We start from the raw sequence: 123,857 nt of genomic DNA, 5'->3' as shown, positions 1-123,857 counted from the left end.
TCACACTGCTTGAAGATTAGGGTGCTGTGCAACAATATATTAGTTCCATAGCCCAATTTAAAATGTCCAGTGTTTCATTGGAAAAGAGCATGACTAGTTAAGCAGGTCTAGGGTTGTAGTCAACAACTGTACCTGTGATCAGTGTACAGGAAATACAGACATGAATACACAGTATAAAATATAGCTGAAATATTATTATTAATGTACCTTGTAACCTTTGGTTACAAACACCTCGGGTTACAGACTCCACTAACCCAGAAGTAGTACCTCGGGTTAAGAACCTTACTTCAGGATGAGAACAGAAGTCATGCAACGGAGGTGCGCCGGCAGCGGGAGGCCCCATTAGCTAAAGTGGTACCTCAGGTTGAGAATGGTTTCAGGTTAAGAACAGACCTCCGGAACGAATTAAGTTTGTACAGCTACCACTGTAATGTCATTAGCATGCTTTGCAGTTTACTGACTAAAATAAGCAAATGGGCTCGCTATTGTGCTTTTAGTGGGTTTGAAAACCACCCATATGCTGTACAAGCTGTATACAGTATATACATTTAATGAACAAGTCCTTGCAACAAGGAGATCACAATCAGAATTTTGATAGTGAAGACCACAATGGAGAGGAATTGTGGTGTGACAGAGGCAGTAAGGGCTGAATGTGAGCAAATAGTTAGATATATTTAAAGGTAAAGGTAAAGGTACCCCTGCCCGTACGGGCCAGTCTTGACAGACTCTAGGGTTGTGCGCTCATCTCACTCTAGAGGCCAGGAGCCAGCTGTCCGCAGACACTTCTGGGTCACGTGGCCAGCGTGACTGTTATGTACTGAGTTGAATAGGATCCAAACTGCAGCAGTCTGATTGGTCCTAGAACAATAGGATCCAAATTGCAGCAGTCTGGTCCTAGAACAATAGATTCAGAATGCAGCAGTCTGATTGGTCCTAGAACAATGCAGCAGTATGATTGGTTGGCAGGAACCACCCAATCATGCTCCAGATATAAGTGAATCCACAACCTGATTGGCTTACAGTAGAATTCCAGAATTAGCCAATCATGTGCAGCCCATTGTGTAAATAATGTATATAAAGCAGATACTTTGAGGGGACTTTCATTCATTCCTCCTCACCACTATGAGCTGAATAAAGAGCATGAAATCACTTTGCGACTCTGAGTATATTTCAGTGACGAAGCTGCTCTGGCGAACCCGCACCAGAGCAGCACACGGAAACGCCGTTTAGCTTCCCGCCAGTAAGCAGTCCCTATTTATCTACTTGCACCCGGGGGTGCTTTTGAACTGCTAGGTTGGCAGGCGCTGGGACCGAGCGACGGGAGCGCACCCCGCCGCGGGGATTCGAACCACCGACCTTTCGATCGGCAACTCCTAGGCGCTGAGGCTTTTACCCACATTCCCACCAGCGTCCCTAGATATATTTAGGTTAGGATAAAATTCCTTCCACAAAACCACCTTATTTATTCAGTCTGAAAAAATGTATCTAAAAATGTTCCACTTCATTACGATTGTTCATATCCAAGAGTCAAATAATTAGATGTATTGTCTATCTATAATAAGGCATTCTTAAGAGGAAAAGAGCCCATTCTTGAAGAGGCTTATAATCAAGGGCTCTCCAATATTTCAAGGAAATATAAGTCTGGTGGCATGATCTTTCATCACACTGCACTCTGGATGTAATTGCTGTAGATGGAAGCCTCTGCCATAAAAACTGCAGAGCTGTCCAGGTTTTATGAGTCACTGATTCCCCACCTTCCAAACTTCATAATTCTTCCTCCAAGGAGGCGGAAGGAAATATAACTGAATTAGCAAAGTCTCAGATAAACCTGCAGTAAAGACTGGCAAACCCACAAAGCCATTTGTGGGCCAAGCTCTTTTTGCAACTTGATGCTGAGTCCTGTTGGAGTAGCCAAGCAGCCAGGGTCAATATTCTTTTAACAAAATCAATGTCTAAGCTGATTCTCTCTCTCTCTCTCTCTCTCTCTCTCTCTCTCTCTCTCTCTCTCTCTCTCTCACACACACACACACACACACACACACACACACGGGGGGGGGGGCTTTTGAACCTTTCACTGTTGACACAGGCATTACTTTTCCTGACATGGAAAGGAAAAGGCTTTCCTTGATGAAATTCTGACTTCACACCAGGGTATTTTTTTAAAAACAACATCAACATGATGAAATGTGTGGAGAGTCAATGCTGGAGACATGAAGGCTGAATTAGATGGACCTTTGGCCTCATCCAACAAGGCATTACGGAGCAAAATATTTTCTAGCTGACGTAGCAAACATTTATGTAAAAACCAGCACAGTTGTTTACACCTGGTTACACAGATATGCTGCTAGGAATCCATTTCAAATTAGCTGCAATCAAGCTACATTTGTTTTCATCCTTCTTGCTATAGTTTTAACCAAGTGATCTTGGAAATCAGAGGGACAGAGGTGAAAGTATATTAACCATGAGTCATGGAGTTCAGCAGGAACCTGTTAAACTTTGGCTAGCTGAGGAATATAAAGGAATATAAAGCTTTCCTCAATGCCAGTGGTACCCTGAGGCAGGGGATTGCTTCACAAAAGTCATTCAATTTAACAGAGGAAGCAAAGGTGAAAATTGGACTAGACCTATGTTTAGTACCTGCTTACATTGCAGCTGATTAGTGAAATACCGTATATGCTTACTTGTCTACTTCAACCCTTATTACTCCCCAAACATGCATGTCATACGTTCATTAGGATGACACTCTTTCAGTTTTTGTAAACTTAAAAGATCTATAGGGTATAAATATTCTCTCCCTGCCCCCAGAGGATTCCTGAGCCTTTAACTGGGGCATGGCAGGCAGAAATCGCAAAGGTTTGCTCTCTATGCCATACTCCCTATTAACTTTGCCTGTTGCACATCTGTTAAGTGCACAAGAGCCCTGCCAGAAACAGTATAGGACTAAGCAACCCAGTGTATTGCACTAATTTACAGTGAGCTGTATCTGATTAAGTTATACTCAGAGACCCACTGAAATCAGTGAACTTAAGTTAGTTATGACTAAGTCCATTGGCTTCAATTGGTTTACTCTATAACTTAGTTGGATAGCGGTACACTCATTCATTTTGGGTGGATACATTCTATGAACAATGCATTTCAGTCCTATACATTACATTATTTATTTCGGCTGTATATTGCTGCACAGTTCATCAGAAGTCTCTAAGTGGTTTGCATATTGTTATTATTATCATTATTATTATGATTAATAAAAATTTGTATTCTGTTCTTCATCCACAGATCTCAAGGCAGTTCACAACATAAAATTACAATATAAAAACCACAAAATACATAATAAAAATGAGAACAACAAACCAATAATTCATATCCCAATACCCCCTAACAATACTGTTACATGCCATCCCAATCTCCAAGCGGTGTGAGATTCTAGTAGTACGAGGCATGCTTACCAGGGTCTGTGTTTCCTTTTGGAACAACAAAGCACAATAGAGTCTGTGCTGTCTTTATCATATATGGTTTATTTACACATATATACAACCTGCATCTAGATGGAGAGAGTGCAGAGCTCTCACATTCCTTCCATTGCTGCAGCCTCCAAGTCAAAGAGACTCCAACCATCATGCCTGACCCTCTCTGCAGACTGCCTGTCTCATGCTCTGTCCCACCCCCCAGCTTGCAAAACTAGAACCCCTCTCCCCTGTTCACTTACCTCCTCACTCACTGCAATTCTGCCTCTCCCTCCTGAAACTCTGGCCCTTTGTCTCTGCTCCTATAACACTACAATAGAATACAAATTATACATATAATACTAAACAATATTGCTGCAACCCCAGCTACTACTAATTCCACATTTTAAGTAACATAATTAAGCAACAATAATTATCTCTAAACAATGTGCTTAAGTAAAATAAACAAGAAGCACAAAAGCAAATCAGGTGCAAAACATTGAAATGCAACTTAATTATATAATTAGCTAGAAAATCTCATTTTACCAAAATCCCTCTGCTTTTAATAAGACAACCACCAAGCAAGTTAACAGAGACACGCAGCATGGTAATAATTTTAACATCCCATAGTACGGCATAAATTAAGTACTATACTAGCACTTAATGCCTTCATATGTATATGCCGTCATACCATGCCAGTGAGAGCTAGAATGAATTCAAAGCCTTCAAAGACTAAGCACGTTGCATGCTGCAGTTGAGGTTTGCCATAGTAAACTATGAACATTTAAAATGTGTTTAAATGCCCAGATTTGGACAAACATATATGATTTGTGCGGGGAGCCAGTTACAAATTCCTAGGTTACTACTTGCCATGTAGGGTTTTCATTATATAAGCCGTATTTCATGTTACTTTTCTCTTCCGAACAATATTGCCTATAAAGAAACTGTAAATATGACAAAGTGTTGACAACATTTGATGATCAGAAGGCAACGTACATTCAATAAATTCCTTTCTTTTATTGAAAACTTTGATTAGATTGTTGCTAAAGTCCTCAGGGCATTCTAGAGGCCTTGTGTAGAACATACAGGTTATTTCCTGTGATAGAGACAAATGCCGGCAACAGTAACCCTTGTGTCACATTTAATTTTGAAGTACCCAGCCAGATCTTTTGTTGGAGGTATGTCATACAGAAAACCAGAGTAATGCATTTTGGCACCTAGAAATTAAGTGTGCCCTAGGAAGATCGGCAGAATTACTTTTCATAGTGTTCTTACTCTCTTGGAAGAATTTTTTGGCTGCATACCAAGTATTATTATATATATGTCATAAATGTTATTTGCTCATAAATGTTTTGCAGTTTTCCTCACTATCATAGATAGCCTGAATTTTTTTGAAGCAGAAAAATTCAAAAGCGACACTCTTTGTCTTATTGTATGTATGCTTTTCTCCCACACTACATTCAACAATGCACAGTGTCAGCTACTTTGGTTTATAATATTAGGTGCTACTATCTTGGGAAGTTTAAGTTGGCAATGAAACCGGGAAGTGTACCGAAAAGGAAGACCTTTTTGCCCTTCACACTGTGACTTGGTTCTGACTGTACAATAAGACTTCTGTGCTTAAAGTCTGATATATGATTAACTTGTGGCTCCTTTAACGTTGAATTCATTACCACTTGAGATAAGGCATACTCCAGCAATCTATTACTTCAGATGCATGCTTTTATTTACCCAAGCCTTTTCTGAATGAATTTTTAAATTATTGTCTGCTGATCATCTTTTGAGTATTGCACTGTTGTTTTAACTATACCATTATGTTAGGTATATATTTTATATTTGTCTTCATTCAGCAGGATAGAACAACTGTAAGACAGAGCCCACTGTGCAGCAAGGAAATAGAACATATTTATTGCCTAAATACATGAATATCTGCAGAAATTTAATGGGGGGAAACAGCTGGTTTTGAATCATAACCAACCATTCCACTTTCAAGAGCAGATAACAATCTAATAACATTAAAAATAGTAAAGAAATAGTGCAGTAATCTTACAGGTTTAATAGTTTTCTAAATGTCAGGATGTATTTTCTCCGTCTCTATTTTATGATGCCACAAAACTACTTATCAGTGTAAAATGCATTAGGATCTATTTACCCTTGTATTTTAGGAGACCTTCAACTTCCAGTGCCACAGCATGTGCAATGACTGTAACATTCCTCCATTAACAGATGATGGCTGTGGTGTTGAGAAACTGACATGGACTTTAATATGACTAGTATGGTCCCAGATATGTAATGCACTTAAAAGCAAGATGAGTGCCGCAACCCCATAGTCTCCTTTGACTGGACTTAATTGTCCAGGGGTCCTTTAACTTTTTTTAACTGCACTTAAATCAAATAAATATCTGGTCATTCCTTCACTAGTTGTAGGTTCTTGCAACAAACTTTTCCTAGCCTTATTTCAGCAATGGCCTAGTAATACTTTCATCAATGGCCCATAGTTCATCATATATGGCCCAGTAATATTAATCCCTCAATGTGGAAGGTTCCTAAATTATTGTGGTTCCTAAAACCTGAAGCCACACTGATGGCTCCTTCGCATGTAACAAAAGATATGCTTAAATACAGTACTTTCATTGTACTGTGTGAAGGAGCTTTGACATCCAAAACATGTGCGTAAGATCTGTTTCTGAGAATAAAGCGCTTTCTTTACTAACTGCTAATAAAATTGTAAATGAGAGTGGGGAGGAAGAAGTCAGAATTTTAATCAGGGAGAGGTAAATAAAGGTAAAGGTAGGTTATATGTTTACTAGTCCTAAGCAAAACTACTCTGCAGCGCCATCTGGTGACACTGAGGATAAAAGTCTCCCATGCCACCTTTCTATAACCTTATTTATTGCAGCAAGAACTTAGTTCAACAGATGAATGAAGTAGATGGTGAAGATGTTGTTTCTAAATAAGATACATATGGGCTGTGTGTGTTTGTGCGTGAGAGAGAGAAGTAAATGTGTGGTACAGGGTGAATTTAATGATAAATATTGATGCCTTCAAGGCAGACATATAATACATGACCAAGTAATTTGAAATAAACAAGCCCATTTGATATAACAGGGGCCCAGACTGTATAGCACAATATATATATATAAGATACGTTGATGTCTGCCTCAATCCTAGATCAGTGCCATACATGCAAAGGGCAACTTCATGCCCATTTGATTCCAGATAGAAACAAAGCCATTGTTTCATATGTCATATGATGAAGAAGCCTTAATTATCAATGCATCAGTGGTTACCAAGCAGCTTTTGTCTCACATGGCAAAAGACAGCCTGATGTTGAACGGTTTGCAAAACTTCCTGTGGGTTTCTTTTGAACAAATTGCTATTTGTAGTTTGCATTTCCTGTGTTTTGCTTCTTCTATACGTAAAGCAATGTTTAAAAATCAAAACAAAACAAAAAACAAAAAGAAAGATATAGTGCACAAAATCTCACTGTGTTACAAATGTATACATTAGACTGTTTTGATTACTTTTAAAAAAAGGAAGTTGGTGGACAACACACACTTTGTTTTGCTTATAGCTGGTTCAGGCCCAATTTTAGGATCTTTTGCACACATTAATAATTTCTGTCCAAGAGCAAAGTTAGGTGCTTGAGTATGTTTCAGTTTTGAAGCAAAATGGGCCCGCCCATAAAATAAGGTAGCAGCTTCTGCATACCCCGGATACTCTAGGTACTGTAAGTCTGTAAATTAAAAGAATTTTAATTCTTTTTAAAAGCCCAAACCTGCTTTTTGAAATTCTCCAACATCCCGAATCCAGACAAGATAATGATATGACCATGACAATGACCTGACACTAATGCTCTCCAGAGCCAGATTATTAATATTTTGATACAAGAGAGAGTGGTTGTTGTGTTCTCTGGGACTCGCATCCTAGACAGGGACTAGATGTTAATATGGGTCCTAATTCTTTCCCCAAGCTATTACAAGGATTCTTTCTGGGACGTGTAAAATATATGTTGCTTTTATTCTCTGATAGCGGGTCAGTGGGGCATTGTTGGAATTTTGTGGCCTCTCACCTTAGAGAAAGATAGAGTGAACCATTGAAGTTAAATGTTGGAAAGGCTAGCTTAAAACACAAATAAATAGATATAACAACCTGAGTTGCCAGAACTATACCAGCCCATTGGCCAAAACAGCTTGCAGGAACAGTTGCCTATTTTGAGATTTCACTTCAGTTACAAGTAAGTTCAACTTCTGTTCCTCTTTTTCACAAAATGGTAAAGGTATGGGATTGCTTATCACAACTTATGCCCCAAGGAGCATAGTAGCTTATAACAATTGTGCAATGACACTACATGCAGCAAGGGCTACAGTAATGGGTTTTGTTTTTATGAAATATGGGGTACTATATATTTCATTTAACCACAACTACAAACTGTAACCCACTGATAGTGTTATGAGTTTGTGGGTGCCAGACTCTTCCTGGGTCCAGTAGGTGTTATAGTTTAATCAAGGCTTGGGGCATTAAAGTGAACACCAGACTCCTAATCCCTGGACCCAGTTCCCCATGTTCAGGAGATCGCTTGGGAGATGGCCATTGAGAAAGCAAGGTTCTGGGCCATACAGCAAATGCATGAGCCACCTCCCTCCACTCAGAGTTAATTAGAAAACAATGCTAGAGTTGAGGGTTGGCTGTGATGTGACCGAGAGGAAAAATGTTCACAAACTGGTAAAGGCAGCAAGCTGGAGAGGGTTGCAGCAAGAGAGAGAGAGAGAGAGAGCGAGAGCGCGCTGCATGATGGTTGATTTCTTTTTGAATCCAAGGCTGTGGTTATGGGAGAAACAAGATCCTCTTGAGGTGCTAATCCTGTGAACCCCTCCATCATAGGCTCAGGTTGTATGTATGTGCAAATAAACCATATATCCTAAATACACCACAGTCTCCATTGTGCCTCATTTCCAAAAGGAAACATGAGCACATGGAACCCCCGAAATCTCACACTGCTCGAAGACTGGGGTGGGATGCAACAAATAGCCATACAATGGAAAAATGGATTCATCTGAAATGCAGTGGAAGCACAGCTGCTACATATAGGCTCCATGCAACAAATGAGTAACGGAATATGCATTTATAGTACAGAAATGAATTGTAAGGAACAACCTTCATTCAGAGATGTCATTGATCAGATGACTGGCGTCAGTTATATTTGATGTTTGTCCAGTGCTCATAAGAAAGGGCTTAAATTACAGTTGCTTTTGAATGTAAAGCCCTTATCTCAGATGTCAGCAGGCACTTCTATCACTCGGTGCCATCAGACACACACATCAATTCCTGCTATAAAAATCAGCTTGTCAGTTTTACAACTCTCCATGTTAGTATAAAAGGCTGCATGCAAAATGATTGCAGATAATTATGGGCTATGGAGTTAAACAGTGGTCCCATTTTTCTGGCAATCTCTCTTTGCAATAATCTTTGTATGACAATGAAAGGCTCCTGAAAAACTCTCTATTACCATCGCGTGCTATAATAAGTATAGCACTCAGGGGATGTTTAATAGAATCTGAAAAAACAGAGATGAGAACAGCATATTATATCAACCTGCTCATTATGTCATTGATTCAAATTGTTTTAGGCAGCATTTCTTCCTGGAGAATGTCCAGTTGAACAGGATATAGTAAAGTCATGCGCTCCTGGTACTTAATTGAACTATTATGGGTAAATGTTTTCTTTCTTAATTTAGTTCCGCTATTCTTCACCATAGTTCCATGTAAATTAAGACAAAGTATTTTCCTTGGTACATATACTTTCCCAGTGCCTGTGATGATTCTCATTCATCAATGCATTTCCAGCAAATGCACATTATATTGTATTTCATTTCTCTCTTACTATTGTACAAATCCAAGATCTCCTGCTTATCAGGGGAGGGTTGGGGACACACACACACACCACATATTCAAATCACAAAACACTAGATTATGCAGTTAACATAACATGTAGTTATCTTTACCAAGCAAGCAAGCAAGCAAGCAAACAAACAAACAACATGTAGTTTGGCCCTTACTCCAAGCAGGTTCATATCTCCAATCTGTAAAAGCCAATCCATATACGCACCACTGTAGCAAGGAATTTTGTGCTTAGGAAGCCTAAGGATGCATCAGTAGGAGAAATACAACCAATACGGCAACAGGGAGCCAAATAGGTTTGAAATCATACAGTTGTATTACATAGCCATAAAACATGGATTTTTATTATGGCTTTTTTATTTACTTCCCAGAATACAGGAAGTGGGAGAGAATTTTGATTCAATTCACATTTAAAGGAAAATTTACCAGATCCATACTTTCTGAAACAATGTGAACCAAAACACAGCCATCCTTCAACTTTGCACTTTTCCAAATTTTGCAATGCAGCTCTCCAGTTGTGTACAAAAATGCATAAAGCGTGCATAAAAATGCATTATAAGTGAAAAATTGCCCAGAAAAATGTGTGTATTAGGCAAAATTGCATATACAGTGGTACCTCGGGTTAAGAACTTAATTTGTTCTGGAGGTCCGTTCTTAACCTGAAACTGTTCTTAACCTGAAGCACCACTTTAGCTAATGCGGCCTCCTGCTGCCGCTGCGCCGCCGGAGCACGATTTCTGTTCTCATCCTAAAGCAAAGTTCTTAACCCGAGGTAATATTTATGGGTTAGCGGAGTCTGTAACCTGAAGCGTATGTAACCCGAGGTACCATTGTATAAATCATGAACCCATCGAATTATAGATGTGCATATTAAGAGAAATTCACACTAAATTGCTGATGAATTTCTGTGAGGCCTTTAAAAAATAAATCCCAGACCCTCATGGAGATGTGGAGAATTGAATTAAAGACTTAAAATGGGAAACTGAGAGAAACAAAAGGAGCATGGTTGCTTCTTACTGGACAAGCAGACACAATACTGCCTGTGAGTTTTTCCTTCAAGGTCTGAAAGAAAAAAGAGCCACAGACATGCTTAAAAAACAACAGCAGTAAAGGGGTCAAGAATATCTAAGAAGGCAAGAACCCCACAACCATAATGTGGCTTCAGGCCTGCAAGTCTTAAAATGTTTCTGAAACTTACTCAGCTTCCAGATTTTCTGTTCCCCTGGTGGAGCACCATCTTCGCAGAGTGCTGGTTGGAAGAGGGTATTTCAGGGTATGAAATGTCTCAACAGAGATTATGTGGTGAAACCAAAGATCCGTGTAGAACTGGAACAGAAAAATTACCGCTGCTGGTAAACATGTTTCTGAAAATGCTAAATTATCTTCTAAGATTTAACTTCCAGAGATTCAGAAGCGTTTGGGGCGGTGGGGAGACCAGTCTACTACAAAATGCATAATCCTGCAGATATTGTTTTATTTGTAAGTTTTTCTTACTTGTTCTTCACCACAAGAGCCAAGCCCAGGTCACACCAATACAACTAAAAGCAAGTAAAACAGATAAAACAGTTTATACAATTATAAAAAGTAAAACAGTTCTAAGAAAACCAGCACAGTATAAGATAAACAAAACAGAAGAGGTGGATCCAACCAAAATACCTAAGACTAGGATAAAGAAGTGTGCTTCCAGCAAGCAGCGGAAGCTGAATAATGACAGTGCTAGATGCACCTCTGTGGGGACTGAATTTTACAACACAGGGACTGCCACAGAGAAAGCCCTCTTTGGGTCACCATTCCCCACACTTCTGAGGGTGGTGGAACTACTGAGAGACTTTCCTCTTCTGATCTTAACACTCAAGAGGATCATAGGGATGGAGTGTCATTTGAGATATTCAAAGGATATATATTCTGTATACTTTATACAATTGGCTTATATACCAGCTTCACATTTTTGTCTTAATTGTTTTCAAAAGCAATTACCTACCTGTGTGTTTCACAAGCCAGACCCAGAAACAAGCTGTCATTTCCCCCCTGTTTTGCTACCATTAATTTCTAATGAACTCATCAATTTGAACTGAAGAGTTTTTGTCTCTTTCACATTTATATTGTTTCAATTCAACAATATATTCCATCGCAATCTTCCAAAATGTTTTAAGCCATTTCGATGTTGAAGCAGATTCCCAAGGGTGTCTTTTCATTATTTCACAATTACACAAAAGATATTTCTGAAATTGGCTCTGGTTATTTTATTGCAAGCATAACTTTAAAACAAGAGATCCATTTGCAAATTACATCCTAATCCATTATAGACAATGAGAAATGATAAGTGTCTTAATATGAAGGGAATTTCATAACAAAGCAAATAAGACTGTCCCAAGAGGTTCCATAACTAGCAGCAAGATGAGGTGGTCGCCTCCACTTGCCTTATTGGTGGGCCAGGCCCAGTTGAAGGGCAAACCTGTGAGTGTGTGGGCCCTCTGTGAGTATAGGAAGCTCCCTGATTGTTTGCTTTCCAACTCAGATAGATTGAAGCAGGAGTGGACATTATCCTTGCTGAACCCCTCATTAAGTAGCACTTAATGGCTGACCCATATGTATGCTTCTGACTGTTACTGCAAATTTCCTGCAGTCCTTGAACTGTGGATACTTCCAGTATGAGAAAAGTAGAGTCCTACAACTCAACATTTGGTCCCATCTGTGTTTTGGTTTGTTCCATGCCTTCAGTATCAGATTATTAGAGGTAAAGGGAAAGCAACTACTCAGCAACGTGGTTTCCTTTATATTGTATGCTGATAAACAAAACATGTAGTACATTATAATTTTTTTTGCTTTTCTTAAAAGAACCACATTTATCAAGATTTAATTTTTAGTATCTGTCTTTCATCAGCATTGTACAAAGTTAATTCAGCCAGAAAACAACTCCCAAGAGCGGTGTTGTACTTAAGGCTGATAGCCACAGACTACAATCTAAGCCTGTCTCTGGTTTGCTGAAAAAATGTCTACAAATTGATCATATTGGTCCTTTGCTGTAGATTCACGCAATTAAAAGGAAGCGCAAGAAAGTGAAAGATGATTAATCTTCATGAACTTCTTATTCTGTTTAAGCTTCTGGGAATGCACGCCACATTTCCCCATAAGGATTATTTGTTTTAGTGTTGTGATATATCACCTATCTGCTTCTGAATATTTAAGTGGGACGTTACTTTTGGCAGCAAAACTAGTTTTGAAACTTTAATGAGAAGTGGAAATAGAAGACAGACAAGATGCCAAGACATTTTCTGGTTAATCTTATTCTGCCATATTCTGTTGTTAAGCACTCCATATTGCTGAGCGCATGTAGAAATTTGAGAAACTGGTGGGCATCACCACAAAATGGCTGCCATTGGGAGAGCATGGCTAATCACAAAATGGCTGCCATGAAGCCTAGCTAGTCACAAACAGGTAACTGAGTACAAGGCAGAGGGTGGTTCTGAGTGCCGGCCCCTGCAACCCCATCCTTGTTACTGCTTGCTGTCACTGTCTATTCACTGCCATTGTTGAATATGTGAACAGCAACAAGAGGCAGGAGATGCTGGGCAGGCCCTATTGGGTGGAGTGAGGCAGCTGCATCAGGCAGCCAAAGCAACCATACTAGCTGTTCCTCCTGAATCTCCCCAGCTATTCACCCTACTGGAAGACAGCAGTGTATGCTACATGACCTGCTTTGCACCTCCTAAGATGGCTGCAGGAGTGGTGAATGATACTGTCCTCTATCCAGCACTGAAGTGAGATGCAACTTACAAGTCCAGTCAGTTTGTGTGTGGACCAGTAGGGGTATTATTTTGTCCATGGTCTCAGGTAGCAAGCTGGCTCAGAGGAGAAAGGAGAAAGTGATTAGCACTTTCCCTCTTGACAGCAGTGTAAACTGGACTCAGAGGGAGAGGGCAAGCAAACCGGATACTCGTGGCTGTAGCAAAGATGTAGACCCACTGAGGGTATCTTACCCAAGGGCACCTGCAAACCTAAAACTAGAACCATATGGGTGTATGTTCTGGGTTCATTGTCTTGAGCAATGAGTTAGGTTACCATGAAGACTATAAATCTATTTAAAATCACATGAGCTTACTGTCAGTGACAAGAATGTTTAGCAAAAGTATTTTAATAACATTATCCCAGCTGCATTCAGATTAGAAGATAAAGCTGCAATGATGTAACAATATTAAGTTGCATGGTAATAATGCATGAGGCTGTGGTTATCATAAAATATATATTACCCCAGGGTGTTATAAAAACAAAATTGTGCACCAAATACACACAGGTATTGCAATGCTATCCCATGGCAATACAGCAATTGGAATTGGCTCATTATTAAGAACAGAATTTGTTTTCTGTGTGCTTCAGAAATATGAAGTCGGCAAACAAGTAAAAACAGCAGCTGTTTTGGCGAAGCTTACAAAAATTAAATTGCCCTTTTAGAACTTATCAGTGCCCCCACAATCCAAGTATTTACAAACATAAAGAGTAATCACATATAATTTAAAAAGTGTTTGTTTTTATAGCTTTTCTAAGCTTCATTGGGGGCCAAGAATTGCTTGCATAACCATTGTTCAAAAAAATTTGTTTTTCTGAGCAAACATTTAGAGCCTAGTATAAGAAGACCTTGGGGTGGATTAGACATATCTGTGTCTCATAGCAACTGGTAAATTTAGTGTTGTCATAATTTTTATAATTAGTCTTAGAATACTACAATCTTAAATGTTTAAAAATTAACTTCAGGGAAGAAAATGAAAGAATATTTAATGGAGTGTTCTCTATTCCTCACAGAAACTATTCTTGTCATTCACATTGAACCCCCCCCTCACAATTTTAGGTGTTCCTTTTGGTGCTGGAAAATAAAATTGAGCCTAAAGTTAAAACTTTAAAGGTTAGGTTCACTCCCAAAACAGATAGTCAAGCGCTGTAGCTGTGCCTTTGGGGGCAAAACAGTATTTCTTAACTTTTAAGGAGAAATTTGTAATAGAATGTAAAACCAACATTACACCAATCAGAAAAAAGTAAAGACCCGCAGTTGGATCTCTCCCAAGTACTCCTCACTTCCAAGAATAGTTTTTGTGAAGAATATAGAAAATCTCTCCCAAATCCTACTGGTAGATAATAAAAGAGGTTGATTCACTCATAGCGACTGCACTGTTAAAAATAGTACATCCTGAAATAGCTGATGAAAGGAAAAGGTATAGCCAGACAACAGATAAACAAGTCATAATAGCTTGAGTTCCAGAAACATTTGACATGTATAACTAGCAAATGGTTTATTGATTAGATATTAAAGTACTGAGCCAGAAAATATAGCATCCCTACAGCACAGTTAAAGGTTTGCTGTATTTTGTTTCCCTCTAGACAGCTTGAACTCTAATGTCTCCTGTTATCAGTATTGCAGGTGCTGCTGTTCCATAAACTCAAATTGTAGTATAATCCAATTTTTAGAGTTTTAGCAACACCAATTGTTTTCTGTGTGAGTATCAAGCATATTGGATAGCCTGAGACCTCCCTCCTTCCTTGCATGGGAACAGGAATAGCTCCCATCTCTAAAGCTGAGGTATGTGCCCTAAGCCTTTGCTTTTCCTATGACCTTGAGACAAGGCCAATGCTTAGGTGACTGGCCATGGAATAAATTTAAGTTTGAAGGCCAGTTTATAGGCATCCTAGAGGCAGGGCCAACCCATGCATGAGGCAAGGGGAGGTGACTGCCTCAGGCAGCAGGATCCATAGGGATGGCAGATCTAGCCTTCAAGAAAAGCATCACCCATTGCAGCCGCTGTAGCGCCAGTAGAAACTGTAGCACACTCCTTGGAGGCCGGATCTGCTATGCCTTCAGTAGTCCCCACCCCAGATGCTACCTCCACAGTAGCCAGCTGGTCTTCTACCATTATCTGTTACTAATGTTGATCTTTACTTCCCTCCCTTCTTCTGGGGGGGGGCTACAACAGAACCATTTTGCGGTTTGCCTCAGGTGCTCAAATGTCTTGAGCAGGTACTGCCATAGGCTCTGCATGGTGAATGAGAAGCATGCTGCTCTACATTACATTATCTGCAAGGTGGAGGGACAGGTCTGCAACTTCATACCAGACCTGTTAAATAATTGCCATTATGTAAGTAAGATGTCTTTCCTTTCTTCAGAGCCTAAAGAAGATGGAACAGAAGGACAGAGATTGGCAACAGTGCTGTGGTTGGCAAAAGGAACTAACTTGATTGCAGCTAAGGGGCTCATCAGTATTGCCAATTAAGTACTGGCACAACATTTTTGTCAGCATGATTCATGTCAGTCCGGAAAGAGCTGGTGCCAGATTTGCACAGCTAGCAACGATCACTCTTAAATACAAATCTAGCTAAGAAGGAAAAAAACTGGTTGGTTGGTTGGCATCTGTCTGTCTTGGGAAACAACAGAAGAGTGCGCATTCATGGTAAAGTCAAACCATTGGAGAGTTATAGCACCTGCTGTGGCTGTAGAGACCAACACATAAGAGACATGTTTTGTTACGGGTGGAACACATGGAAGGCATCCGGTTGTGCTGATATGGGTGTACCATGCCGTTTCTTCTTTCTATGCTCCTCATTTAGGAGTTATTCATGTGGGACATGGGATTCTTCTTCTGTGATGCTTTTAATGTAAAATGGGCCTAGAACTAGTGTGTCATTTTCTGCTCATTGATTTTAGTATGAAATAGAATCCAGGAAGGGACGCAGGTGGCGCTGTGGGTTAAACCACAGAGCGTAGGGCTTGCCAATCAGAAGGTCGGCGGTTCGAATCCCTGCGACGGGGTGAGCTCCCGTTGCTCGGTCCCTGCTACTGCCAACCTAGCAGTTCGAAGGCACGTCAAAGTGCAAGTAGATAAATAGGTACCGCTCTGGCGGGAAGGTAAATGGCGTTTCCATGCGCTGCTCTGGTTCGCCAGAAGCGGCTTAGTCATGCTGGCCACATGACCTGGAAGCTGTACGCCGGCTCCCTCGGCCAATAAAGTGAGATGAGCGCCATACCCCAGAGTCGGTCATGACTGGACCTAATGGTCAGGGGTCCCTTTGCTTTTACCTTTTACTAGAATCCAGGAAGTGTATCAATCACCACTAAGGGAAGTTTGGCTGCTGCTATGAAGGAATGCATGGCTTGTTGCTGTTTAAAAGGCCACTCGTGTGTGCAGCTAAATGCCATCCATCTGTCCATCCATCCATCCATTCTAGGGTCCTCCAACATGTTTGTAAGTACACACTTGATATATTTCCAGCCACAAAGTGGTCAACAACCCAATGAATGACTGTATACAACAGTAATGACACATAAAAGCAGTGAGAATTGGATGCCAATATCTCCTCCCATCTCATTTGATACTTAGCAGCCTTTTAGATCTTGGCACCCAATTACAATGCAAGTATTTAACCTTTACATGACCACTCAACTTGGAAACTGGAGAGCAGAAGACAACAAGCTTCATGAATTAAAAACCCTCCCTGTATTAAAAGGCCAGAATAGGTCAGATCATCAGATGATATCCCTTGATCTCCATAATCTCTAGTCAAGCGAGCTCATAAGTTTGAGCAATTAAGAGAGTATGTTATCTGCTGATCTTATTTTGCATTCCTGTCCCTCAGTCCTTTCTTGGCTGCACAAAAGCCAGGACTAACACTATTGTGCACCTGTACTGCCTCCTAGAATCATGCAGTTGGAAGGGACGCTGGGGGCATCTATTCTAACACCCTGCAATATAGGAATCTCCACTAAATCATACGTTACAGGTGGTCATCCAAACTCCAAGCAAGCTACGTCAATCTGAGGGAGTAGTCTGTTCCTGTTGAACAGTTCTCACTGTCAGAAAATTTGTCCTAGTGTTTAGTTGGAATCTCCTTTCTTGTCACTTGAATCCATCGGTTTGGGTCCGAGCCTCTGGAGCAGGAGAAAATAAACTGGCTCCATCTTCCATGTGACAGTCCTTTCAATATCTGAAAATGGCTATTATATTTCCTCTGTCTCCTTTTTACTAGGCTAAACATACCCAGCTTGGTTCCAGACCCTTGATCATCTTTGTCGCCCTCCTCTGTGCATGTTCCAGATGTCAATATCCATCTCAAATCGAATCCAATACACCAGAATAAGGCCAAAACTCTGAATAAAGCAAAAAACACAAACAAAGCCAATGCCTGAGCAGCACCGACAACAACCGACAACAATTGAGGAAGCGAGCCAAAGAGGAAGTCCTCTGGCTCGCTCCTGTTTGAACGGCCCTGGCCATGCCCCCTGGCCAGTGGATTGGCTGGCCGGGCTCTGACATGGCCGGGATCCCCCGGGCAACGGGGGACAAAGTCCCCCGCCCCCGGTGGGGAGGTGGTGACCATGCGGTCCACCGCAACTCCTCCCCATTGGGAAGTGGAGCGGATTTGCCAGCTGCTTGAATTCAAGCTTATTTTATGTTTGCTGTTTATATTGACAATGTTTTTAGACACTGATTTTGTTATTTTTTTCTGTAAACTTGCAAAAGTTTGTGATAGAAACGATTTAAAGCAGCAATCCTATACACACTTACCTGAGAGTAAAAGCCACTGAACTGTTATATTATCTTTTTTAAGTCTTTGAAAATTACTATTTTACAGCATTTGTCAATGTATTATTGCCAAAACAAAGGTGATAACAAAACAAGAAGTTAAAATAACTTATCATAGCAGGGGAGAGCAACTGTGCCAATATAAATTAAATTTAAAAAGTTAATGTAAGTAAATACATAATCAATCTAGAAAGCCTATTTTCAAGAGTGATTCCTTTTCTTTTAGCAAGCAAGGGGAAAACCCTATCTCCAGCCAACCTCATTGTAGAAATAAAAAGATAGTTGATATGCATAAAGGAGGAAAGTAACCTGTATTCAGTAATCTTGATTGTATACCCTAATTAAGTTTCCTTTCAGTTACCAGCATTGTAGAGATACAACCAGAATGAATGCAAATACTCTCCTGCAGGGTTTGCCCACAGATAACAGCAGTGAGGTTTCTCAGCCTGTTGCCGTGGTTACTAGGGCACAGCAACTCATTAGCTGCATTTTAAAAGTTTTGAATGTCTCTGTACCTGAGGTCTCAAATTTAACAGCGAGCAAACAGATCTAGATGAAATAAAGGCCAGCCTTGAACTTTTACCCCTTCTTCCTCCCACACTATCAAACAAATCCAAAGAAATCGCTTTAAAACATTCTAAAGTAGATAAGAAAAACTTGTTTTGGAGGTGGTTTATGGTTCGAACTTGGATCTGAAATGTAAGCAGAAAGAAATTAGGTGGCTTCTTTCTAGCTTGGTATGTAACCCACAGATAGGGAGGGGTCAGGAAGGGTTGTCTATAATGGTATTCAGATGATAATTTATAAAGAAGATCTTTAGCATTTTGGCTTCATGCCTTATTCTTTTATTGATTTGTTGAATGACCTTGGGCAAGGCAATTAACTTCTGTGTATCTCAGTTTTCCCATTAAAAAAAAAAGATTATTACCCACATTTGTAAATTACTACTTCAGTATGTGAGTTAAAGAAAGATATCATTTGTCATTCAGGAAAATGAGTTTTCCAGTTTGAATATGGAATTAGGCACTTTGTAGTGCTTCTACTGTTCACATGAAATAATTTCACAGAGAGTTGTCGATCTCTAATTTTTCTACCTTTGCTAATGGTTAAGACATATCAGCTGTTGGCTGATATGTCTTAAGACATATTGCTGTTAGCTGTGTATTTTTAAGATTAAAAAAAGGTTAATATCCTTGTTGATTCATAATTTTGAATAATTTGACAAATGTTTGCAGTAGCGCCAGTTTTCTTTTGAGGTGGTTGAGATTTATATTATGAAATTTGTTTTTAAAATGTTAAAAGTGCAAGACAAGAAAATATAGTTAATATATCACTGCCGAAAAGAGTTATGATTGAAAAACTATTATACACAGTATTTATTTCTTGCATACTCACTTTGTGTGTTTCAATTCTATTGTGGTACATCAAAAAGGATCTCAAGCTTTCCATAAAATTGGATAGTCTAATTTCCAATATTATTTTATAATGAATAATTTCCATCATCACCAAAGATTGCAAGGCACCTCGTTATTCATCCATTAATTTTCTTATGTATTTTGCAGTTAAAGAACCAGCTGTGATCAACAGATTGTTTACCAAACAATGATGCTGTTTTTAAAATAGATTGTCCAAAAAGTCACAGCAAGAAATGGTGAAAATTTAGAAGTATGCCTTCCCCTATTTTTAAAAATAATTTATATATAAGTATCCAAAAGGTCATGTCTGAAATATAAATAACAGTATTTTTTGCTCTATAAGACTCACTTTTTCCCTCCTAAAAAGTACGGGGGAATGTGTGTGCGTCTTATGGAGCGAATGAAGGCTGTGCAGCTATCCCAGAAGCCAGAACAGCAAGAGGGATTGCTGCTTTCACTGCACAGCGATCCCTCTTGCTGTTCTGGCTTCTGAGATTCAGAATATTTTTTTTCTTGTTTTCCTCCTCCAAAAACTAGGTGCGTCTTGTGGTCTGGTGCGTCTTACAGAGAGAAAAATACGGTATGTCCACCAAATACATCAGTGGTGCCAAGTGAAACCTCCCTTCCTATGCAAATAGCAGCTTCAGGGAGGGGCTTTTATTTGGATGTGTGGAGGAAAGGGTTTAACTCTTCCTCTTCCCCTCCTTGGGTTGCATTGCTAATTGGTCCCATCAGATGGGATTCACCATTTGTCAATGCATGTTAATTAATGCTGTTAATATAAAAACTAGTTTGACCTGTTGACAATTGAAGCTTGGCTTTGTACAATTTTGAAGTAACCACAGGACTTGTGATGATCAAACCTGTAGAGTTCTGACTTTCTATTTTTGTCAAGGTAAATGATAGGCATTATAACACTGTACCATAAGGGCTTCCTGATGGGTGACTTAAGATGATCCCAGATAATATTGGGTTCTGAACACAGGTGTTGTAGCCCATTTGGAAAGTTCCAGGAAACATCTGCGGAAATAGAAAGGGTTGACTCAGAAATCGTACTGCTGGATGACTACAAATAACTATCAGATGAAAGTTTACCATGGCATGCCTAAAACCAGTTCATAAGCTGTCTTTCTGAATCATCATACCAAATGCTGAGGGGAATTTTTTTTCCAGACTTCTGCTTCCTCACCTTTCAAATCAAGTAGCAAAAATGCCATTTGATCTGCTTACAAATATTCCTTGTGCATTCCGTGAATGTACTTGTGGGGGTGTAGTAGCAAAGTGGCAGGCTTTCCTTCCAATCTATGCAGGTTTATTTAAACATCTGGAAAGAGGTCCCTTGAAAACACCTAGGCTGTGGGTGTAACCTGCTGTCAAACTGCCCCCAGAGGCATGCTCACTGAACACACAAAGAGCATATGCAAAGAACTGGAAAGTAAAAATTGGTTTAGAGAAGATTTTTCCCCCCAGTGAGCCAGATTGGAAACGGAACTAAAGAACAAAATGTGGTCTCACATCTGAGCAAACATGCTTTGCATCTGGCTGCAAGCTGCCTTTATTTACTCTGCCATTGATAGGTAGGAACCAGAACCTCGATTGTAAGCTGCCCTGAGAACTTTGGTTACTGGGCAGTATAGAAGTGCAGTAAATAAAATACTTTAAAAACTATACACAGTGTTATAAATTTTTGTATAATGACACGTAAACTTGTGGTTCTTCAGATGAATACTTGAAATTGTAATATTCTTAAGTAATAATAATAATAATAATAATTTATTATTTATACCCCGCCCATCTGGCTGAGTTTCCCCAGCCACTCTGGGCGGCTCCCAATCAGTGTTAAAAACAGTACAGCATTACATATTAAAAACTTCCCTGAACAGGGCTGCCTTAAGATGTCTTCTGAATATCAGGTAATTATTTATCTCTTTGACATCTAATGGGAGGGCGTTCCACAGGGCGGGCGCCACTACCGAGAAGGCCCTCTGTCTGGTTCCCTGTAGCCTCACTTCTCGCAATGAGGGAACCGCCAGAAGGCCCTCGGCGCTGGATCTCAGTGTCTGGGCTGAATGATGGGGGTGGAGACGCTCCTTCAGGTATACAGGACCGAGGCCGTTTAGGGCTTTAAAGGTCAGCACCAACACTTTGAATCGTGCTCGGAAACGTACTGGGAGCCAATGCAGGTCTCTCAGAACCGGTGTTATATGGTCCCGGCGGCCACTCCCAGTCACCAGTCTAGCTGCCGCATTCTGGATTAATTGCAGTTTCCGGGTCACCTTCAAAGGTAGCCCCACGTAGAGCGCGTTGCAGTAGTCCAAGCGTGAGATAACTAGAGCATGCACCACTCTGGCGAGACAGTTCGCGGGCAGGTAGGGTCTTAGCCTGCGTACCAGGTGGAGCTGGTAGACAGCTGCCCTGGACACAGAGTTAACCTGCGCCTCCATGGACAGCTGTGAGTCCAAAATGACTCCCAGGCTACGCACCTGGTCCTTTAGGGGCACAGTTACCCCATTCAAGACCAGGGGATCCCCCACACCAACCCGCTCCCTCTCCCCCAAAAACAGTACTTCTGTCTTGTCAGGATTCAACCTCAGTCTGTTAGCCGCCATCCATCCTCCAACCGCCTCCAGGCACTCACACAGGACCTTCACCGCCCTCACTGGTTCTGATTTAAAGGAGAGGTAGAGCTGGGTGTCATCTGCGTACTGATGAACACCCAGTCCAAACCCCCTGATGATCTCTCCCAGCGGCTTCATATAGATATTAAAAAGCATGGGGGAGAGGACAGAACCCTGAGGCACCCCACAAGTGAGAGCCCAGGGGTCTGAGCACTCATCCCCCACCACCACTTTCTGGACACGACCCAGGAGGAAGGAGCGGAACCACTGTATGACAGTGCCCCCAGCTCCCAGCCCCTCTAGACGGTCCAGAAGGATGTTATGGTCGATGGTGTCAAAGGCCGCTGAGAGATCCAGCAGAACTAGGAAACAGCTCTCACCTTTGTCCCTAGCCCGCCGGAGATCATCAACCAGCGCGACCAAGGCAGTTTCAGTCCCATGGTGAGACCTGAATCCCGATTGGAAGGGATCCAAATGGTCCGTTTCCTCCAGGCATGCTTGGAGTTGTTCAGCAACCACCCGCTCAATCACCTTGCCCAAGAATGGTAGATTTGAGACTGGGCGATAGTTGGCCAAATTGGCCGGGTCTAAAGATGTTTTTTTAAGAAGCGGTTTAATGACCGCCTCTTTCAGCGGGTCTGGGAAGGCTCCCTCACAGAGGGAAGCATTCACCACCCCGCAGAGCCCATCGCCCAGCCCTTCCCGGCTCGCTTTTATCAGCCAGGATGGGCAAGGATCAAGGAGACAGGTGGTCGGTTTCACTTTTCCAAGCAGCCTATCCACATCCTCGGAGGTAACAGACTGGAATTGATCCCATGTAACAGGACCAGACAGAACTCTAGCACTCTCCCGCCCTGGCCCTGCTCCCACGGCGGAGTCTACCTCCTTCTGAATCTGAGCGATTTTATCTGCAAAAAACTTTGCAAAAGCATTGCAGGAGATCTTGGGGTCCCTACCAGGCCCCGGTGGTACAGGTGGTTCCGATAGATTGCGAACCACCTGAAAAAGTCTCCTGCTGCTGTTTTCTGCAGATGCTATGGAGGCAGCGAAGAAGGCCCTCTTCGCCGTCGCCATTGCCACTTGGTAGGCTCGACGTTGAGCTCTAGCCCGTGTCCGGTCTGATTCAGAATGAGTTTTCCGCCACCGGCGCTCTAGCCGTCTCAACGATTGTTTCATCACCCTCAGCTCCGGGGAAAACCACGGGGCTGTCCGGGCTCCATGCAATCGGAGAGGGCGCTTCGGAGCCAGACAGTCAATAGCCCTGGTTAACTCCGCATTCCAGCGTGCCACCAGGGAATCAGCTGAAAGGCCATCAACTTGGGATAAAGCATCCCCTACCACTCTCTGGAAGCCAATTGGATCCATTAAGTGGCGGGGGCGGACCATCTGAATTGGTCCCACCTCCCTGCAGAGGGGAAGGGTTGCGGAGAAGTCCAGTTGCACCAGGAAGTGATCTGACCATGGCACTTCTTTTGTTTCGCTTTTAGTTAGTGTCAGATCACCAGCATCCATAGAGGTGAACACCAAGTCTAAGGCATGTCCATGGCTATGAGTTGGGCCAAACTTATTCAGGGACAGCCCCATGGAGGCCATGCTTTCCACGAAGTCCCGAGCGGCCCCTTGTAAGGTCGTGTCGGCATGGATGTTAAAATCCCCCAGGACAACCAAGCTAGGTGTCTCCAGGAGCATATCCGCCACGACCTGAAGCAGCTCGGGCAGGGAATCCTTGGTGCAGCGGGGAGGTCGGTACACCAGTAGGAATCCTGTACTGCCCCTATTGCCCAACTTCCAGAACATGCACTCAGAGAACTGGGTCTTCCCAATAGGACGCCTGGTGCAGACTAATGACTTCCTAAAAATCACTGCAACCCCCCCTCCCCGCCCACATGACCTGGGTTGCTGTGCGTAAGAGAAACCTGGTGGGCAAGCAGCGGCAAGGACAGGCCCATCTGCTTCATCCAACCAGGTCTCTGTCACACATGCCAGGTCAAATCCTCCATCCACAATCAGGTCGTGGATGGCAGTGGTTTTATTCATCATTGACCTGGCATTGCACAGCAACACTTTCAGGTCATGTGGGTTTCCCTTGCTGATTCCAGTATCCTTCCGGTCAGGACCAGACCTGGAGGCAGGGATAGTCCTCAGACAATGACTAAACCTGCCTCCTCTGTAATGACATGGTCTGGTCTTAGCGTAACTCCTCCTCCTACCCATGATCACTGAGATCGGTTGTCCCAGTGCATCCCCCCCTGTGGAACATGCCCCAGCCATTTTGTTTGCTGGGACCCACTCCCAGGCAGCCCTGACCCCACCCCTTAAAAAGCAAAATACAAACTATATAATAATTTAACAGAATAATAATGATAATAATAAAACAAAACAGAACAAAACAAAGCAAGAAACAATAGCGCTGACTAAATGCTTATCCCTCCCCAAGCAAAAATAAAATAATAAAATAATATATTATAAAAAACAACAACCACCATTTAAAGTGCTGCAAATTAAAAACAATTAAAACATTTAAAACCATTTTGTCCATTGCTGCCGGTAGCTGTTCAGGCCTCTTATGCTGTGGCGGTGAGTGCAGGCCCCGCCCCTAGGCCAGATGGAGTTGAGAGAAAAGGGAGCGGTCCTCCCAACACTCACGCAAGCAGCAACAGCAGCCGTGTCCCGGAGTTCTTGATGGAGGCCCTGGCAGTGAGTGCAGGTCCTGCCCCCTAGGCCGGATGGAGTTGGCAAAGGAGGGAGCAGTCTTCCCAACACTCACACAAGCAGCAACAGCAGCCGTGTCCCGGGGGCCTCTCTCAGGCCTCTTATGCTGTGGCAGTGAGTGCAGGCCCCGCCCCTAGGCCAGATGGAGTTGGCAGAAAAGGGAGCGGTCCTCCCAACACTCACACAAGCAGCAACAGCAGCCGTGTCCCGGAGGTCTTGATGGAGGCCCTGGCAGTGAGTGCAGGTCCTGCCCCCTGGGCCGGATGGAGTTGGCAAAGGAGGGAGCAGTCTTCCCAACACTCACACAAGCAGCAACAGCAGCCGTGTCCCGGGGGCCTCTCTCAGGCCTCTTATGCTGTGGCAGTGAGTGCAGGCCCCGCCCCTAGGCCAGATGGAGTTGAGAGAAAAGGGAGCGGTCCTCCCAACACTCACGCAAGCAGCAACAGCAGCCGTGTCCCGGAGTTCTTGATGGAGGCCCTGGCAGTGAGTGCAGGTCCTGCCCCCTAGGCCGGATGGAGTTGGCAAAGGAGGGAGCAGTCTTCCCAACACTCACACAAGCAGCAACAGCAGCCGTGTCCCGGGGGCCTCTCTCAGGCCTCTTATGCTGTGGCAGTGAGTGCAGGCCCCGCCCCTAGGCCAGATGGAGTTGGCAGAAAAGGGAGCGGTCCTCCCAACACTCACACAAGCAGCAACAGTAGCCGTGTCCCGGAGGTCTTGATGGAGGCCCTGGCAGTGAGTGCAGGTCCTGCCCCCTAGGCCGGATGGAGTTGGCAAAGGAGGGAGCAGTCTTCCCAACACTCACACAAGCAGCAACAGCAGCCCTTTGCGCATCTGTCCACACAGTTGTATAGCTTTCTGTCAACCACACACCACAACGCACTCCAGGAAAACAGAACAGTTGCTTTATTATACAGATGTTAAACAGGACTGCCCCTGAGGCTGGCTTACATAGAACTGAACTGGTAGAACACTGAAACACCCATACACCCACACCATAAATCCCATAAAAGCAGCAGTGGTTGCAGGCAATTTCATTTTAACCTTTTAAACACCAAGACACGTACTTATGAAACTGCAGATGACAAGTAGATTCCTAAAAGGGATTACCATACATCCTATGTGCGTGAGAATGGAGCATGTCCCTATTTTCTATCTGGACTCGTAGGGTTGCCATATTGTTGTTGTTGTTGTTTAGTCGTTTAGTCGTGTCCGATTCTTCGTGACCCCATGGACCAGAGCACGCCAGGCACCTCTGTCCTCCACTACCTCCCGCAGTTTGGTCAAACTCATGCTGGTAACCTCAAAAACACTATCCAACCATCTCGTCCTCTGTCGCCCCCTTCTCCTTGTGCCCTCCATCTTTCCCAGCATCAGTGTCTTCTCCAGGGAGTCTTCTCTTCTGATGAGGTGGCCAAAGTACTGGAGCCTCAGCTTCACGATCTGTCCTTCCAGTGAGCACTCAGGGCTGATTTCCTTAAGAATGGATGCGTTTGATCTTCTTGCAGTCCATGGGACTCTCAAGAGTCTTCTCCAGCACCATAATTCAAAAGCATCAATTCTTCGGCGATCAGCCTTCTTTATGGTCCAGCTCTCACTTCCATACATCACTACTGGGAAAACCATGGCTTTAACTATACGGACCTTTGTTGGCAAGGTGATGTCTCTACTTCTCAAGATGCTGTCTAGGCCTGTCATTGCCCTTCTGTTGCCATATTATGTAAAGCAAAAAAGGTGACACATTTACAGACTTCTACTTTTAACTATGGATCACTATGACAACTCTACCCATGAAAAAGAGGACATGCCCTGGAAAAAGAGGACATATGGCAACCGACTCTGGAGGAAAAAGGGCACCATATGTTTTTGCTCCCGTCTTGGAGGTTAGAAGCGTCATGGCTAGTTCAAGATATAGGGTCCTATCTAATGCTGCTGTTCTGCTAATACAGCAGAGTTTTGCTTGTACAACAGTATTTCCACCCCTCCTATACCTTGCAGCCTGCCATTAAAATATAGTCCAGAGGGTTGGAGGATTCTCCAGAGCAGATTTTGCAGGGGCATGAGGGAGTCCCATCGTGTTTGAGGAACTTCATGTACACAGCATTAGATAAAACCCATAGATTCATAAATTTGGGAGCCATTTTTGGTCATCTGGTCCAATCTCTTGTATTGAGCACTACACTTAAATCAACTTTCACAGATGCTTTTCTAGTGTCTCTATGAAGCTCCATAATTGCTTTGTAAAAATTATTTAAGCAAGAACTTATAATTCAAAAAGAATAAAGAATACAATTGAATAAAAATTAAAATTAAATATACATGTTATTTAACAAAAATATTATTTTAGCATATTTTGATATTATTTGAGTCTCTGACCTGAGGTTGTTTGTCCTGTTTAAGTTGGTTATTTGATAACTAAAGATTTTGAAAAGACGAAAAGAAATATAATATACAAAAACTAATCTGGGATCTTCTGCTTACAAAGCATGTGTTATACCAAGCTTTGCCCACTTTCTATTTTCTACCTATTCAAAATATTTCTAGTCTCCCATTTATGTAAAATGAAAACATAAATGTACATTCAATTTAAATAGTTATTTTGTTACTCTTGAACAAGTCTGAATTTTTCTTTAAATTACAGCCAAGAACAAAATGTTTGATCAGCATATTTTAATTTCAGGAAAATTAATGTTGTTACCACTTTCTTATGTTTTGCAAGATTATCTCCACTGGGAAGATGGTATGAAATTAAAGCATTCATCTTCCACAACTGACTAGTGGACCAAATGTGTTATTTAAGATGACCAAGACCAATCAGCGGAAATATATCTCTCTTATGTTGTGAAGTGGGAGGAGATAACAAATCTGAAATTACTTTCTCTCTGAAATATGTAATGGGACAAAATACTGCTGCCTGTTAAAAGCTGCTGTGTAACTTATTGCAGCACATTAATAACTGGCTATTAAATATAATGATAACTGTATTGCAAGACCAGATTTGCTTGTTTTAAAGGTTCACGTTTCGTCTTTATGCTGACAGTGCAACTTGCTAAGTGAGTGTAGCAAGATCATTCCCCTGGGAAATGAGTCATTTTAGATTAACCAAGATGCACTCTGGTTTCCACAGGATTGTATTAAATGATACTTTACTTTCTATGTTCAGCTTCATAGATCTTTACTGATAATTTCATCTCATTTTAGACTGTTTTCCTTGCTGGTGCTGCAGTTTTAAAGACTATAAATTGTCTTTTTTTAAACAAAAATTATCAGTGACAAACCTAATTTGGTTACATATGCAGTGACTGTATTGCAGCCAATGTGATTAATCCAAGGTGCAATTATTGCCAATTGAAACAGAATGTGATATAAAATATTTTAAAGAAATAAATGTATTAAGCATCTGAATAGGTTTGGAATTTTAAAAAGTACCCTGTGCTTCCAGGTCCCTTGCTCTCTAGATCTTACTCTACAACACGGAAACACTTTAACTTCTCCTGCTCTAAGCTTGTTACAAGGTGATTTAAGGATTATTTACCTAAACTGAGTAGCTGGTGGGTGTAGAAAAAGCATTAGGGGAGATTGTCCGTGTTGGATTCAGTCTGTTTAAAGCCGGTTTGTGCATCTATTGCTATGCACTAAAGCTTGCTTTTGGCACACCATCACAAATGTTGTCTTTGAAATACCTGGGGTGAAGTTCCAAAGGCAGAATGATGCTTTTGCTAGGAAATGCACATCAAGGGCAGGTTTTCCTTTAGCTATCACATTATCTGATGGTCATGCTGAGTAGGTTCCATGTCTATTTGAAAAGTGAAGTGTAACCCTGTACTTTTGCAGAACATTTTGGGATGAAAAACAATATGTTCTTTTGCTCAGTGAAGTGAATGACAGTAGATCATTCATCTGGTTGGCAATGGATGTGAATCTCCTAAAACTCTACAGCTAGGAATCTCATAAGTATGTGGCCTCCATCACCCCCTCCCACAGTCACCTTTTCTTATAAACTAAAATGTTTAAGTTCCTCTGACGATTTTAAAATGAAATCAGATACAGTGGTACCTCGGGTTACATAGGCTTCAGGTTACAGACTCCGCTAACCCAGAAATAGTACCTCGGGTTAAGAACTTTGCTTCAGGATGAGAACAGAAATCATGTGGTGGCAGTGCAGCGGCAGCAGGAGGCCCCATTAGCTAAAGTGGTGCTTCAGGTTAAGAACAGTTTCAGGTTAAGAACAGACCTTCAGAACGAATTAAGTTCTTAACCTGAGGTACCACTGTATACACTTACTTTGAAGTAAATCTCTTTGAACAACATGGTCTCCTTCTGGTTAGTTGAAGGTTGCTGAACCTGTTACAAAACTATTTCTTTAAGATTACTGTCTGAAGTGGGTATCTGAAAAAAAATATTACCCAACTCAATTTTTTAACTTTCTGCCTTCATCTGCCATCTGTGCTAGACCTATTGTTGCTCATCAGGATCCTCTCCCTGTCATCGTCTGTCACCCCTGGCATCTTGTGTCCATCTATTATCTGTCCATCTATTATCTGCTGTTTTCTTTCTCAGTGACAAATGCTTCCATCAGTTATTAAGCTCCAAAACTCCCACAGAAGTCTATTTGAGGGCTGCTGTACTTTCATGTCCTCGCCTCTCTCTGAGCCTGTTCCCCCCCCCTTTCCCCTTTTCCTTTTTTTTTCAGGAAACAGGAAATGAGTCCATCAATCATTATCCCTGTATTTCTGAATATAAAAGCCAATCAAAAAGGACTCATTTTCCACAATGTCCTTCAACCTACAACATCTTGATTATGGCCTGCAAAAATTAACATATACTGAAAGAAAGTCCTGATTGCAAAAGATTCATGATCACCATTGTGTGCCCCTCATGACTCATTAAGGCAAAAAGCAGGGCTGTGTTAGTCACTGGTTTATGGATGGAAGAAAAGAACTGTTGTCATCCTTTACTTACAGCCCACCGCATGCATCATTTAAGAGATAGTTGAATCAGGACTCCTGATGACAAAGGAACATCCTGCAGCTAAATAAGCTTTTACTCTGCTTTTAGCCTTGACTTTCAGTTTAATAGCAGAGTGTTTGCCAAAATCCATTTCACTATCTTCCTTCATGTTCACATCAGTGCAGACAGTAAGGAAAGGAAAACATTTCTGTACTGTATATTTCCCTGCACCAGAGCCAGGTAGTGATTCGAGATGAGTTTTCTTTGCAGTAGCTCCTCACTGTTTCTCAAAAAGTGTTTCATTTCTTGATTTTAAAACTGTTTTATTACAGGGGGTCGGCAAATGTTTTAAATAAACATTTCTGGATCCACAGGGGAAAAATAAATATATATATCAAGTCACGCAGCATGACTCAATATATAAAAGCCTGGCCCTTTTGTTGTACCAGGCATACTACCTGATTTTTGGCACAGCAGGATCTGATTCAAGTGTGGGAAGCCACTCTGGGCTGATATCATCCATGGGCTTTGCACCCACAATGTCAACAAGGTTCCCAATTAGTATCAATTTGTGAGGATGGCTTCAGTCATGCAGAGAGATAATTCGTTAACCTCATGCAGAACCTGGCCTTTTAGCTTTCTGCTTACGTCTTATGATAGCATCTCATTTTAGAAGCACTTCATTCTCAGTTGCAAGGAAAAGAACTTTGCTTGGCACAGGGGATGCCATGTGCTTGCCAATCACACGCATTAAAGTGTGTCAATTTATTCATTTATTGAAATGTTTCTATTTATTAATTTAAAGCATTTATTTATTTAAATCTTTATTCCTATTTAGGATTCCAGGGTGGTGTACAACAATTTGTATGTCAATATCATACAAATAATATTTAAACAGATGAAATCAAAGAACCAACTAAATTTTACAAGAAGGTAGAATGTGTCTGAGTAAATAACAAAAAAGTTATTCCATGGAGTTGGGAAAGCTGAAAAGCAGCCACCATACAGATACCTTTAAAGAGGGCATTGTGAAATTGGGATGCTCAGTGTTTCAGTACTAGGCCCTCAAGTCAGCTAACAGACATCTTAATAATCGTAACTTCTGAATAAAACAACTTTAAAACAATGAAATATAAAAACTAGCACCAGGTCTGGCTCCAGATTTTCAACAAGCTACATTTGCTGAAGCACTCACTTCTAATTGTACCCCTGGAAGTGGTGTTCCTGCAACTAAAGATGCAAGAATGTGAGAAAAACTTGCTGGATCAAGTCAGTGGTCCACCTAGTCCAGCACCCTGTTCTCATAGTGGCCAACCTATGCAAAACCTACAAACAGGACCCAAGCACAAGGGCATTCTCCCCTCCTGTGACTTCCAGCAACTGTTATTCAGAAGCATTATTGCCTCCAACTGTGGAGGCAGAGCATACCCACCATGGCTAGTAGCCAAGGATATCCTTATCTTCTATGAATTTGTCCAACCCTCTTTTAAAGCCACCCAAGCTAGTGGCAGTCAGCTTCTTTCTCATGCTCACAGGCTTACCTGGCAGAGGTGGTGATAGAATGGGCCAGCTCTTAGAGAGAAAGCACACCCACCAGTCTCTTCCTTGCAGTTACTCATGAACTTGTTCTCCAGTGGCTCTGTAATGGGCCAGGAACTGGGTGACTGTTCAGATCCCAGTCCATTACAATGTTGCTGGGTAAGCCCATTAAGTGGGAGGGGAAGGTTGGCAAATGCCCAGTCTCCATTTGACTAATGAGTACAACCTCTCCATCTTACCAGGCGGAACTCTGCCACAAGGGGGCCTAAATAGTGGCAGACACTGCGGGTGTCCAGGCAAGGGGCCAACACTGTTGGGCCCTGCAGAAGTGCATGGGCACCAGCAAATAGCCCAGTATGGTGCTAACACCAAGCCTGACTAAGGGTTCACCCACATTTCTGCTTCTCCCACGACTAGAAGGCGTGGGTCCAAGCTGTTTTCCACTTGTCCTGTGATTTCTAGGCATGGGTCCAAGTGGTTTTGCCTTTGTCCCACTGCTTTGTCATGGAAAACCCGCTCTTCGGTGCTAAATTGGAGCAAATGTAAATTCAGAGATAACCCAATTGACATTTGCTTCAGTTCAGTGGTAAAATAGCGGTTGTTTACAACATGGTGGGAAAAGCAGAAGTGCAGATGAGCCCTTTCACCACAAAGCAGCAGCATTAGAAATCAGTGAACTAATAAGAAAGCAAACCAGAACCCTTTCATACTATTTTTTAAGGAGTTCTTCAGAGTAGATACCAGCTTTGGAAACAGCTAGATCTATTCAGTAGATCTATTATGAAATTATCCATTAACTATAAATGTATTATGAAAATATCCATTACCAAAGGTTAAGAGCATGTTCTGCCCTTATTACCTTAATTCCAGATTCATATGTTACAATCATCCACATATTTCTGCATTTAACGGTTCAGAAGTCTGCGTATGTAGTTTCATAACATGGGGAAAGTAAATTCGTGGAAACTTCCTTATCAGTGAGCTGACTATGGACATTTCCAATACAGTATTTTGTGAGTCCCCTTCTCCCCGTTACACACAAGTAGACCACCTTGACTTGTTCAATGTGCAAATAAGTAGCCAATTATGAAGTAAATGAACCTGCTCTAACTCTTCTTCTGCTGTTTGTAGTTCTATATTTGTGGCTGAACTAACAATATAAACTCAGATATTTTTTTTAAAAAGTCTCTTATGATGGAATGATACATCTTTTAGGTTCTTCTCTCTCCTTTCCAATTCGCATAGTAATGATCTGAACCACTTAATACAGTTGGCTACAATCCAGTCCATAGCTATGTGAACTGAATAGTCTAATTCTGAATACACTGGCCAAGATCCAAAAAGAGAGAATTGTATGGGATGGAAAGACCTGTGCATGCAATCCAAGCTTGGCTGGCTGTTTTTGCTCCTGCTGCTAATGAAAGGAGTTGCTGTTTAGCTTAAAAGGCATATTATATTTTTCCGCAGGGAGCAAGTGGAGAGCTTGGGCTCTGTGTGCACTTCTCTCCTGCATGCAGATTCTTTTGGGAAGTGCATGAGAAGTGCAATAGACACTGTAGGGATTTTTCCATGGTTTTCTGGCCCACAGGTGACACCCTACCAAGAGCAAGTGGGTGGGAGTTGTTATTCTCAAACGAAAAGTCACCACCACTGTATCTGCAAGACTATCAATAGATTTTGTTAGGACTAAACTAGATATGATTATTGTAGTTCCATGTAAACTCAGAATTCCTCACTCACAAGAAAGACAGCATGTGTATGCAGGAACACTTAGAGGCAGGACAAGAGGTACAGATGTACCACATCTACAACCAGAAGAGATCTCAGACTCTGAGATTTCTTTCTTTTCTTTTTTTAAAAGTCTAGTTCTTCTAGAAAGAAAGTTACAAGGCAAAATGCATAGGTACTCTGCTAAATGACTTGTATGTGATTTTAATATCACAAGAAGCATACTGATAAGGAATGATGAACTCACCCCACACCCAAGTGGTTTTTGCCCAGCTAAGTTCACCTAGCTTTGGAGTTTGGCTGGGAAGAAAAGCAGCTGGATAAAGGTGATATGAGGAGGAAGAGGGGGTAAGGATTTAGTACTCTTTGTACATGCAGTCCCTTTTCTGTTAAAACAGGCTTCCTCAACCTCGGCCCCCCAGATGTTTTGAGAGTACAATTCCCATCATCCCTGTCCACTGGCCCTGCTAGCTAGGGTTCATGGGAGTTGTAGGCCAAAAACATCTGGAGGGCCAAGGTTTAGGAAGCCTGCGTTAAAATGAAACATTTGTAAGTTATTGGGTCAGTTCAGTGTTTAAATTCACAGGACTGTCACTGTTACACTTAGTTTGGTTCATCTCATACTGACATCTTGCACAAATAAACTTCAGGTGAGCTGCTTAGACCTTTCTGTTTCACTGAGCTTTTACTGTGGGTTATAGTTTTGTCTCCCTGTTTTTATGCTGAATTATTTTAGCATACTCTTGATTTATTTTAAATGTGTTTATCAACTTTTTGAGTTGATTTTATGAAGAAAAGTGGTATATAAACGTTTAAATCTATGATTAAGTGAAATCTCCTGAAATTAGTTTTTAAGGACACTACAAATTATTCTTAATCTGCCAGTTTTGAGACTTCCTGTTTTTCTCTACTTTGATTATGTATCTTGCCTTTTAAACTTTTACAGACAGAGCTCATGGTGTTAGGTATTCTTCTCAAATTGACTTCACATACGGACCTTGACACAAAAGCAAACAGACTTTCAGCTGAGTCACCATCAGATTTTACATGCATAAGCACACATGAACCATTCATTTCCAGCTAATGTGAAATGGCACACACATCAAACTGCATTATTTATACCTTCATGATTAATGTTTATTTACCCCTCAGTAAATCATTTTTGTTGTGTTTCTGTTAACACCTTTTCAATTTAGATTTGTAAATGTTTGCACTTGTCTGAAAAATGCTTTTGTTGCACGGAAATCTCCTAGGATATGTTTTTAATCTAAATTGAGATTTAGAATTTAGAATTGTAAACACTTTCAATGAAAGAGACAAGACTTTTCTTCAACTTGTTGCAGAGAAAGGACAGTTGATTTTTTCTAGATGCTTTGCCCCACAATCCTTCCTTGGAAGGCTTATAAAAGGGGTTGTCAACCCAGAATGTACAAGTGCCATGGCACTTCAGGCTTTGAGGTGTTATTGTTAGCTGACAAGTTCATACAGTACTTAAAGGTAAAGGTAAAGGGGCCCCTGATCAATAGGTCCAGTCATGACCGACTCTGGGGTTGCTGTGCTCATCTCGCTTTATTGGCCGAGGGAGCCGGCGTACAGCTTCCGGGTCATGGGGCCAGCATGATTAAGCCACTTCTGGCAAACCAGAGCAGCGCACGGAAACGCCATTTACCTTACCACCAGGGTGGTACCTATTTAATCTACTTGCACTTTGATGTGCTTTCGAACTGCTAGGTTGGCAGGAGCAGGGACCAAACAACGGGCGCTCACCCCGTCGCAGGGATTCGAACCACAACCTTCTGATTGGCAATTCCTAGGCTCTGTGGTTTAACCCACAGCGCCACCCACATCCCCATACAGTACTTAGAACTAATAAAAAGACTGGCACTCCTCCAGTTGTGTCCATTCTGCCATTTCAGCTCTAGAGAGCTAGAAGCAGGGCAGGATAATGAAAGTGGAAGACATTTACTGGTGAATCTGACTAAATATAATTAAGAGTTTATTATTGAGCTTTCTCTGTAGTGGTGATGGCAGTGAAGAAGCAATACTGCTCTGCAAGCTTTGTACCCTCAGGGTCTTGGATCTACTTCAGCTTGCCTATAGGATGATGATAAGGAACTCTCAGAGGCCACTCTGCTAAGAACTTTGAGGATAAAGGTCACTGGGATCTGCCTCAACTTGCACTCCACTAATTCAGCACTTCTGTCTACAGATATGTCTAGACTATCATGTAGATGTGGATTGAGAGAAGAATGTCAGTTATTTTGGCCTGAGGATGTGTACAAGGTGCTTAGAGGAATGCAGCTCATTGATCCAGTTTTGTTACTAGACAACCAAGTAGTCTTATTGGCAGAGAATGCTACCAGTTAATTTTGACAGCTGAAGGATAGACATCTTGGCTAAGCAGTTGCCCATGTTTTGGTAACCTTCAGGCAAGACTACTTCAATGTACTGCACTGGGATTGTCCAGAACCTGCAAGGGAACTAACTGGAACCTGGCATTGGAAGAACTTCTTGCCAGAGCTTAAAGTGTTCCACTGACTTGTTTGCATCAAAACACAATTTAAAGTGCTGGTGATTACTACAAAACCTTCTACCACATCAACCTCCCCTACACTTGTTTGGTCTGTCGCAGAGCCTCCTCTACAAGGGCTGTTGTCCTGGCACTGACTATTTCTGCATTTGGATCAGATGCAAGGACGACAGTGACAGCTGGCCACACCCAGCGTAGACAGGGGCACAAAACTGTGGCTTTCAGTCTCTTCTATCATTGCACTCTCCCCATCTTTCACAGAGAGTTATTTACACACTTTATTTGGTGCTTACTGTATTGCAAAATGAAAGAAGAAATATAAGCAGTGCTTTGTGGCTATTTAGTGCACAACACTCTGGAATCCAAATCCCACAGGAGCCTAATTAGTGCATTTTACCTGACAATAATGACAGTCTGGGTCTGCATAGCAAGCCCCAGAATAGTACTATCCCTTCCAAGTGGTAGATGAGGCATATGAGACCCTTTGCCTTGCGGGGAAACCTTGTAAGTTGAAGTCACTGATAACATTCTTTTTAATTCTGATCAATTTTCAAATTCTTGATAAGCAACTTACCTCTTTAGCAACCAGGGCTCGAATTACAGGGGACCTTCTTATCTTTTTGTGATAAGCTGCCACAACTATAGAAGGCTACAGGGGCTTACAATTTCACAAAGATGGGGGGGAGGGGAGCATGGTTGCAACTTGTGCATTTCATTAAGGGTCTCTATCTTTATCCTAGTAATTTGAGCACTGCCCTTCAGGCAACAACTTATGAGCCACTGTAATTTTGTCAGAGCTATGAAAGCTGCCATGTGCAGCTTCAATCACCAATAAGGATTTTGAGAAGCATATTCTTGCCAGCCTTTCCAGGGACAGGAGAACACTGCAGTAGTTGTGCTGGCATAAGACCTGGTTGTATGCAGCATCCCAGCTACCAAGTCCAACACTCTGAAACCTATTGTGATATCCCTGGGGTTACTCAAAAGGGCCTACTCCACTGATTCCAGATGTCCTTCAAATTACCTGCTGTCAACATCTATGGACTTGTAGAGAGCTGTTGAATTTTCCCTTTATAGTGTTACTTGAGTACAAGACACCTGGGGTGTGACATACAGACCCTAGAATCCACCCAGAACAGAACAGTTGCTTAAAATATAAAAATATATTTAAGGAACACGCAGAAGAAGATTGTATGCAGAGTTTAGTGTTCTTATTTCCTAATTTAACATTACCGACTATCCCTTCTTTCATAACAGCTATCCCAACACTTCTACATATACTGTCATTATCTCTCTCATTTCATTTTCTATCAACTTCCCTCTGCTTCTCACAGCCACAGTTTCCCCACTCTGTCATTCTTCAAACAACACTCTCTACCTGTCACTCATGCTAATGCTGCCCAACATTCCATTTATTAATTTATTTCCACTCTCTTGCTATCCATCATTCTTCCACTATCTCTTCTGTGTCACAGGCTGTTAGGGATTTATAGGGTTACCCACTGTTCTATACAAATGATGTAGTAGGTTTTAAATAATAGAATATGCGAGTCATAAACTGCAGTGAATTTCAGCAATATACTGAATAAGGGAAAATCATTTAGACATAGGAGAATTTGGGATTTCTTGAATACAGTGTTTTCTTCTTATATTATTTCCTATGAAACAGATCTCATTGCAAAGTTTATTATCTGTCATCTCCGGATTACATTAGTTACCTCAGTGGACTGTTGGGGGAGAACATTGTGTTAGACTGAAATGGAGCTTTTACCATTAACTGAAAAAAGCAGAAGTCTGAAAGCCCTGAGAGATTCCTTGCCAGACTCAAGGTATTGATTGCTATAAAAAGTAATGTGGAGGATGGGACTGAGAAAAGGGGGAATGAAAGCATAGCATGAATGCTGTCATACTAACAGCAATAAAAGCTTGCTTTTATGTTAGATAGCCATATCTCCATAAATATAGTAATGGCAAGAAAAAGTTGAAAGTCACATAAAGATTAAAAACCCCCAACAAACTTTGAGCAATGTTGTATCATCATTAATGTTGGCCACTTATTTTCTCATTTTTTTTATCTCATGTGAATGGGACTACTCAGCTCCGCCCCGAAAGGTTGGTATTGAAAGCAGGGCTGGGGGAAACCGGGAGGCTATTTTTTTCTGAAGAAAAGAATAGTTTTTGCACCAGTGCACCAGTCTGACTGGAAATTGCTACGGTGCTATTTTCTAATAGGGTCTTCTTTTAAATCACAGAAAACTGTGATCCCAGCCAATCTGGGAACATGCCATGAATATGATTAAATTATGACAATCATGGCTATGTATGTCTTCATGAAGGCAATTCAGAGGGAGGGCAGAAAGCATTGCCCAACCTCTGAATTTATGATATTGGCATGAAACCATATACGTAATTATCATATAGCAAAATCCGACTGAAGCCAAATCTAACTTGAATGCTTCCTGCCTTCAATTTGAATGAGAAAAGATTTTTGCCCATTTGCAACATGCCTGAAGGAGGCAGCACTAATGGTGTTATACCTTCATATGTCCTTGCAGGGGGGCAGACTGCAAGGTCAGGCTGTAGATGAAGAGGAGACTGCAGGAAAAGCCTCATAGAATTTGGTGCTTGCTATAAGAGCACAGTCAGACCTTAACAGGCAAAGAAGAGGATGACCTCAATAGTGGATAAGGTGATGGAGCTGCACTACTTCCCTGACCTTTCTCCAGCTGAGTCGCTGCTGCATACTAGGATGCAGAGTGAGAGCTGATGGTGAGATCAGTGTAGTGCAAACACAGTGCTGCAGCCAATCTGGTGCTTGTATCAACATGTTTGCACCATGCTAATCTTGTCAATGCCTTGCCCCTCCTTAGTACGCAGCAGCAACTTAGCAGAAGGAAGGCCAGGCAAGAGGTGTAGTTTCACTCTCCCATATGCTACTGGATGGCTCCCTCTACCTCAACACTGCAGATAATTTCCTACAGGCCAAGTAGGGAGTGATGACCAAAGGATGGGTTTTTGTTAGCAATCTCATTGGATTTAACTTTAAGATTAATTAATTAATTTTCTGTCCCACCCTTCCTTTCAAAGGAAGCCTCAGGCAACAAACAATAAAATGTGAAAACAATACAATTAGAAGATTGTTGTTGGTATCTGTCTGTCTCAAGAGACAATGGAGTGTGCATCGGGAAAGTCAAACTGCTACATTATCAGCACCAAAGTATCTTTCTACAGTGTACAAGCCTGGGCACTGTGTATGAAGGTCCTGGGCTGCCCAGACAGCAAGACCCACCTCTCGGCCTCACTGATGTGGTTCAAAGTAAAGCAGAGCAATACGTTTGGCACCAACTTGGCTGCAGGAGTTGCTGGATTGCGGCATACAAGGTGCCATCCAACCATCTTAGAGACTCCAATCCAGATTTGTATAGGGTTTACTCCTTAGCCTTTTCTTCTCCCAAAGATATTCTGCAAGGCAATGGAGGCTTAGAATTAGAGTTTTCCTTCTCCTAGACAGCCTACTTTCCCAGGTTGACAAGCCCCATCTGCCTCCCACTTTCCTCTACAGCACATGCAGAAACTACCTTCTTGTTCATTGGACCCACTACTGGTCTTGTCCTCTCAATCCACTGGAGCCTGTATTTGCATGCAGGGAAAGTCCCTACTTCACCAAAGGTTTAAAACCCACCAGCTACCTGATTTAGCCAGCCAGTGAAAGCTGTTTCCCAGGGTTTGAGAGCTGAGTTCTGGGTGCAGACCAAAGGTAGACAAACCACGCCAGAAGGAACACCCCAATTAGATGATTAAAGATTTTAAATTAGAAGATTAAAAACACATCTAAATCATTTCAAAGCAATTAAAAACAGCTAAATATGTTTAAGAATATTAAATCTAAAAGCATTGAAAACAATGACTTATCATCACATTTTAAAATTTCAACCATAATACAGTATCTCCTACTCCCACAGCCTTTGTTCCAACAGCCTTTCTCAACCTTGGGTCCCCAGATGTTTTGGGACTAAACCCCCATCATCCCTAGCTAGCAAGGCCAGAGCTCAGGGATGATGGGAGTTGTAGTCCAACAACATCTGGGGACCCAAGGTTGAGAAACACTGTTCCAGAAGGACACCATCGTCAATGCTGTCAAAAGCTGCTGTGAGACCAAGGAGAACCAAGGGGGCTGTATTCCCCCAGTCTCTTTTCAAAAAGAGGTAATTAATCTGAACAATGAAGCCGCTTTCAGTGCTAAAACAGGGCCTGAAACCAGATTGAAATAGATTGAGATGTGGGGATGCAAATTAAATGTAAATTTGAACTGTATCTCCCACAACTTTCTTCAGAATAAATGTTTTCTTTATTTTAAACACAACATTAGGTATACAATATATTTAACTTCAGTCACTCCTCCCACTATTCCCTTTTCATGTATTATTCAAAATGCTGCAGTATCATTAGTTTATATTGGTGTTCTATTAGCATACTTTTCAAAGCTTCAGGTAAACACCTAGTTATCATGAAGCTGTAATAAACATAGAATACTCAAGGGGGCACCCCAATCATTGGAAAATTCAATGTTTCAAAATAGGAGAAAGATAACTGTACATTTTAAAAAAGCATTTTCAGAACCACTTTGGGGCTATTTCTTCAAGTGAGCCAAGCTTTTTTGTAAGCCTTTATTAAACATGTATGTGGGACCTGAGCTTTCACCAGGAACCCAAATCCCGCTTAACCATGGCATTGAAAGGACCCTGCCCCTCTTACCTTTTAGAAGCCTTTTAAGGCTACGGGCGCATGATTTGGCGAAAATTGAAAGTAAGTGGTGGGGCTTGTGAATTTCATCATGGGCCCTATTAACTCCCCTCTGCCCACTAAATAATTCAAGTACTAAATGCTTCTGAAAAACTGTGATACTATGTGCGACCAAAGACAAGCTAGTCAGCTGCCACTTGGTTTTGGCCTAGGGGACAGGTCCAAAGCACTTAAACACTGTTAAGAGTGGCTAATCATGTAGGCTGCTATTTTGCACCTGATAAAATTGTGTTGTGTTTCTGTACTGATGTTTGCTTTACATTTTTTAAAAAATAATATATTGCAAGCTGCCTGGAGAACTGAAGATAGCCGGGAACATTTTGAATAAAGAAATGTTGAATGTAGTTTACATCTTGCTCTTTCTGTCATTTGGACTTTATGGCCAGCTGTGGACTATTGAGGGTTATTTCAAGCTTACTCATTCTTAGTTTCCTCTCATCTATGAAGGTGCTGTCAGGGACTTGACTTTTCCCCTTAGGATGGTTGTTTATACATCAGCCAAAAGAGAACAAAAAAGGACACTAATTTAAATATGGTAATTTCCACATACAGATTCAAATTTAGAAATAATAATAATAATAATAATAAGAATAATAATAATAATAATAATAAATAATTCTACCCCGGCTGGAGCTGGGCTCAGGGCGGTTAACACCATAAAACTAACACAGTATACAAAGAACATAAAAACATAAAAACTGGCAATCAATTAATTAAAATACATCTTAAAATTAGTTCAGAGCAAATTAAAATCTGGGCAGGTGGCAGTCCACAAGTAAAATTGAGAGTGGTTAATATTCTCCAGGGCCAACTGTTACCACTGGTCTTATAAAGGACCTGTCAGCGGGCTAGGAGGCCTCTTTAATGCTTGTTCTTATACAGAAAGAAAAGAATCAGATTGAACCCTGACCAAAGGCCTGGAGGAACAGCTCTGTCTTGCAGGCCCTGCGGAAAGATGTCAAATCTCGCAGGGCCCTGGTCTCTTGTCTCCAGGTTGGAGCCGCAGCCGAAAAAGCCCTGGCTCTAGTTGAGGCCAGCCTAACCTCTCTGTGGCCTGGGACCTTCAGAGTGTTATTATTTGCAGACCTTAAGGTCCTCCGTGGGGCATACCAGGAGAGGCAGTCCCACAGCTACGAGGGTCCTAGGCCATATAGGGCTTTAAAGGTTAAAACCAGTACCTTAAACCTGATCCTGTACTCCACCAGGAGCCAGTGCAGCTGGTATAGCACCGGATGAATGTGCTCCCACGGCGAGGACCCCGTGAGGAGTCTCGCCACGGCATTCTGCACCTGCTGGAGTTTCTGGGTCAGTTTCAAGGCCAGCCCCACGTAGAGTGAGTTACAATAATCAAGCCTATAATATAATATAAATGCATCTTATCATTGTGGGGAAGACTGACCTTCACATTCAAAATATGCTTGTCTGCACTAGTGTTTTTCATCTGATTGTATTAACAATTTCTAGCCACTGAAAAACAAATAGTAACTCATTTTGTCTCATGTACTTTATGATTTGTTAAGTTGAACTTAAAGAAACTACAGAAGCTGCATTTGCACTGAATTCCCACTCAGCTAGGAAACTGACCTTGTGACCTTGGACTAGTCACCATTTCTTAGCCTAACTCAAACATGAGCATAAATGAAGCGGGAAGGAAACAATTATCTTGCTTCCAGCTGTCAAATTTCCATTGGTTCACAAAGGAGCCAATTCCTGATTTTTGCAGAAATGGCTTCGCTCATTTCAGAGCCAATCGTGTCCACTTCAAATTTATTCTGTTCCAAAGATGCCAGCCTAACTTTACAACTAAGAAACATCAAGGCACAGTAATGGGTGACTAGCTTAAGATTAGTTGATGAATTCTTAGCACAGTATTTTTAAGCAGAAATATTAAATAGCAATGCTTTATTCATAAGCTTTCTACTAATCACTAAATAATCATAGCTTCCCCATGCTGAATTGGGAGCCTGAGCTTGCAGAATTAAGCATAGCTCCCATGTGAATTAAAAACTCAACACTTCTCCCTTTAGACATTAAACACTTACGTCACCTCCATTATCAGCAAACTAGAACAAGAGAAAACAAACATTTGCTTTTATTCACACAACAAATCAATTATTTTTCCTTCCAGGATATAGCCCCCCCCCCCTTTCTCTCTCACACACACATACACCTCAACCAGCCACCAAGCTTTCTCTCCTTATTCTTGTGTAAAACCCCTATGGAATGCCAGGGACGCAGCCCTTTTTGCTCTTTTGGAGCAGCCATAGTGTGGTTTTGAAGAGATCTGAAGAAAGAGAAAGAATAGAAAATTACACCTAGAGGGAGTAAACCTTTATTACATACATAGCCCTTTATTACCCAGAGGGAGTAAAAAGGAAACATTCAGAGAACACCACCATGGAATAAAGAGCAGTCGTTGCTTTCTCCCCTCCCCCAGAACATTTATTCAGCAGTAGCATTGCCAGGGTGTGTAAATGAGGCCTATGGACGTATCCCAGGATTGTGAAGCCATACACGTCTGAGAGTTTCTAAATGCTTCGCTATGTCTAACTCCATCCACTGTATTCTCTTCTGTTGCTTAGGAACACTTTAAATCACACCTACCCAAGCTGTTCCTCTTTCTCCTCCCCTTTCCTATTAGGTAAGTCCTAGCTCAAGAATGTAATACATTCTATTAAGTTGCCAACTGCTGTTTCCCCTTCTTCCTTTCAAGTACAGTGGTACCTCGAGTTAAGTACTTAATTCGTTCCGGAGGTCCGTTCTTAACCTGAAACTGTTCTTAACCTGAAGCATCACTTTAGCTAATGGGGCCTCCTGCTGCCACCACGCCGCCAGAGCACGATTTCTGTTCTCATCCTGAAGCAAAGTTCTTAACCCAAGGTACTATTTATGGGTTAGCGGAGTCTGTAACCTGAAGCATATGTAACCTGAAGCATATGTAACCTGAGGTACCACTGTGATGTGGTGGGCTTGAGGCACTGCACTTGGGGCCCCAAATAATATTTGGGGCCCCAGCATTTCCCACTCTCATTCATCCTACGATGGTCTGAACTTAGATCCCATAGCTTCTTCCACACAGCAAGGAGTAGCTGGTTAGAGAAAGAGGGTACTCTTTCCTTGTCTGTTTCCCCTTTCCTATTTAATGTATACAAAGATTTCTCCGAGTACACACATCTCCCATCTCAGGGTTATAGTTCTCAGCAACCATTAACAAATTACAGTGCCCGGAATTCTTTGAGGGAACACTTTATTTTGAACGTGCTTTAAAGGTATAGGGTATATTCAGATGACTGAGTTCAGCTGTTGGTTTTCAGTACTAGGGTTGAAGAATGTGCAGGGTACCTTTACCACTGAAAAACTGCAGTGTCTTGTCTTCTCACACACTTATAATTCAGGAACAGTTTCCCTCTGAGAAGGATTTTCTATATAAGGTATGTGTCTACAATCCTCTTGTTGCACAAACAAAGAATACAAATACTGTATGGGTTTTCACTCTGCCTCTGTTTTAAAAACAAGCACCTTCCTTGCACAAACGCCTTCTGCTTCCCGTCTCTGCTTGCAAACATTAGTTACAACTCTTAACTAGTTTTTCCTCATCTCAGTGGATTGTGAGTAAACTAGCCAATATTTAAACCAACTGACTTTAATTTGATGCTGAGAGTTATCAAATTAAAGATGGTCCATGGAGTGCTTCTGTTTGAGACCCTATAGTTTTCTGTCCCCACCTTCAGTCAGCATTCTGTGCCCTCTAAGAATACTTAGTCCTCACTGGGCTATTTTGGGATCCCCTGCTTTTGAGAGATAATATGCAAAAAAGATGCCTCTGATTTGGAGAGCTGAATTGTGTGTAATGTGTAGCTAGGCTCAAATAAAATCAGCCATATGCCTGAAAACTACCTTTAATAATTACTGATGTGCCTTTCCCCATGTTTTCTCCTCTGCCCTAGCGATAAAGATACTTTATCTGTTAGAAGGAATCACAGGATTCACTTTGTTATAAACAAAGCACTACAGTACTTTCCATTCTAGATATTGTATATACTAGCGTTGGAATACAAGGAGCAATATGTTTGAGAAATGAGCTTTCAGCGTTATCATCTTTGTGCTAAATTCACTATTGCTGCAGGGAACTACCAGAAATTCATGGTTCACCTGATAACAAGAGTAAGGCTGCTGAGAATTACTGGAGTAGTTCTGAGGATCTTTGTATTTCAATGATTAAATGGGGCCAGTTGATCTTTTGCCTTTTTTCATTTTAGCTAAATCTCTCCCCATGTTTGTCATTTTGCCTGCAGCAAGGTGAATAAAAGCCATTTTGTTTTGATATTTTTCTCAATCCATTGTGTGCCTTTGTGTTTCTATCATTCTCAAAGGACAAAAGGAAAAAGCTACCTCCCTGCTGTCACCTTTTCAGCTATTTGCCAACCTGCCATCCCCTGCCCCCCATCTGGTAGTGTAACAGATGAACAAAACATTGCCAAAAGGAATTCTGCAGATTACCAATGTGGAATCTGAACATGACAGAGGATCAAGGCTATGTACCATCACTGTTTAATTCAAACATTTTGTATTAAATATTTTAAATTCAAACTGGATTTTTCTATATTTTCTACCATTATTATTTCACAGTTCTGCCTTCTTTAATAAAATTAATTTTGTGTTAGTTGTATATAGACAAAAACACATAAACCTTACAAAACTGATGTTGTGTTGAGTCATTGAGGTACATTTTTTTTAAGACTCTGTGGGTCATAATTTCACTAATATCTGTTCTTTTTCTGTTTCAATTATTCTGTTTCAGCCTTCTACATTTAATCCAAACCCATTTTTTGTCCTTGCTCTTCATCTTTACTACATCTGTTTCTACATTTCCTGTGCTTTTCACTTGGCCTTCCTATATGGTTTCTTCGTTTATTTAATTTTGAGGGCTTTTTTGCAGTGGCAAATCTTTCTCCTGGGGAGAATGAAGAGATACTTTCAGGGCACAATGCTGCAACTTACTGGCTGTGTATCAGCAAATATAAATGCTTGTTAAAAACATTTGACAAACAACTGCTGTGTCTGAGCCGTGGTACACAGCAGGGCTTCATACTAGTGGTCCATGGAATGAGCATAGGACACTCCAAGAATCAGCTCATATAAACTGTCAGCAGGTGGTGGCATTGTCATATAAAGTTTCACAATGTAGAAAAACGGAATGTGATGGGCCTTTGACTATCGATAAGATGACTACTGATTTAGTGCCCCAGTAAATTACTGGACACTAAAGCACCAACTAATATGTATTAACCTTTTGCAATGAAGAAATGGTAGGCAGGAGTTTCAGTAGGGTGCAATAACTCACAGCATACTCATTCCTCCTCATTCCTCAAGCTGCTGTTAAAGGTAAAGGTAAAGGTACCCCTGCCCGTACGGGCCAGTCTTGCCAGACTCTGGGGTTGTGCACCCATCTCACTCAAGAGGCCGGGGGCCAGCGCTGTCCGGAGACACTTCCGGGTCACGTGGCCAGCGTGACATCGCTGCTCTGGCGAGCCAGAGCCGCACACGGAAACGCTGTTTACCTTCCCACTAGAAAGCGGTCCCTATTTATCTACTTGCACCCGGGGGTGCTTTTGAACTGCTAGGTTGGCAGGCGCTGGGACCGAGCAACGGGAGCGCACACCGCCGCGGGGATTCGAACCGCCGACCTTTCGATCGGCAAGTCCTAGGCGCTGAGGCTTTTACCCACAGCGCCACCCGCGTCCCCAAGCTGCTGTTAGGTGATGGCAAACCCCAAGTTGATGTACCCTTAGAATAATAAAGAAAATAGAGCACTGTGTACAGACATTTGAGGGTTAGGGCTGTTCTTTCGTTGTTGCACTCTTGAGAGTACATGCATCTTTGGGATGCAAGAAGCTCCACTGAGAACTGCAACTGACACTGGCTGGAGTCTTACACTGCAATTAGGACCGTGGAATCTTAGGTGTCATTTTGTGTGTGAAGTAAGCATGAGTGAGAATGGCAATGCCTATTCTGGCAAATGCACAGATTTGGAGCTAAATTCCATATATCCTGGGTGGATAGGGTGCTTGATTTTTGTTGTGGGACGAGAAAAGAAAGGTACTAGTGCTCTTACAGCAAATGAATATGTGAATGACCGAACCAGTCCCAGTTATCTAACCATAATTTGTTTTCCAGCAGCAAAACATGATATGAAACCCTGGTTTTGCTCGCATAACTTGTTCTAACTATGATTTGGTACTATGTGCAAACCTAATTGATTTGCTCACTTATTGCTTTTTGGCACCCACCTCAAATGCATGCCAAGCTATAGGCATGAGACAAGAGCATCTGTAAAACAGACCATAATATAGGCTGTTTAGGGACTTCATTGGGGGGGGGGGGATTGCCTAAAATACTTTCACACATGAATGCAACAACAACAAAAAATCTAGATTTTGCTGAACCATACTTTGCTAATTTATTTTAAGATTATCTTTCCCTGATTTTTCATCTCTTCACCAGAGGGCACTCTTAACTAAAAGATAGGACTCAAAAAAGTCTATCAAAAAATACTTGTTTTCAGCTATAAAGAGATTAGAGGAAGTATCAGCTCTGAAAAGCATATTTTACATTTAGTATTTTTAAATTTAAAAAACAAGCATTATAAAGAAGCTTCTATGTAGTATTTCATCTTCTGTACTAGTTGAATGAATATTCTGCTGTTCTTTGAGATTAGTAGAGTGGTCTCATCACTTTAGAACAATATTTGCTTCAAGGCTGTTCTGGAGAGGAAAACCAAATGTGTCAGGAACTAGCCACCCTCCTCCAAATTATTAGATGTCACGTTGTCAAAGCCTTTACAATCTTATCTTTACCTTATACTCTAGGCAGAGCCTGGATCTCTACATGCATCCTTTCCTAAAATGGAAGTGCTCATGTAGTATCATCCTGGGCTCCCATTTTATCCTGTGGGTAATCCTTCTGCTTAAAGTATTTTATTTGACATGGAATTTTCAACTCACTCTTGTGGTGCAGACTCTCAAGCTGCAGTTCATCATGCTTACACTTCAATTCCTTTTACTCAACAGCTTGAGCTATCATAGAATTGTAGAGTTGGAAGGGACCACAAGGGTCATCTAGACCAACCCTTGCAATGCAGGAATCTTTTGCCCAACATGGGGCTCAAACCCATGATCCTAAGATCAAGAGTCTCATGCTATCATAACACTGTTTCTGGTTTCATCCTCTGTCTTTTATACTGTGCTTGTTTCTGCTGGACCTGTTGCCAGACTTTATCCAGCAAATGCATCCGGATTTGTGCTCCTTATTATGAGTTTCATTTGTGCATTACTTATTCAGTCTTTCCAAATCCTGTTATTGCATTTTCACAGATTTAAACTTTTTTGTTCTGAATGATATGCAGGAGGATGTTGAATTTAAATAATGCCAGCTTGTAGGAAAGACTCTGAACTTTTTGCAAATGACTTCTATCTATTGCACTGATGAAATCCTTTCTTAATTTTCCTAAGGGAACAGATTTGAGAGCTCTGTCTAGAACAAGAAAAAAGCCTGAAATTGATGTATAGATGCTGCTGCTTCAGGGTCCCTGCATGCTACCAGCCCACTCATAAAATGAGTCATGGTAGCAGTGTGAAGGTTTAAGTCCATACATCTGAGCAAGAGCTAACTAGCTATATTTAAATAAAATCCCAAGAAAACACTCTTGTAATAAAAACAGGCCACTGTATTTGCTTGTAATATATATTAGAAAATCCATAAACTGAAACCATTTATTTTCAGATTTCTAATCGTGTTATCTGTTTTAAAAAATCAACATAGATTCATTTGCCTAAGGTAAACAGGATATTGCTTTTGCAGCAGTGAATTAAGTGTTTGTTGTACAGCACTAAACAATAAAGGTATTGGAATAGTAAAATTCTGCCACAATGAGAAAACTCACTAAAAACACACAATCTGTTTTGCTCCTATACCTTTAACAGCAGCTGTTTCCACAGAAATAAGTAGGTGAAGCTTTTTACAGCACGATGTTAATCATTATAATATGTTAATATATGTAGATAAAATAGTTCTAAAAGATACAGGAACAGTTAGTAACCCTAGCTTTGACTCTTAGTGTTCTGGTCTTTCAGGGATTTTTCCCCTTTTGTTTAGACTTCAGAAATAATGTTGCTCAATACAATTTTTTTAAAAAAGCTATTTAAAGTAAAATGTGAAAATAGGGATTTCTCAGCTAAAGTAAGGCAGATATAATGGCCTTGTTCTCACTGAGGTGGCAAGCCTGTATCCCAACTGTACTATTTCAGATGGGGTATCACAAGACTGAATGATCTTTTGTACAAAAAATAACACTACCCTAGTGCATAAAACATACGAATCATATGTTGAATCAGATCTAAGGCTTATCTATATTGGACATGAGCACAACAGCACTGCCCCTGCTGGAGAGTACCACAGCTGCTGGTATTCAGAGCTATATTAAATTATGGTGCAATGCTGCTGGAAGTGTAGTCAGGATCCCATGATCCTCCTGCCAGCATACATGTACTATCCAAGTGTGCTAGACTTTTTTAAAAAAAATGTTTTTATGAGGGAGGATTCTATTATGTAAATCTCCACATGAAGTCTGAATAGGCCAGAGAAAGATCCAGCTTAGTAAGAATTAGGCCATTGCTTTGCTGTGTTTCTCATATTCATTGATTTAGCTAATCAATTGTAGAATTAATTTTTCTACCTGAGAGAGAGAGAGAGAATGGGGGGGTGTTTTAGGAGAGTAACGCCACAGAATTTAAGGGGGTCTTAAAAACGACAGTTGTAAAATGTTAAATTGACCTCAGGGGAATACCTCCTAAGTTGTTTCATGACATGGTATATTTCAGTTTATTGCAGCATGATCAATATTCATTAGAACTGACCCCCACTTACCCCTAAAGAGACAAATTTGTGAGCTATCTTAGCATGGTGGTGCCACTTTTATCTTTTACATGGTGCATAGTAACACAGATTTGGTTCCAGCTAAAAATAGTTCTCAGTGGGAATGAGTGGCTATTGAAAAACTATTGAAAAACTCTCTTCATCTCCCTGCAATGCTTTGTTAAATAGACATGTGTTACAAAGCTGTCATGCCTAGCAATTCTCTGGTCCTTCTAAGCAATAACCAATGAAGTAAAGCAGGGACAGGGAAACACGTTAGGATTTTCTTTAAACAAATTAAAGCATTTTTACCCCACCTTTCAGCCAAAAAAGTTCAGAGAGTGGCTTACACATAAATTAAACTGTGCCTGTCCCCACAGCTATAAGGCACAAAAAAGGGGGATGGAGAAGGAGGATGAAAACCAAAAGCAAACTCAGGCATAACTTTTTAAAGATCTAATGAGACCAGGTGCAACGTGAACTGTTCAGGTAAATAAAGAGGCAAAGGGAACTGGTCTCAGCAGAGCCATTCAGTGGAATGGCCTTGTTTCATAACTCTCCATCTACTGAAGCATGCTTGAGGGAATGGCATCTACTAGGTAACAGCTGAGAAAGAACCTAAAGCAACTGGCCTCTTAGCAGAGCTAGTGGAATGCCCCTCCTTTCTCTCCCTCTGCTTTGCAGCTCAGTGACATCATGCCTCATCTCTGCTGTTAACTAAATGTTACTAGGATTGTATTGTTACTATTCAAGGAATTCAGAAAACTACTGCTTTATTATGTTTGAGATAATTATGTTTGACACCTGCTACTCGTCTGTCGTGATTTCATTCCAACATATATTAATTATTATTATTATTATTATTATTAGTAGTAGTAGTAGTAGTAGTAAATAAGCTATAAATCATACTGATCAGCAATTTGATGGGGAGTGTGGGAGACACCTCTAAATCTAGCTCTCTTCTCCCATCTCTGGTCAACTGAGTGAAACTACATCTTTTTTCAACATTAAATATGTGCAGGTCTAGCAGCAGAACCAGACTTGGAAATCACACAGAGTACTTGTTAAAGAATGCAGTTTCACATGGATGCAGGTATGATCCTAGCTAGAATGGGATGTATAGGTGTGGAAGTAATTTTAGAATATAAATATGGACCTGTTTCTGTAGAAGATGCAAGCTGTGGAAGGGGAACCCAAGGTATGTAATTCACTATGCAGGAGGTGTAATAAGTGTGCTTCATCCATCTGAGGCTCATCATCCAAAGGCAGAATTTCATTAGTGGGCCTAGCCTACTAAAAGCTGTTTGTATGCAGCTAACATTGCAGTCTAAGTATTTTTCAGATATAAAGCATGATTTCCCTTCACACTGGACCATTAAAAAAAATTCTATGCATTTTGATTTTATGGTCTTGGCTTTAACGATGCATGCTATTTATTTCTTCACTGTGCCTTACTTTCCCCCAATCCAATTGTCCATCTCATTTATTTCCCAAAAAGGATGCCTTTAAGAGTAGTTGTAAATACACCCCCCCAAATCCCTAAGCCTGTCTTTTGATTTCACAGTTAACATAACTTCAGTGTAAACATTTTCAAACAGCCAACGCTGTATTTTCCTCAGAAGTGGGATATTATAAACATGCTATTTTCTGACATCTGCAATTGAGATGACAGAGGCTGTTGCAATATTCATCATTGCAATGGAGTATATGCATTTGTCCCTAATACTTTAATGCAAACAGAATAAGAGGTTGAAGGAATCTTAAGAGGTCATCTACTCCAGCCCCTTTCTCAATATAGGTTCCATAATGCAGGATGCAACACTATCCCTGCAAGCTCACCATTAAGCCTCTGTTTAAAAGATATCCAAAGAAGGAGGGAGGAAGTAGTGGTAACAATGAATAGCTGGTAACCATTCAGAAATGTCTTCTAATGTTTAACTGAAATTTGTTCCCCTGAAATTACCACCCTCTGGGTCTAGTCCTACCCTCTATATATCTATACCCAGTCAGCTCAATGCATCGCCTTCTATCCAGCTCCTTATTGTGCCACCACAAATGCTTGAAAAAAAATGGTGTTACAATTGAATCCGGGCTCACTGAGAGCATGATGCAGAGACAAGCAGATGACAGGAAAGTTCTGTTCATACTATGATTCCACAGACCCTAAATGTGTGGAGAAAGAATCAGGATCTCATCAGCTGTGTCTGTCCCTGACCACTGAGCAGTGCAAGTTGTTTGTGCATGGGCTCTTTATAGCAGTTCTGCTGAATGTGTGGAGGTCAATTCAGTCATTCATAGTATGCAGAATCCTCACCTGAATCCAGCAAGTGAAGGGCAAATAAAGGAGAGTAAAGGGGAAAGTTCAGAGCCGTTCTAGAGTTACCATCCACTACCAAGATTAGCAACTCAAACTGTGCAATTTACTGTGTGAATTGTGGTTCTCACTCCAATTGGTAAACAACTCTGCTGTGGAATGGAATGGGAAACATGAAGATCCTAGCTCATGTGAGTAAGCTATACTAAATATACAGCCAAGAGTGTGTACGAAACTCACTACAGGATTGTTGATCCCTGTGATAAATAGAGCAGCTTGCAGTTAACAATGCCTGATGCTCTGTAACTCCTGTCCTCCTTCTGTAGGTGGACACACAGAACAAGCCAGTTTCTCCCCCTTACTGGTGATTCACACCAGGACTAGGATTAGCTCTGCACATTGGTGTGAATCACAGAATGTGTCTGAGGTGTGGTATATTGTAAGGCACTGTCACAGGGACAATATAGATAACTAGAAATAACCCATCCCAGCCTGTTCCTTCTTCCCACCCTCCCTTCACTTTTCATGTACAAAAGGGTTGGATCATAGCCATTGTTTTCAGTAGTGAGTATAATCAGGGGCTTGATTAATGGTGGTGTCATTTCAATACCCAGTGAAATGAAAATATTACCATGCATTTGAAAACAACCCGAAAGTGGTTGGAAGAATTGGCTCTAAACCTCACTGATTTTAATACTTCTGTTTAAGTGTATTTGGAACGAGTCTTCTCACATAATTTACATTTTAGTTTGCCTTTTTATATGTGTGGCTTTTAAAACACACACACATCATTGTTTGTAAATGCTAAAAATATAGCTAATTTAATTTAAACTGTTCTAAAGCAGCATTGGGTGTAATCCAGCTCTATTCAAATCAATGGGAATTTCGCCACTGACTTCAATTGGATGTAGAGAACACCTTTTCTTTTAGGACTTTACTTGCATCTACCAAATGTAGAGGGTACTGAAGTTGTCTTAGGAGCAAGATAGTGGGAAGTGTTGACAATATTTGATTGCACCTGTTTCAATCAGATTTTTAAAAATATGACAGACTACATCATGTTTTTGTGGATGTTTATTATTCAGATGTTTGTTTCAGAGAAAGTTAGCGCTGGTACCAAAATGAAAAATCACTGAACAGTTATAAAAGATATTGCTAAGGAAGTCATAATTCATACTTCTACATGTTATGAAGGAAGAGGAGCTATAATTTTGACTGTAATACAGATGTGCACCTTGCCAGGATTATATAATGCAGTACTACATTATTGTTAGTTCCAGAAAATGTCTAGAAAAGGTGAACAAAGTGCAAGTGCTGGTTCTATGTCAGAGTGTGATGCCTGATTCAGCCCTAAGCCTAAGACTCTTCATCAGATGAAATCCCTGAGGTCATGAAGTCTGAAAACTTTATGGAACACCTGCTCTCCAGCACTATCCCAGATACCTCCAGCCTCAGGAGGCCAGGTCTAGCTGTAGCAGAGAACCCAGAGGGAGTAAGAGACCTGGAAGAGAACTTAGAAGGCTGAGCTGACCAGTTGTAGCTGCGCCTGGATGGACCTAGGTGATCAGGCTACAAAAGCTTCCAGTTGCTGTTAGTTGCTGGAACTTTACAAGTTTTTTTTATTCTGACTGACCCAGTGCATCTGTTAAGATTTTGTTATTTTAATCCTGCCTACCCTGTGTTTGACCTTGGTCTTGTCTCACGAACCTGCTATCGTGCCTGGATTTGTACACTCTCACCTTAGCTCCTACTTAAGAACCTGTGTTTCTGAGTTAATATCTCACTGCTGTGGGAATGATTAGGAAGGTTGGAGAGGATATATTGTCTTGCTCTTATCCCTCCTCTCTCACACTAGTGAGCAAACAGCAGAGCACATTCCTTTTGCAACTTATTGGAAGCAAGTTGATGACTCGCTAGTCTTTTAATTAAGCAATCCAGTCTGACTTGTCCAGACTGGAGCCTTCCTGGTAAATTTTCCCTTTATTTCCCTCTTAAAATAAGAATAACACAACACAGTCTTCTTGAAAATAACAATAAGAGTTTTACTCACATTCTGTTCACAGTTCGGTAGCATGAGCCATGCGCTGGTTAAGAGCCAGGAACAGTGGAGATCCAGAAGTGAAGTTAGTCAGCACACGGCTTATCCTTTACAGACGATGGAGGCCACAAGTAGCAAGTCTGAGATTTAGCTCAGACTTCTTTTCTCTACAAATGTAACTACAACCACAACATAAAGCCTGCCTTCAGTTTACTGCTAAAATTGGAACCTTTCCTGGTCATCTTGTAAAAGTAGAGAAAAGTGATGTTAAAGATACATGATGTGCTTTTAATAGTTGATGTACTCTGTACCTGAGTATCTTAACCAAAGCTTAGAATATTAACGAGGAGTTACCTTATGCCACTTCTGTCTTCTATACAGCACTTAGGACTTTATATACATAGTACATAGTAGTCAGGGCTATGTTTAACCTGTAATTTGAGGACCACACCATGCAACATGGGAATTTAGTGTTAGAGTGAAGAATCCAGAATTCTTCAAATCACAGCTTTCATTTAAAAAAGGAAGAGCAAAGGACCAGTTATCACATTTTAAGCATGTGCCTTATTACCATTTTGAAACAAATGGATTTCAATGGATTTTTAGAAGACCTGTCACCTATGCTTCTATATGCAGGCTTCCTACTGGCCACTTCACTATCAGTTTAATTTAATTCCACCTTTCTAATGCCTGAACTATGGAGATGACTGCAGTGATTAAAGCAGCAGTCTGTTGTGTGTGCGCACAGAAGCATTTTGTGCATGCATATTTCTATCTCAGAAGATGTGCATAAAGCCAAGTGCCTGACCCTGTGTTGAACAGTGGCCACTGTGTGGATTACAGGACTGGAGGTGCCAAAACAGAATATCCAGTCCCCAGTGTCCCCAAGTGTGGCTGTATCTTTGGTTGAACTTGGGGAGGATAAAACAAGCTGTTTTCATAAGATAAAGGGACGATAGAAGATTTCTGATTTTAAACATAGGGAGGAATTCAACGTCACACTCTTCTTATTGTTCCGTCAGCACAAGCATTTCTGCTTGTCTCCTAACCCTCCAGAGCAGATTTGGGGAGCTGGGCGGGGGGAGTCCTTCTGTTCTAGCAGGAGCTCTGGTGCTGGCTTCCACTAGTATGCTGTGTTAGTTGAATCTAGGCCACAGTTTGCCTCTTCTTTCCATACAGAAAATAGAGGAAGCAAGGCTGAGAAGGCAGGACAGACATACAAAATAAAAGACTTATTTGATTTGGCATTTTGTAGTGTGTAGTCTTAGCTATACCAATTTAAATTCCTTGTCTTCTTAATATAGCCTGTAATTACGCTGTGGGGTGTGGGCTATTCATCAAGTGTCTATTTAAAGTACCTAATAAGCTATCTCTGACAGTTTTGTGATTGGAGTTCTATAAAAATGGAAGTAAAGAAGACAGCCCCCCCCCCCAAGTTTGAATGCTGACATTTATTCTGGTGTTTTAATTTAAAATTATTTGAAAATTGAACTTGTAAAAAAGGAATTTTGCTAATTTTGGGGGGGGGGGAGGAGTTATTGCATCACTAGCTACAAAAACAAGTTTATTGTGGCCACTTACACACTGTATATTTAAAGCACATGGTTGGTCTTCCCCCAATCTTGGAAACAGTAATTTGTTAAGGGTGCTAGGAATTGTAGCTCCATGAGGGAGTTTAAGAAGTACTGGAGAGTGCATCTAACTAGGTTTTTTTTTTTAAATGGATTTTGTAGCTAAAGCCACTAAAGAATTCTGCAAGATGTCAGCATTGTGAGTACTGCCGACACAAGCACCAGGTTCCCTTAGAACTGCTCTCACACATGATCTGGAGTCCCAATAAATAATTTTTAAAAATCTATACATGATCACAGCAGCATGGGAGCCATTTGTGAGGAAACAACTTGGTGGTAATTACAAAAGTAAGTACAAATATATCTTTCCTCATTTCTGCTTTCAACATTTCCTGGTGCCTTTGGTCCGTGATAGCTAATTTCCTGTGTCTCTCCCTCCCTCCTGTTTCTGGCCTTCTATCATACTACCCTGTGCTCTCTAATACTCTTTACCAGATTCCAGGTCCTCTTGAAGTCCCACTACGTTAATCTACCCAATTACTGTTTCTCCATAACCTTCTTGTTATGTATTGAAGTTCTCACCCTGGCCACCAGGAGTATCGTGTATATACAGTGGTACCTCGGGTTAAGTACCTAATTCGTTCTGGAGGTCTGTTCTTAACCTGAAACTGCTCTTAACCTGAAGCACCACTTTAGCTAATGGGGCCTCCTCCTGCCGCCGCTGCACGATTTCTGTTCTCATCCTGAAGCAAAGTTCTTAACCTGGAGCACTATTTCTGGGTTAGCAGAGTCTGTAACCTGAAGTGTATGTAACCTGAAGCGTATGTAACCCAAGGTACCACTGTAGTTTTCACTCAGGTCCACATCAGTTACTTTAGGCGGGAAACCCTGGGTTGTTGTTGCTACAATGTTGACAGCCGGCTGCCTATAAAAGCAGGCCGGCTGAGCTGTTTGCTGTTCAGTTCTGCTCCAGCTTACAAATAAAGAGCTGTTTGAAGAATCGCTGTGTCATCTGATATGTTCACCCACAAGTTAACACTTCTGGTTGACAGGAGGCCCTAAATGGCTGTCAATCTGTGTCCTCTACTCCAGTTCTATGTAGACAACTGTGTAATTTTGACAACTGTGTATTTATTTATTTTTACTTTGCAGTACCTAGCACATTGGTTGTTCAGTACCCCTAACAGGAAACATTAGAAACCACCAAAAGAATGGATAAAATATGCTGGTATTTCTTAAAGAATCTTTCCCTAAGGGAAAACAGCACAGCAAGCCTCATTAGGGGAGAGAGACCCTTTCTGTGCCAGAGCGTCCTGTTATAGCTTATATCAAATGCTCTCTCTTTCTACAAATATGCCAGAAGTGCTAATTATACCATAAATGCATGCGAACGTACAGGTCCATAAGTTGGAACATATAATTATGTGCATATCTAATTGAAAGCTAATGATTTCTATCAAGTATAGGTAGACCATGGGCTTAACATACATTAGTTGCCAGTTTAGCAGAAACAAAGTGAAAACCCGAAAACATGTAAATGTGACACTTAAGAGGAGAAATAAGAATAATGTTTATGTTCCCTTTTTAATGCTCCCACAAATGGCTTAATGATTAGCCAATATAACAGAAGCAACAAAAGGAAATCTTATATAGATTATCTTGACAATTAATAAGATTCTCTGTTCCATTTGAGGGTCATTAGAAATAAATAATGATGCACATAATAAAAACCCTAAAGCTGGATCTTGAAGGAGAATTAGAACTCTTGACACTATTACTCTTGGAAGTAATAGTGCCACTGTATTCTGCTCTGGTCAGACCTCACCTGGAGTACTGTGTCCAGTTCTGGGCACCACAGTTCAAGAAGGACACTGACAAACTGGAACGTGTCCAGAGGAGGGCAACCAAAATGGTCAAAGGCCTGGAAATGATGCCTTATGAGGAACGGCTAAGGGAGCTGGGCATGTTTAGCCTGGAGAAGAGGAGGTTAAGGGGTGATATGATAGCCATGTTCAAATATATAAAAGGATGTCACATAGAGGAGGGAGAAAGGTTGTTTTCTGCTGCTCCAGAGAAGCGGACACGGAGCAATGGATCCAAACTACAAGAAAGAAGATTCCACCTAAACATTAGGAAGAACTTCCTGACAGTAAGAGCTGTTCGACAGTGGAATTTGCTGCCAAGGAGTGTGGTGGAGTCTCCTTCTTTGGAGGTCTTTAAGCAGAGGCTTGACAACCATATGTCAGGAGTGCTCTGATGGTGTTTCCTGCTTGGCAGGGGGTTGGACTCGATGGCCCTTGTGGTCTCTTCCAACTCTATGATTCTATGATTCTATGACATCATCAGAATCAAGATAGATTATCAGTCTGCTTTGAAGCATCTTCTTTTCATATGCAGTAAAACTTAGACTGTAACATAGGCAAAACATAGGCATATGTTCAAGATCCAAAGCAGATTAACTACATACAAATTCCCAAGAGTACTTTGGATGTGTTTCCTTAACTACAGCATGCAAATCTAGAGGAGTTCCAAAAAGTTTGTAATATAGCATGCGAGTGTCTGCTCATCAAATTCCGCTAACACAAGCTACTCTAAAATAGCTCTTTGGATGCTAGACTATGGCTGCTTTCCAGCCACTCTATTATAGTTTAATAAACCAATGCACAAGCAAGCATTTCACCTGCACACAAAGTACTTAACCCGAGGTACCACTGTAATAAGAAGACTGCAAAGAACCACACCCAAAGCAATGTTCCTTCAACACTTCCAGATTACATATGTGTTTTGATTTCACAAGAATCACAGCAATCTTAACAGTTGCAACCAAATATTACAATCCTAAACCAATCAAAATCATTTAGCTCTCCGGATCAGCCCTCATCATAATATCATGTGATTACATATAATAATTTTTCACTGTCTTTCTTTTAGAACTTTGACTAATTTTCCTGTTCACTAAATGTCTCCCAATATCCTCTTTTATCAAGCTACAAAACAATTCAAAATTAATCACAATTGCCATGCTTAGCCAATGCTCTTTTCATGCATACAATGGCCACCATAGAGTCTAACAGTTTTATCTTTTCAGTGTTCCAGAATGGACATTCGCATACCTGAAAACACTTAGTTTCTGTGCTGTAAAAGGTAGGCAGACACAGGCCTTTTCAATTTAGCTAGGCCATAGGCTCAAAAGAAAATAGAATAATCAAAATGATAGTTTTATGAAATTATTATTTTCTCCATCAGAGAACTGCTATTATTTCATGTGATGCACTTGCTATATGCATCTATCGTCACATCTTCATTAGTTTGTCTGTGGGCTATTTTGCAACTTTCATCTTTCTCCCATTGTTGATGCTTTTCTTGTTCTGAGAAATGGAATCACTCTTTGCTGACCATAACAAAAGGAGATGGCAAAGAAAGGAAGCTGTCATGGTTAGGGGATCTCTGTGTTTGTGAGAGGCTAAATTCTAAAATCAAATTTTAATTAAAGCCATAACAAGTGTGTGAGGAAACAGAAAAAGTGATCCTAGGAACCGTTACAGTTTCTAAAACATGAACTCAAGCAGAAAGAGTCAAATAGAAAAAATCAGGACTCAGATGGAAGGCAGAGGAGACAACGTAAATGAAGCAGAACCAGCAGTATCATAGCAGATGGTGTGAGATGCTGCTGGATAGACTTGACTCCTGTCTCAAAGTCACTGAATGCTTGCTGCCATGGGGATGCAGTAAGAAATTCATGAGAACACTTGTTCTCTTGTGGATTTGTCTCCATCTCCCAATGGTTTGTTTGTAGAGGGAACAGAAAGTTTTAAGAACACAGCGTCTTTTACTGTGGGTTGATTCCAGTTTCTTTAAGACACTGCTTCAACACTGGGCCAAACAAGAAAGTATATTAAATATCCAATTGCATTTAATGTGTCTAGTTATTTAAAATAAAAGAACAACTTTGGAGGAGGAGGGGCCACTCAGCATGCAAGGAGTGGGGTTTTTAAACCTACCACCATCACCAATCTGGACAAAAAAAATCCCCCAAAGCTATTTGTTCTGCGAGAGAAGCTGCTATCAGCACCAATAGTTAAAACTCCAAATCTTCCTGACCAGGCCTTCCTGTGGCTGCTTTTAATATTAAAAAAAAACTAGGCATCTTAGGTACAGTCACACATTTAATGCACTGTCTACTTTTGGAGCTACTTCATGGAATTTAGTGTAAGCGGTTGCTAAGAAATCTTTTTGGAAGTGTGTCCTCTAGCACTACTTCCTCTGCATTCTGCATGGGCACAGTTCAAATTTCCAGAAAAGTTTACTGCCTGAATAGACGAAGCCTTATGCCTGTGAGAGAAACCCAGAACTGTACAGAGGGGCAGATGTAACTCTTTTGTAAGATTTTTACTATTTCTAAAATAAACATTCAGAGTTCTTTATTCAGGGACTCGGGACAGACACAGAATAAAGGACTTTTACAGAGACAAACAGCATATGATTTTTAAGTATCCAAGAGGAACGGTATTCCATATTAATCACACATAAAATGTGATTAGGGAGCTTATAGAGCTGACAATTTTGATACAATTTACAAAAAATAAATTTAAAAAATCACAAAACAGTAAAATGCAACACCAACCTCTCAGAAGTCTGTTTTCTTCAGGCTCTCCCTGAAGAAACATCTCTGTGAAGTTTGATCTTTCATTGGCCAACTAGGGAAAAGGGTCTTCTTACTTCACCTCAGCTCCACAGCGTTCTTCTCAAAATGGCTGACAGGGACAGCAACTCAGATATTAACTTACAGTCTTTTATAATATAAAACAGTATAAACGGACAAGGAAATTCGTGACTCATTTTGAAACTCTAAGGGAAGCCTCACTCCTAATCTGTTTTTAAAAGGGCTTAGAGAATTGCCGAGAGGAGAAAGCAGGACACCATCCTACTCGCACTGAGGTAACTGGCGGTTTATGGCCTTACTGAGCAAGTGAAGAATCATTAAAGCAATATACACCAGTGGGCTACAAAAACACCACAAATAAGGGGAAATATTAGGTAAGTATACCTGTGAAAATACCTCTTCTGAGATATTGGGCTGCCTCTGATTATGAGGTGCCTCATAAGTCCAAAGTAGCCCAAGGTGAAGTGGGCTAGGCCTGAGGCTTCAGAATTGCCTTGGGAGGTGTGTGTTTTTTGGTATATGTGACCGAAGTTGATTTATTTTGAACTTCCTACAAGTTCTCCAGCCGCCACATAAAAGGAAAATACTAAGGAAGGGGCATGTGGTAGTCATGTGAGTGACGGATTTAGCTTGCAACCAGAGAAAGACTTGTGAGGGCTCTGAAAGGGCATATCAGAAGCTGTTTGTGTTGGGAGATTTTGTCTTGCTGCCTGCTCTAGTCGGTGGCTGACACAAAACTCCTCAGCCTTGGAGCAGCCACCTTGTGAATGGTGCTGTGTCCCTTGGCCAGCTTCTTTACCATTAAGCACATTAGACGGCCTCCCTGTTAGCCATCCAACTCACTTCAGTTAGTGGCAACGTATAGAGGTTCCCAGATCATGGATAACTGTGGCCAAGACATCTGCATTCAGGTATGGTCACAGTGGGTATATCAGCCAATATACAGTGGTACCTCGGGTTACAGACGCTTCAGGTTACAGACTCCACTAACCCAGAAATATTACCTCAGGTTAAGAACTTTGCTTCAGGATGAGAACAGAAATCATGCGGCGGCAGTGGGAGGCCCCATTAGCTAAAGTGGTACCTCAGTTTAAGAACAGTTTCAGGTTAAGAACAGACCTCCAGAACGAATTACAGTAAGTTCTTAACCTGAGGTACCGCTGTATTGCTCATTATGGGGCTTTTAAAATGATGGGATTTAATGATTAGATTATAATAGATTGGAATGCTTTCTCTCTTCTCTCTCACGTTTCATTTAAAAGTGACATTTTCATGGCCAAAAATGATTATTCTTCAATGATGTTCACCGACGATTTTTCATATTCAGACTCCAAATCGTTACATATTTCTGATCCTTACGGCATGGTAGATTCAGTCACAGGAAAGAAGTTGCTGACAGACACAAATCTTTCCATCTCTGTTTCCTTCTGGAGCAGTATGATCCACTCTTGCTTGAGGCATCAAGAGTGAAAATGTTGACTCAGGCTGTATGGATGCAGATTTGGAAAGGTTCCCTGAAATCTACAAAACAGAAAGGCAAAAAGAAATAAAGCTAAAGACATATAAAAATAGAGACAAGGCAGATTATTATGAAAAATGATATTTTTATATATATTAAGACCTTACTACAATAAGTCAAGAAACAGAAGCTAAGGTGGCTAATTTATTGTTTTCTGGTACTGTTTCTTAAAGAGGCCATTGCGTAAAGAAAACAGTGTCTCAACACACAAACCCCAAACTGTGTAACTGAAGTAACTTAGCCATCAGTTTTAAAAAAGGCAATGAACTCAAAAAAAGTATATGCCAAAGAATACTTGACCAGAGCTAATCATTGAAATATAGTAACATGCTAAGTCTAGATAATAATTATAAGGTTTATTTTCTCTGATTTATTTTGAGACTTCAGGTATAAACTTAAGGCTCAAAGTAGACATGATGTGCAAATTCCATGACTGGAAATCTCAACAACATATTTTGGTTTTACAAAAGTGGATGTCCTTTCCTCATCTAATCATGGCACAAGGACCTAACCCTTTTCTCCACTGCTCTGTTTTCCCACAAAAATCACCCACCCCCACACACCCAAATCTTCTATTTGTCCTTGTCGGATAAATGTATGGGCTTGTAAACTCAGTGAGAAAATGGCACATGAAAAAGAGCTAAACTCCCCAGCCCCAATGCTACTATCCTGATTTGGATTCCTACGACTTCCATTTTTGTAAATGGAAAAAGAAAAAAATATCGGGAGTGGAACATCTAGTTTGATCCTGATCTCTATAATTCAAGGGTTCTTTCTACACTAGAGTAGTAGAGCATTTGCTTTGCATGCAGAAGGTCCCGGGTTCAACACCCAGCATCTCTGGGTAGGGCTGGGAAAGTTTGCCTGCCTGAAGCCTGGCAAACCACATGCGTGACGCCCCTTCCCCAGTCTGGCCAGGACTCGCAGGCATCCCTTTGAAGATTGCCAGTGCCTTCCTAGAAGGCGCTCTGGCAATCATGGCAAGGGGGCACAGAGGGTGAAACCCGCCCTCTCCGCTTCCCACCTGGCGGACCAGCACTCACCCACTGGAGGCGGGGGATGGTGCCCCCTCCATGGGGGGGGGGGCTCTGCTCCCTGCCTAGAAATATTCAGTGGGCTGAAGCCTCTTCTGCCCCCTATAGTTGGAGCCCTTGGGTGCCACTAATGCTACAGTGTGCCTTGCCACCTGACTGAACACTCAGCTGTCTCCAAGAAATCAATTTCTGCTAATTCAGGATCCAGAAAACTGTAGCTCCTCAGTTTTAGCAATGAAAACATCCCGTCTGACTAAGCACCCGATGCACCACTTCTCCTGCAACTGCTGCCTTGCTTTTGGCTCATCTGAATATCAATTGCTGCTCTCAATTTGACTCTTGCCTTATGGTAGCATCTTTTGTTATTGTCACTACAACTTGACCCCCTTCATTTCTTTGGCTGTATCCCTACCCTTCTATGGCCTTATGTCTGCAAAGCATGTACTCCAACATTGTGCTTCCTCCCACTCCAAGAACTAACACTAGTGTGCATAGCTGAATTAGGGTATATAAGATTTTTGGGTACAAAAAATGTGTATGAGGGAACATTTCATAAAGGAGAAGTTGCCTAGTCTTGCTTCATGCTATGTAATCTCTTTTAAGATTCCTACAAACACCTTTAGACTGTACTCTGCATTTTAATACTACAGCAACAGATGCTATAAACTGCTGGGAAGAGATGTTTAAAGATTTAGTATGGAAAGGAATTGTAACAGTTATCAACATAGCTTCATTAAGCTATGCATGGCTTCTTCCTGAAGCCCTTGGTGTTGTCATGGAGACCACAGCCAGAAGAGCTAAGGGATACCCTGTGTACCATTTTTGTTCTCCACTGACTGATGGGTGGGAATATTGATCAATTTTATTCATCTAGAAAAATGCCTCTCAAGCAGACAAATTTAGTTCACCACAAATTAATTTATTGGCCTTCTGTTAATAGGTAGGATATGTGAGATTTCAAAATATAATAATACTTTACAAACCCACATTGGGAATGAATAAGCAAGTAGATTTAACATGGTATAGATTAACAGTGGAAAGAACAAGATATACACAGACTAAAACACTATTTTTGTTTATTAATATACCTCTTGTAATAATATTAGTTCTATACTCTCTCTCTTCTTTGCCAGGAGTTAAGATCAACTTTGTCTGGCTAAACAAACCACCAAGAGCGGCAGCTAAGATAAAGAGAGAACGTGAAACTGCTCAACACCTACTTTGCCTCTGTATTCATCCCAAAGTAAAACAGTGCCCAACCTGGTGATAACAGAATAAACGATGCAATGAGGGAACTGCAGCCCAATATAGGAAAAGAGGTGTTTGGGGAACACCTGACTACTTTAAATGAATTCAGATCTCCAGGGCCTGATGAGCTGCACCAAGGGTACTAAAGGAGCTTTTGAATCTCAGAGCCTCTGACTGGAGACAGACAAATGTAGTCCCCATCTTCAAAAAGAGGAAAAGAAAAGACCCAGGTAACTACTGACCCGTAAGCTTGACATCAGTGCTATGAAAGGTCCTAGTACAGATAGCTAAACAGTTGGTCTGTGAGCACTTAGAAAAGGATGCTGTTATTACAAGGACCCAGCATGGGTTTTTCAAAAACAAGTCATGGCAGACAAATTTCATTTCTTATTCTGGATGGAGTTACAAGATTGGTGCACCAGGGGAATGCTATGGACATAGTGTAGCTTGATTTCAGTAAGGCTTTTGACACGGTTCCCCATGATATTCTTGCGTGGAAGCTGGTAAAGTGTGGAGTAAGTGAGTTAAGTGTTTGGTGGATTTGTAGTTAGCTGATTGACCAAACCTACTTTGGGGGGGTACGGGTGTGAGAGAGTATGTACAAGAATCATTTTGCATATCTTTGTAGGCTCTTTTCAGTCATAATCAAATATTACTAGCTTGTAAAACAATGCAACTTTTTATTGCCCAGTTACTCTCTTATATAATGCTGTGCTACTTTTATAAAGGTGAAAGTAAAAAATAAAAATACTCTGGTTTCTAAACTGAAATGAATGGTCATTAGATTCTGAAAGAGTATTAATAGGATAGTTTTTGAATCTGCAGTTTGGTTTTAAAGCATTCAAAAATCTCCATGTTATAAATAACTTTGATACAAAAACATGAGGTTGAGAAACCTTTTTCCTTAAAGTAATGCTTGTAAGACTAGAAATAGATATACTAAGCTGGCAGTGTTGAGATGATTATTTCACAAAGTGTTGTTGCAAGTGTGAATTACTTTTCAAAACAGTACTAGCTAAAGCAGTGGTAAAAACTCCAGCTTCATTTGAAAAATGATGTGCCATAGAATATAAGTGTTGGCAAACATGTCAGTATTTTTTAATGTGTGTATATACAACCTGCAACCTAACCTCAAATTGTGTTTAAAATGGCTTCAAAAGTAGAGAAGCACAATTTATTATTTCGTTCCTTTCTTTTCTTTCAGTGCCTGCATTGCCTTGGGTTAATATTATCACCATGGAGCAAGGTACACTCAGAACCATTACCTGTCTATTTAAGTGCTTCTTTCCAATGGGAAAAGGTAGGCCTTATGCCACATAGCTATGTTGTAAAGATTTATGGTTGAATCCTCACCCAAAAGCTCACAGAGCTTTCAATGGTGCTTGAGGGAGCTTCAGTGTTCCATCAACACCAGTGATTTAGACCTTCTAGTAATTTAGGCTTTTATGTGCAGATGTTACTGATGGTCAAAACACACAGCGGAACATTTGGCAGAGTCTGTTGAACAAACACTAAAATACATTGTTACAAATAACAAGAAAATGTGAAATATTGCAATGAAGAATGATTGTGATTAGTTGCCTGTTATTGATATTGTATTTATACAGAAACAGAAGACTTCCCAGCTGCTTGTATTTTTACTTGTCCATACTGGGAATATGGGAAAGATAATAATAATTTAATATGTGGAAAGATAATAATAATTTAATATGTAATATTTGTTCAACAAGACAAGAATCAGTTTCTAACACAGACGTCTCATTGTAACTACTATCCACAGGAACTTTTGTTCTTAGGGTCTTCTGTGTCCAAAGAAATGTGAGTGACAGTACTTTCTGGTGTTCGATATAAATGAGTCTTCCTTGGAGGTTGGAGTAAATGATCCTTGGTTTCCTCCCAGCCTCCAAGATTTTTGTCTTGCATTTTACCCTTACATTGTTTGTGCCACAAATCTTTGCATACATGATGCATCTTGCTAGAGGGAAATGTGCACTTAAATGAATGAATAAAAGTTGTCACAGGGATGGAAAATTGACCAACTCATTTTACTTTCACAGAAGCCCAAGCACTTTTATTTAAATATGCTTTCATGTTACAAAGGGCTGCTGCAAATCATGACATTTAAACAGGGACGTTGAAAACCGATTGAAGAGGAAAATTACTTCCAAAAGAGAGATGCTTGAAAATGGAATGTGTTATTTTGTCTACATTCAGTGAATTTCTAATCCTTCACTCTTAGGCTTCCTGCTTTCTCTTTTCTGTAGGTCCAGTTATTCCGTCCCCTGTGCCATCTGCCTCCTCTCAGGCCCCTGTTGCAGGGCTGCTAAGAGACAGGTGACAAGGGTGCAGGTTTACTGGCCCCCAAGCCAGCAGTGGGCTAAATGGGGATTAGAATTCTCATACTCTTTATCTCAGTTCATTCCTCTACCACCATACAATACTGTCTGTCTTGCAGGAGGCTCACCAGGGCTATGTGAGGGGGCTGAAGAGTATCTTGTTCAGGGCCCTCTTAAATCTGGTACCAACTTTGATTGCTTCCTTCCTTTTAAGCATTTCCCACCTCCTCCTTTCCCTTCCACTTCATTTCTTTTACTTTTTCTAGGTCCTAGAGGATCCCGGTCCTTTCCAGCATTATCTTTCTTCTCACATTTATTGCACTTACTCTCTGGACAATACACAATACAGATAATTACAACCTTGCTGAACCTTCACCTCCCTGTTAATTTTTGACTGTTGGCACATCAAAGTGCCAGTAAAGGGATTTGGGAAACTGGGACTGTGGATTACAGGTAATGCAGTATAAAGTCAAGCAATTAACATGTCAAGTTTCAGCCTTCTGTAAATGAGCCAAGTAGATTTTTCTTCCTAACACATCTTTATCAATAACAAATAAAACATTGTTTTTAATTTGGAACTCAGCAGTTTGAGGCCTTCTCTTAAATTACCTTTAATTATGTGCATCTTTCTCTGGCATCAAGGGTTTTTCCCCTCTGTCCATAAACTATAAATGCCAGAACTAAATAAATAAAATATATGTGCTTCCAGCTCTGGTATTTAAAACACATTGATTTACAACAGTAAAACAAGCAGTAAGTCATTTTGACTTTAAAGCCTGTGATAACCATTTTTTTAAAAAAAACAAATTAGAGTAACTTGCTTGTTTTATAGTTAAAATTGATCACCTTGTCTGACTTGAGAGCACATCAAATGTTTCCTTATTGCTATGGAAAACATTTAATCAGGCTCATAAATGTAAACAGATCTTTAGCAGAGTTCTGAGGTAATCAAGCAGACCATCACCAGCTAACAGATGGATACGAGCCTAAACAACAGTGAAGTACATCTTCATTTATTAGCATTATATTTTATTTTAAAATTCATTTTCCTATCATATTTTCCCAACTGTGCCCCATTCACTACACCTTTTCTCAGTTTATTTTACCGATTAAAATCATGTGCATGATGATTCTTCGCACAGAACCACAGCTTAAGGCTGTAATCCTGTACACAGTGGGACATACTTCCTAAGGATAGGATTGCTCTGTTTATCATGAAATAACTTTCTCTCTCTGTGTGTATGCTACATAATGTTATATTTTGCAGTACTTGATGGATTCATTTTAAATATTCTGGAGGCCAATAATATTTTCAACTTTATATTGATGTATGAAATCAGCATACACTTACTGTCTGCAAGATTGTGCTTAGGTGTAGATCATGTACCTGTTTCCTGAAAGCAGTAGCTAACTATCTTACAACTGGGTTTTAAAAACCTTTAGCCCTGCCCTCGGATTGCTTCAGAGAAGGATGTGGTGTGAGGTGGGTGGATTCCAGGGCAGGCTGAATCACCCTGATCTGGGGGCCACAGGGTGGATTAGTGTGTGTGTTCATGCACAGCCCTACTGAAAATAAGGTAGGTACCAACCTTGTTGAGTTTTTGGTGTTTTCTGAAAACACATTACTCACCCAGGCCTCTGTGAGAGTGCTGATAACTGGCCTTGAGAGCTGTTCTGGTTACTGAATTGGTGGGTGCATTTTAATTTATATTTACTCTAATACTTTGTATTGCAATTGTTTCTATTGGTTTAAAATTTTGGTTATGAGGTTGTCTTTTAAGATTGTAAACTGCCTTGGGATTGGTCTGGAACACTGTATAGAAATGCCTAAAAACAGATTAATAAATAAAAGTGTGAATGAACCAAATACTGCAGAACTGTTGCAAACTACAGTACAGTGGACGCTCGGGTTGCGAATGTGATCCATGTGGGATGCACGTTTGCAACCCGCGTCTGCGCACGTGCGGATTGTGCGGGTTGTGATTCGGTGTTTCTACGCATGTGCAAAGCGCGATTTAGCTCTTCTGCGCATGCACGACCACCAAAACCCAGAATTAACCTGTTCCGGTACTTCTGGGTTTTGGTGGTCTGTAACCCAAAAAAACGCAAACTGAAGTGGCTATAACCTGAGGTATGACTGTACTTCTGATGGAAAAAGCAGTAAGGCACTGGAAAATATGTTTTGTTATGATTTTGCAAATACTGAATAAAAGTTAATTTGTACCAGCAAAAGCTGAGCTATATCTGCTAACCATTTCATGTATCAGAATCAGAAATAGGACATATTTTCATATCGTTAAAAAAATATCAGCTAGATGGGAAAGGGCAAAAAAAAAAAAAAAAAAAGCTTGAAAAGTTTTTTGAAACAAAGCAAACAATAAAAAATGCTTCCCTTCAAGGCCTGCAACAAATCTCTCATTCCATACGCACACTCAAGTTGATTATCCCTTCTTCCCTTTTCTGGATGGCATTTGAGGTATGAATTGCCAAGCCCATCTGTCCTAGTATTCACAGTAATTCTTGGTTGCATGAGATCTGTACATGCTGTGCAGTTTTCTGATGGAACAGTTCGTTTCTTCCCTGCAGTAGTCTTCCTTTTTGCTGAATAGATTGGCTTCTGACCAGATCTGGGTCTGTGACCTTCCAGTTAGTTGTACAACCTTGCACATACTGAATCCTTCTAATACTTGACCTGGGAAGTAGGAGCAAATTCTTTATCCTGCCAACTGGGAAGTAGGAGCAAATTCTTTATCCAGTAGCACTTGCCATAAGATCTTCCAAATTTGCGTGTCATCCTTGCGCAGGGGCCATGCTAATCTTCTCTGTATCGTTCCAATTTTAGTATATGTGCTGCCGAAGATCTTCCAGATGACTTTTTTATTCAGCATTCATCTTTATCTGCTTGTACTGTACATTGGTTAAGACTATGTCTGGTCTTTACTGAGCATTTTAAAGCTCAGTTGGTAGAACATACAACCCTTAATCTCAGGGACACTGATTCAAGCCCCACATTGGGCAAAATATTTCTGTATTACAGAGGGTTAGAGTAGATGAGCCTCATAATACCTTCCCACACTACAATTCTATGATTCTTTACCAATAGCTGTGTGACAGTGAGCATTCATCCTGATTTCCTTGCAGATTGTTTATCAGGGCCTGCCCAATGCATTTTGGCACCTGTAAAGGTAAAGGGACCCCTGACCATTAGGTTCAGTCGTGACTGACTCTGGGGTTGCGAGCTCATCTCGCTCTATAGGCCGAGGGAGCCAGCGTTTGTCCGCAGACAGCTTCCGGGTCATGTGGTCAGCATGACTATGTCGCTTCTGGCAAACCAGAGCAGCACACAGAAATGCCGTTTACCTTCCCGCCGGAGCGGTACCTATTTATCTACTTGCACTTTGACATGCTTTCAAACTGCTAGGTTGGTAGGAGCAGGGACCGAGCAACGGGAGCTCACCCCGTCACGGGGATTCGAACTGCGACCTTCTGATTGGCAAGTCCTAGGCTCTGTGGTTTAACCCACAACGCCACCTGCGTCCCTTTTGGCACCTGAGGCGGATACCAAAATTGTGTCTGCTTCCTTGCTAAGGAAGAAGGGGTGAGGGAAGATCTACATCAGGAACAAGGGGGGGAATGAAGATCTACATCGGGGTCTGCTGTCCCCATGAATCCTACCACCTGAGGCAGTCATAAGGCGCCTCATAAGGTGGGCTGTCTCTGGTGTTTATACATATTCCTGTGAATCATTCACTCATCTCAGTTTTCAGTGCATTTCCTTGTCACTTTCCAAACTGCAAAAAGACTGTATTTTTTAAAAGGAAGATGTGGATTTTTTGTGCAAGGGAAACAGAGAACGTTAATCCTTTTTAATTGTGCAAGCCTAAAGTTCCAGTACACATTTGAATCCCTCCCACAAAATAGTGACAGTTTTGAAGCACTCTTAGATATTTTCACAACTGAAATGGAAAGTTGAAAGAGACACACAAACACTGTTTTGGATTGCAGTTCATATTTTCTTTAAAATGATGCACAGAGATAGAGACTGGGAGAAAGAAAATGCTTTCCCTATTGAATGATAAGGCTAGGCCTGGATATAAACAGATACAGCTCTGATTTCCTTCCAACAACTTTTCACACACCCCCCCCCCCTAAAATGGTATGTTTCTTGTAGTAATCCACAGTATAGAACGTGTGACTACATTTTCACAATTGCTTAAAAACTTTATCATCAGGCTAACAGTTCTTGGATTGTCATTTCACACCACCTCCATAAAATCCTATTAATAATCTAATCTACATATGGGACAGACAGCTAAGAAAACCTCAGATATGTTGGCTCATATGATACCATTATTCTTGTTCTCCTGTTTTTCCTGTTCAATTTTCATTATCTTATGTTCTCTTGCTGTTAGACTCACTCACACTCACACATAAATGATAAGATGTTTTGATTCAGGTTTCCTTGTGGAATAAATTAAAATACCGTAGCTTATATGCGTGTGTATTGTCTGAAATGCTTGGTTTAAGTGACGCTCAATTGGAATATGTTCTACTTGGTATTCATATATTATAAGCTCAAAGCAAGACCTATTGTCTTTCATGCAGAAAGTATCTTTCAAAAATATGGTAAGCACAAGTCTGCAAGGGCCAAACGGATAATTCAACTGATGGTCACTTAGATTTGGGAAGATCAAATTATTTAAGGGGTTACACTGAAGTCACACTGATTTATTTTACCAATTCCATGCAGTTTAGGGAATTATCTCAGTGCCACAACAAATGGAACACAGGGGTGGTGTGGGGACAAATGCCCAGCCTACATGTAGATCCATTGCATGGGAAGCACCATGTGGAGACAGCAAATTCCACTTTGCTGCTGTTCTTAGCTTGATAGAGGTGGTCAGGGGTGGACTTTGGTCTTTCAAATTTCAGCAGCGCTCTGTGCGAGCCCATAATTCAGCACCCCCTGCCTTTCGTCTTCCTTTCTGCTCAATTCACTAGGTCATAGTTATGAGGCCTTATGTTGTCCTCTAGGCCCAGTGCAGCAAAACTGGTGGCACTACTATAAATCCTCCTCTGAGGTGGTACAACTATACAGTGGTCCTTGATTCTTTGGCTAGTATCAGAGATCAGCTTCTGTAGTCTCAAACAACCATTAATAACAGCCGTGTTTTTCATACAACTCTTTATGGGTCTTGATCTTTTTAGAGATGCTCCCTCCAGCGGTCCCTTTTTTGGCCAACAGCTAGAGACAGTATGGTCTTCTTGCTATGGTATTGTCACTCGGAGAGAAGGGATGCAGCTTCCATTGACCATTTTTCAGGCCAGTAGTAAAGGCCAGGTGATGATGCTTCATGCTTCTACAATCCCAGGGCAACTTCTTTTCTGTTAAGACAGGATCCTAACCATAGATGCAATATATAAAAATGTTTGGTAAATTAAAAAACATTTTAAAATCTAATTTCATAAATAACTTTTTTCTATAAATCTGACTAAAAATCTGTTTTTTTTCTCCCGGGAACTAAAGACTGTAGTTAACAATAGCCAATATTTTACTGAGATTTTTTGAAATAGTAAAACTTAGTGTAGCTGAAAATTGATTTTGTTTTGTGATGCTTAAAAATAACTCCCTTGAATTTATGTCAAGGGCCAATAACTTCTGCTTTGAAATGAAAACTTGTTTGTAGACCTGGAGGAAGAAAACCTATGATCCCATTATACACAGAAGACATTTTTTCCCCTGAAATACATACAGCAGAAAGCCATTCTGGGGCAATGATTTTTTAATGCCGAGCACAGTATTCTTTTGAATTGTCTTTTTCTACAATACTTTGCAAGGCCAATTAATTGAATTGATTTTTCAGAGCAGTGATTTAAAAATATTATCAATATAAATACATTCTGCATAACAAATGAAGGGAGGGGTGGCACTGTGGTCTAAACCACTGAGCCTCTTGGGCTTGCTGATCGGAAGGTTGGCAGTTCGAATCCACATGATGGGGTGAGCTTCTGTTGCTCTGTCCCAGCTGCTGCCAACCTAGCACTTTGAATGTACACTAGTGCAATTAGATAAATAGGTACCGCTGTGGCAGGAAGGTAAATGGCATTTCCGTGAGCTCTGGCTTCTGTCATGGTGTTCCGTTGCGCCAGAAGTGGTTTAGTCATGTTGGCCACATGACTCAGAAAGCTGTCTGTGGACAAATACCGACTCCCTTGGCCTGAAGAGAGATGTGCATCGCACCTCATAGTCGCCTTTGACTGGACTTAACTGTCCAGGGGTACTGTACCTTTACATAACAAACATTTAAATTAAAGTTATTTGTCTCTATGAAGGCCTACCCCAAATAATGTTTTTGAAGATGTAATGTCTGGTCATTAGTCTGTTTCCACACTTGCTATTATTTCTAGAATGGACAGCATTTTCAATTATTATGAAGAATCCAGATGACTATTTTTTGTCAGACTATTGTGTTCCAGTATTTTATGTGTTGTCTTCACATAAGGACCTTACCTGTGGCTATTTTGTATTAGTATTAGTATCTGATAAGTATTAGGCTAGACGACAAACACTTTGACCTGGACAAGATAACAAATAGTCTGACCTTCCTTAACTTAAGCTAGCCTAAGTTACCCTTATTCCAAGCTCCATTAAGGAGTGATGCTACTCCTGGCTGAGCTGTTCCAACCCTGACTGAGGGAAAATAGGCCTTTAAAATAGAATTTGACTTGCACCACCCTTTTTGCCAGTATTGGTTCTGCCAGGTTGCTGGGTCACATGACTGAGCTGAAAGAAATTTGAAAGAGGTGTAAGTATTTTCTAGCCCTCTCCCTGGAACACTTTTAAAATAACTTACACTGGCATAGGTTCCACTAGCTTAAGTTATATAGGCTGAATTTCAGCTGAGCCAGCATAGCCCTGGCTGAGCCAGGCTAAGATACTGTACTTACACTGATGTACCCCTGACTGAGCTGGAATGGGGGAATCATGCTGGTATAGCCCTAGCTAAGCCAGGACAGCCTATTATCTTCTTATTCCAAACTTGCTTATCCTGGCAGATATCGGGTTTGCATTACGTTGCAAATTATTACTTTGGAGTGCTTAAGATGCTTTAAATGTCACCAGCTCCCAAACAATAGGATATGGGCTGCCATAGCTGACTTCATTATGCCCCTGATATAAAGGGAATATGCTTAAAATAAAACTTGCATGTAATATGGGTTCTGAAATATAAAAACAGGGGTTTTCCTGTGCCTATGCTATAATGGCAATTCTAATACAATATAAACCAATAAAATGTGCACTGTTTTCTCTGTGCTGAAGCAAATTGCATTGTGTAGCCTGCAACAAGCTTAAGCCCTCTAGAGTCCTATGTTAATAGGATTCTTTGCAAATAAAACTCTTCTGTGAGAGCATAAGTAGACCATCTGTTTCTGCCCTCTGTGGCACTGTGTCTGCCTTCCAGGACCTTCCTGTGAAGGTCTGCTCCTTTAGGAAGGAAGCATGATCTACTCGGGGAAAGAGCACAGTATGTTGTTGGTCAGAGGACCGGCAAATGTCAGGCATGCCTTCAGAAAGATAAAAGCCTCTCCTTTCTTCAGCAGAAGGAATATAATTTGCCAATAAATATATAATGGACTTGCCACTATAAGATAGACATAAGTATTTTGCCAGTCACTGTATAAGATAAATGTTATATTCCATTTGCATTGTGGAGGTGCTGTGCTACATGTATCAATAACATAAGCAAAGCATGACAGTAATGGGCAGTTGTTGCTACATAGCTGCTATCATGTGACACCAGGAAACACGGACCTCATATTGTAAAAATGTACGAGATGTAGCAGTGCTGTTTTCAGAATTTATGAACAGCATGCTGGTTCAAGGAAAAATAGGTATAAAAGGAGAATTCCTGGATGCCAAGATCCAAGTATGGGGCAAGTACTCTTTTGTGAGAGAACCCCAGCAGAGATTTAAGTCACAAAGTATGCAGCAAAGTAAATGTGAAAATATGTCCTTTAAAGTGAGTCCCAAAGTTTCCCTCTTTCTCTAGCATAGAAAATAATCATAGGTTAAATAGTTTACTTACAAACTCTCTAAGCACAGATTCGTGTTCTTTTCCATACAGCATTCATAAAAAATTGCACAGACTGTAAAAGTTAGAGAAGCACTCCTTGCTTCTTGTCTATAATCTAGTAATAACAGTTGATAGCATTTATTGATAAAAAGTGATAGAAGTCTGTTGATTCTTAATAGGAGTCATGCTGGAGACTTTGGTAGGGCAGGATTTTATACCAAGACAAGTGTTCCTTTATTTGCCACATAGTTATCAATGCAGAGAAGAACAGATTCCATGATTCCAAGTTTAAATATTCCAGACAATTTCCCTTCTTTGTACTGTAAAATATAAAACATGTCCTTCTAACCTATAAAATACATTAATCAAGATGTATAGCTTATATTTCATGACTGATGAGTTGTGTTGTGATGCACACTGGACTGCTAGAAAAGATACTTGTTCCACAGGAAAAGTACCTGAAAACATGTGTTCTGATATTCATGGAGAAGTTCTATAACCTTACAAAAAAAGAAAAGTGTGATTCAGGTGTTGCTATCACTGATCTTGACAATAACATGATTCAATATTGCCCTACAACGCATATATTTTATTTGCCCATATTTTCTGTTAAAAACAGCTGAGTGCCATACATTTCACATTAATCTCACCCTTTTTTATTTGCAGCATTTAGAAGGGGGGAGGAGATGAATGGAAATGCAGCATTAGTCACTCCCTTTTGCTTTATTTGATCTCATGTATGATGGTAGCAGCAGTATTTATTGCCAGCCATTGTTTCCTGCAAAAAAAATATCCCTAGAAACTCCCTCTGTGATATAACATCATGCTTTAGTATTACACACAGATAACATCTGATGGTGGCGGGAATGTTAGTGGCCACCAGCCAGTGTTTGCTAAGATGAGTGGCTGCAGTGCACTTTTCACTGTCGCCAACCTTTTACTCTAATTCATGTTCTCTCCAAAATGAACCCTTTAATTGTGACTGTGGTGGCAAAAACAGGAGGGGGCATTTTGGAACAGCCTGAGAGGGAGCTGAAACTTTCCAGCAGCAATGATTTGAAACTGAGGATGTAGCCACAGGAAAGTCCATAAATTGTGCTCTGGGAATCTGATGTGAGCCCTACGGTCTGCTAATAGAGCTGTATTTGTCTTCACTCTGCTCCACTTGCATGTTGGTAAGCAAATATTACAAGATACTGTAAATCTCCAGCACTTCCTCGTCTAAAAGAAATGAAGCCATTCCTTTAGATGAGGGAGCGCTGGAGTCTTAGTGTTTTGCAATATTTGCTTACCAATATGCAAGTGGAGGAGAGTGAAGACAAATTTAGTGCTATGAGTGCTGTCCTTGGTACTTCACATTGCTTGGGGGAAAGCATGGTGTAATTGCGTTGGAAAGCTCTGTAAAATTTGAAAATTGTCAACTAAATGTTTGCCATTACTTCCATCTCTGATAAAAAGCAGATCATTAGTAGACTTATAATATGCAGCCCAATTATATGCACATTTACTTGGAAATAAGTAACAAGTTTGTCACATATTTAGCTTCTGCTACTGGCCAGAAGAAAAAGGGCAGCACTAGAATATCACACCCTGTCTCTTTCCTGGGAAGAACCCCATGCAAGGAAGAGATCATTCTGGAGTTAAGTGAATATTAGGGATAAGGGAGAAGTGTGTTTGTCCTTGAATTTTAGTGAAAAACTACCTAATACCCAATTTTTAAACCAATATTCAAAATTCATATTTGTCTGAATCCGCAATGCAGTTCTTCATCCAAAAATGCATATATTAAGATAAATTTGCACTAAAATGCTTCTTGAGGACTTCTTTAAAAATTGCAAATTGTTGCCAAAATGTGGAGAACTAGATTGGAAAAATGAGAAACTGAGAAAACCAAAATTGACAGACTTGTCCATCCTTAGTGGATATAAATGCCTGCGTACAACCTATCACTTCATTCTGGCCTTCTTAAAGTGATCTCCTCTACTGTTGCCTTGTGTGTATTGCCTTTTAAGCATGTAAGCCTGAGGGCAGGGCCATTTTGTTAAAGTTTGTGATCTGCTTTGAGAGATGACATTTGTCTCTAACTGCAGAATAAAAAATATAATTTGATAGAGTGGGTAAATGTTGCACCTTAAGTTCTACATGGAACAGGCTTCCACGAGAGATGATGGAGTCTCCTTCCTTGGAGGTTTTTAAGCAGACATTGAATGGCCATCTGTCATGTATGATTTAGTTGAGATTTCTACATTGCAGGGGGAATAGATGGCCTTTGGGGTCCCTTCCAATTCTATCATTCTAACTCTGCAAACCTCCCCCCCCCCCCCGTAGCTACAATATTTCTAGGGTAGGAATTGCTATTAGAGATGGAAGGGTCTGTCAGTTTTGGTTCTCTTAGTTTCTCATTTTTCCAATATTAAATTCAATTGTTTAAATTTCTACAGTTTTGTAGCATGCAGTTTTGACTAATACACACATTGTTGCTAGCAATTTCTCCTAAAACAATGCATTTTTGTATGTTATTTTCACTAATATAAATTCCCCATATACATGCCTTTTTGGGGTAAACTGATTGGTTGGAGAACTCCCTTCCAAAACTCAGATAAGTGCAAATTTTGAAAGATGGTTGTGTTTTGGTTCTTGTGTTGTTTCAGAAAGGGATAATTTGATAAATTCAACTCTAAATGTGAACTGGATCAAAATGTTCCGCCATCCCCAATCCTATATACTTTACGAAAATCAAATTTAATTCTAATATTCTATTTTTGTACAGTTCAGCATGTTCCTCTCCTCCTATTAACCAAACTTTGATTTGTAAGTGTCTGGCATACTGGAGTTTAACTGAGTTTATAAGGAAGGGAAAAAATCTGCTAGTTTCAGAAGATGTCTGTCACTCAATTGGAACCCTAACAGATTTTTTTTTAGTTGAATGATGATCCTGGCGCATGCTGCAACTAGCATTTTAGCACAGTCTGAAAGCAGAAGTCAGGCCAAAAAATAATTTTCTCCCAGTGCCCTTATACTTTCTATTTTTAAAAAACCTTACAAACAATTATTTACATGCAGCACAATCCTATGAATGTTTCTTAAAGTTCTGTTAAGATCAAGTAGACTTACTCTCAATACACTTATCAGTGAGTAAGCCATTTTGAACACAGTAGGGTTGGCTTTTAAATAGCATATCTAGGATTATGTTTCACATTAGTAATCTAGCAGAGCACTGCACTGATTCATTTTCTGTTTGTCATTAAAATATATGCTTCTGATTAAGACTATAGACCTATTCAATAGTTGGTTTACTCACACGCAAAGAACATGGGGAGAAGGATCAGGGCAACATGCACCATTTCTTCCTCCAGTGCTCCCAACCTGCTCCCCACTTCTGATGAAACACACATTTGAGCATGCTTATAAACATTCCTATGATCAGGAAGTCTGAATTCACTTAGAATCTCCCTTCAGACTTTTGCACTGAACACATGAAGGTGCTGGGGTTGGACCCCCTCCCTCAACATATTTGCTGAACATTAGTAGATATAATGACTAAATAAGGCTAGTGTCAAAGTCCAGTTGATTAATGAAATATGCTCAATTCCGTATATACAACCATTTCTAACACTGTATTTTTTCCTTTTGCATATTTCAGGTTTGTTTTCCAAATGGCAGGGCAAATCTATAATTCTTGTACTGCCACCTATATCCCCTCCCCTTTTTGTTCACAGAAACAGCTAATCTGCATTTAATAAAAGACTTTGCTAACCCTGACCACCAGGTAGCTCACAAAAGCCTCATTAGCTTGTAGATTGCTTTCAGCACCTCTCTGAGACAAAGATTTGTTGGTATGCAGCTCATATTTCCAGGCGTATTGGCTGTGGCATGGTGCAACATAAATAACACCTAATAAGGTGTTATACGTGTAAAATAACATTAATAAGGCTTTGAACTAAACACAACTGGCATTTGAATCTGCCAACATGCTACCAGCAACATACTTGACTTAGTAGCAGTTATATGTAAGAATTCATAACAATGTGATCAGGAGTAAATTTATATTGTATTTATTCATTGCAATATTTGGAATAAATGAATTTGTTTTAGAACATTACATACTCTAACTCTGTAAGTACAGTGATGAAATATTATTATTTGGTTAGGGATTATTTCTGTTTTTCTAGTAACATTGGCTGAGTCATCTCCTAGTCTCCCTTTGAACACAGCATGGAAGAGATATTTTCTTTGGTATGGTAAAATACAGACGTCAAAGCCTAATTACATTATCCTAGAAACATCTTAGATCTTCATGATGGCACCCTTGTTACTGAGGTTCCAGGGGAAACAGTAAAAGGCGTATAAAAGCAAATGGAGCAATTATGATCTTACATGCTTCATGTCCACCTCATGTTCCATTAACTATACAGTTTCTTAAGTAGGCCTCTAATATGGAAACAGCACGTGATAGGTCTAAGATCGTGACAATTTGCCTTTTTCTAAGCAAGGCTTCCAAAAAGATGTAGAGGCATTTTTAGAAGCCAAGTATTTTTTTTTGGTGGGAAACCACACAAATGGACTAGTTACTTCTTTCAAGTATAGAGTGATATCATGGTGACGAAGACTTTCAATGGTACTAGTCACTATGGCTATGTTCTACTTGCACTGCTGGAGGCAGTATACATCTGAAGACCAGTACTAGGAATCACAAGCAGGCAGAGTGCCATGGCATTTATGTGCTCCTTATGAGCTTCCCACTGGCATCACTGTGAGAACAGGATGCTATTCTTATGTTTCAGGGAGTAGCAACTAACAAACAGATGTTTTTTCAATGAGATACTCGCTTTCATTATACCACCACATATTTTTATAAGGGTAATTGTTTCTAGCTCCACAAAAGGTAAACAATTTGTTTAGAGAGGAAATGGTGCTAGAAGGAACAAAGAACTATGAGTAGCATGAAAGACTTCGTGAATGTTCAGCAGCAGCGGCAATGCCTCAAATTCATTGTTTTCAGTTTGCATCCTGTTCTATTCTGAAAAGTCAAAATGTTTCATAATCGTTCTTTTTCACCTTAGGGCATGTATGAATGGGTAATAGAAAAAAATACTGGGGAAAAGATAATTGAAGGACTGCCTGTGTTCACATTTACTTCCCTATACATTAAGATCTTTAAGAGGTTTTGCCTGTATTCGCTTTTGACTGTTTCAGTCTTTCTGGTAAACTGCCATGACGCTATGCTTGAAGGGCAGTTTAAAAATACAATTATTGTTGTTGTTGTTGTTGTTGTTATTTCATATATACCTCATTCTGGGCACATTTGCCTGGTGGCATGTGGCCCACCAAGCAGCAAATGAGGCAAATTTCTGCCTATGTATTGGCTCCCGTAGGGCCTCACAGGAAGGGGAGGGGGGAGAAGCCTTTGTAAGCTTCCCCGCTCGAGAATTTGGTGCCATTTTGCCCTGTGAGATTCCCATCCTCTCAGCCTTGAGATAGAGCCTACAGTGAGCAATCTGGGTCACTGGTTGACAGGACTGGAAATAATGTGTATGTAAAAGAGTGGAAATGGCACTGGGCAGGATTACCTGGGCAGTCCGAGGTGGGGGGGGGCATTAGGCCATGGCATGCTCCAAGCTTGGGTTGGCGTCTGCCTGGCTGGAATCCTTATCCCGGTCACCCAGTTAGACCTTGCCAACTTGGCATGCACCATGACAGGATTCAGCACTGAACAACTCCCATCGAATGGGTTTAATGCAGTCCATCCCCAATTCCACCAGCAAGCAGTGACTGGAATGATGAGTTGATCCTGGCCCTACTGCCATGTCAACCCTTACCCTGACTGCTGCAGTCAGTAAATATTTTGCCTGTTTTCATCCCAATACCTGGTGTCCTGTCTGATCATTTGCTACTGTGCTGGGTCACAGAATCTGCCTGCCAGGGCGATTATATACCACTTTATACCAATGCAATCTTTAAGTAGTTCACAAAGTAACAAATACGATATATGTCACAAACAATGGAAGTGAAAAACTACAACACCACACCACAAAACAACCTAAAAAGAAACAGTAGCACCCAAAATGAATAAATATTTAAATAATGAGTTAGTCTGAGGAGTTAGAAAAGTAAACCATTCCTTTAAGGCTGCAACCATGAACACACTTCTCAGGAGAAAGTCCCATAAACACAAGTGGTGGTTGCCTCAGAGTGAATGTTACTAGGTTTGGCTTACATGAAAAATAGCTGATGTTAACACAGAGAACTGGTCCCAGCCATTTGCAGCCAGCAGAGTTAATAGATGGCTAAACTGCTTTGCAGAAGACATCTATTTTGCATTTACAGTGGTACCTCGGGTTACATACGCTTCAGGTTACATACACTTCAGGTTACACATTCTGCTAACCCAGAAATAGTGCTTCAGGTTAAGAACTTTGCTTCAGGATAAGAACAGAAATCGGGCTCCGGTGGCGTGGCAGCAGCAGGAGGCCCCATTAGCTAAAGTGGTGCTTCAGGTTAAGAACAGTTTCAGGTTAAGAACAGACCTCCGGAACGAATTACAGTGGTGCCTCGCAAGACGAAATTAATTCGTTCCGCAAGTTTGGTCGTCTTGCAATTTTTTTCGTCTTGCGAAGCACGGTGTCGGAAAAGTTTTGGAAAAGCTTCAAAAAATCACTAAAGTCTTCAAAAACCTCAAAAAAGGCTACCACACCACGTGCTATGAGTTGCTCCTCGAAGTCAAGTCGCAACTGTATTAACAGTGTTAAGAAAAAGGAAACAAACTTGCAAGACGTTTCCGTCTTGCGAAGCAAGCCCATAGGGAAAATCGTCTTGCGAAGCAGCTCAAAAAACAAAAAACCCTTTCGTCTTGCGAGTTTTCCGTCTTGCGAGGCATTCATCTTGCGAGGTACCACTGTAAGTACTTAACCTGATGTACCACTGTAGTTTAATTTGAATACCGCCTCCATTTTAATCAATCCAAGTTGAGCAGAACTTAACAGCAGTAATGTTATTGTTAATGGCGGCAAGATCTGATTCTCTTTATTTACACTGGGAGTAAAATTAGGAGACATATCTCTAAGGAGATTGCTACAAGATTTTCTTTGGGTCTCGTCATCTTTTCCAGCTGCAAGAACTTTGGTTGTTTCTCAGCACCAGTAGCTTAAAAATAAAACTGCATACCTTTGCAGTTCTACCCAGATAATAGCTTTTGATTATTTTAGGTCTTCAAAGCAGGATATAGAAGAGCCACATTTACTTATATTTACTAAGAAGTGTGCTTATTTATTTGCAGTCTGTGAAATTAGTGGGCATTCCATCAAACGTCACACACACAGTAACGTAGTCCGGCATCACTTTCTTTGGCCTAGTGTTTTGACAGTGGCACTGGTACCTTTCAGTGAGCCTTGTGCCTCTCAGCTTTCCATAGCCCAGTTACACAACAGGGAGATGCCCCCTCCTTCCATGGTGGGGGGAGTCAAATGAGAAGCAGGGCTTAACCTAGAAGGACCCCCCATCCAGCCTATTATAGATGGGTCGTTTCTCTCCATGCTGCCACCTGTTTTACTACACGACTAACCACCCATATCCACAAGAGTAATAGGTGGGTGTGGACTTTATTCCTGCCCATGGTTGTAGTAGCCCAAACCTGAACTGTAATACAGTGGTACCTCAGATTAAGTACTTAATTCGTTCTGGAGGTCTGTTCTTAACCTGAAACTGTTCTTAACCTGAAGCACCACTTTAGCTAATGGGGCCTCCTGCTGCTGCCGCGCCACCGGAGCACGATTTCTGTTCTCATCCTGAAGCAAAGTTCTTAACCTAAAGCACTATTTCTGGGTTTGTGGAGTGTGTAACCTGAAGCGTATGTAACCTGAAGCGTATGTAACCCGAGGTACCACTGTAATGAAAAAGAAAGTGACAACAGATATGTTTTAAAGCAAATATGGGTGCTTTAAAACACCTACCTACCCATATCATTTAAGTGATAGTAATAGCTCACAACACCTTTTTAACAAACTTGTTGCTATTGTGATATGGCAACAAGCCCATCTTCTATATAAGAAAAGCTGTCTTCTTTGTTTCATACCTGTGTGCTGCAAGTGAATGTCACTTGAGAGCTGGCCAAAAGTCTCTCATTCTGGCTTGCACAGAGTGATGTCCTAGAACAGAGGTCTCCTAGGCATTTCTCCAGCGTGCTCTGGCAGGGATGAGGCCAGTCATTTCAGAGTGGCACCACATGTGCAGCTATTGATTCTGGCAGAACCATGCCTCGAGGAAGCTGCAGTGCTGGGCTAGGCGGAGCAGCATGTGGAGTGTCACTTCTGAGTGAAGAGATGCTAGAGACCAGGTAGAACCAGTGTGCTGGACAGATGTGCTCCAGTTGAGTCTCTCTCCCTTTGACCATCCAATAAGACATGTATCTAGAGCTAGATTTCAGTCACACCAGCCTAATGTACTGGAAACACCATTGGCTTTTAAGAATATCCCACCAAAGTATGGAATCACTCAAGACTGGCTCATGCAGCAGGGTGCAGCATTCTGCCTTAGGTGGCAGATTTGGGGTCACCATATTTAGTTCATTGTTACATTTTTAAAGACAAGAAGGCTGCTGTGTGGAATATTTGGCACAGGCACCAAAGCGTCTTGGGAGTGAGGCATCTTATGCTTGCTGGTTCCTTGGCTTCTTTATGATTCCAGTCTCTTTTCTGGTTCTTTGTGCAAATGATTTGAATCGCTTAGTAACAAGCAATCTGTAACGTACATATGAGCACACACACCCTCCTCTATGCAACGCCTATCTCCTAGGACATTAGGAAATAGCTAGAAGATTGAGGACTAAAAAAAAAAAAATCAATTCTCAGACAGAAACAACGAGCAGAGGCGTTTTGCTGCAGACTGTGAAAAAACATATGTTAACAAAGGTGGGATAATGTGCGGTAAAACTGCTTGCCTTTGTGAGCTAGCACAAAATAAAATTAAAATAAAGAACTGACATCTTATGTGACAGAACCTGAGTAGGCAGCACAGCATTTATCACCTCCTGTTCACTCGCTTTTTTTCTTTTTTAAAATTAGTGAGATTTATCTTATATGACGCCTACTCATGGGCTTTGGCATAAAGTAAAAGCAAAATTGAGGGATATGGAATAATACATTGGCCCTGCTCTTACCAGCACCACGTGGGAGGTTGTTTGTGAGAATTTGAGGGCCTGATGATCCTGAATATTTGCAGATGTAAATCTGAAACAATAGTTGTGCTGAAACCAAAGAAGCGGGCTTTGATGTATTCAATCAGTTGTGCGCTCTGCTTTGCAAGAACAGGACTGTGGAACATAGACGGCTCATTTATAGCAAGTCAGATTGGTGAAGAGCACAGCCAGTAAGGGGTGCAGCCTGGTGGGCAAAGCCTGGACAGAGAGTCCCAAGGGTCTCACAGAGTGGCCTGAAGTTGTTGCTATACAAACTATACATGTATGCTGTGCATTACTTCAGTGGTCTGAGAGGTCCAACTGGCATCATTCACCATCTCCAGAAATTTCATTTGGGGAAGGGCCATAGCTCAGTGATAAGGCATCTGCTTTGCAAGCAGAATGTGCTAGGCTCCATCCCCAGCATTTCCCCAGGGCTGAGAGGGTCCCCCACCTGAAATCCTGGAGAGCCACTGACAGTCAGTGTAGACCATAGTGAGCTAGATGGACAAATGGTCCAGCTTGGTATATGTTCATTCCAATCCTAGAGCCACTTCTGTGAAAAGGTTCAGATATTACAAATGCAGAGAGTGATGATGTGCCCAGAATCCCAATTTTACATTTTCACCTTAATCAGAATCTGCCATTTGATTAGCACCAAAGAACCTGTAATTGCATGATAATCAGGACTGTATGATGTGCTGCATATTGTCTGTGGGGGCTGCTTGATGTTTCCTACTGTTGGGGCACCCAGCTGAAGCCATGATGAACTAATATCGACAGCTGCAAGGCTTATGTTTCATCTGTAATCAGTTCAAAATCATTATGAAAAACTAGATAGAGCTTTTAATTAGGAAATGAATATATACACCTGGGAGTAAAGAGGGAAATGGTTAAGGTGCACCAAATTACCCAGCACAAACTACTTGGAAGGATGTACACAAATGCCTGCCACCAAGTCTGAGGACATAGTTTGTGATGTTTTTGCCAATTATATTTTAAGGTTATAATTCTATTTTACAAGGGAGTAAGTGCCATTGAACTTAAAGGAAGATCTGAGTAAACATATTTAGGATTGTACCACACCGAACTTAGTCAACAGATACCATCTACTGACGTGTGAACAAATGAGACCTTCCTCATTTTAATCTCACTTGCACAGAATAACACATTTGGGGGAGGTTGCAGCTAATGTGTTTATCTGTGTACACTGGCGGAGGAAGGGGGCAGTGGCGGCAGTCCGCACCGGGTCTCATCCCTGAGGGGGTTGACATTGCTGTGCCGCACCCCCCCCCCGGGGATGCTCGCTGCGGGCTGCACGCCCCATGGAGACTTGCTGTGGGTGGTGCCCCCCCCCGGGACACTCACCACTCGCCGAGGGTGGTGCCCCAACAGACGGGTAGCCCCACCCCCAGGTGCACAGCATGTGTGCCACTCCGGGTGCTGAGCAGCTAGCTCGGCCTCTGTCTGCGTAGAGTTAAGCACATGAAAACTTAAAGATGGCCTTTCCTTTCTATACTCTTTGTCACTTCTGAAATCACTAACTACTCTGGATATGTCAATATTTTTTACTGTCTTTGCAACCAGTAATTGCTTCAGTTAATGGGAAATGCTTTCTCCCACGTTTCTTTCTGAAAATGACAAGAAAGCAATTAAAAATAAAACTTACAAAGGAAAGAAAACCGAAACAGAATCATTTTGCTTAATAAGCATACAAAGATATTTGGGCCTCATTCTATTATTAACTCACTCACTAATGGGATAATTACAAGGGTATTGCCACAAGAGACAGAGAGCTGAATATTTGGACTGTGTGTGTACTAAACATCCTTATTATTAGTAGAATTTGGAAATGGGACATTGTTGTGGCTAACAGTCAAAACACAAACAACACAATTTTCTTCGCTGTAGAGAAAAATTCTCACAGAGATCAAGTCAGGATAGCTCACTGATGAGAGAGAGAGAGAGAGAGAGAGAGAGAACACCAGTCTGAGTTGGGGAGGAATGCAGTTTCCAGGGTCAGACAAAACATATCTGAAAATGGATGAAGGAGCACCTAAAACAGAACTGTGGTGTAAGGTGCTATTTCCTTTCCCATTTACCACTTTAACATTGGAGGAGGGGGAGATGGCATATTGTATAGCTTTGTTCATATCACAGATATGTGGCATGATAACAGTATAGCAATGCTGGGGTCAAGGAGGCAAGTGAAGTCTGAGAGTGTCCTTTGGCAGGCACACAACCATTCTACCACAGCCCATGGGCCTTAGGTTGACGACCCCTGCACTATGCCCTTTTTGCTGTTAAAATAACCGACTTCCTCATTCTACATGGAGTTCATTATATATTTTTTGTAAAAACAAAAAAGCCCCATTTTTGGATGTGTGAATGCACCATCATGGCATTTAATTTTTAAATAAGACACATTTAACATTTAAATAATATTTACCAACAGGAATAATGTAAGAATGCTGTATTAAGTGATTAAGCAAATAGAACTATCAGAGGCATGCCTAGTTTGGTGCTCAGTTGTGGATGCACACATGACCTTTGCAGAACGTGAGCTGTATTTATAGTCAAGTTAATAAGATTAAATTTGTTTTTGAGATACCTCAGAATGTTTTTGCCCTTTCAGAGTTTCTGGTAATATTTGCTTATGGGAAAATTGATAATGTATCATTAAACACTATTTGCCAAATTAGAGATCTTTATTAGAAAGAAAAATAAGGCAGCAGAGACAGAAAAATAAGGCAGCAGAGAGAATTATGATCTACATTTTTTAAACGGACATTGATGTTTTCCCTGCTCTTTGGTCCTAAAACTGTAAAAGTCTCCTTGTGGACATCGATATGTCTAGAACTGTTTAGATACCATCTGTAATCCCATGTACCTCCATCCCTTCCAATGGACCTGGTGAAAAAACAGCAAAAGCCAAGGATGCTTGCCGAGACACTCTCTGGAGCTGGCTGAGAAAAACCGATAAGGAAAAGGACCATTAACAAATGAAATGAGCCACTGGAAAAACAGAAAATAGTGGCACATCAGCAGTATACAGATGTTTGGGTGTCTTGGTGCCACAATCCAATTTTTCATTATTCTTACTTTAGTGCAAGAACTCCCAAGTGTTCCTGAGCTACAACTCCAATTGTCTGTGCTGGCAGAGGTCAATGGGAGTTAGAGTCCAATAACATCTAGAAGGCCACAGGTTAGCCATTCCTGCTTTAATTTCTTTGCTGCTGTTCCACATGGTTGTGCCCAGAGCAGCTCACTGGCAACACAAGAACAGCAGTACAAGAACAGGAATACATATCAAACATCATTACAAAAATCAGAACACAATACCCATAAAACAACAGTTGAATTTAATATTGCAAACATTATAACAATGTTTTGAATTCATCACATGACAGTCTCAGTCACTAAAGCTTAATAACAGGCAGGATCCAATTGGTGTTCCTCCTCTGGTAATGATGGTGATGATGAAGTTTATTATTTGCCCTTCATCAGCAAATCCCTGGGTAGGTTACAAAGCCTCTCCTTTTCCGCAAGGGGAGGAGTTGCAAGCAGGACTCACTTCCCGTGCTTTGTAGGGGTGTGTGGTTGGGCCCCTGTGTCACAGGGGTCCTGGGCCCGCATCATGCCCTCAGCTGGCCAATCCGGCTAGCTGGAGTGTGTGGTTTGCCACATTTAAACAGCTGTGGGCCCTGCACTCTGCCTGTTTTGTTCCTGCATGCACAGATCTCCCACCTGCCCTCCCTCTAATGTCATGCATTCAACACCTGACCTTGCTATGGACCTTGGTTGGTCGCCTGTTGAAGTGGCCTGGTAGGAATTTTTTCTACTTGGCAAATTGGCACCAGCCACTTGGTTTTTTGCCTACCTCATAGCAAATCGTCACAGCTTTGTAAGGTTTGGCGGTTAGGCATTGGAAAACACGTTGTGTGTTGGAGGGGAGGTTGTGGCCATCACCTACCCCTCCCCTTGAAGGGTATTCTGTTAAAGGAATCCGGTGGTTGTGGTTCCTGTCTGAAGTCCAGGTGGTAGCTAGAGCCATGACACGATGCTCCAGTGAGTCTAGGGGAAAGCTTCCAGTTGATTTGCATCAACAAGCTCCCCCTACAGGTTGTTAACCCTTGTGTGACTTCCTGCAGAGCAGGCAGGAGTAAAGTATACAGTAGTTGGTTCAGATCCAGTGCCTAAGCCAATACCACTCACATTCTGTAACCAATAAATCAATAAAGCCTTTTTTAGCCCATGAACATAAAATACTTGTGTCCATGTGTCTTATTCCATCACAAAGCGGGGGATGAGGCCTTGACTCGCAACAAATTATAAACAGTGAAAACAGATTTTTACTGATGGAACTCACCCATCAGTGGAACAGGAAGCGGGGCAATACCTCCTCTCCCCTCACAGTCCCTGCCCCTCAAAATTTGGTCCAGCTGGTTGAGGAACTCTCTGGAGCAGACTGAGGGAACAGTGGGCTACTGGAATCACAAAAAGGAGGAATCACAAAAAATTACCTCTCCCTTTTCTGGTGATGAATACCTTCCATTAGCAGAGGGACATCAATTGGATACCACACATTACCAACTTACACACACACACACACACACACACACACACACACACACACACACAGTTAGAATATGTAAGCCAGAGTCAGATATGATAGAACTTTCAAATGCTGTCAGAAAATAATGAGTAATATAACCAGCAGCCCATTCCTCAGAAGTAGTAAGAGCAGGAAATATCAACTAGAAGCAGGAATATCAATGAAAACTGCCAATATATTTTAAAAAATGCTAGAGGCAGAGATATCAAACCAATTTTAACTAAGGAGGACTCTGCATGCACAGAACTTCACACGCAGATTGTGAGGGCTCCATTGCAATCGCAAACACACTAAGCCAGGGGTGGCCAACTCCCAAGAGACTGCGATCTACTCACAGAGTTAAAAACTGGCAGTGATCTACCCCTTTTGGGGGGTTCAGCTCAAAGTTGTTTTTTAAGGAGGGGGAAGGCCCGTTTTTTGGGGGGTGCAGGGCTAAAATACTGAGCTTTTTTTAGGGGAGCTACCTGTTGGATGTGTCTGCACTAAGCAAACAAAACAAAAACAAAGCCATTTCCTCATCTCACAAACCCCATTTAGGTTGCAAATCAAAAACATTAAAATCCCCATTAAATAAAAGATTGCAACACAAACCATTAGCACTTTAGCATAAACCATAGGCTTCCAAGGCAGGTGGTGAAAATAAGGCACACTGTGGAACATTAGCTTTTAGGTCCTTCATATTTTCCTCCCCTAAAAAGAGGCACAAGGAGAAGAATCGCATTTGGAACAGGAGCCTCATTTTTTTGTTATACTTGGAATAGGTCTGATTTAGAGACAACAATGCATCAAAGGAAAATGCAAGAGAGGGAAATAAATAAAAGTCAGCTTTTCACTTATATTCACTCCAGTGTTTAGGAGTTTGGGAGAACTGGCTTGCTGCAAATCTATAGAGACAGTATGTTTTCCAATAAGCATCTCATAGCAGTTTCTTTGGAAGGCGAAACTTATTTATTGTTGAAAAGTGGAAGTGCTTTGCTGCATAGCTGACAGCATGAAACACAGTGCACACTAATGAGGTTTGTTAAAATACAGCGGCACTGGTTAACTGCCCTGATAATTTGGCACTCTCTCTTTTTTTAAACCCCCCCCCCCCAGTTGTCCTCTAATTTTTCTACTGGAATGAAGACACAATATATTGAAGCAGTGTCATATCACTCACTTTAAACAGCCATTAAATCTCCAAAGAATCCTGGAAACTAATTTGTGAAGGGTGCTAAGAAATGTTAGGAGACCCCTGTTTCCCTCACAGAGCTACAATTCCCAGACTTCCCTGGGAAGAAAGACTGACTGTTAAACCACTCTGAGGATTGCAGCTTTGTGTGTGGAATAGAGGTCTTCTAAGTACTCTGAGGAACCTTAATAAGCTACAGCTCCCAGGATTCTGGGAACTGTTTAAAATGGTATAATGCTGCTTTAAATGCAGTGTTTTTTTCTGCAGGGGTACGCATACCCGTAACATTTTGTAAATATATGTTTGGCCTCGTTGAGGGGCAGTATTTCAATATGAGTAGGAAAATGAGAGTACCCCTAATCATTTTTTAAAAGAAAAAAGAAAAAAAGCACTGTTTAAATATATAGTGCAGATGCTAAATCAGGTGCTTGTAGATGACCACTTTCTCTCCTGGGCAGGACTGCTGACAGATGGGTAGAAGGGCTAGAATGGAAAGAGGGTTCAAGGCCAGCAGGTGCCTCTTGACTCTCAGCTTTCATTTTTAAAAAGAAAAGTAAGTTAATCTGACATTTCTGAAGAAAGAGCACAAAACATGGACATAGCTCTAATACTTTGGCACTTGGCAGACAGCATCATCGCTAGGGACATTTAATCACTGTTGCTAGGAAGGAATGTTGATAAAAAAGCAGGAGAAGCTGGATGGAGGAGGATACTGGGGTATGTTTGTTAAAGCACTTTCCTTGTGTCCACATTGTTCCATTCACTCCTCAAGTGTGCTGCCTTTACAGAATAAAACACAATTTGCAGCAACCCTGTGAGGGTGGCTAGGTTAAGTTAATAAATGTGCATCAGCAGCTGTTATTGTCAATAGATTTTTGGACGTGTGTGTCGGGGGGGGGGGGCAGAGAGGAATACAGGGGGTGCAATCCACGTACAATACACTGGGTCCTGGAACTCCTCTTAGCATCCCTGCTCTGGAGCCACCCTTTTCTCTTGTCTTTCCTGTCCTAGGTGGGAAACCCAGTGACTCCACTGGAGATATTCACATGTGCTTTACTTTCATCCTTTGCAAATCAATGGGAATGATATGCATTTTACTTTGACTGAATCACAACATAAATCCCTACAGGTGCATAGGAAATAATGTCTGTATGGAAAGAATGGCATCTCACCCCATGCTGAAATAGATGACATCCTTGGTTATTTTGTTGCCTAGTTATTTCATTGTTATATATGGTGATGCAACCTGCTAGCAAAACTCTTTCAGAATTTATTAGGAGGCACGTTGCCCATTCTGACGCACAACTCTGAATCTGAACAATGCTGTGCCCTCCCTAGTTTGAAAGTCTCTATCTGTCTTACCAATAACAAGTGCCTATTGAAACAGAATATATGTGTAGGCTGCTTTTTTAATATTAATAGAAAGCCACCTCTCCAAAACATGGGAGCAGGGAGGACTGAGTGTAATATAGTGACATATTTCTATAGTACTTCAAGAGAAAGATGTATTAATCTTTGAAAAAGGATAAGTTCTATTAATTGTTGTGTCTAATATTAACAATCTCAGTGGTATAGCAGTGTACGTTTTCTATTGCTCTGTACAATATGTTCTTCTAATTCAAGTGCATATTTAGCAAATCCTTGCTGTTTGGGAAATTTCCAAGATGGCTTTCAATGTGTCTCATGCAGCTTCTGGTTTGAAACTGTAAAATAACTACCCTGTTTTCCTTCAGCAATATGCTTTTCTGACAGGCTATACAGTGAGAATAGTGATGGAGCTCCACAAGGCTTATCTCATGTCAGCAGCAAGTGTTCTTTTAAATGACATCATAATGGGTTCTTTTTACACTCTGTACCATCTTCATGGATATATCTATCTGTCTTTCTGTCTGTCTAAACCAGGCGTGGGAAAACCTTTTGGCTCCCTGGGCAGGATCATAGGCCACATTTTACAGGTGAGGTGGGCTGCCCACCTGCCAATCACATGACATCCTTGTGACATCACATAATGATGAAACAAAGGTTGAAACAGGAACATGGGGACTGCTTGAAAGCACTTTGCAAAAGCACTGTTTGCAGTAACTCATTCTTCTCCTTTAAGTGGGCAAGTAGGTGGCAGCAGCCATCCCAATGCTGCTGTAGCCGCCTGGCTGCTCATCCACTTACTTAAAAGAGAAGTGTGAGCTGCCACAAACAGTACTTTTACATAGGGCTTTAATCCCTACTCATCTCTGTTGACTCAACTCTTGTTCCCAGACCTGTGGAGCTACAACACAGTTTCTGCCTTCTGGTCACTTGGTCTTGCTATTCATTCTAGACCACAGCCCAACTTTCTTCTTCCGTCCTCCATGACACATACAGCTCTTCACAGATGACTTGATGACTTATGCAGAGAACACATTGCAAATGTGTAAAAACTTCATCAGGCATGCAGTGTAGGCCTGTAACATGTGCCTGCTAAAAATGAAAATTGTGCAGTACTTCTGATTTTCCTCCCAGATCTATTCTTGTCCATTCCTTTTTTATTCTCCTCCAGTCTTGGCTAGTTCACACTTTTATCTTTTCCCCACCAGAAAAACAATGAATCATCTGGGTCAGCTTCAGTGCCAGAAATGTAGTCTATGTTTTTCTGATCCTCTCTGAAGAAACATTATGATGGGTCCTGCTATTCAGGTGGTCTAATCCCCCACATCATTTGAATCAGACAAGGGAGGGTGAAAGAAGAGCAAGCAAGCTCATCCTTGTAGCCCTTCATGGGATGGATGCAGATATCTAAAGAGGGAAGCCTTCTCTGTTTGTGTAGGCTTCCTGCCCTATTTAGAATCCTGGGAGACCAGGGTGGGCAGTCTACACAAGCACAAAAGGCTCTGTGTTTCAAATATCATGCCTCCAACATTTGGACAATGGTGGGAGTCAAGCAACCACATTCATCCCTTCTCTCTATGTACCCCTCCTTGTTAGAAGGACAAACAAGGGGTGGTGTCTCTTCATCACTGGTGATAAATTTGACAGAATGAGTTTATTCCAAGACTGTGGAGAAGAAGCAGTTGCAGTAAATAGCTGGTGAAATCTAACTTGGAGGGAAAGGAATGTTGTGGGGGTGGGGTGGAAGGTGAGGTAAGTGGCCCATAACTGTGGGCCCTGTAGCACAGTTTCAAACTCTAAATACACATCTACTACTGGGTTACCATTAATAGGCTCACTGTTGCCATCATTTGAGAGGCTTTTGGTTGTTCATAGTAAGTCTTATTGTCATAAGTAGGTGGTGGCGGCCACCATCCAGGAATATAAAATAAAAGGAGGTAGATACTTTTCAGACTGGGGTAGATTGAATGCAGAAGTCCACTAAAGAAAAACTGCTTTTATTAGGAGGCAGCATCCTGCAAACTAGAGTTGGATCTGACTTTCTCTGTAGAGGAAAAATCCCTGCCAACTCAGCCTAGCCAAGGGAGCCAGGAATGTATACCAGCTTTGTCTGATTAAAATACGCTCTAGATTTATGACTTAGGATGTGCCTTGGATAGTAGATGGTAAATTGCAACCTTATAAAAAGAGAATCTCATCAGTAAGTTTCTCTCCTTGAGACTTGATATTGGAAAAATAAGAATAAAACCATTAGTCTGGATAGCCCATTAATAAGTTTCTCATGTTGTGAGGACTAAGTCGCAGTTTCCACTGAAGGAAAAGAGCTTCAGAGACCAGAAGGTGACAAGTTGTGTTTAATAAATGTATTTATCATCAGCAACTGTCAGTTCAAGAACTGTGTCTGATCTAGAAAAGTGATTTTCAGAATTACTTCAGTATTGTGATTAAGTTGCCATCTTCTCCTACCAGCAACAACGTTGACCCTGATGCTGTTGACTGAATTATAACATGACAGATTCACTAGGTTATTCCTGAACGGTTCCTGTGAGAACCATTGATTTCTTATTTATTCTTTTCCCCCTCATTGCTTGCCTGCAGGAGCTTTTTAATAAGCACAGCATCCCCAACGGTTTTAGGTCAAACCACGGCAACCTGTGCTGAGAACTTTTCTAAAGATTCAGTGTGGTAAATTCAGTAAGAACAATTTATAACTCCCTCAGTTTTCTATAAATGGCTGTCTCTTGTGCTTAATTGCATTCAATTTGCTTTAGAGATTAGCAGATTTCTTCAGATAAGGCACAAAGCGAGCAAGCATGCAGGTTTATATATAACCAGACAACCTGCCCACTTTTTTGTACAGACTTATAATAGTCATTCAGAGATCTTTGTATGTGATATCTTTGCCTATGGCTGGTCTAATACATGATGAATATGTCTCATTTATCAGCATTCTAGCTCCAAATCTACTTGATCACTAAGCTGCAAAGGGAAGTTTCACTAGGGATGGGGGAGAAATTTGATTCAGTTCATATTTAAAGTGAACCTACCTAATTCTGAAGCAATACATGAACTGAAACACAGCCATCATTCAAAATTAGCACTTATCCACATTTTACAATGCATATCTGCAGCCAAATAGTGCATACAAAAATGCATTTACTACAGTAAAGTTTGCCTATAAATGCCTATACTGTATTGCTGGAAATAAATGTAGAAAAATGCATCATGTTAGGGAAATTATTTTTGGACAACTGTATATCTTATGCAAACATGCATACAAATGTGAATATTAGGCTAAATTTACATTAAAATCCCTCATGCATATGACATAACATTCATGTGTTCATGAACTTGCATACATGCCTCATTCTGTTATCATTTAACCTAAAATGGAGAAGGAAGGATCGAGAATATCACACATACATTTATGTGTGTATATGTCTACAAATTATTTGATACACATTGTGGGTAGAGTGAAGAAAACATATTTCCAGACTCAAAATTGTGGGAGCAGGCCCTATATTAAAACTATGTACTGTAACCTATAGGTTCTGTGGGATAACCTATAGGTTCTCTTAGCCATGGCTAAGAGACTGGACTGAAATTAATTTTTTTCCCTTGCCATGAACCCAGAGTATGTGACCTTAAAGCTTCTTGCCTGAATCATTAGAGGATGCCAGTGTGAGCTATAAATAAATAAAGATACATCCTAGTGTTTCTGTCTCTTAAAGAGAAGAGGCTGAAATAGCAAAGTTCCTTTTAAACTTCCATTCATATTTCCAACTAAAAAATTGTATATATGCCATGATTCTAAAGATCTCAGAGAATTGTAACCTTCCCTATGATGTCTTATGTAAAGTTAACCTTGCCCAACAAATTCTCCCCTAAGCTTTACCTGGCTCAACATATTTAGGTTGGTGAATTTCTTGTTTTATTTTTGCTCAATTTGGGTAGGCATTTTGAATTACCTCTAAAACCTTAACATTGCTATTAATTTTTCAGTCACCAAATCTATCCACAGAGAATAGTCATTTGGATCTGTCCTGGTTGTTCTAAATTTTACTTGAAACATGGCTAAAAGAACTTGTTTGATCAAAAGTACATTGGAAATTGTACCAGATACAGGAATAACTTGCCTCTTGCTTTTTTAAAAAATGCTGTGCTATGAATACAATACAGTTATGAAACCAAGTGGATGTTCCTGCTCCAAATGCAGCCTTCTGTCTACCAAGGCAGAACTTTTCTGAGACACAGCTTCATATTTAGCTCTGACACATCTTGACATGATGGCAGCTGATGACAGGATTAAGGGGATTAGGAAAGACATTCTAATGCACAGCTAAAGCTTTGACAAAGGACCTGGTCCCTAGATGATGATATTGCATGTGTCATCCACTTATACACCATGGTTGGTTTCTGTTCATGTTCTGGTAAGTATCATGGTAGGAACCCGAAACAAAGTAATGATTTGGTATCTTTGCCTTTGTCATCACTTCACAAAGTTTCTTGTGCTTTTTTTACAAATAGGAATCTCGACTGGATGTTCTTGCGATAAGCTCATCATTTGACTGCTGTGCATTCCAGAAATAGCAGACTTCCATTCTGTATTCCCCACCCCACCCCTTAGGAAGCAAAGCTGTCTATAGATAGCTTCTGAATTGGAGTCTGTGGTAGAATGGTTGTGTGCCTGCCAAAGGACACTCTCAGACTTCACTTGCCTCCTTGACCCCAGCATTGCTATACTGTTATCATGCCACATCTCTGTGGTATGAACAAAGCCAATGCTATACAATATGCCATTTTGCTATTTTGCAGGAATGGGTCACTTCTGTCCCTCCAGTTGTTAGATTTCAACTCCCACCAGCTCCAGCCAGCACAACCAATGGTCAGGGATGATGGGAGTTATAGTCTAATAACAGGGTCCTCAACTCTTCTATATGGAAGAGGTTATTCTGGGTGGTTGATGCAAAGAGCCAGGAGTTATTACTGCGAAGCAAAAGGGTTGGTATCTAAGATGAATAACAGGAGAAGTAGAAATTGGTCCCTTAGAAAACAAACAAAATCAGAGATGTAGTGTGAGGCCTATCAAGAATATAAAACAGTATTCAGCATGTTATAGCCACTGTTTAGTGTTACTCCCCTTGCTGCCTGTGTCATACCAAAGGGCAAGGGTCTGGGAGACGATGCTACTAATGATGTCATGGGTATGATCAAAAAGATGATTATGACACAAATAGGTCTTTATTTTGAGAACTTTATTTTATATAAACTATATTCAATGCAGTACTCTAAACTACAAAATTTAGATGAAATTGCACTTTCCCAATGACAAAATGCTACAATATGAATGCTTGGCATACGCAATATCTCTGCCAGAGATGCATCATTTCAGAAAAGAAGCCCAAACTCCCCACAGAAAATGAGCAGAAATTGGATATTTGTGGTAGTATCAGGAATACCTAAAAAGTAAATCTGCCCTGTGCATTATCAAACAATATGGAGTAATAATATATCTGACAAATACATATTTGTCACTCTACTGGTATGTGCTAAGGAAAGAAAAATCTGCACTGTATTCTGGAGTTGGTTGGTCAGATGGTGTTTTTGTAAAGAAAAATAAAAAAATCCAGAAGCATATTTATGTAGGTCTATAAAAACACTAAAGCAAGAAGTGGCAGGCATTCTAGAGACTAATATTATTTGTGGCATGAGCTTTTATTGAAACAGCATGTAAGCTGATGAAATGTTGAAGTGGCTATTGTCTGCAAGAACTCAAGTCATATTAAATCAATCTCTTAGTTGCTTCAGCCCCCTTTTTTACTTAAAAAAGGTAGACAGAAACTCTGCATGATACTCTAAAATGGGTGGGAACCCTTTTCCTGCTTGTGAGGAGGCTTCTGGGTTCTCATGCCTGTGGGGAGCAGGAAAAGAGGCAAAAGTGGGTGGAGCAACAGACGTGACTCACACCTTTGCACAGTAGGCTACATTCCATCCATTTGAAAGTCAGAGATTTCTACACTCATCCAGGGGTGTAGTGTGTGGGGAGGGGAAGGGGCTGTGGCCCCAGGTGCACAATTTTGAGGGTGTGAACCAGGCACCCCCATGCAAGCGCTGGCTTTTGTGAGGATCCCCATCCTGCCCAGGCACATCCAGGCAGGTCCCATGCCCAGCTCCTGGTCCTTCCCTGCCTACTACCAAGGGTCTCTGGGCCTTGGAGCCCAGCCTAGCCCCATCACCGGTTCGCTGAATGGCCAGCCCCCTTGCTGAATGGCTGCCCAGTCAGCACTCACTCCTTGCTCTTTTTCTAGAAAAACAGCAGTGACTGCAGAGATATTGCCATGTTCAAAAGTACAATTCTGAATGTATATGCTTCATTCTGAACTGATAAGGGCCTCCCCTACTTAAGCAATGACTATGAGAAAAATGTGCTGTAGAAGGAAAAGCCAAACACATTTTGCTTAAAGGGAGTTTATAATGTTCTACTGACAGAGGCATGAAAAAGTAGTTTCAAATCAAAGATTTAAGAATTCATTCCTTTGAAGTATGGAACGTGCTTTTGAATAAAATGTTAAATGCAATGGGGTTAGATGCCATGGATTTTGAGGGGTCCCATCCAATTCTGTGATTTTATAGCTGTAAGATTCTGCAGAAAAGGGAGAACTCTAAAATTCTCAAACGAGTCTGCTTTGTTATGTAAGCTTAGGCCAAAGTGTTGCCATAGAAACTAAATAGTTGGAAACATTCCTGGAAGGTGAGCTGAAGCAGCCATGTTTTTCTTCCCTGTCCCCTGTCTGGAGACGACCGTGTGTGTGAAAGAGAACTAAAGAAACTGGCAGTCTTGAGACAGAGACTTGACCTGCTCTCTAAAAAACAAAACTATGATCGGGACGCAGGTGGCGCTGTGGGTAAAAGCCTCAGCACCTAGGACTTGCCGATCGAAAGGTCGGCGGTTCGAATCCCTGCGGCGGGGTGCGCTCCCGTTGTTCGGTCCCAGCGCCTGCCAACCTAGCAGTTCAAAAGCACCTTCGGGTGCAAGTAGATAAATAGGGACCGCTTACTAGCGGGAAGGTAAACGGTGTTTCCGTGTGCGGCTCTGGCTCACCAGAGCAGCGATGTCACGCTGGCCACGTGACCCGGAAGTGTCTGCGGACAGCACTGGCTCCCGGCCTATAGAGTGAGATGAGCGCACAACCCTAGAGTCTGGCAAGACTGGCCCGTACGGGCAGGGGTACCTTTACCTTTACCTTTATGATTGGTGGCTACCTTAGAAACATAATGGAGGAGCAAAATGTATTTGGACTGCTAATACTGTAAACCTTTAAATCTTATACTCGGCCTGCATATATATGTAAATAAACCTTAATTTTCAGAAAACACAATCAACACTATGACAATGTGCAGGTATGTAGGACAGCCATGTTCTCATTCCCCTCCGCCTGTATGGGCTGGATTGGGAAGAGGTATCTGTCCCATCATAGATGTAATGTAACCTGTCTCATCATAGATGTAATGGCATATCAATAGCTTGGTAGAATGATGGCAGCTGAGCATAGTTATCCCAGTGTTTAAAATGTTCAGAAATGACAAGGTGAGCTGTACAAAGCTGCCATCTAGAAGTGGCCCAAATAAAAACCAGAGATGACAATGATTACCAGCACAGGACTGTCACAACCTTCCTATGCCACCATGACGCTTCTGCACTGTTTAAAGATAATGGCAAAATGAGAACATTATGTTTCAACCTGGATGTTGTTGGTGCAATGACTCAGAAGGTTTAGATCACTCATTGACTTTCTAGATATGACATTTGAATCACTTCCCATTGGAGATTTAGCACTGTTTCATACACCTGTTTTATCTTAATAGGCTGCAACACAATAATAACAAGTTCAGACACTGACTGTAGCTATTTAATACATAGCAAGAAGAGCTTCCTTCTTATGTTTGATTTGCTCCCATTGCTGTTTGATTTTCATTAATGCTGGGAATCTATTGATTGCCCATAGACGAATTACACATGTAATCAGAATAAGGTTAATGGAAACTGTATTGGGAGTGCTCCATGAGTCAATGGTGGAATGCATCCATTATCAGGCTTGAATAAACACTGGCCACTTCTGACCTTGTCAAAACCCTTTCTAACTGAAGTTATATAAGCAAACAACTTCTGATTACCTATTTGGAGGAGAAAAAGAGGTGTTTTAGTACACAGATCCCAAATAAAATGTCAGATAAATTCAAAATATGGCCATTATTAAAGTTCAGTTCAGTTTTTGTTTTAAATTATAGACCATTAAAAACTCATAGTGTGAAATGGCACAATGAATATTATAAAGAATGGCAACACACACATACAGAAGCAGATGGTGAGGTGAGGCTAAGCTCCATCCAGCTGAATTGCTGTTGCATACTAGGATGGAGAGGGTGGGGGCAAGGCAGCCATGTGGTTGGTATGGTGCAAATGCTCTCACTGGCATGTCTGCACTGTGCCAGTCTCACTGCCACCTTCCCCTCCTCCTCTCCACTCTGGTATGAAGCAATGACTCAGAGGGACGTCAGGTGAATGGCATGGTCCCACCATACCATGTGCTACTGTATACATGTCTCTCAACTCAGCATGAACATTGCTGGTTTATTTCAATGCTTAAATCAAATTTGTACCCTGATACCATCAAGTCTAGGGACGCGGGTGGTTCTGTGGGTTAAACCACAGAGCCTAGGACTTGTCGATCAGAAGGTCGGCGGTTCGAATCCCTATGACGGGGTGAGCTCCCGTTGCTCGGTCCCAGCTCCTGCCCACCTAGCAGTTCGAAAGCACGTCAAAGTGCAAGTAGATAAATAGGTACCACTCCTGCGGGAAGGTAAACAGCATTTCCGTGCGCTGCTCAGGTTCACCAGAAGCAGCTTAGTCATGCTGGTCATGCTTAGTCAAGCTGTACGTCGGCTCCCTCGGCCAGTAAAGTGAGATGAGCGCCACAACCCCAGAGTCATCCGCGACTGGACCTAACGGTCAGAGGTCCCTTTACCTTTACAATGAAATTAATGGCCCTAACTTACAGCACAATCCTATCTTCCTACTCAGAAGTAAATCCCATTGAGCAACATATACAAGTGCAGCCACAATCATGTTCATTAATTTCAGAATATCATGAACTAGATTTTCAATCATATGCTTACCACATACACACAGACATTGATGCAATGGTAATTTAAACTGCATGCATATGTTAGCCTTCTGTTTGAAGTTATCATGGGAAGTGGCTGCACTGCTTGTCCTCCAAGCATTGCACTCCCCATCGCAGTGTCCCCACACCTGCCCACTTGCCCCTGTCAACCCCAGTGTGTTGGGCAAAGCTTTGAACAAGGTAGGCATCGCTTCACCACTGTTAAAATGCAATTACAGTAATCTTCTTGTAAAGACCAGCTTGAAAATGATTAACAAAAACAAAAAAACACACACACATTCTCTGATAGCAATGCCCTAGTTTTACATGAAGATTCTGGAAATGTAGTGGTAAAAAAATGATTACTCAGATGTGTGTGACTATGATTCATCACAGAGGCATAAACGATTTCTGGATTTTTACCCTAAAATGCTTTTGTTATGTTAGGCTTGGACAAAATCATTTGATACTTTGGGAAAGAGATGAGTAAAAACTCCCCCCCCCCCCGCTTCCACTTGTGCAAGAAAAGAAATAAGGGCACTAGGTGAAAGAGCTATTTGAATCTGGACATTTGCTACTACCGTTGCTAATCCTAGAGATGTAGATCAACCTTCCCCAACTTGGTGCCTTCTAGGTATTTTGGACTCCTATTAGTCCCAGGCAGCAAAGATGGAATTTATGTGGATGACTGCAATGTTCCCCTTGCCTCATGCTCCAGCTAGGATTGGTGCTGCAGCAGGGACCCAGGTGAGCCAAGCTGTGTCAGATGCCTGACCGGCCATGCCTTTCATCCACAATCATGTTGTGGATGAGTGATGCTTTGTTGTGGACTCCCCAGTATTCACCAGCAGCAGCAACAAACATGTCTGGCATGGCCACAAGAGCTCAGATGGTGGAACAGACTTCAGCTATCTGCTATCCCATCTCCTGAGTCGACCTAAATACCTATCAGTGGAGGCATTTATGTTGATATACTAAGAACACCTGCAAATTTCCTGTAATGCTGAACTCAAGTGGGGAGTGCCAACAGAACTAAAGGCAGCTGTGAAACGAGAGGGGCATGGCAGCATGTTTGGGGGAAATCAATATATCTTTGTGGGGGGAATCCTAAGGGACCCACCCAGCTCAAATGAAGACTGAGTATGCTGAGTGTCTATTCTCTGTTGAAGGGGGCAAACAGATTTTTAAAAACTTTTTGTAGAGAGGGGCCTGGAAGAGGACATGAATGGCTGACTGGAACCCTGAGCAGGATCACTCCACACTCTAGTTTTCTCCATGGTTTGGCATAGTATAGAAATACCTGCATTTTGTTCATTCCCATAGTGATGGTTGCCCTTAGTAATTCAATCATAACTATGTTTTATAAACCATTAAGCCTGGAATAAAGAAGCCTTTGATCAGTCCTGAATTTTAGCTCAGATTGCTGTATGAGATTGATCACATCTTCATGCCATTCTGCCCTTGTTCTATCCTTAACACCAAACTAAGTATTTTTTATAGTGTAAGACATTGTCTAAAGCCAGTATATATTAACAGCTATCAGTTCCATTTGGTGAAACCATGAAGAATGGTTCACTGCCCCCTTAAGCTGTGAGCATTAGCAATTAGAGAAGGCAATAAGATTAGAGAATCAAATTTGATGGAAGGAATGTTTTGTATGCAGATGAAATAAGATAATATTAGAGTAATCACAGTTTATCTGCTGCTTATCCCTAGCATATGGTAATGACATTTCAAGCAGCAGCCATGCTATTCCCTCTATATAATGACCCAAAGAGAAAGTATATTCACAATTATTGGGTGACTAGACTACTTCCAGCATTCAGGTGCGAGTGCCATTGCTTATGTAGCCAAAAGTGCACCATTCATGCACAGCGGACTCAGAAGAACCCAAAGGTTTGCAGAGCTAAAATAAAAAATTAGGGGGGAAATCCTAAGGGTGGCTCTCCAAAAACATGCCCATTATGACTGAAATGCTCAGTAGCCGTGGAATGTGGGGTGATGGGAAAATGGAAGTCTGGGTGTGATGGGGAACGGAATGGTGTATTCTGGAAGAGGGCATGGCTGCTTGACTGGAACAGTGAACAGGAGCACTGCATACTGCAATGCTGGGTTGCAGTCCCCACTATTGTGGTCTGTGGCAAATCCACCTTATTCTTTGGGGGGGGGGACCCAATGAAGCTTTCTAGGTTGGCACATGTCTGTATGCTTCACAATCCTGGGGTCTTCATGGCACTTACAAATGAGGCAACTCTAAGCATTTAAAATAGTCACATTTTTGCATATGATGACGATGATGTTTGGCACAAAGAATGATGTGGGAAGTGAAGATTCAATGGATAGTTCTCATGTCAGCAGCACCCTCCCTTTGTGCAGCAGGGCCACTGTGAAAACCATCTCAACCTCTAGACCCACGTGGTTCCAGATGTTCCGCTGCAGCATAGAATCCCATTCAGCTGAAGCTGCAAGCACATTGCAGAGATACGCATTAAAAAAGAGGTTGGGTTGGGTGGAGGGATCATTTAACCTTATCGGCCATATGTTAGGTTCAGAATCTGATGTCCTTCAGTAACTGTCAGAAGCTGCTGGAATCTGTATGCAGCTACCCTTTGTTGTGGACCACTGAACTGAAGTGGCAGCCTTCTCAGAACCTTCTGGTAACGGACCCACCCATCTGAGCTGGCCATTGGCTCGTTCTGGACAGAAAATTGCATGCTCCAGCTGAGCCTGGTGTGGTTATACATTCTTCCTGAACTCTGCTATGGTCCTGTATCTTGGTTGTGCTTCACTCCTTTCTCTGATTGGTCCTCTGGTTCTGACTTGCCCTGATGTCTGGTTTGCTCCTCAGCCCTACTACTCATCTGCTCTTTTGGTCCTGGCTTGTTTCTCAGTCCTGACTGCTGGCATTTCTCACGGTTTCTGGCTTACCTCAGACTGCAGCCTGTAGCCCAGCAAGAGCTACAAAGTGTATTTTATCTGTAATACTCGACGGATATGTTTGCACTCTAGTTAATTTGCCTGTCATTTTTGACTTGGCATCAAAGGCATAGCTGCAACACTTCCAACCTATGGTGGGTGGATTATAAAGCTTTAAGCTTTTGCTTACTTCTGTAAAGGCCTTGCTTGCCGTGTTCACTGGAATAATCTGTTACCATTAAACTGAAGGAATGATCTGAAAGACAGTTTAAGAAAGCACTGGTCTGTCCCTTGCCCTATAAAACAGGGTTCTCTAATGTAAAGGCAAGCTTTTGTGGTCCTTAATTATACTGTCAAGGCATTGATGAAGCTTGAAAATGGGAATTCCTACAGCTTTTATGGAGATTTTTCAGAAGACTGGCTCTTAATGTTAGGAAGCTTAAACTATATTTACTTTTAATTGATTTAAAGTTGCTGTAGGTTACAATGATGAGCAGTTGTCAGTATTTTAGATATATCCTCCACTTCAAATTAATCATTATTTCTTTTTATTAGACGTATTAATATGCCTAACGCTTCTAGGCTGCAGGTAGATGACTGGAGGTGGGGAGACTAAAGGCTGCTTGTTCACCTTCTCCAATGTCCTGAGTAGGGCAGGTGGGATGTGGGGGAGAAGAATGCTCCTGTGTGCCTCTGTGTGCCTTTGAAAGCTTTCCTCTCATTGTTCCCTCCAATGAGAGGGGAATATATGGGAAGAAGCTACACCAGTTCCTAGGCTAGCATAGTTTCCCTTGTGGTCTTGGGGCAAGATGGGGACAGGAAAGACTACAGCATGCCCCAAGGCTGGCCCAAGACATACTGACACCTAAGGCATACCACAAAATGGCACACGCATGCACACACAAAACACCAGGGAAAAGGGGGTGAGTAAAAATCTATACCAGAAATGAGGGAGGAATAAAGATCTATGACGGGAACAAGTGTGGGAGGAAACCAGCAACACCCCTATTCATCAAGAGGTCTCTGTAGAGGTGGCATGGGGGGGGGGGTTGCTGCTGAAGAGGTGACAGATCTGGCCGCCAAGGAGTGCACCAGTGGCAATGGCAGCAGCCAAACATGGAGGCCAGATCTGCTGCTTCTTTGGATTCTGCCACCTGAGCCGGTCACCTCATGGACATGTCCCCAAACCACCCACAACTAGGAATGGAGGAGAAACTTGATTCAGTTCTCATTTAATGGCAAACTTACTTAATTAGCAAACTACAAAATAATGTTCAAACTGAAACTCAGCTATCCTTTGAAATTCATACACCGAATTTGGCAATGTAGTCCTCTAGCCAAGTAGTGTGTAGAAAAATTTATATACCGGTACTTGGTAAAACATATATACAAAAAGATATATTAGTGTAAACAACATACAAAATTGCATTATGTTAAGAAAAAGTGCTTTGCAAAACTGTATATTAGGAAAAAATACATATACAGTGGTACCTCAGGTTACATACGCTTCAGGTTACATACGCTTCAGGTTACAGACTCTGCTAACCCAGAAATAGTACCTTGGGTTAAGAACTTTGCTTCAGGATGAGAACAGAAATCGTGCTCCAGCGGCACAGTGGCAGCTGGAGGCCCCATTAGCTAAAGTGGTGCTTCAGGTTAAGAACAGTTTCGGGTTAAGAATGGACCTCCGGAACGAATTAAGTACTTAACCCGAGGTACCACTGTATTAGGAGAAATTCACATGAAAATGTTGCAGAATTTTCGTTAGGACTTTTTTAAAAAAAATGTAAACTGATATTTAAAATTAACTTGCTCAGAAATATGTGTTTCATAGCTGTGTGTGAATTCAAGAAAAAGATAATCTGTAGTTTGCTTCTACATATTACAGCATAATTTGGATGGGCATCTAATTGTTGATGCCATTTATCTGCATTACATTGCTTTCAATGTAATATCTGAGTATTCCTACCACTGCAAACAATGCCATGCAGATTTGTATATGGTATACTGCAGGGGTCAGCAAACTTTTTCAACGGGGGGCTGGTCCACTGTCCCCCAGAGCTTGTGGGGGGCCAGACTATATTTTGAAGGGCGGGAAATGAACAAATTCCTGTGCCCCACAAATAACCCAGAGATGCATTTTAAATAAAAGCACACATTCTACTCATGTAAAAACATGCTGATTCCTGGACCATCTGTGGACTGGATTGAGAAGGTGATTGGGCTGGATCTGGCCCCCGGGCCTTAGTTTGCCTACCCATAGTCTACTGATTTCCCCCCCTTCATTGGTCTATGCTTGTAAATCTCAGCCTAGCTATTAAATCACGGCCTCTCATGATTCATTCACTTCTGCATATATTACAAATGTGTGATTTATGTAGTCAACTTGACTACCAACAAGACCCTTTAAAAATAAAATTACATAATGTATTCCCAGTTAATCAACTTTGGCTGTAGATCTTGTTAAAACTTCTACTGTTGGTCTAACTTCACTATTTATCATTTTTTTGGCAAGCCTCCCCCCCCCCCAAAGCAATATCTGCAGCTCAAAGCAAACACAATCACTAGCATTTAGATGCACAGCTGCTTGCTTTAAAGGCATGCTTTAAAATGTCACCCAAAGATGTGCCAACCACTGCAAGCCAAAATAATTCACTCTTCAGTCAAATAATACTTATCTATGAATTTGAGTCTACAGACAGTTGGTCCTAGCCTAGATTACTGATTACATTTTGGTTTCAAAAAGGGTTTTCCAGTGTTAACTGGTTTACGGAGTGGTAGGTTTTTGAATGATTTCAGCACATTTATTAGAGAATAAGTATTTTTATGAGTTTGGAGGAGGGCAGTGCCCGACCCCTGGATCCAGCATGTGTTAAAAACTAATCAAGTCAAGTAGCTTCCTGGTGAGGTTATGGGGGATTAAGTGGCTCAGTGCAAGACAGCAAATGGGTGGGGGTCCCTCTCTCAGCAGACAAGGCCAGAGTTTGTAGTAGAGAGTTGTAGTGGTGCGACCTAGAAGGAAAAGCATCGAACTGGAGAGAGAAGGAGAAAGAGAGTGCAATGATTGTTTTCTCTTTGAATTCATGGCTCCACTTACGGGAGAAACAATACCCTTTTGGTGCACTAAACCCCTCCATTTTAGGCTCATGTTGTATATATATGTAAACATACCAAATATCATAAAGACACCACAGTCTCTACTGTGCCTCATTTCCAAAGGAAACATGAACGCTTGGTAAGTGCAAGGGACTCCTGGAATCTCGCACCTCTCAGAGACTGGGGCAGCGCACAACAGTATCATAGAGCGCAATGGGACTAACTTATAATGCAGATGATTATGATGTTAGATTTTTTAAAAATCCCCTGTTTTAGTCTACTTTCACATTTTCAGATGGTGGTTTTTATCACAAACAATGAGCAGTGTTTACTCAGTTGTTGTGGAATATATTGGGAATCCTATTTCTTTGTGGGGAAATTAGACTATGTTGGCTACGTAATGAGCATTCATTCTGATTGGTTTGTGGGGAGGTTAGATGATGTTGTATCAAAGTGTTATCGCACATGTTGCCAGTGAATTTTCTTGTCACTTTCCTAATTGCAAAAAAGCTGATAGTTAAGAACTGTTGCCGGTATTTCTGTAACCTTACTGTTGCCTTGACCAGGGGCCATTTGGTTTATTTGATGTAAGATAACGGATAAATAAGAGTAAAACACCAAAAAGAAGCAATTAATGCTCCAACTGTAGCACTTTGCTGACAGTACTCTATTGCTCCTTCTTAAATGAAAAGCACATCCAGTGGCTAGTTGTGTACACTGTGAAATTAAAATATTGACCTTTTTTGCTGTTGGAGGTGTGGACTGTTTTTCAAATGCTGTGTAGCAACTTGAACTGTATTTGTTCAGAAGTCATTAGTAACCTTTGGCATTTTATTTGGCATACGAATGCTTGTCTGCTAAGCTTGCATTAATATTTGAACAAAGCCATATTTAAAAGATGTGTGGAGTTGTGGCTGTGCAAAGAATCGGCAAGCCATAAATCTATGACGTCCATTAGGAAAAATCGGTTGCATTGTCAGATTTGTTTTCTGTCTGTCATTGAGAGCATCTTTGCTGCATGGATTGAAGTTGCTGACTTGCAGTAAATCCCAATGAAAAGCTTATGGATAAATACTTTTCAGATACTGGTAAAATACTCACCTCCAGTTGTAAAATAAATCAATTTACAGTGGTGCCTTGCAAGACGAAAAGAATCCATTCTGCGATTCTCTTCGTCTAGCGGTTTTTTCGTCTTGCGAAGCAACCCTATTAGCGGATTAGTGCTATTAGCGGTTTAGCGGCTTAGTGACTATTAGCGGCTTAGCTGCTAAAAGGCTATTAGCGGCTTAGCGGCTTAGAAAAAGGGGGGGGGAGCGAGAAAAAAATCGCAAGACTAGCAAGACGTTTCGTCTTGCGAAGCAAGCCCATAGGGAAAATCGTCTTGCGAAGCAACTCAAAAACGGAAAACCCTTTCGTCTAGCGGGTTTTCCGTCTTGCGAGGCATTCGTCTTGCGGGGCACCACTGTATTTGGAAGGCTGATAGCCTAAAACAACTTATTTCATTTTGTCCTTTGTCTGTCAGCTGAATGCATCTATGTTCAGGATTGGTGATTGTACTTGTCAAGAGCAACAGATCTCTGTTCCTCACCACTTTCCAATTTCATGGGGCACAGAGCCTCCATCTTCTGGCTGTGTTCAATCAGTGCAGAGTCAGACAGGGATACAGTTCTGTGCTTCATCATGTCCAATGCCACACCCCCTGCCCCAACAGAGGCTTGTGACTCTCCAGGATCCTTCTCTGCCTCTGGTATTTCAGGATGGTAGTGAATTGACTAGGATTTGGGGTTTGGGAATGAAAACAGGTTACTTGTCCTTTCATGCCATGCAATTCAGCAGTACCCAGCAGTATCCAAGACACCAAATCCGAGACTACATTGTCACCAGCTAAGGAGACAGAGTGCGTTTCTAGCTCTGAGCCTGATTATGGTGATCAGAGGACCACTGAATCTGGGGTAGGCTGGAGCACACTGAGCCAGATCCCAGGGGTCATAGAACCTGATCTAGGATGTTCTCTGAGCTTGAGGAACCAAGTATCTCCTACACTGCCTTGCTAGTCCAATGGTTCAGGGAGTGCATCCAATGGGAAGCCTTGGAAAGCAGAATAATTACTTGTCTTCAGGCCAAAAGGATTAGTCTCTAGTTCTCCAAAATGGGGAGGAGCCAATGAGAAGTAGACTGAGGAAGAGGCTCAAAAAGCCTTGGTTAACTTCCAAGCCTTGTTGGAACAAATTGAGCACTAGGAGCTATCCATGGTGCTAAAACAACAATCTACCGGTACTTTGGCCCATGGGCGCTTCCATGGGAAGCAGAACAAGCACTTCCAAACAAGGAAATCCTCCACAAAATCCAGAGATTTTTTACTACCAGCAATAAAAATGTAATTGAGATAAATAAACAAATATACACAAAAACAGCCACCACTGCATGTAAAGGCAGGATTTAAATTTAAATTTAAAAAATGCTTAAGATGAACACAAGCAAGAAAATAGGTTATGTAGTTCTTGAGTTCACCTCATCTGTCTCCTGAGAAATCTCTATGTGGGACAAGAAGCTACAGTTAGAACTGGATATGGAAGAACTGATTGGTTCAAAATTGGGAAAGGAGTACGACAAGGCTGTATATTGTCTCCCTGCTTATTTAACTTATATGCAGAATTCATCATGCGAAAGGCTGGGCTGGATGAATCCGAAGCCGGAATTAAGATTGCCGGAAGAAATATCAACAACCTCAGATATGCAGATGACACAACATTGATGGCAGAAAGTGAGGAGGAATTAAAGAACCTTTTATTGAGGGTGAAAGAGGAGAGCGCAAAATATGGTCTGAAGCTCAACATCAAAAAAACGAAGATCATGGCCACTGGTCCCATCACCTCCTGGCAAATAGAAGGGGAAGAAATGGAGGCAGTAAGAGATTTTACTTTCTTGGGCTCCATGATCACTGCAGATGGTAACAGCAGTCACAAAATTAAAAGACGCCTGCTTCTTGGGAGAAAAGCAATGACAAACCTAGACAGCATCTTAAAAAGTAGAGACATCACCTTGCCAACCAAGGTCCGTATAGTAAAAGCTATGGTTTTCCCAGTAGTGATGTATGGAAGTGAGAGCTGGACCATAAAGAAGGCTGATCGCCGAAGAATTGATGCTTTTGAATTATGGTGCTGGAGGAGACTCTTGAGAGTCCCATGGACTGCAAGAAGATCAAACGCATCCATTCTTAAGGAAATCAGCCCTGAGTGCTCACTGGAAGGACAGATCCTGAAGCTGAGGCTCCAGTACTTTGGCCACCTCATGAGAAGAGAAGACTCCCTGGAAAAGACCCTGATGTTGGGAAAGATGCACAAGGAGAAGGGGACGACAGAGGATGAGATGGTTGGATGGTGTTCTTGAAGCTACCAGCATGAGTTTGATCAAACTGCGGGAGGCAGTGGAGGACAGAAGTGTCTGGCGTGCTCTGGTCCATGGGGTCACGAAGAGTCGGACACGACTAAACAACAACAACAAGTTCTTGAGTTATCTCCAAGAAGAAGGAAGTATATCAGATTCTGTCCAGCACCTACCTATAGATTAAATACTAATTGTCTCCTCTGAAGAGTTAATGAGGATTGCTTTTCAAAATGTGCCCCAAGGAAGGATTGCTCCAAAATACCTTAGTCTAAAATAAACTTTCCTTCAAGCACCTGGAGTTTCTCCCTCTACCCATGCCCTTGCCCGCTGCCAGTAGTGCTTTTGTGTTTGTTTTTGGACATTTTTTGTCTCAGCAGAAGGCGGCACACAAGCTTGGCACACTCCATTATTACCGTATTATTATTATTATTATTATTATTATTATTATTATTATTATTATTATTTTAATTATACCCCACCCATCTGACTGGGTTTTCCCAGCCACTCTAGGCAGCATACAGCATATATCAAAACAGAATAAAACATCAAACATAAAAAACTTCCCAATACAGGGCTGCCTTCAGATGTCTTGTAAAAGTTATGCAGTTATTTATCTCCTTGACATCTGATGTCGCCACTACCAAGAAGGCCCTTTGCCTGGTTCCCTGTAACTTCGCTTCTCACAGTGAGGGAACCAGCAGAAAACCCTCAGAGGAAGCATGATAGCACATCACTGTTGCTCTTGTTCCATCCAGGGAATGACAATGTTCTTAGGTGAACTGCTGTCCAAACAAAGTATCAAGGTAGTCCATCCGATACATGGGTGCATGTTCCTATCTTCTGGGAGCAGGATTTCAGCATTTGGGCTTTGATAAATTGGCTCCTTGTTCTATTCTTCTCACTCATCAGTAGCAAAAAAGAGACATTAGGGGATCCCATCTGATGAAAAGGCTACAATCTGCTCTCTTCAATTTTGACCTGTCAGCCATAATTTTGTGAGCATGAACTCTACATGGGTTTGTTATTAAAGTCTATTCAGAAACTATAGCCCAGAGCTTTCCAAACTTTTCATGTTGGCGACACACTTTTTAGACATGCATCATTTCACGACACAATAATTCAGTTTCACTAGCAAACCAGAGGTTAAACTAACCCCTTTCCAGCCCCACACAGTTTGACACACAGTTTGGAAAGCTCTGCTACAGTCCAATGGCAATCTTTACAGAGGTTGGTGGGAGGTGGCACGCTATCCAACTTGATCAGTGCTATTAATAATATTTTTAAAACTGTTTTCCAGGACAAATTTACCCAGCTCTTAAACCCCGTACTTTAATGAAAGTAAGCATGTGATATTGTTGAATTTGAAAATACTATTGCAGACAGGACCTGTGTGGTGTTCACTCGTATTCAAATCAACCTAAGTATAGCTAAAAGTAGGATAAATATTTCCTATTGATTTTTGACCTAGCATGAATTGTCAAATGTCAGATCATGTAATGACCATTTTATTGGCATAACATTATTATTGGAGAACTACTCGTGGATGAAGATGAGTAGTTATATTCTGACTTACTTTTAGTTCTCTGGATCTAACTAGAGATTTTCGTGCAGTATTTTAATATACAGAAAAAATAAATTATGTAAGGCAATGAAGGAAGGCTCTCTGAGCTGTGCAAACAAAATTTTTGGACTGTACTGGCATCATTCTAGCACAGTGAGCTACCAATAGAACATGAAACTAGCCATATGTTTTAATCAGAAACAGAATACTTTAGGAGTGCTCAACAGATGAAGAATGTATCTTCCTGAAACAAACTGTATTCTTCATTTATTTCTTGAAACTGCTCAAGAAACTGAGGACATATGAGTACTGTTCCCCCAAATGGCAAAAAACCAGAACACATTCTAAGCAGATATTACATTTCCTAAGTCAGAGGTTACCCAATACCTGACAATCTATGGTGAATCTTTTGAGTGTTTGTGTGAGCATGGAGCTGATAAGGATTAAAAATGGAAAAATTGCATACATTTAGTCTAGCGGGGGCACTACACAAAGAGAAAACACAATTGGTTTCAGCTGGTAAGGAATGTGTCTAAAAACCTTTCTCTAACATCAATGTTCTCATTTACAATTAAAGCATTATTAATCGTTGTACCACCTTCCAGTAAATTGGAGGTCTCTTGAGTGCTGAAATGAAAGGGAATTATGAACAGATATAGCTAAGTAATTCCACTGCTGCCATTCTCTAATGCACCATGCTACCTTAGTTGGGCCAGGAGCATCCTTAAATATTACAAGTCCACGCTCGGTAAGCAGAATTGAGAAGAAGGCTACATGTGAGAGAAGAATACCCAATAAAGAGAAATAGAGGGGGGTTTGTCAAAACCTGTACCTGACCTTCAGTGAGTCCTCAGTGAACCACCCAACAGAGCTGTTTAGAGAGGTAACTAGGATGGTGCAGGGCAATACATTCAATAGTCTGATGTGAAAGATTTGCAAAGCACTTTGAGGGCAAAATTGCTCAAATCTGTGCCAAGCTTGATGCCACTGTTAGTCCAGGCCCACTGGAGGTCTTAGGAGTGCTATTGAGTTTCAGTATGTGGAATCAGTTTCAGATGTTGAAGCCTGATGATGTGAACAGGGATTTCATTGTGGTGTGGCTGACTATGGTGCCCTCCAAGTCCCTGTCCACAAGGGCTCATGAAAATCTAGTAGAAGGAGATTGACAGGATGGGTCCAGGAAGTAGTTAATGCCTCATTATGGGAGGGCCTAATGGCCACTGCCTTGAAAAAGACAGCAACTATCCCCTTCTTGAAAAAGCCCTCCCTGGATCCAGAGGTTTTAGAAAACTACCGTCCAGTGTCTACTATTCCTTTATTGGGGAAGGTAACTGAGAGGCTGGTAGCTGACTAGCTGCAAGTATACTTGGAGGAAGCAAGTTATATGGATCCATGCCAGTCCTGCTTCAGGTCTGGTTTTAGCACTGAAACAGCCTTGTCTTCCCTGTTTGATTACCTCTATTTGGAGAGAGACAGGGGGAGTGCAACCCTGTAGGTCCTCCTTGATCTCTTGGCAGCTTTTGCTAGCATTGACCATTGTATCCTTCTGGAACAACTCAGGGTGGGAGCTGGAGGCACTATATCACAGTAATTCCACTCCTGCCTGCTGGGTCATTTCCAGAAAGTATCTTCTTATTTATCATTCTAGAATAATGCAGACATTGCTCATTTCTTTGTACTTTTTCTTTATGTAACAAGTCCTGCCTGAACTTGCATATGATACATTAATTTTGTCATAATAGCAATATCCAGAGTTCTATAGAAACCCCTCTGATGTGGGAATTCAAACAGTAAGTTGCTGGTTATTCTTCTTCTACATATACTGTTGTAAATCCACAGCTAATATCTTTTAGATTTTCATACAGTATGCCGTTTAGGAGAGGAGAATCAGACCAGCTTCAATTATGTAGAAATTCCAGTCTACTTTAATCTTATGACATTATAGTCACCATTTTTAACCTTACATTAGCAGATGACATTATAGAACGGCCATAAAATGGATCTTTTTATGTCTTCAAGTTATAAAGAATAGTAAAATTACAGCTAAGAAGGAGATTATGACCCTGGAATGTGCAGTTCACAATTCCTTTTGCCAGTATCAGCCTCCCTTGTTTGAGAATGGCCAGCTTGGTTTACAAATTATGTGCCGTCAAAAAGTACATTGAAATGAATAAGTCCTATGTTGCCAGAACTGGTTAGACTGTACTAGTTTTAGACTTCAAATTATGGCATTCAAACGAGCACTTAACACAGATAGCAAGATCTTTGTTTTTCTTTTGAAGTTAAACATGTAAGGCTCTCTAAAGTAAAAAACAACAACAATATACACACACCGCTATATAAAAGGAACATTGTCTTGCAGTTCTTACAGATTTCATCTTTGTAGAGGCCCTAGTAAAATTGACTGTCTTATTCTAAAGAAGAGAATGATTCTTGAAGTGCATTGTTCAAAATGTGATAAACAACCATATCCTTGGGATGACTCAGCTTCTCTGTCTGCTCTGAATGTCCCCACTTCACACTCAAGCTGTTTAGCTGTGAATTATTCATAATGAGAACTTGAGGTGATCACACCAGAAAATTTTGGGAGAATAATCAAATAGGCTTTGCGGGCTTGTGTGGTCCCTCTCTGTTAGTACCTTACAGAAGGAACATAGGCTTTCATTACATGGCTGTTCCCTTTCAAAATGATGGTTCTGAAGCAGTGTCATCAAAATGGGACACTCAAACTGGGTTCACCTTTGTAATGTTCTACTGGCATTCCAAACAGCCTTGAGGCTCACAACAATATGACAGAGTGGTTCATAATTGCTTTGCTCTGAGAGAAATTGGTCCTGAAAATATGCCTTTGTTTTCTTAAGCATCTGCACTTTGGGTTCAGGTTCATATTTGGCAGCCAAATTATAGTATTGTGGATAAACTGCAGATGAACATTCCTACATACAAATTCCTTCCATGCCATGTTCAAAGTCTATTCAATTGGGACTTGCATTGTTCAGCTACACCTATGCACCCTGTCTGCACCTATGAAAGGTACAGGTCAGTGCCCAACATGGATGGGGGGGGGAATTCAGTTTTGTTTGCATTTTAACGTGAACCTGCCTAATTCACACTTTCCAGAACAGTAAGCCAATTGAAACACAGCTATTCTTTGAATTTCACACATCTGAATTTAAGACTGGAAAAAATGAGACACATATGGGAAAACCTCCTGAGACCCTCCCACCAGATGCTCATCCATTGATCTTCATCTTTCAGTGGCACCCCCTGAGGCTCTGTCTCTGCACTGGAGCCTGCCTGGAATTCCCCAAGTGGTCCTTCCCCCTCTTAAATTCAAAGTGTTGGTGCTGAGCTTTAGAGCCCTAAACAGCCTCAGCCCTGAATACCTGAAGGAGCGTCTCCACCCCCATTGTTCAGCCTGGACACTGAGATCCACCTCCAGTGGTTCCCTCACTGCGAGAAGTGAAGTTACAGGGAACCAGGCAGAAGGCCTTCTCAGTAGTGGCTCCTGCCACTGTGGAACACCCTTCCATTAGATGTCAAACAGATAGAGATGCTGGGGTGTTTTGGTGACATGCCAGCCTTTGGCCTTTCAGATGCTGCTGAACTACAACTCCTATCACCCCTGACCACTGGCTATGCTGGTTGGGGCTTCTGAGAATCTTACATGTGGATGATGCCAGGTTTAGCATGGCCTGCTTTAACATTTCATTTTCCTTAGATTTAGCAGTGAAAGATTTATTGTTATTATTAAGTTATCTGCTATTCCCTATGAGTTCGCACCCACTGGAGAACACAGCTGTGATTATGCTAATAATGAGAAGCAAACACAGTTCCAGAGAAACGTTTATTGCCTGCTGCTGCAGCAGATGACCTCTCAATTACTCATATAAAAGTGAGCTAAAGAAGACTGAGCTAATGGGTTGCAGTGCATATATTTCAAAACATCCTATCAATTTTAAACTTAATGTTCAAAAATCTGTATACTGGATTTAAGTACGCACACAGCCTGAATGATTCAGATCAGTGGCCCATCCAATCCAGTAACTATTTCCATCAGTCGGTAGATCTAAATGCTAGAGGAAGTGTTTAGCAGCACTTTTTATGCTCTTTCACACACTCCCATTTTTTGGAACAATCAAAGCACCACTCCTAGCACTCTGGTCTTGTTTAATAACTCTCGACATTGCTATGTTCTATGAATTTGTCTGTCTTTTTTCATCACACTGTTGGCCATCAGAACTTCTGCATCTAATCTTCCTAACCTCTTTCTAAGGACAATGGTAATGCATTGTGATGGCAGCGGAGACAAAGGCTGCATACAAATGTAGAGCAATGAATGTGAATTCCCCGTAACCTACGGTGTCATCAGCCCTTCTATCTAGCACTGTAAGTTTGATATTGCAAACCTAATGGAAAAAGAGGGGAACTTCCAGCCCATGTTACAGGAAAGGGAACGGGTTGCACTGTGGTCTAAACCACTGAGCCTTTTGGGCTTGCTGATCAGAAGGTTAGCAGTTCAAGTGTGCACAACAGGGTGAGCCCCCATTGCTCCGTCCCACCTCCTGCCAACCTAGCTGTTGAAAAGCATACCAACACAAGTAGATAAATAGGTTCCACTGCAGTGGGAAGGTAAATGGCATTTCCATGCACTCTGGCACTTGTGACGGTGTTCTGTTGCACCAGAAGCAGTTTAGTCATGCCGGCCACATGACCCAGAAAGCTGTCTGTGGACAAATGCCAGCTCCCTTGGCCTGAAGCAAGATGAGCACCACACTCCATAGTCAAGTTTGACTGGACTTAACTGTCCAGGGGTCCTTTACCCCTACCCTTACCTTACAGGACAGGGTATTCAGAATTACAGTTCTGGACACTGATCTATACATATAGCTTGTAGGCTTTGCAGACACAGATACATACATGTATATGTATATGTATATACACACACAAGTAGAAAGTATTTCTATTGCTCCAGCAATTCCAAGATGTATTACAGACTCCAACTCACGGACAGATTCATTGACTAAAGAGGTGACATGCCTTAATCACTTATATAGATGGCACTGGGCCACTGCCATCTCAACTGACTTGGCTGGCCTTGCATCTGTTGGCTTATCTCATACATAGGGTGATGTGTGACCATGAAGGAAATGAATCCCTCCCTCCATGTCCAGTTTCTTCAACACATTCTTTGTCTTGTGGTATTCAACATCTGTAAGAAGCTGTTCAGAGCTGCCATCCAAAGATCTGGAGCACAATGTCAATATGCTATCTCTACATTCCCTCTGAATCAGGAGAGGCTAGATTGATGCCTGGAAGCAGTGATAGGCTGGACTGGGGGCCAATAAACTAAGGCTAAATACTTATAAGACAGAGGTGCTTTGGCTGGGCAGTTCTTGTGTCTGGTAATTAGATGGATGAGCTATTATGAGAGGATTTGTAATCTGTGAGTACTCCTGGATTCCAACTTGTCATTGGAGTCCCCAGTGGCCTTTGTGGTTAGCATGGTTCACTAGTTGCAGCCATTCCTGGACTGAGAGAGCCTAGCTTCAGTTGCCCATGCTCTAGTGACCTCCAAGCTAGTCTACTGTAATGTGATTTACATAGAGCTGCCCTTTAAGATGGCCTAGAAGCTGCAAGCTAGAGCAGAATGCAGCTGTCAAGTTGGTGAGAAGGGCAGCCCAATAGGACCATGTGCCACTGGTCCTGCAAGCACTGCACTGGTTTCTAGGGAGCTACTGGGCCAATTTAAGTTGTTAGCACTAGTGAACAAAGCCCTAAGTGTCTTGGGACCAAAGCACCTAAAATAATTGTTTGTGAAATGTGCTCCCTGCCAATGTGTGTCTGTCTTCCTCATTATTAATATTCAGGGGCGATCTCAAAACATTCTTGCTTGGTCAAGCATTTGATGGCCAAAATATACTGTTTCTGGCAACCTTGAAATTACTAGTTGTGAGGTTGTGTGATTGTTTTAAAATGTTCTTAACTGTAGACGACTGACTAACACCAGGTTCAAGTGGTAGCAACCCACACGTAAGTACAATTAATTCGGACAATTTCAAGCTAGAAGAGAATTCTGCTGCAGTGATATTAAATACTTCTTTGGCAAAGTGTTATGAAGTATTAAAGTGTTAGGAAGAAGTAATTACTTAGCTTCAGATGGAGAAGCTAACTCTGGCATTAGAAATGCAAAGATGTTGCGTAGAGATTAATGTTATTCTCAGACCTTATTCGATAACAGTTAATAACAGGCAAAACGCAGAAAGACAGAAACCTGGCTACTTCAGAAGAGCAAGAAGAACAGAAAGCAACACAATAGAACTCGGGTAGAAGAGAACAGCTCAGCAATGGTAAATGATAATAAAGCTATTGCTGTATCAAGTGAATAATTGATTTTGATACTTGGAAGATGGGCAGGAAGACAGATACTTTTGATAAATAAACATGATTGCACTAGAAATCTTCATACACATGAACTTGAAAATCTTAACAATGAAAATATATCTATGAATATACATCCATAAAGCTTGAAAAGACTGCTTTTTGAACTCAGACCCCTCCAGATACGTATTTTTCTGTGTGTTCTGCTATATATTCTTGACACAATAGTAGTGCATTAGTAGTTGATTAATTCTGCTTTAGTTTATCTTGTGGTGCTTCCCCAGTGCTACCACATTATTGCAAGTGGGACTGTAGAACACCAAACGCAGGACAAAGCCCAGAACTTTTCAAATATTAAAAAGTTTCAGGATTTCAGCAGGAAGTTACAGAATATTCACTGACTGAAAATGAATCAGTGTGACCACTCCAAAACTTTCGCAGCTACAAACAGTATTTTTAAATTTTAATTTTTTACTATTACATTTATGTCACACCTTTCCTTCAAGGAGCTCAAGGTGGCATAAACTCCCCAATATTATTCTCACAGCAACCCTGTGAAGTAGGTTAGGCTGAGAGGAGCTGACTAGCCCAAGGTCACCTGTGAGCTACCCCAATAGCGTCAAGAGCACAAATTCTAATGAATGTGAAATAAAAGGGTGTCTGAAGGGGCCCTTAGCAGACAACATTAAAAAAATTGACAATGGGACTCTATATCCCAAGTTAGTTAATAAGGGTTATAAATGCACTCCAGATATTGCTGGACTACAACTTACATCATCATTGACTATTGGCAATGCTGGCTGAGGTTTATGGGAGCTGTAGTTCAGTAATATCTGGCAAGCAACATGTTGGCTATCCCTGTTGCAGGAGATTAGGCCTTAAATTTGGGAGTCCTGGGCCAGTTTCAAATCCTTGCTCAGCAATGAACCTCACTAACTAGATCCGGGCAAAACCCCTCTCTTCTGGATAAACTTATTATGTATGGTTGACGAGGGATAAAGAATTGAAAAAAAATACACGACAAAAGTGATAGCATTAACAGCAGGCTCATGTTCCAGAGTCTTATCTCAAAACTGGTTAATGTTCTCATGCTTACAGAGTTGTTGTATAGTTTCTGCAGAATAATTATTTCTCTGTCCCTCACCCCCTCACACATATACACAAAGGTGCAATTCTGTTCTTATTAAAAACTGGTCATTCCAAAGCAAGCAAACTTTAATTAAATATTCACATGGAAATTACTATGCAGTAATTAGATATTGTGCAACCATGACCTAGCTCTGCTGTACTTACTGGGGCAGCTTCAGACCACAAGCTAGGTTCTGTATTCCCATATATGTTCTCTAGGTGACAACTAGACTGCCACTTTTACAATCCATACAAAAGATTTGAAACAGAAAGAGGCAAGTTGTGCAAAGCTCCTCACATGTTCCAGGCTTAAGAAGTTGACAGCTGTCTGCTTTCATAAAGCTAAACTTTGTGCCCCAGACATTTTCATGAACAATCTTCTTAGGGTCCACATTACAAATATCTGTAAGTGCTAAGAATTTTTGGCTTGCAGCTATAGAAGTAGCAGGATTGCACCAAGTTTGGCTGTATAGAAACACATCAAATACATCAAAATACTTCTCTATATTGGGTCAGCTTAACCATAATGGAAGGGTGGGTAAATTCCATGTTAGGACCAGGAGATGAGTCTGGGCTTGCACTACTTCTGACAACATTAGGTGCACACAAACACACCCTTTGCAACATCACATGATGATCAGGGGAATGCACAATATATAAACAGGAAACTGACAATACTAAACTTGTTACTTGACTATTTCACAGGATTAACTAATAGTGCAAACTGAATTCCAGTTGTACTACACAATGGGTCTGCCTGGAGATGTTCGACCCATGCATAAAATCCACACACTTATTGAAATCAGCGCTAAGAAATGAAAATGGCATGAATTGGTGTTCAGGAGATTTGACAATGGGAGGTATGAGGATGACCTAAATTTCTAGTGTTTTGGTCTCAGCACCAGTTGTGTGGTTTATTACTTAGAAGTAATGAGATTCAGGCAAGTTTTTAATTGAATTTGTTTATTGAATCCACACTGTAAAGTATATTAAAAAGTATCCCCATATGCTACTTGGCAAAATTGTTCTAAGAACTCCAGAGGCTAGCTGAGCTGCTATTGGTGTCTATATCAAATTCACCCTCTGTGAAAATGGCTGACATTTGTTTTTGTAAACAACTAAATCCAGTGACTACATGTATGTTGACGTGAACCTGACCCAGGGGAGCTAGCAAACAGAGTAAGAATGCCATTCTCAGGTGATAGTTACATTGGAATGAACTGCAGAAAGCTCTAAAGAAGGGAAGAGGTACACTGGGATGCAAATATTTGATGGGTACAAGACACAATGGGGAAATATTGAAAAGGGCATCGAGCTCTGAAAAAAACTATGAATGAACATGAGGAAAATAACTAGAAAAACTAACATAGATGAGAAAACAATAGATACGGAGTGTTATAAAGGAGGAAAGGTTGTGGGAGATTGTAGATGGAACAACGCATAAACTTTGCAGTGAATGAGTCATGAATTTCCCTCTCAAGTCTGTATGGGGCGATGTTACGATTTACGAGGTCCTTAAAGCAGCAAATCTATGATGTATTCATTTGAATAAATATGATACTTGTCTGATTTAGAGTTTTCTGCTTTTAGCAGTCAGGAGAGCAGGCTTACTGTTGGAAGACCAGGAGCACAGTGCACAGTTTAGCTCACTTGCATCTTCTCAGAGCAGAGCCATACTCTGCAGCCAGCTCTGTGTAAACTGCCCATTGCTATGAATGTCTTCCTAGGTTTGCTTTTTGCTTTTCTGTTGGCATGAAGGCTAACGTGGGAAATGCAGAATGCAACAAGCGAAGCAAGTTGTTGTTGAATATTGAAAGACTAGTAGAGGTGGTAAATCCTCTGGCATCTAGCTGTTTCTTAGGTGTCCTACTGCATTAATCTCAATCCCATGGGGTTTCCGCAGACCATAGCAGCAGTTTTTATGGTTGTGTGAGAAGTAATTTTGCAGCATTGATTCCCCCCGTCGATAAAACATAGTGTCATGCCTTGAAAAATACACTGCTACAGCTTCATTACTTTTAGCAGCTTGCTCTTCAGCAAGTCATGTGATGCTGCCCTTCACTCAAAGGTCCTAAGACAGGGCACAGAAGCAAAACCACGATGAATTCAATATAAAATCTGAATTCTGAATACATTAAATCAGCACCATCTATAAAAGCACATATAATGTACCTCATCAAAAGCCTGAACAAAGAGGTACATCTTAGCCTGCTGATGAAAGGGCTGTAAGGCTGGAGTTCTTAACAAAGTAATGCGGACAGAGAACAGAGATACAAGGCCTGAAGAAAGGAACAGAGAGGTTTTGTCTTTTTTTAGGCCCTGTACATAGCAGTGAGACATTCAAGTAAACAAACAGAGGAAAGCCTCCCTCAAATCCACATAGTCAACCAGGGCACATGCTACCTCAGCAAAGATCTTGCCACTCTACTTGGTTGCTAAACAACACCTCTGCCCATCACCCTTGTGGTTAGTTGACTAACACTAACAGAACTAAACCTTAAATTGCACACAGAATGGACTCTGCTGTTGCAGTTCCAACAGCAACATAACACACCTTGGGGGGGGGTGTCATTCCATACATACATGGGAATTTGTTCAAATGACAACTTAGATGATACTTAGGGGAAAGGGTGCTTTGGATAATGGGGAAAACTATGCATAAAAGGGGGCACTTTTCACACTATACGTTACACTATAGGTAAAAGGTCAAGGACCCCTGGATGGTTAAGTCCTGTCAAAGGCAACTATGGGGTGTGGTGCTCATCTCGCTTCAAGCCGAGGGAACTGGCATTTGTCTGCAGACAGCTTTCCAGGTCATGTGGCCAGTTTGACTAAACCGCTTCTGGCACACAGAAATGCAATTTACCTTCCCGCCACAGCAGTACCTATTTATCTAATTTCATTGGTGTGTTTTCGAACTACTAGGTTGACAGAAGCTGGCACAGAGCAACTGGAGCTCACTCTGTCATGCAGATTCGAACTGCCAACCTTCCGATCTGCAAGCCCAAGAGGCTCGGTGGTTTAGACCAGAGCACCACCTGTGTCCCACATCACACTATACTATGCATATGGGACACCATCCTACTGTAGTCAGGAAAGGCAGAATATAAATCTGTACTCACTCTGAAAAGGAAACTGGAGAAATGAAATAACTTTTTGATTTATTTATTACAGTCTCAAATTAATGTGTCTCAAGTGTGAGGTCTTTGAAGTTTTGGATGGGAAAAGACCTTGCCCAAAGAGGTAATGTTCCTAAGGCTTCTTGGTGTTCATTAACTTTGTTTGGAGCACGGTGATGAAGTTGAGTGGGTGCATGTCATATAGTACCAATATTAGAACAGTCAGCACACTTTCCATTGCATATGACTCATCCCATCATTGAAACAGCTTCGAATGAAGTTTGCTGCTGTAGTAGGCAGAAGCTTAACCATTCTATTTAGTGTGTCAGCTATCTTCCATGAAAAAGAAAACAACAGCAGCAAATTGTCATTTCCATCTGTTTTGTCTTTTCCTACTGAAGAAGATATTCTCTTCTCTAAAAGTCCTCAGATAATGTTCATAAAGCATTTTGATAATTGGGAATGTGATAAGGGTGAGATATGAGGATGATTCTCTTTTGACACTATATGCTCCGTAGCAGATTGTGAAAACTATTTTGAAGATCTACCCCTCTGGATACCTTAAAAGCGTCTGTTTTCCTTGGGATCTTGACTCAGTCTCTTTAGGGCCACTCCAAAGCCCTCTAGCCTTGTTCTTTTTTGTATATCTGCAGCAAGACTCGTGTAGAGTGATGTAGGAGAGAAGTTATGAGAGGAAACTGGATTCATTATTTGTGAAATGTTGGAGTAGCAGTAGGAAATTCTGTAGTAATAGGAACTGTGAATTTCTCAAGACAAATGGGCATAAAGTTTAGTAGCCTTGTTTTAATGTTGCTCCAGCAGAAGATGGGACATCTACATTTCAGGTCAAGACATCACTCAGGAGAATTTCATTTGTTGTCTAGGAATTAAACAGCTTTGATCAGAGCACAGAGTTGCTGTAGAAGTGATTCAATATGTCTCAAAAGTCACTGGCTGGACTGAAACATAACAGTATGTATGGAAGCTGCATGTCACAGTTCTTGAACAATCTTCAAAGTTAATACGTATAGTGAGGAACAGAATAGGACAGAAGAATATAAAGACTCAGACACAAGGATTGATGATAGAAATTTGTGGCTCCCTCGGTATAGAACTTTAAAAGTGTTTGAAAGATTTATGTATTGTACGGGTCCTCTTCATCCCGCACCATTCGAACGTATTTCAACTTGATCTTCTTTAGAAACTGGGTGAATAGGTTAGATAATAATAGTGGGATTTAAAAACAACAACAATCGATAGCAGTTGGTCTTCCCTAAACATATCCACTCCTAACCATACACATCAGATTGATAGGTCATTAGCTGGTAAGTGGTGTCTTACCAAGCTGAATTGCAGATGTATATTAGAAACAATCAAAGTCACAAAACAGATTGGAAATCAGCATCTGTTTTTCTCCAAAAGCTACACATTGTAAATTATTCCAAATCTATGCTGTTTCTTTACTTGCCAAGGATTTCAGTGCATACAAACTAGTTTAAATCCTCCAAACAGGGCTTGAATGTGCAGGAAGTTGGATACAACTACTTCTGGTTGTGCCTACTTAGTACCTAAACCAGGGCTGGGAGCCTCAAGATGTACTTGATGGTTTACATCTCCCATCATCTCTGACCATTAGTCACACTGGCTGTGGCCAATGTGAATTGTGGTCCTGCAACATCTAGAGGGCTTCTATTCTTTACAAATGTGCTATTCATATGGAGAAGAATGGCAGAAAACCAGAGAATGTAGGAATCCAATGTGTCTGAACAGCACCGTTTGTGGGTTTGTTTGTTTGACAAATTTATATATTACTTTTATTGATGGTTCAGGGGAGCTAACACCCATAAATACAGAAAGCAACCATAAGAAACAAGAATAAAACAAATGCAAAGACCACATAAAATATCCTCCTTAGAATGTCAGAAATGTTAAAACCCAGCAGCAGGAAATGCAAACATTAAAAACAGAGTGTTGAAGTTTGGTAAATATTTTGCAGTGATGCACAGAAAGAAACAACCTGGTAATGCTGCTGGTTCAAAGGCTTTAAAATTGTAAGTTTTATTACTCAGTGGGAGGCAGGACCTGTGCCCCTCCATCACCCTTGACCATTGTCTAATGCTGGATGGGGCTGATGGGAGTTGGGAGTCCAATAACATCCAGAGGGCCACATGTGGGATATATGAAAGCAATCCAGTATTAATAAAAAAAAATCCTTAAAATATGTATACAGAAAAAATATGGGAACCTATAGAAAAGGAGCATGATAATGTGAAAGTGAACAGAGAGCACAATAATGGCAAAGTACCTATTTTTGCATCCAAGGTATTTATGTTTGTATCTGGAAATATGATGATATGATGTCTGGGTTCATAAAGTTTAAATTTAGGCTATGGAAGTGAAAAAGAATATGAATAAGGTTGATTTGATTCATCTGCTCTTGTGTTTAATTGCCTGGGATGATAAGGAGCCTGAATTACGAGTTATTAGCTTAGTATTCAGTATGGGAAGCAGAATGCAGGACACCTCAAACAAGTGCCAGTAAATTCTTTCTGGCTGGAAATGTCACAGAGAGCTGAGAAACGGTTTAGCAGTACCCTTATATATAATGCAGTATATAATACAGTCTTAGTCACAGCTCTGTGGGGAAGATGAAAACTATTACATTCATGAAACATCCAAAGAAGTAAAACAAGGTTTCTTTTCATATGAAGACTGTCATGGAAGAAAATATTGTATTTGCTACAATTGACACACACATACATTAGTAAATTGACTTCTTAAATTTGGCTTATAAGCATATCAGAGAGGCAGGACCAATGAGTGTTGATTGTAAACCCAAGAGGAAATTGTGAACCACACTGGGGAAATA

At 41.1% G+C, this 123,857-nt stretch overlaps 2 long non-coding RNA genes and 1 other non-coding gene across 3 annotated transcripts; 1 reads left to right on the top strand and 2 right to left on the bottom strand.

Moving 5' to 3' along the window:
- Positions 1 to 3,770: 3,770 nt before the first annotated feature.
- Positions 3,771 to 59,810, bottom strand: LOC144327524 (uncharacterized). Its single transcript, XR_013392629.1, has 5 exons — positions 59,663 to 59,810; positions 20,249 to 20,345; positions 17,365 to 17,474; positions 10,542 to 10,669; positions 3,771 to 4,387 (listed from the first exon to the last, which is right to left on the bottom strand). It is a non-coding gene; the product is annotated as an uncharacterized LOC144327524 (long non-coding RNA).
- A 28-nt stretch (positions 59,811 to 59,838) lies between these two features.
- On the top strand, positions 59,839 to 65,147 carry LOC144327523 (uncharacterized). Its single transcript, XR_013392628.1, has 3 exons — positions 59,839 to 60,075; positions 63,388 to 63,732; positions 64,707 to 65,147. It is a non-coding gene; the product is annotated as an uncharacterized LOC144327523 (long non-coding RNA).
- A 3,447-nt stretch (positions 65,148 to 68,594) lies between these two features.
- LOC144327656 (U6 spliceosomal RNA) lies at positions 68,595 to 68,700 on the bottom strand. Its single transcript, XR_013392754.1, has one exon. It is a non-coding gene; the product is annotated as a U6 spliceosomal RNA (small nuclear RNA).
- Between the last annotated feature and the right edge of the window lie 55,157 nt (positions 68,701 to 123,857).

This window comes from Podarcis muralis, chromosome 4 (genome assembly GCF_964188315.1).
Source record: "Podarcis muralis chromosome 4, rPodMur119.hap1.1, whole genome shotgun sequence".
In the NCBI taxonomy this organism is placed as follows: Eukaryota; Metazoa; Chordata; class Lepidosauria; order Squamata; family Lacertidae; genus Podarcis; species Podarcis muralis.
This window is presented reverse-complemented; position numbering and strand designations above follow the sequence as displayed.